This window comes from Apteryx mantelli, chromosome 13 (assembly GCF_036417845.1).
Source record: "Apteryx mantelli isolate bAptMan1 chromosome 13, bAptMan1.hap1, whole genome shotgun sequence".
NCBI lineage: Eukaryota > Metazoa > Chordata > Aves > Apterygiformes > Apterygidae > Apteryx > Apteryx mantelli.
In genome coordinates, this window is record NC_089990.1 from 4,979,182 (window position 1) to 5,109,078 (window position 129,897).

At 41.6% G+C, this 129,897-nt stretch overlaps 1 protein-coding gene across 6 annotated transcripts; it reads right to left on the bottom strand.

The window, feature by feature from the left end:
* Positions 1 to 18,020: 18,020 nt before the first annotated feature.
* On the bottom strand, positions 18,021 to 107,275 carry KLHL13 (kelch like family member 13). 6 transcript variants are annotated; one of them, XM_067303986.1, is made up of 10 exons: positions 107,213 to 107,269; positions 96,520 to 96,584; positions 88,635 to 88,693; positions 78,292 to 78,363; positions 42,098 to 42,239; positions 38,596 to 38,728; positions 38,261 to 38,457; positions 30,382 to 31,177; positions 23,133 to 23,246; positions 18,021 to 20,930 (listed from the first exon to the last, which is right to left on the bottom strand). In XM_067303986.1, exons 3-10 carry the CDS (start codon positions 88,652 to 88,654, stop codon positions 20,443 to 20,445), a joined length of 1,962 nt encoding a protein of 653 aa, XP_067160087.1. In that variant the 5' UTR covers positions 88,655 to 88,693; positions 96,520 to 96,584; positions 107,213 to 107,269; the 3' UTR covers positions 18,021 to 20,442. The 6 variants fall into 6 exon arrangements, with proteins under 6 accessions (XP_067160087.1, XP_067160086.1, XP_013808191.1 ...); XM_067303985.1 differs by lacking the exon at positions 107,213 to 107,269 and adding an exon at positions 97,049 to 97,262; XM_013952737.2 differs by lacking the exon at positions 107,213 to 107,269 and adding an exon at positions 97,104 to 97,118.
* Between the last annotated feature and the right edge of the window lie 22,622 nt (positions 107,276 to 129,897).

The following is a 129,897-nucleotide window of genomic DNA, read 5'->3' on the forward strand; positions in this document are numbered from 1 at the left end:
GTGTGAGATTAGATGAATTTGAGGCAATATGAACAAAAGATGTATGCAGGTATTGACTAACCTTCCTGTTCCAAGTAATTATTGCCTGCAGCTACAAGGAAGCTGCCTGCCCCTGACTACCTTCAATCATATCTCCTTGGCTCCCGGCCAGATCAGCCTCCAAGAATCTTTTCAATCACCCAATCCTATAAAAAACAATTTGGTCGTATGATGGTGATGAATGTGTCCTCTGACTAACTTCCTTATTTACTTGCTCACTGTGAGAAAGCCCAGACTGGACAGCTTCTGATTTATCCATGCATTTTCAGTGTTTGCTAATCACTCTGCCACTTTATCTATGTTATTGTATTGGACAATTATCTTCCTCCAAAGAACATTTTCTAATTGTCGATTCTCAAGGCTGGGCATCTGCGATAAATCTAATTACAGAGGGACAGTAATTTTGTTGTTCTATCAAAACATAATAATCAGCTGTACAACAGGATAAAAAAGAGTGGAAAACAGAATAAAATGCCACGGGTTTTTATTCCCAGGAAATCATGCCCAACCAATACCACATCAGTCCTTATAAGATACCTATCTTGTTGGAGCCGGGAAATATGCTTGTCCTCGCCTACCCCAAGCTGCCTGCAGTCAGTGCAAATCGCCCCATGGGAATTACTGCTCTGAGATGGAGAGGATGGGAATTAAGAGCAAGAACCGGCTCCGTGGGAATTACAGGCAGACTGCGCTGAAAGGGATCGGAGGAGGGATGTCACCAGGGGTGAAGATCCTGTTTATGGCGGCCGTTAAGGATGCTGGCCCAAGAAGCAGGTGTGACGTTCAAGAAAAGTGCCGGGCTCGTGTTGGTGGAAATAGCTGTCTTCCGTAGGAACACGTAACACCAAACCTGTGTAAAACTGCACTCTACAACTGTGCTTTTTTTTTCCTTTTTTTTTTTTTTAATTTTTTTACCTTGACACAGTCACTCCAAGAGCCAGAGCTCTTATTAGAGGTGCTAGTCTGACTAAAGAGTGGAGCATACTGCAAAGAGACACGTCGCGCCTCTGCCCCGCGTCGCTCCCGTAATGACTGCCCCGGGGGAAGGAAGGAATAAGAAATGTGTTTCATCTCCTGAGGAATGGAGACCTGAAAAAAATGTAATCAAAGATGCAATTTGGTTCTAATTCAGAAACTTTCGAGGCCTGCCGCTGTGAAAGGGTTTATAATGAAGCAATTTCTGGTGCCACGCTGAAGAGGGGAGACGTGTGCGCCGGGAACAAATCGAAAGCCCCTCCACCAGTATCGTCCCTCTTGTAGAGCCATCGGCATTGCGGTCGAGGTGCCTCTGATGCATTTGACGGAGCATTTATTATCTGCGCTCAGCCACGCGCTCCAGCCCAGCTCGGACGGCCGTATCGCTGGCTGATCTCCGCGATTTGTGCCGAGAAGAGCCCGGAGGCCCCAGACGGCACCTGAGCTTCTCTGCGCAGGGAGCTGTGCGAGACACAGAGGATGAGATGCTCCCATTTGCCTCCCAGGAAAACTCCACGTCGAAATAATCAAGCGGTGGAGAGGAAGGGATTTTGTCAGAGCAGCTCCCGACGCCTGGCGGCAGAGGCTCTGCCCAAAGGAGCTGCCGGGGCGGAGGCGAGGGGCCAGTTCTCGTGGCCCCGGGGTGAAAGCGTCTCCTTGCAAAGACTCACTCGTGGTCCCCAGACCTTCAAAGATCTCCAGGGTTTCCTAAGTGCAGTCAGAATGGTCAGAGTGCCGGGAAAGGTGGCACGGATGGACCGCAGCATCCCGGTGCCGCAAAGGGTGTGCACGGGCCAGCGGTGCTTCTGCACCATGGTGCCCAGGCCAAGCGAGCCGAGCAGAGCCGAGCGCTCACCTTAATTAGCTCCTGACTGCATCAACAAACTGCGTTAATTTTAACGTTCTCCCGCTTATGCCGGAGTCGTCATGCTTTTTCACTCCATTTGCCTTCCAAGGCTGGCTCAAACGGCAGCTGATTAAGAGCAGCGGCACCTCCGCGCTGCCGCATTTCCCTGGGTACCGGATCAGCCCCTTCCCCATGTGGATGAGAGGATGCCTACTCATCAGAAACTGCACTTTTCACAGGAAAAAACAGGCAGGGTTTTTTTTTTTTTTACTTTTCCTGTTGAATTTTTCTACTGAAAATACCATGATTTTCAAAGGCGGCCCAAAAAATATCTTCCCAGTGAGTGCACAAACATAAGTTAATAGAAGTATTTTCGCAGGAATTTTAAACACAAAAATTTTTTTATAAATATCTAGGGAAAAATTGCTGTTATTTTGGAGCAGCTGTAGAGTCAGCAGTGAGCAATGGATTCTGCTGAGCATCCGCTCCTCCAGAAACGCTTCGTGGGCGAGAAAACAAAACTCGCAGCCTTCACAGCACATGGACACCAACACACGGAATTTGCTAAATTTCATCCAAGCGAACCTACCCACCAACTTCATCCCTTCCCATTTCGGATGAAGCGGCTGCGAGGAAGAGCGCTGCAAAGGCTTTGGCTGCCGAGCGGCAACACTTTGCTTTTCCCCCCGTCACCCGAGATACGCGGCGGCTGGAGTCAAACAGCGTCACTTTGGCAAACCTTGCGCAAAACGATGTTTCTGTCACCGCTTGAAAGCCCCATCCGGCTCCGTTGGGCGACAGTCACTGTCCACCATGGTTGCCTAAGCCAATGTGACAGGAATGTCACATAAAATAGCTCGGCTCCGCCGTGCGATGAGAAACAGCAAAAATAGCCCGACGGTTGCTGTTTGCATGCAGAGATTCGGGACGACGTCACGGGGATGTCAAGATGGGACCGTCAGAGCTTTTCCCCTGCAAAGCAAACAATTTTAACCATTTTCATGACAATTTGGATCACAACCCATAACGGGCGAGGAGGGGCTGACGCACGGGCAAAGCTTGGAGGCAGCGACGAGCCGCCTGGCGCGGCACCGGGAGCACCCAGCCTGCTCCGGCTCCAAGCTCTGGGTGACACCAGCCTGGAGCTCCCCGGCTGGGAGCCGAGCTCCTCTTAAGAGCAAACAGCCGCAGCGAGCAGCTCTGTCGAGAGAGGGTGGGAAAAAAACGCACAGCCAAAGCTGGTGACTGACTACCAGTGACTTCTTATCCAGCAAACGAGCAATTAGAGCTAACACACGCCGACCATCCGCTTCCGCAGAGCCGAAGCGGGCAGGGGCTCCCTTCAGAGACGGCGGCATACAGGTTCGCGGGAAGAGACCCTTCTTCCTAGCAATTATTAGCAGAAATGGCAACCTCTCCTGTGCAAAGAGAATAATAACAATAATAATAAAAATTTTAAATAGTGGAACTAATGTGATTTGACCACACGTTTGTCTGGTTTTTTTTCCCCCCCTGGTTAAAGCCCCTATATAATCATACGTTTATTAACCTAAGTCCTTAATCAGGATTAACCTCCTGCTTTGCTCCGCGTGGCGTCCTGCGAGCAGCCGCCGCGCTGGGCACCCGCCTGCTCGCCGGAGAAGGCGGCGGAGCGCCGGCAGCGACACTCCGAGCGGAGAGACCCCTTCGCCCACGTTTGGGAGCGAAAAGCAAGGAAAGGGACATCCAACTCAGCCGGGGCTGGTCCTGCGCTGCTGGGAAATGTCCCTCGCTGCGTCATCCAAACGCAGACGTGAGCACAGCGGGGAATGCCAAAAAGCGCTTCAGATTTTGGAGGTAAAAATGTATTTTGACGATAGAGCAAATGAGTACACAGAGGAAAATCTCTGAATCTACTGAATCATTCTACTCGCTTTGCTGTTTGGTTTTTGGTTTTGCTTTAAAGAGAGCTGTGGGTTTCTTTCAGAACAATCCTGCAGTAGAACAGAGCAGCGTTCGGTCTTAGCATGATTCCAGTTAAACCAGTGAAAATACCCGAAAAATAATTCAGTCCCAAGAGTGAGCTTACATTCAGCCAGTCAAAACAAATGATAGCATCATTCTCCACTTGCTGGATTTTTTTTCCTTCTTTTTTTAAACAAATCTGTTGTTCAAAGGGTCCAGACATTTTACTTAGTATGGGCTTAATAGGCTTAAGTAACAAGTCACCATTTGGATTCTTACTAGATTATTGAAGCGGTTTGAGTCTAAACCCGGATCTGCTGGAGACACAGGGAACGGAGCCAGAAACCACTAAGCAATCGCTCTCCTGAGCGGGGGCTCCACTTAATAAGAAAAAGTTTGATTAAAGATTATACAAATGAAAATCCTTTACCTTTTCAGAGGCCAGGGGTTGTTTTACATACAGGTGTAAAGTGCAGTTCCACCGAGCCAAAAAATTAGGGCGAGCTTGCAGAGAAACGCCAGCTCCTGCATGATCAGCCAGAGGAAAAGGCTGAGAAGTCGGTGAGGAAGACAGCCGTGGTTTTAGGTGTGCCGGCTTTAACTCAGCAAACTGTCACTGCTGCAGTGGAGCTCTGCAATATTTGTAATTAGAGACCTTAAAAATGGGGAGAGAGAGCAAAAAGAACTGCAGCTATAGATTTTAAAGCCTGTTCACCAGCTAAAGAATACAAGGAAGAGAGAAAACAATTAAGAATAAAGTTAGGAGGCCTTCGATACTGTATTCATCATGCAACCTAAATATAGTAGCTAAATGCATCAGACTAAAACACTGTCTTGAGCAGGCTTTAATTCTGACACCTCATCTGCTATTTAGCATGAAATCACTCGGCACCTTCTTTTTTTTTTTTTATGTAAAGATAAATGGCGTATTTTTATCTGTTTAAAGAAATCCAAATCACGGTGGGCTAAATGCAGAAAGGGAGAGCAATACCAGAGAATGATGTAAAATCTAATTAAAGACCTTTGGCTGCCATGGAATTGAAAAGCAATTAAAAATCTCTTTTTTTGCCTAGAAGGGTCCCAGAAGAAATTCTTAAATCGTAATTTGCCTTTGCCTTTATCCCCGTTGTGACAGGTCCAGGAAGCCATCTCCGCTGCGCTGGGAAGGGACAAGAGACAGGTGCCAGCGGTGCACCACGTTTCTGGATGGGCAGCGCTTGGGTTTCACCTGCGACGGGCTTGAGCCACGCTGGTGCAATCCGCTGCAGGGCAACCAAGGAGGCAAACTGAAATTTGCAGGATTATTCAAAAAAAATCTCATTATAAAATCAGTGTGCTCCTGTCCTGTTGCTTGGGGGTACTTTGCAGATACTCAGTAGCATTTTGCTTTATTACTACAGAGAATTATCAAGCAGAAAAGCTGGGAACACTCGGAAAACCTTTTTACAGGTTTATATTTAATTTAAGCATCTAATCTAATTCCTCTGTAGCCCTTTCTTTTTGTTAAATTAGCACTTAATTCCTTCGTTGCTATTTGAATGAATTCCTATCTGTGGCTGTGCAGAGAAGATGAAATTGGAAATTACAATTCTGGGGGTGTCAGGCCGCATGCGAGTAATGAGGAACGTTTTTTTTACATGGACTTTGACATTTATTAATTTTCTTTAATGCCACTTTTTGTTCTGCGTGACAATCTCATTACGACACGGGCGTTTTGCAAGATTCACAGCAATTGCAGAGAGGTCGGAGAGGAGCCGGCTCTGCTCCCAGTTACCCAGCTGGGGAGCTGCGGCCGGTCCGTGCTGCCCTGGGGCATCGCGACTCTGCAATGCAGCATAGTGCCTGCCCTCCCGTGCACCAAAACACAGCCCATCGACGCCCAAAATGTGGCCTCAGAGCTGGTGGCCCACCAGGCGAGGGAGCACCAAAGGACGTGCTGGGAACCCAGCACCCCCTGGGAGCGGCACGAAGGCGCCTTTTCTCTCTGCACATCTTCCCCTTCTGCTGAAGGCTCCCTTACCCTCATTGCACTCAATTTTCCTCTGCTATTTTAGACCTCTATCACATCCTGTGTTTCCCCCCTCCAGCCCAATCTTTCCAGCCTCGGCTGTTGTGCTGCAAGGAAACATCATCGCACTGATATTTACCATCAATTATATAAAGCCATCGTTTGCCTTAAGAAAATATTGACATTATTTAAAATTCATGCTCCCAGTGAATTTGCTCCCTATGCCTGTCCGTGCAACGGGTGCAGCTGGAGCACCGCCACAAGATCAACGCGGCAGTGGGTGCTGTTTTCTTGTTGTTGCCAGCCCCGGGCAGATGCGAGGCTCTTGCTCCCCATAGACCCCTCTCCCCTTCACCCTCTAGGCTTTCAGCTCCCCAAAAGTCCTGTGAATCTGGGTGCTCAGTGCAAACCCTTCTGATCCTGCTGAAAATATAACCTTCTTTTTGTTCAGGTTTTCTGCTTAGAGCTCATGGTCAGGGAGATGCACATGGTCAGCTGCCCACCAAGAGCTCCCTGGCTCAACCAGCGAGGTTATGCACCCAGATGAGCGAAGAGAGCTGGAAAACCCACCCATCTGGGGACCATCCCTAATTGCAGAGCCCTGAGGAGCAAAGCTTTTCCCCATGGGGACCAGCTGCGACCCCATGCCTCAGGGCCAGTGTGTTGCTGTAGGAGCCAGGTGGTCCTTTTGCTCGAGATGGTCCTGCTTGCCACCACTCTGCGCTTGAAATGGGCCCTCCAGGAGCATTTTCATGAGCCGGGGCGATGAGTCATCCGCTCAGTTTGCTTGCCACGCAAGTGAGTTTTGCTGCTGCACTCATTACATGAAAAATGCAGCTTTAATTTGGGGAAGCAGGCTTTAATCCTGGAGGAGGAGAGAAGCCATCAGGAGTTCATTTAGCAGAGTTCAGAGGGAGCTCTGTGCGTTGGCTCTCCCGCCGACGGAGACGTTTAGCGAGGGGGAACTCCAACTGGGAATTAACCCATTTTGCAGCAACTGCTAAACCTCTGCGTTTAGTTGTTTTAAACAAAGTATTTTCATTCCCATCGCCACTTTTGCCCAGAGACCTCCCAGCCTTGAAGCAGGTTGTTCTCTACAGCAGCAGCTTCAGGGCATTTTTCCAAGGCAGGCTGGTCCCAGAGCTCAAGGGGCCCCATGCTCTCAGACCCATCCAGGTACACCGAGAAAGTTGGCCTCAACAGTTGCTTTTACACATAAAAATAGGTTCTCCCACTCCCCCAACCCCACTGGTGCAGCTAAAGTTAGTTTTCCTTTATTCCTGGCCTTTATTCCTTGAATAACAGATTACCTGGAGAGAAGGATGGAGAGAGACTGTGTAGAGGTTTGTGCATTGTAAGGTCACAGCAGGCTTTCGATGACGTAAGTCACTAATAGCATGGCTAGACACACTAAATGACATAAAAGTCTAGAGTGGAAAATTAAATATAATTTCAAAGTGATACTTATCCTACTTGGAAAGAGTACTGGCTTTACAAATGTCTGTGCAAAAGGTAGGTATATTAAATAGCTACAGTTAATGGAAATACATATCCTCTGGTCTTCTTGCTGGTCTATCCTCTGGCTAAAAGTACTCTTGGTTTGTCTCTGGGAATACAGTAATTCTCACTAGCAAATCTTGGTTAGTCTTATCTAACACAAGAGCATAGGCTAATATATGCAGAAAAATAGATCAAAGAAATTAGAAGATAGCTTTATACCTTTCTGAGTAGCAAAAAATAGTAAAAATGATCAGGTATTTTCTTTCGAAAACACCAACCCCCCCCCTCTAACCACTACCTACAAAAGCTGGCAATAATCTCGCCCAAGTATGAATTACTCCTCATTGTGCTCAAACCGCCTATCAGCCCCACAATTACACCCTTCCATCGCCTTTACAGCCCCTCTCAGGAGCCCTCAAAGCGAGCCTTACCGACCCAGCACGACACCACGGCACCTGGAAGCAGCCCGGCTCCCCAAAGGGCTCCAGTCCCACCTCTGGCTCCTTCTGGTTTCTTGAGTTGCAGCTTTCCGATATCTCTTCGCTACGAGAAAGCGGCCTCCAAACTACAGGCAGTTGCTGGTTGAGGTTCTCCAAAGCGGGTGCTTCCTCCTGCAGAAATCCTGCAGCCTGCGGGAAGCAGAGCCCTGTGCAGCCCTTTCACAGAAAGGCTCGATTTGCAAAACCATAAGTTTGACAGAACTAACAAAATAAGCGATTACAAATTCTTAAGACCATGCAGAAGTCAGGATGCTGGTGTGGGCTCTTGCCTCTTGCGTAAAACCGTATTCACCTTTCCCTCCCTGTCTCTCAAAGTCAGCTCCCTCCTATTTACCAGCAACTGAACTGTTTGTTTAGATGAATTATGGGCAAGAAAGAAAACAGCTAGTTACTTTGCGAAATAGCATTGGGAAGTCAGGAACGATCACAGGCACGGGTTTATTTTTGTTGCTGTGACAAGGACAGCGCACAGCAAACGGATGTAAAGATGCTTTCTGAAGTGCCTTGCAACGCTTTGGGAGAAAGAAAAAAAAAGCACTTAAAAAAAACAGACTTATGAGTTTTGTCTGACACTGGGCCTCTCAGGGGATCTGGTTAGACAGCCATCTCCACTTTGCATGCAAGAGCTCGCTTGCCTTCTCTGCTTCATTTAGCTTTTATATTGAGAAAAAGAAGTGACCAAAGTAGTTCTTACATCCCCAGAAGGTATTCAGTTTGGAGATCACCCATTCAAACAGCATGGCTGGATGAGGAGCAGGCAGTGCCAGCCAAGGTGAGCCGAAACCGCGGGGCGGATTAGTGCTGAAGTCAATCCCCTCTACGAGACGGAGGCAGCAGGAGCTGCGGCTTTGGGAGGAGAGCCGGGCTGCTGCAGGAGCTGCGCAGACGCTGCAGCAAAAGGCTATGCCAAAGCCCAAGCGCTTTCCTCGCCTTTACACCTTCTTTAAGGAGCAAAGCCCTAGGAATCTAGCAAATGGACCAAAAGGTAAGAAGTATTTCTGCTAAAGTGCTATAAAACTATGGTAACTTTCTCAAAACTCTCATTTTACCCATTGTTTTATCATGCTGTTTTGGTGAACCAGTTCCGCGGTCACTCAGACGGCCGTGAACAGCGCTTGCACCACCCTGTGCCCGCAGGACCGCCAGCAGCGTGCTCCGCTGCTGTTTCCGAGCATTGCAGAGTATTGCTTGAAACAGCTTTTCAGGCCGTGGAAATCTCGCCTGTGAACCCCCCCAACACACATCTCAGATTGTTCCACGTCGCTCCTAAAGCTGCGAGGAAAGGAGACCTTATATGAACATTCAATGTTGCATCCGAATATTTAAAGTTGCGTCTTCTCCAAATAAACTGAGGGAAATCAGTTCCCCTGTCAAACCGTCCTTGCTCATTACTTCATTCAGCTGAGAACGTAAGATTATTGGTGACAGATCTTCCAGCAAGTTACCAGTTACTTTACTTTTACTGAACGCATAAACCGTAAGTCTTCCTTGCCTGCCTACAGATTATTTTTTGCTCTTGTGGTGTCTGTGGACCAGAGTGCTCCTATTAGCAAACCTGGTAAAGGACAGACAAAAATACTGGGGATTTCAAAGGTCTCAATAGGATGAATGTTGCTGGTGAAGCGGCTCGTGTGGATGTATGTTTTCCACGAACGAGTCTTCATTATGAGCTACTGTGTCTCATTGTAGCATCTTAATGACAGAAAACAACGATAGGAGCTCGTCTAGCAGCAGTAAACCACTTCCTACAGGCAATGGGAAGGACCGGGGCTAAAATCACTATGTATTTATGACTGTACTGCACAATTTTACAACTAACATCAATGTATAAACCATCATCCATTATCTATGATGGAACAAGCACTAAAAATGGAAGGAAAAAGGGCATCACTGCTATTTAGCTGCTGCAGTTTTCTACAGAGCCATTCAAGGTGGTCTGGTTTTTTGCCCCTTTTTTTAAACAGTTCATCCCACTGCACCTCGACAGCTTGCTCACAGCAGACGGCTGACAAATGTGACGCGATTAGCAAGACAAGACAGCCCAAACGCGGGGCAGACAGCAGAGCAGAAGACCTGCAACAGGGCGGCAAGCCACTGTGCACTCTTCAAAATACTTAGGAGTCTCTTGAAGTTTTTACCTGAAAGCAGTGAATGGGCATTAACTGCTGCAATCCCAAGCAGGGTGAGGTTTCAAAACCGACTGCGTTTAGGATTATACACAGTTTCTGTTGGATCACAGAGGAAAAGTAGCCAGCTTTCTGCAGAGCAGCTCTTTCAAACGGGAACATTTTCAGCTCAATTCCACTATAGCCATCGAGAACCGGTTTAGACTATTACTTAATATTTGTGTTGAATATTCTTAATAAAGACTGTCAAATAGCATGGATACAGAGCCCAATTAGCAAGCAGGCGCTGGCTTTTGAGCAAGGGGCACACCACCTTCTGCAGCAATAGCACAGGTGGGTTCGGGGATGGTTCACATCGCAGAGCGGTGACACTCACAGCATTTTGCTGGAGGCATTAACCACCAACGACGAGCATCTCTTGACTCAGGATTGAGCTCCCCAAGAAGCCCCTCCATTTTTTGGCAGTCAGGCAGCTGGAAGGTGGGCAAGTCCTCCCACCCCCCATGCCGTGGTGTTGTCGTAACGCAACACCAGGCAAACAGAAACCCTGAGGGGCTGCAGCCCCTGGCTCCGTGGGGAAGGGTTTGGCACCAAGAGGGGCTGCCCGTCCTGCACCAGACATGTCACGTATGTGCAGTCTGCATGACACCAGACTTTCCGTCTGAATTTTTCTATTCTCCTGTAACGAGCCTAGTTATCCGCAGCAGTTCAAGAACGGTTTTCATGAAATAGTCAATGCTTCCTACTAAGGGACTCATATCCCCTCTGTGAAAGGCCATTACAGCTACTCGACAATGTTGTCCTTGCTGTTGCTATCAAAAGAGTCTAAACTTGACCCACAGGCTGCCTTCAGGCAGGTCACGAGGCGGTAGGACTGCTGAGAAATCCAATAAATAGCCAGAGAATGCAAGTCCTTCAAACCCCAGATCGTAACAAGCATCAAGGAAGAGCAGGGTAAGTTATTAGCTGCTATTTCGTGCCTAAGGGAACCACAGACTTTCCAGGTGGCAAAAAAGGAGCAGGAAGGAGAAAAGTCTTCATCTAGCAAATGGGAATTAAGGAAATAAAGATATATCACACACTCCAACCAAGACACAGTGCCTGAACTCAGCTCGTGGACAGCCAGGGCCAACGTCCCCTCTGAGATGCGGTCCCTGCTCTCCCCAGACCTCCAGCCCGCGCTCAGGCTCTGGCTCTCCGTCTTGCAGAGCTGCAGACAAACTACTGGGCTCTGAAGAGCCACACGCTAGGGGGATACAGGACCACTAGGGATTCATGATGCTCCTGCTTTCAGTGCCCTGGCTTTGCCCACCAGTTGCAACAGATTTGTGGCTTTTTCCTGCAAGCTCCTCTCCCCGCTCTCAACCAAGGCTCTGCCAGTAAGATTGAGTAATATAGAGATTTATCTTGTCCATTAATTTTAATGTTTGCACTTTATACATGTATCAAGCAACCTTTGCTTCATTCTAACCCCTTTCCAATGGCTGTGGAGTAAGATGAACACGTGGTTTAATGGCTTGGTATTGCAAAGTCAATTCAGTGCAGGGCATGGGGTGTGTGGGAAGAGCCAGAGCAGGGACTTCTGGTAAAGAGAAACTCTTGTGATTTTTGACTTGTTTGCCAATTGATAGATGTATTCGATACATCTCAAAATAGTAACTGCTATTTCATCTCCCTTCAGCCTGGTGGACTGTTAATGAAGCTGGAAGTTGTCCCAGCAACCATATGGCACACGTCATCTTCATCAAGTTAACTAAATTCCAAAAAGCTCATATTTATACATATGTATATAAATATGGAATAGGCAAAGGAAATGTGATTCCTTAAGAACCGCATCCTCTGGAGTAACCCTAAACTGCAAGATGCAGCTGTTTATTGAATGGCGTGATTTCTCACACCACATGGTGTTGAAGGAAGCCTAAAAAAATTCATCTTAATTTGGAAAAGATACAAAAAGGAGGAGGGAGAGGTAGAATGCGAAACATTTCTTAAAATATCCAGATCTAAGGCATGATGTAATGAAAATGTGTGCTTGCAAATAGGATGGATTTTCTTTGGGGAGGAGGTAAGGAGGGAGAGAGCAAGCAGAGCTGCAGCTTTTTCCCCGATCAGCATCACTAAGCACCGGATTCATGCTTGGTGACACCGGGGGGCACAGTCACACTCCTAACTGCTTAGCCTCTGCACACCCCAGGGCACTGGGAATAAGACAGACAAAAATGCATGTGAAGTATTTAAAGTACTGGCTGGAAAGTGCTAAAATTAAGTTTCTTTATCAAGAAATCCTCTTGCAATGACCTCCACAAGTAGTGACTGCAGCTTGAGTCTGACCTGCATTTTGGAGAGCCACAATTCAAATTATTCTTATGAACAATCAAGGATAAAAACAAAACAAAACCAAAACCACCCACCCTTCTTCCACCTCGCCTGATGAAGAGACTCTCAGGGCTCTGCTCTCTGCCCAGGAGCTGCCTCGCTTGCCCTGTTCGCGACGGCACTGCGGGAAGAGGGATGGAGGAGCAGACCCAGCTGGCACGGTGCTTCCATGCACTAATGCTCCCTCCACCGCCCGCCAGCTTTCCGGCACTGCCGGCTCGAGCCTCAGCTGGGGAATAGGCAGTTGCACACGTGTCCCCGGCCTTGGCCTGCTGTTCTTGGGGCCAGGGAGGGCACCTGTCCCCGGGGCAGGTGCAGAAACCGGATTCGAGTCTTCCTGCCTCGGTGCAGACAAGTGCGCGCTGCTATTTGGCAACGCACGACAACAAGCCGCAGCTCTGGGAATAACGCAAAGACGCTTGATTTTTCTTTTCCCAGCACTGTGTCACTGCAGGCCACATGGAAACCTCGTGGGTTATTAAGCAAGATAAATCTGACAGGATCGTAAATCATAGAATTGTCCCAAATTGCAGGGCTGCTGACAGCATATCCGACAATCCAGTTGGCATTCGGTGCTTCCTCGCCCCCTCTCTTTGTTTCTTCTTGCCCCAGAAGAGGACCCCCTCCTGCAAACTCTGCAGGAAAAGAAGAGCAGCAGCAGTGCCAGCAAGCCTGGCTGATGAACCAAGCCCTGACACTTCACGTTGTCTTTGTCAGGTTCAGCTAAATGCAATAATTCTATTGTAGCTAGATGCGGAAACTGCCTTTAAACAACAGTTACGGAAGAACAAAAAAAGAGTATATTCTGTCCGGCATATAATTTTCAGATGCAGCTAAAGAAAACACTATGACTTACGGGCACTAGAGCATCATTTATGTGATTACAACAGACAAGTGAGGCATCTGTTACATACGAGCACTTGAGACATCTCATTTAGAGATAGATAGATACACACACACACACACACATATACACACATATCCACACATACGTATAGTCAAATGTTAATAGTGCTGCATATTGACAGAAGCAATCTGTCTCTGTTTTGGGGACAGACTCAGAGATTTACTTAATTGTCTTTATTCACAGCACAGTCATTCCATTGCTAATACCCTGAACCTGTGACAAAACGTGCCCGGGGGAGAGCAGCTCTCCCGCCCCCTTCTAGAGGCATAGCTTTCAACCCCAGACGCTGATTTTTCTTTCTTAACTGCAATTATAAAGCTACTTTGATTTTCCATCCAAGTTCAGCTTTCCTGTCCCTAGTGCAGTTCTTTATTTGCACGAGGCTGTTCCTTTGAAGCTGGGAGAGGCAGCATTGCTCTCAAAGAGTCTTCATGGGCAAAAAGGGAGCCTTACAGGCAAAAATTGAGTAAGCATCACAAGCCAGTGCTGTAACTACCTATTAGCAAGGAATAGACACTATTTATAAAAAAAAGCTATGTAGGCATTATTTGCAGAAATATCTGAAAGAATGAAACATTTAGAACTGAAGGAAGTTAGAAAGCACCAGGCTATAGTTATCTGCACTTAGAGCTCTGATCCAGATCTGTTTTTCCAGAGCAACCAATCATTTTTTCTAATGTGTATATATATATATTTTAAAGGATGACCCACCTTTACCGTGTGATGCGGCTTGGGAGACTGAGCCCATTAGCAGAAGTTACATGCCTTCATAACGGTCAAAAACTGGAGTGAAAATTTTAACAGTTACGTGATAAATTTTGAAAGATATACTGGTAGGCACTGCATAAGAAACATGGGGAGGGAAGTCAGGTGATCAGCGGTGTTGTTTATTTTGGTGCACAAAACATGTAAGGAAAATTGTTTCCATACTTCTAAGAAAAAGTTACAAGCAATGAAAAACAAATGGAAAAGAAACCAAGCAATTTTTTTTTTTACAGTGATGTTGAACAAGGGAGGCAAAGGCAAGTTGTTAATACAGCAGAGGCCAAGTATGTTGGAACAATAACTGGATACAGGGAGACACAAGTAAAAATGGACCAATTTTTTTTTTTTTTTTTTTAACTAATTCATACTGTTCTGTGAGTTAGTGTTTAAAACCAAGTTCCCACAGCTGTTTTTTCCAGCAAGGCTGGGCTGCCAGATGAGAGTAAAGAAACTCGTGTTCTACTGAGGCCAGAAAGACTGATGCAACTTTGACCATCCCTCCCGCAATTCCCCTACAGGCACGAAGCGAAAGGGCAGAAGCGATGGCCAAGCAAGACGTTGTGCATAGCAAAGAGTTACTGTATTTACTCCTGTCCAGCAGATTCAGCAGCTCTGGGACATAGTCTTCCTTGGGAAGAGGATAAGGAGAGTCTGGTGGTTTTTAGATTCTAGGGTAAATAACGTTTCAGGTCAGAAACCTTAAGAGATTTGCTTCCTGTACACAAATTCTAGCCAGGTTTGGGAACATTCACCTGCAGAGCAGGGGGGAGCAGAATTAGCTGCCAAAGGCCACAGTCCTCATCCCACAGCTCCAGAGCCACCATGTACTTCATGAATAAGAACGAAAGCTCCAATTTATTTTGGAACTCAATATGTAGGATGAGAGGTGTTTTTACGGTTGCTTAGATGTAAACAAACATCACCTAGCGCAGAATGCTGCCGTCTCTGGGAGAATACCTAATGGCCACATAGCTATAGTTGAGTCAAAAGCTTAAGCAGGTATCAATAACTGAGGTCTGGTCCGCCTGAGCCAGCTACAAGGTATTAAAAATTGCTCTAGACAGTCTGTGAGTGCTCAGTGTCCAAAAGAACCTCTGAACCATGGCAATACCATGCCATGAAAATCTAATACCAATAATAATAAAAAATTTTTTAAGAAAAGCTTTTCTCTGCCCAGGATTATAATTTCTCTCTGCAAACTGAAAAGCAGTATACTTGCTTGCTTTGTGTGTTTCCAGTCCCAAACATATTTTCATCAGAGTTTTTTTCACATTTTAAAATGACCTCTCCCAAATGCCAAGCCCTGAATAGCAAATTCTTAAAGAATACGCAGACACTCTGACAGCATGTTGCTCAAAAAGAACCAATATAACCTTTTGCTCCCACCACAAATTCAAAGAGACGTTACTCATTTTGAGGACAAAAAGTGAAAAACTCAAAACAGCGGCAATAAACTTCATAGTCCCAAAGATGAAAAAAACAGCACCCGAGATTCAAAATACTACACAGAGAAGGAGGCAATCCCCATTCCAGACCATGCCTTTGGGAACCCATCTGGGCTTGCACCTTCTGCAAATCATCCGCTTGTGAAATGATTCATGCTGGAGGACTCCCGTGTATCGCTGATGCTGCAATTCCCCACAGTAACTAGCAAGTATTGCTAGTTAGTTATAACTAGCTAGTTATTTTACCAGGGAAGACAATAGGTAAAATATATCACGGAAGATAAAGCCCACAGCATTTTCCCCGGAGTATGTAACTGGCAAGTCTGGCAGAGGACACCAACAGATGCAGCCTACAGCCCGAGGAGAGAAGTTCCCTTCAGCAGGGAAGGAATGAATCCCCAAACACCGAAGGAGGTAACCTGAAACACAGAGCACAGTGCTGCGAGGCAGCTGATATTACTCCTAATTCACATGCAAGTGACCAAGTACAGTAAAAGACTGGCAACAAGCACCTGTGAACTGCCGCCACTCAGTAAAGTCATCTGAATTCCCTGGCTTGTTTTCAAAACTACGATCACCTTTTCTCAGTTCAGCCGGTCCTGCAATACTCACAGAACCAAAAAAAACCTTTATCATCAAGCAAAGCATATATAACTTTGCATTTTAACAGACATGTTCTGACCATATCTGTTCACAAAGAACAATCACCTACATTTTACTTTAATTAAAACACAGAAGAGAAAAATCTGAGAAACTGTATCTGCTGTGCAAGTAAAAACCATTTACACAGAGCTTGGAAAGCATAAAGTGCTACATATGAGATCTTTACTCAACCTCCAGATCATGGGCTAAGCTATCACCATGCACAATCTAAAATGCTGCAGAAGGTACAAGCGAGCAGGAATCAGGACAAGTATTACTCCTTCAACAAGCATGCACTTTTTATTAGGAGAAAACTGTTTATGTAACTGATTTCCAAGTATGCACAAGCTGAATTATGATTACATTCATCAGAAAAATGTTACACACCAGCAATGGGCTACTTTCTGCCTTGATGTGAGGATCGTGTCACTACAAAAGCATCAGCTTTATCAATTCTGATTAGGAGCAGAGGAAGTAGCGAAGATGTCAGCTATAAAAGGAAGCAGCAGAAAACTGACAACCAGAGTCAGACATCACTGCAAAGCCATAGCAATTACTAGCTAGATGGTAAGTTTAGAAGGAACGACGATTCTAGTAGCTAAAGACTGAACTTTGCAAAGGGACTGCTCTGTATATTTTCCAGATCAGATAACTCCCCCAAAACAACTCCAGAACATCTCCAGACATTTCTATTGCACTTATTGCTGTGGTGTCATACCACTTTTTAACATCAAACCAGCTCATCCTACAGTAAGGCTGTAGGCCATGGGAGAGAATGGTATTTGTCTGTATGCAAACTGCCCTAATCTAAGCTTTCTGGTATCTCAATAAAGAATCGGGCAACTCTTGGTTGGACTTCTCTTGATTGTTACTACAACGTTGCTCCTTGGAGATTCCTGTCTCTGAAACAGAAGGGGATGATTATTATTAGGGAAAGCTACTACATTTTTGTCCTGGGAATACGTGAAGATTTATAGTCATTTTACCGCAAAGGGAGCTCTAGAGTTGCAGGCCAGCAGCTGCCTTCTGCTGCCACAGCTCTTGCCCTTTCATCAACAGGTCCATCATCCCGAGAATGCCAAGGCTGCAGACTGCCCCAGACAGGGTGGGTTCCTCCCCTGAATTCCTTTCACCAGGCCAAAATCTCAGACTTTATGCAACTTTCTAAGGGAAAGGGAACCATGGAAGATTGGACTTCTGCAGACAATCAGCTCTATGATGTGAACTGAGTAAAGAAACATTAAATATCTTGGGTTTTCCCAATGTTCTTTTCTATTTCAAATGTAGCACGAGGGAAAAATCACCCTGGAAGTACTGAGTAGTTCGGAGTGTTGCGTTTCTTTGCTGGGATATCAAGCAGGCCTTCCAGACAGCTTTATACAGAAGAGAACCCTTCTGGCATTTGCTGCTAATTGGGAACCAAAAAAAGAAAAGCCCAGGTGAGTTGATACTGCAGCGTGGGCCTGTCATAATCGATAGAGGGCAGCCAGCCCCGGCAGCTCTCCCACCTAGCACGCTAATGTAGTCTTCATCTCATTCTGGTCAAGTATCAACTAACTGCTTTTTATCCAGATGTTTCTCTCACTTAGGTACAACTGCAAAATGAAAGTACTCAAGATTTATGGGAAAGAAGAGGCTGATTATCATCTGCATGCTGTTGGCATGAGATACCATGAGGGGCTTTCTCTTCATAAAAGCAACCTTACCGAAAATGAAGATTGAATATCTGCTACATCTGTATGTACAGCTACAACTCTGCATTCAGAGAGAGATGGGGTTTGGTATGCTACGGTTAAAAAGGACATAATGAGCATCAAGTCATTTCACACTGCATTACAAAAGAAAATAGTTTCAAGTCTTTGGCAAATCTTTGATGTTTGCTTTTCAATCCTGGTGAGCAGACGTTAACTATTGTCATTATGAACACTTTAATCCACAGGGAGATATAAGAAAAAACCTCAAAGATTAATTTTATTGAAGCGCTACATTTAATCCACTATGCCGTATCCAATACTGATGACAAAACAATGTTCAAAAAGAATTCTTCCACTTTAAACAGAACAGATAATGTGTCACTGAAGTAAAACCTCTAAATTGTGGCCAGCTCCTGGGCTATTCTCAAGGCTCAGACGCAAGACTGACATCCTGACTTGTAACTGTGTGATGATGGTTTGAATCCACCCGAAATTTCTTCTGAATGGAGAATACCAGTGCAGATACCCACTTTTAAACAGCACTTCTTCCTCACCCCTAGGCATGTCAGCAGCAGGATATATTTACAAATATCCAAAAGGAGTTGCAACTACTTCCTACTTTTCAGGTTTATTAATAAAATGTAAGTGAAATATGGATTTTAGGGGATTTAACCTCAAGTAGTTTCTAAAAGGTTGGTATCTAAGCTGAAAAAAACACCCTGTATCATATGACACACGTGACAGAGCAATATTTTCCTATCTAGTACTTTCCATAACTTTAGAAGAGTATACTTAAGGTGATGACTCAGTTCATCTGAACTGGCTAATCTCCAAGAACATCCATTGGTGCCACTATCCCACCTGTGATATCTTGCACAGCTACACAGAATTAAGACTTTTTTTTTTTTTTTAAAGAGGAAGAATTGCTTTCGATTTTAACCAAAACAACTATAAAACCAAAAGCTTTTATATACACATTTTGGTAGTGATCATAACTGGTAAACTGCATAAAGAATAAATATCAGTATTTCAAAAATTGACACCATAACAATACTGCTGTTTGATGCAGCAAGCAGGGACAAAATACAAATAGCATACTACCAGCAAGTCTATTAAGCTTTACATTGTTGTTGGTAATAGGTAGCATGATAAACTAAGCAAACTGATTTAGACAGTTTTCCCCAGATGATGCCCCCATGACCATGTTCACGAGCACAAACACTTGCAATATATGACGGGAAACTCGGAGCAATCACGATGGCAATAGCCTTACACGAGCACTCAAAGCTACAATTTGTCAACAGCGCGCTGTATTTTGGAGCAAATAAAGACTTCTGTACATTTGCACTGCTGAACATTTAAGCAGTAGTTCTCCAAGAAAAAAAAAATTAGACAGTTTTTGTATTTGCAGTTCTTAACAATAAAGTGGGTAAGTCTGGCCAAAACAGTTTCCTAAAAGTAGGTCAAAATACCCATTCAAGATCACTTCTGCATTGGTTTCCTAGCAAATTAATCTACCCACAGATACACGTAATGCGTATCCTGGCGACAGTGAGGCAGAGGAAGAAAACCAAATACATTAATGAGGTAGCTTAGACTGAATAACTGCAGTTAAAAGTTTTATTGAACAAAAGAAGGTAAAACATGGTAGTCCAAGTTCACTGAGCAAAAGCAGCTCTCCCACTGAAGCTGCGCTTTGTGCTAAATAACCTTATTAACTGAGACTATACAGAGGACACAATATGCAAGTTATCTCAACAGCAAAGGAGAAAAGGTAGATTAAATTTGATCTGATGGAACGATTTGGTCAAATTCAGTGGCTTAAGTTAATGTTTCTAGCCCTTATCTACCTACATTCAGTACAGGCATACAGCAGGATATACAGCTGCACTGAATTCCCATTTGTTAATAGTGTTTGCTCCCACGCAAGCGGAAGCCAATTCTTGAAAAACCCCAAATTTAAAAAATCCAAACATTTTAAATCTTTTGTGTGAAGCATCACTCAACTGACTCAGGAAAAACACTCAATATGTTATAAAAAACACCCGGCCTCTACAAGGTCCGCTTCCTGTAGTATTAATATTTTAAAATTATTTTTATTTCTCCTGTCTGCCTAAGAAACTCCATATGCTCTGAAAGCACCCACAAAGTCAGGTGGGTAAACAGATATGTCAAAAATACTCTGTGAAAAGAGGGAGGTAGCTCAGGTCCGTTGGCAACCGTTTGTGAGAGATCACTTTGCTGCAGTCTACCTCCCTTTGTAATCTGCAGTCAAAAATTAAAAGGAAAAAGGATTTCAATTATGAAATTTAGTGAAAGAACATGTTCAATACAAACCCTTCCAAATTCATTCATTGGGCTTCCAGATGTAAGTTATAAGGTACCTCACACCCAATACACAACATTAAAAACGTACCCTAATTCATACATTTTATAGACAATATCTCGTTTCTCATTTGTTAAACATTTGGCTCCGGTGAGTACATTTTTTTTTTTATTACCACTTGATAAACATTCTAGGCCAAACAAACAGCACAAGTAATGTTAAAGTCTTTTTCCAGTAATTGTACCAACTGCTGTAGGCTAAGCCTAACAGAAACTACTGAAGAAAAATAATAGACTCCATGATGCAGTGCAAAGGTATTACTACAACATCGTAAGTCAAAGGATGTTTCTAAGGTGCTGAAAGAGGAGATTCTCTAGAAGGTGACCCTGTATTGTCCTCCGGTGGGAAAACAGTGAGAGTGCAGGCTCGAATGCCACCAAGTGATTCGGGAAGGTCAAACACTTTATGCCACTCATCTTTTTCTGGATCATATTTCTGAACTATTTCCACCATACACCGATTATTCCACGAATATCCTCCAACAACATAGATTTTATTTTCAAAGACAGCAACCCCAACATCGCTTTGCCCACGTAACATGGCGGCAATTGGAGTCCACTGGTCTAGAGTTGGGGAGTAGTATTCACAGCTTAGAACATCATCATAATCACTTGTTCCTCTAAAGTGATTTCCACCAATAACATAAAGCTTGTCTCCTACAGTACACATGCAATGCAGACCTCTGACCGTCGTCATCGGGGCTTTCTGAGTCCATTTGTCTGTGTCAGGGTCAAAACACATAAGTTCCTTTTGGAAAGTATCATGGGTAATTCCCCCTAAAGGAAGAAAACACATGTTAAAGTAGTACTTACTCTAGTGAGCAATAAACAGCAAAAACATACATTTTAGCGAATTAATTCAATATGCCTTAAAACTTCTTCACATTAACTTACAGTAGTCTCACACACATCTGCTACATTTCAAATTATGTTTTAATGTACTTTGTTCTTTCAAATCTGAATATGGAAGGGACCCATGTCTCAGTACTTTATTATATATATAAGAAGATATTGGCAGATTAAAAGCACAGAAATTACTACCTATGCTTCGTTTTGCCAAATTACTTCTTCATTTACATTTGTTCAGTTTGCTAGTTCTTTTTCTCACCATCATGAAACTAGGAGTAAATTTCCCTTTCAAATTTTAATACAATAGTGTTGTGTTCTAGGTAGTCCTACTACACCGCAGAATTTTCTTCAGAAAACTTTTCTCATCGACTTGAATGGAAGAGAGAGAGAAAGAGAGAGAGGATGCAGATTTCAAATATTCTTATGTTAATAGATGCTTATGGTTCTGGCTAGTTACCTTCTCAACGGTTCCCTGCAAAAGCTAATGGGAGTGGCTTCAGGGATTTCCCATCAGTGGATGAAATGTCCCTCCTTTCTGCAAGGTCACTAGGCAGGTCAGAAAGCAATCACACCCACTTCAGACACTGTAGGCTTATTAACTATGGTTTGCTTCAGACCATACTGCAACTATACTTGAGGTGCTATAAAATGCGCAGAGAACACCACTACTGAACAACCTCCTGCCGTCCAGCTGCTCAGCATTAAACACTCACTTGGATTAACTAATTGAGCAAGTGCATGGTGTCTACAGGAGTTAACAGGAGAAAGTACTTAACCCTTCATTTGGGCAGTAAAAATTAAACATAAGAAAAATAGAGGGGACTGCACAGTCCTGACATTTATTGACAGCCACGGTAGCGACAGTGCTCGGTAGCCTGTGAAAGAGCAGACACCTTAGTGACAAAGAGCCTTTCATCCCACGTTCGGAGAAACAAGTTGTTTATACCCACGGGGATATCTGAGGGGACAGGAGGAGGAGGGAAAGAAAAATCTGCGGGAAATACACAGCAACTAGAGGAGCAACTAGAGCACAGAGCATATACATGTGCTGCCTGAAGTAAAACAAGAAAAAACAGGCAAAAATACAAACGGCAGAACAGTGATTAGAAGCTAATTTAAACAGACTTAGGCATAGAAAAATAAATAAGAAGCTGGACCTTCTGTTAAATTTTAAAACAAACCCCTACTCTACCTGCACAAGCCTCCAGTCCAAAACACCTCGATGATGAGTCTGTTCCAATGGATCTCCCCATCAGTTACGTTTATAGCTAAACACTTTCCCACCACCTTGTCCCCCAGAATTTCAACTCGGTCCTTGGAGGACTTCTCTGAGAGTCATGCCAGAAGAACATAAACCAGGCTGTGTTCTCCTTTCACCTTTGCTATGATCATGGAAAGTAAAATCCCTGCTGATGCTGCCAGATGTTCAAACCTAGTGGCAGATATTTAGAACCAAACATGATGCAGCAACATGGGTGCAAAGTCTAATCTTTCCCCTCAGTGGTGACACTGCAATAGGTCTAGCAGAGACCACTGACAGACTGAGATTGAATCCTCTTTAAAAACAAAGCAGATACCAGATTTTCAGAAAGCTTATTGCCCTCCAATTCAAAAAAAAAGACAATAAACTATAACCTCGGCAACATACAGGACTAAGCATATTACAACTAAAGAGTAGTGATGCTAAGGATACTATTTGTTTACTCTGATTAACATTAAAACTTTTGCCTTCACTTTAGCTCAGTAAAGGCTGATGTTGTTCTTTACAGTATTAAAGTTTCCCATGCTTTCCAAAATATATCAAAATAGATGTATTTAATGGTTATTGCTATATGAGTGTTCAAGTGCTGTTGCCAGAAAAATATATTCTGACAGTTAAAGCACATAACTCTGCTTTGCAATTCAGAGCTGCTGTTTAAATATGTAAACGCATAATATTATCTAAAACTGTTGTCTTAGATTCTGCAGTATGTATGTTATTTGGCTGGCTTCATATGAATTTGAGTCATTGCTTATACAACAGCAACAATCTACTGGAACTAGAGTCTAATTCTTATCATCTCCTGCTGAAACAGGAAAAGTTAAAGTAATTTTTTCAAGTGAGATGATTTGATCATATGAATTATTTACCTGAAATATACATTAATCCCCCATACACAGTTCCAGCATGGCCGTAGTGGGGTTCATTCATTTTTGCGACATAGCTCCATTCATTCATTCTGGGATTGTAACACTCCACAGTAGCTGTTTAAAACAAGAATATAAAAATGTTGAATCTAGCAGTGATTTGATTTTCAACACAGTAGCACTGACATTAATATATTCATAAACAGAGGAAGTATCAATGAGAAAACATTGTTTAGCTGAGAAAGTGTCAAGGGAATTACTGAATATTATGTCTAGAGACAATGCAGAAAAACCTCAAGCTTTGTCCCAGAGCAACAAAAAGGAAGAAAAAACCCTCTTGCACTCTTGCCTTGCATTTGTCTCCTTCCCACTCCCACCCAACAACTAACCTGCCCCAGCTCATGTACCCTGCCAGAGGTACAGTGGTAGGACATGAGAAGAAAAAGGTGACAAAGTTGGGTGCATTCAGCTTTTCTATGCCTTTCTCTTGTTCAACCCTCTCCAATGTCTGCTGTAGATCGGTAAGAAATGCACCTAAAACCTGTCTCAAAAAGGGTCACTATATCTGGCCACCAGAACTTTTTTCTCAGACCCGTATCTTCAGCAATGTCCCACCCATGCAGAAAATAGGCTAGATTATTTTCTTAGTATTTTGTACTGAAATGCTACTAAGCCCTCAAAAGGGGACAGCAGCTGTTGACTATGAATTTTCTATCTCCTTAGCTCTTGTTAAGTACTTGTACAGCAACATGCAGCACAGCACATGCAAGTCGCTAATTCAAATAGTTTACAAAAGCTGAGTTTTGAAAAAATACAAGATGAAACATCACTGTTTAGAATGGAGAGGAGAGGTCCCCGTACTGATACATGGCTCCATTTGTGCAATTTTCTTTGTGGGATTAAAACGTTAAAACAATCAAGAGATTTATCAAATCAAAAGTTGCGAGGTTAGCACTAAGTTCAAAAGAAGCCCAGATCCTAGATGTCCTTGCAGAAGGCAGTTCTGGGAAGGATTTCTCTCTTAGACATGGGAAGTGATGCAAAGGTCCCAGGAGAAGGGCTATGCAATAAGCACAGAAGTAGATTTAAATAATGGATCGAGCAAGTTATGGAGATTGGCAATTTGAATAGTACAATATGACCAGAGCAAAAGATCCTAAAACACCCAGTAATATAGCGACTGTACGATGCACAAGGCAATTATCAATAACTGGATTACCTTAAAGGCAAATTAAAACTCATGCTAAATAATGAAAATTAAGAATCAGATTCTAATGCTTGTTATACAGTGCTTAATAGCTGAGGAGAGATGTTCATGGGCTATGCATAGAAAATTTAATCAGTCTTTGAAAGTAGCATTTTACTTGTGCCAGAACAAGCTTTTATTCAGTCAAATGTAGAAAACTGGAGCTCAGCTCTCAGGAATCAGTGATAGTGACTTACAGTCCAGTATTTCATGTCAACAGAATGAGAGAAAAAATACATAAGCGGACAATCTTGGCCTTCTGAAGGTGCAGAAACTGGTTACAGAGTTCGTGCAAGCCAGCAGCATTAGTACTACCTCTGGTCAATGACACCATACAATGACTATAAAGTACCTCCGCCTTAGCTTCAAATGTGTGTTCATTTCAAAAAACATCCTTTGGAGCACTTTAGAAGAGTACACTATAGCTATGGCTGAATGCGGAAGCTTCAGACTACCTCCAAAAGACTCCCAAGTCAAGGAAAATTTAGCAAAAAGTGCATTAAACAGTGACTTTCTGAATCATGTTTTAACTGCTATGCCATGTATAATCTCTTTATTGCTGCAGAACAGGATGATGTTTTGTAATTCCATGCAAGTGGTATCTTGAGTGGATACACGCTCAAAACAGAAGTTAGTCCCAGTGTCAGGAATACTGTTTGACATCTGGTTCAGCACCATCTAAGGCTAAAAAAACCTGCTACACACAAAAGTTGCCAAATTGTTTAGGCACCTTGGATTTCTCTTCAGCTCTCCTCCACCCACGGACTGAAATTTAAACACAAGAAATACTGTGAAGTGCTAGTCCAGAAAGTAAAGTTTGTGGGATAAGGCAAAATCTTTCTTTTGAAAGAAATTGTACATATTGATGTACAGGATTTACAGGATTTACAGTTATAAACTGAATAATTTTGTGTTTTTCAAAGTGATTAGAAAAAAGGTAACGACAGCCTGAAATGCTTTTGCTTTTGTAAGAATGCCTTGAATACATACACCCAGATTTAGAAAATCTGCCCAAAACGGACAAGTTTCCAAATAAACTTACTCTAGGAGATCAGTAAACTCTAAACACTTTCTACATTCTAGCTTTCTTGCTACTTGCAATTTCTAAATTCAGCCACTTGAAATGAACCCTGGGCTGCCTTTAATATTACACGTGTGTACAGAGAGACAGAAAGAAATACGCTAAGCAAAGCTATGAAAAGGTACTCAAGCAAGTTTCATGACTTCTGCAAAAAATTTTCTGAATTTGAGTTTGATTTTTTTTTTTTTTTAAGTCCAAAATCTATCTTTAAAAAATTTTGACTTATACTGTCATAACTGGCCACTACCGCCAGTGAGTGCAGGAGAAAGCATTTTGCCCAACTAAAAGGCACACTGAAGATTCAACTCCACAAACCACACCTAAGCTTCAATCTGCACATTGCATTTAGGCATACTGGAGTCTTGGGCATCATGCCCAGTATCTGCCCAACACCTAAATCAGCGCTCTTTCTCGTCTAAATGTATTTATCCAGTCCAATATTCTTTTCTAAAAAGGAATCTTCATTTCTACTCTGCTCTATTTAGCAATCAGGAGAACAGAGATGTGCAGAAACTTCAAGCACAGAGGGAAAACAGATTTGACGTGCAAGTAATTATAGCTGCCCCAGTTCCACCTTGCCAGCAGACCCTAACCCTAACCCTTCTAACCTGCTGTTAACTGCTATAATGCACCAGTAGCACCATCCTATTTGCTTTCATAACCAAAGGCATCCTCTTTCCCATAGCCCTTCCACTCCATACTGAGGTGAAGAAATTAAATAAAACGTCACATTTAACACTGGACAACTGTTTATCCCATTCTGCACTAGAGGTTGCATTTAAGAGAGAATCCAGAGAACCTAAGGCCGAAATAACATACCATTTAAAGATGAGAAGATACAACATGCAGAAACGAGTAGGCATTACCTATACTGAAACCTTTCTAGAACCATTTTAAGGAGACATTAGTCATCTGAGAAAGGCCATTATCAAGTCCAAGATCCCTCACTTTCTGATGTGGCCCCAGAATTCCCTCGAAGATCACCAGTGAGGCCACAGCAGCGTGTAAGAGTGTTTCAGGCAAACCATCTCAATTCATATCTTGCCTCTACTGTGCTCTAAAACAAAGCTAATGTATTGCCAAGATGAAAAAAAACCCGCTGTTCTGTTTGTTCCTTGTGTATAGCTGTTTTCCCTATTTCCCTGCAAGGTCATTCATATTCTCTCTTGTAACAAGATCACCCCCTGCACTGAAAAGTAAAAAATTTTCAATATTGAACTATTATACAAAGTATCTGTCCAATCAAAAATTAATAAAGCAGGGATATATAATATAGCATCTTTATAATGAGCACAGTCCACAAAACACTGAAAAGAACCCCTACCTTATCGTAGCTAATATACATTTTATATATATACTTATATACTTTACATATACTTATATATACACACATAGACTATAAAATGGATGGATTCATTCTCCCAAAAGCATGAGTGATTCCATCAGCCTGAACTCTGTTTTAACAGTGGAACTTCTGACCTGTTTGTACCCATAAACCCAGGGAGGACATGCCTCTTTTTAACAGAATTAAGCAATCTCCAAAAGACACAATGCTTGGGCAGTCCCAGGGGATAGTCAGTCCGCATTCATTTTATAGTGCCATCTGTGATACTATTTGAGAAGTATACAGGTATTTACCATTCCTCTGTCAGGAGCTTCTAATGTGTCTTGAGGTTTATTACAGCAGCACTTAGCAACCATACTGCTGGTGCATGTTACATCTCAAAACCTGGGATTTTTTTTTTATTGTATTATTTCTGTAACACAGCTTGCTTCTGCAGAACTGAAAGCTTACTTTGTTCAATTAAACAGAGCTCTGTGTAACGACACATCTTTGTCCACAGCACAGCAAGGAGTTACCTCAAAATAAACTTCTATGCGAGGGTCCTTGAGTTCAAACCTTGCTCTGATGTTCACAGTACCGACCAGGCAGCAAGCAGACCGCCCAGTTGAGTAATGATGTAATTTTTTCATCCTAACACAACAATATTTTGTATTTCATATATAGCCACAAGAGGAGTTTTTACATAAATGAGGAGTTGCTTGAATTGAGAGTTAAGCATCATGCAGGCCATCTGTAAAATAAATGCCTTCCCATTTCTTGGACAAGGTTTCAGCTAATCACAACTGTCTTGCCCTAAACTAGAAGAGCCTTCTCTTGCTGCCTTTATTGCAGCATGATGAACAAGGTATCAGTTAATTTGTGTTTTAATCACAACCCAACATTCCCAGAAGTGTTTAGCAAAATTGCATACACAAAATCTCAATTTCATACAAGTTTAGCAACAGCAGAGCCTGAAGTATTTGGAAATCTGCATACACTAAATTTTGTAATACTTAAAGGCACAGCTTCTGCCATCATTAAGCACAACTGTACTCTCTCAAGAACAAACCCCAAAATCTACTTGTCTAAGAGGAGAAACAGTATCCTGTGGTCTGCACAACAGCATAACTGGAAAATGTCTATGACCACTGATCCATGCATATCTGTGAATGACTTTTTTTTTGTTTTGTTTGCTTTTCCAAAAAGCCTTGCCTTTTCTTTTGCACACTTGGCTGACCTCTTCCTTGTCGCAGAGTGCTGCTCTCCCTGTCTTTGGCTAAGGCCTTTGGCAGGGGCCTGCTTTCACATTTAAGAACCGCCAAGCAAACGCATAGTTGTGCACAGTTTTACGAGTGGTGCAAATTTTTGCATAGCCCTATGCTCTCAGGGAGAGAAATCTGAATAATTTCATAACACATTAAGTTTCCAAGATGTGTACCACATTCTGACGCGGGCACCATCCACCTGCAAATTTACCCTTCCTTACTGATGAACCAAATTTTTCTCAAAAAGCATGATGCATTAATAAAGTAGCCATGTATTACTGCTGACGTACATCCTACTGAGCTAGAAAGCGATACAATGTTCTGAGAAGTCTAAACATTGGGAAAGCGTTTTGGGCAGGCTCAATAAAGAGCCCTATAAAAATGTTTAATTTTTATTCTTGCAGTTTGTCAGGAGGACGAGCAAAACCACAGAAATTCATTTGGGCAACTTTAATCCTTTGGCCCTTTTCCATATAGCGCTGATCTTCCAGAAAGCTGAATTCAGGGTTTTCAGAATTTTTCCCTCTATGACAACAAGAGATTGAAATTAGTTTGAACCCAAGGGCAACTTCTTTAATACCTGTCCAACATACATTTGACCTTCGCTTGTATAAAAGCTTGGAGTTTTTCTCATCTGAAGAGAAGGGGAAGTTTAAGCTGGATTTCATTTTTCAGCTGTCAAGATTTAGGAAAGAAACATGAAAATGAAGAGTGACTTGCCTCACAATTAACAGGAAAGGAAACCGAACCCCCAAATCAAAGCATCAGACAGTTAAGACTATTTAGCATTTATGGAGTGCTTTTCCCCTGGAATGATCCAATGACATTTTTCAGGTCCGTGTGGAAATCACCACAGCATTTTAATGATATCTTTACAGAAGAACTTTAGACAGGTGATAAATTTTATGTTTTAATTAAAGCTGCAGAAGAGTCGAGGTCAGTAGAATGACACTGCTTGATCTGATTTAAGGAAAACGCTGCGTTTAAGGCCTACTTTACGCTCAGGTTGCACTGGCTCAGTAAAAGTATTATTCCATACTGATTTTGTTAAACTGTTGCAACTTCTTCATCAACATTCCCATAACCCTGTTCTGTTCAGCTCATACAATACACAAAAATAGCAAGTAGATAATCTGCTAATTCAAATCATTAGAAAATTTCTCAGTGAAGGCCAGGTTTTCTAATACTCTTAAGATAACCTATACACATTAATTTGTACATTAGGTCTTTTAAAGGGCATTACACTTACTTTTAGAATGAATTTTCAGGTAGATGAAGTGACATGTAAGAAAACTAGCATTAACTAGAAATCAACAATTTTCCTCTCCGACAACTAGACATTTAATCTAGAAACCATCTAGATTTAAATCAGAAAAAGGTTGTATGGTGAGAACAAGTTACTGCAAAACAGTTTCCAATGTTTTTTGGGACAGGAGGCATTTCAATGTCATTTCATCATCTCTCAGATTGATTCTACTACTCAAAACTGGGTTACTTTTGCTAAAAATATAAAATCTGTATGTCCCTTAAAGTTTGTAATATGACCATGAAACAAAGAGGGGATTATCTGAATGGCTGAGATGCATTAAGAAAAAAAAGCTACAGATGCTGCAGCACAAATTAGTTTTTTTTTCCCTCAGTAGACTTAAAGATACCACAATGCATTTGTAAAAAGCAAATCTTAGCAGTGAGAGATACTGCTACAAAAAGAGACTTGACAACAAGCCATGACTCAGTAGTTGGATGAAAGCAGCAAGCCTAAACAAAGTAACCAAAGAAAAACTTTACATCCATATTAAATATAATGTGTCTATACTCTAATATGTCAAGCATAACTTCTGTAGCATTTCAATTTTAGAGCACTGAGACAAATTCATAATTGATTGTATATTCCCAGTTTCGAGTGCAAATGCTGAACACTACCTCTTTAGGAAAACGCAGCTGATTAATAGGGGCCATCCATTACAAACTTTCGTTAAATTAAAAGTTACCATGTATTTATTCTTTGTTTCCAACCATTTCCCTGAAATTAGATTTTTTTGTCAAGTAAAATGAATCATCATTGGCAAGGAGGGAAAAAAGGAGGCGGCAAGACAGAGTCATTCATATTAGTGATAAGTTAACTATGTAGTCACAAGATACAATTGGATCACAAGCAAAAGACAAGTAACTGCTAACAACATCCGCAGCAATTTTTCTGCGTAATTCCAGTACGTCTAGAAAGCAGCAGTGTGACAGCTCCAGCTTCTTTGTTTTCTCTCCATCCGTTCACAGGGCAGCATAATATTTCAAGGCCTAAAACGAAAGGCAAGTCCTACTTCAGGCGAAGCACTTACCCAGCTCACCAGCTGCATTTCGACCACCAACGGCATACAAATGTCCTTTGAGGGCACTTAGGTGGAAGAAGGTGCGCTTCTCATTTAAAGATGCAACTTGCATCCACTTGTTATAGCGAGGATCAAATCTGAAGACCGTGTCAACCGCAGTTTTTCCTTTCGTGTCGTAATTGCTCTGGCCGCCAACTACGTAGAGAAAGTTTCCGATCACAGCAATGCCATGCTGGTACCTTGGTGCATCCATGGGAGCGAGCGATCTCCATTCGTGGGCCTTTTCGTCATACATCCGCAATTCTTTACTGACGACCAGCTGCTGCCTCAGCACTCCCCCCAACGTCACCAAGTGAGTACTGTCCGACCGGATGGCAGTCCTCTCCGACTGCATGACTGGCTGCATGTACGGCATCATTTGGTAATTGCTGGCTTCCAAAAGCAAGTTTACGCAGGTGTTGTCAGTTCTCATGAAGTCCACTGTCTGAACATAGTTAATAAGATCCTGGGGTGTCATCAGTGGAAATCTGATGTTCTTCATGAGCTTTGCAGCGTACTCCATCCGAGGCTCCTCATACCGCAGCCAGCGACAAGCCGCCTTGAAGAGTTCGAGCTCAGTGCAGTGCTTAAGGCTGTTACTTGAAAGCACAAAGGCAAGACGTTCAAAGGGGAGTTTCACAAATTCACCAGTACTTAATAATGCAGGGAAGTTCTTCAGGATGAAATTATTAACATATTTATCCACTTCTGTGAGATTGTATGTGTTGGCAATTCGCCCAACCTCAACGCAGTTTTCTAAAGAAACCTATTAAGTAAATAGAAAGAGGAATCAAAACACTTTCTTAATTTGGTGTCTAAATGATAACGTAGACTTTAATGAATACTATAGAAGCAGCAACATTTTCATTATTTTGCAACACTCAAGGTGATTTACACATGAGCAAATAAATATTCAATGTGATATAGATATTCATGACTGCAAAGGGAGACCCAATATATTCCATATTTTGAAGAAAGAAATGAGACAAGTAGCAAGCAGATGGTATATATTAATTATATGTCAGATGCGTTATACAACGACGATACATAGCAATTATATAGCACTTCATCTTTGAATGCTCTGCAAACATCGTTGTAAGTCAGAAATGTGGAAAATACAGTCAAAGGAGAGGTGATTAGTCTAAGGTTAGAGAGAATGATGCAAGAGTAAGACTTGCCATTACACTTTTCTAACACATTACTGAACTTGTACTGTCCTAATGCAGCCAAAGAAAATGAAGTAGCCACCTCTCTCCAATGCCATGTTTCAGGCAACTTATTTACAGTGCTCAATCCCATAAGTATATTATTTACAAATGAAGAGTGCATCTTAAGTAAACCACACTCGTGTTCTTACAGAATATGTCCATAGCATACATAGTAATACACAGCAGTTGAAAATCACTCATCAAAGCTATTGGATTATTTATTATATGAGGATTCACTCTAGAAACACCCAGTAAATGCAATGCTTTGCCAGTATGAATCATACCCTAACTGAATTCAATATAAGGTAATATAATTTTTTATTTCCTTATTGCTTACTTCATTTCTCATTGTCTGTTTTTCCAGAGATGGGGCAATCTGCTCCTGACTGAAGATGGCATTTCTAAAAACAGTTTATCCCATGACTGTATCTTTTAGGTCTTGCTGCATCTATTTTTCTTACATCATAGGCTCCTTAAATTCTCTTATCTGGGGTCACCGGGGATTCCAGGCAGGGGGACGGAGGGAAATGGAAAGGATGGGACACAACTTAAAACAGGACTCCAAAGAACTTGGCCACTTCAACTAGCTCTATGACACAGACGCATGGCAAGCCAATTTTCAGAGGCTTCTCATTGAGAATTGCAGCTCTTCTGCATTCAGTCCTGAGATTTATGCTAACTCAAACTTCAGTACATGCTTTCTAGTCACCTTGGCCAACAGTATGTCAGCCATACTCAACATCAACAATTTCCATAATTTTCTCATGATTCTCATTATATTTGTTAGGCCAAAAGAATTAAAGGTTCCAAATCTCATTTATTTAAAAAAGATTATAAAGATTGAGGACTGCTACCTGACTGTAGCCTCAGCATTCAAAAACCTGAAGGTCATGACAGAGATTTTTCTACTGCATAACCTGAATCTGATCATTGCCCTTTAATATCAGACAATTCTAAAGGTCTAATGAGTATGAGAATAGTAAATATATTCTTTTTATTCACTGGAAATTGATCTAACTTTCCTAGAGTGAATATTCGCAGTCAGAAGTCTTTGTTCACATGTCTTGAAATGCCTTTGGAGAGTCATAGGCTCCATACCTTATTTTTCATCTCTATAAACGCTAATCCTGTAATCAAGATTAATCTATGAGGTTAATGCGTGGCAGACTAACAGGATTTCTATTATAAAGTATCTGTGCAATATATAAATAACTAGGTTATATTGTAAATCTTTGTGATTCTGTAGATTCCTGCAATGCTTACACTGGAGAAATGGTCTCACTAACTTTACACTGTTAATGACAGATGACCATCACATCAGCAGCTTCCAATCACCCCTACTCCTCTCGGAAAATTTACCTTACACTGCCTTAATCTACCAGTATTGCACTGTACACAGGTGTTTTGGTTTTGTTTTTTTTGTGTTATGATTACAATTAGTCCTCATTATGCTCATGAAATTGTGCACTTTGTTTGGCTCAGTAACAATTGCATCACTAATCTCAAATTACGGTACCATATTAAGTATTTTCTTAAAAATACTTACTTTCCTTACCAAACGTGTTATTACTGATTTTACTGTGCTTTGAGATAATAATCAACAAACTAGGCTAAAATTTATTGCAAAAAATTATTCCATGGTCATAAAAAGTATCTAAAGATTCTTAAATTCTGAGACAGAAATATAATCCTTTAACAGAATGAAATGTAATAGTCACTTCTACCTAAATATTTTAAATTGAACAGGGTTAAAGTACAATAATGCTATTTAAACACTTAAGAAGTTACTGAAGTGTTGATTTTCAAAAAAACCAACCAACCAAACAATCCCACACATGCTATGGTACATATGAGAGGTGCAAAAACTGTCTGTTCTCTATGGAAGCCAGTTGGTCAGGAGCTCAAAAGGAAGGAATCCTACTGAAGTGAACGGCAGGAATGGAAATGCCAGATAAAAAAAAAAGACTGCTTTGTACAAAGAATCCAGTGACTAGTAAAGAAGTTGAGATTTTTCAGTAAATTCTCTTTTACTTGGGCTTTTTACTTAGTACTCCACTTTCACTACAGCACAGAGCTGCTCTTTTACAATGTTTACTCACTACAAAGAAGCAGCAAGACCTCCAGAAAAAAAAAAAAAAAGCTTTTCTGTAAATAAGTGTCAAGCACGGCTTGGAAAAAAAATCAAATGCATAAGCAAAAATGCTTTCTTGAGAAAGCACTTGATTTAATTCTTTGGAAATTTTGAAACAAGGGCTTCTCAAGCTCTGATTAAAAAGAAAAAACAAAAAAACAAAACCCCCCCCACACCCTTAACTGACTATACTATACCATAAAACCAGATGCTGAGCAACGTAATAGCAAGTAATCTGAGAACCCCAGAATAAAACTTGACTTTCTGCGCAAGTTATTTTTACTATGTCCTCAAACCCAGTATCACAGAACATTTAGTCTTATATTTCAAAGACTATTAGACATTGAAGCACTTAACATATGCACCCCTTTTTCACGTTTTAAAGAGCTTATATTCCCCTGAAATCCTCAATTTTTTGTGGGCTCCCATACACAAAAGTCCAGAAATAAAAAAACAGAAATTCAACCAGCTCAGAAATGGGAATTAATCATATTCACGCCCCTCTCCATGCAGGACTGAGAGCTAGCAGGGTTCACCACACACATTAAAAAAGGTAAATCACTTGACCAAAGACTCAGTCCTTGGCTTCCACCCAAGACTTAGACCCCACGCATCCGCAAAACTGAGACGAACTTGATAACTGGGAGCAAGGTGTTGTGATAAGACAGGCTTCCAAATATTAAGACCATCTTTGACAACTTGCCAGTTGTTACAGAAATGTAAAACAGAATTATAAAAGCAACTATACCAAAGGTAAAGCTGAGATATTTATCTCCAGTGTTTTGGAATATTTGCTGTTTAATTACAGTATAATACTCTATTTCCTGTTACACTGTTACACTCTCCTCTGAATGTTGTAATTTATTTGGAAAGGTTTCTAATCTTTCTCCAGTTTATACATTGCTATTACTCTTACCAAAACAGTACTGTGTATTCTCTGGCACTCCATTCTGAAAACATTTCCCTGCCTTTTTATTTATTTATTTTATTAATTTTCATTACATTATGGCTCCTTTAGGTATGAACATGGGAGCAATCCTAGCCTATTGTAGCATTCTGCAAAGCTATAAATATTTAAAACTAATACTAAAAATAAGACAGAAAGCACCTCAGGAGAAATTCCAGCATTTTCACTGGGAGCCCATTCAGCTGCAGAGCAGGTCTGCAAAGTTTGTCAGAACTACTGATTTTGGGCTATTTGACAGGAAGGGTGTAAATGCACAACAAATAAAAACATCTACAAGCCAGCTAAAACATGTATCATTGTTTGAAGGTCTCACTGTTTTTTTTACACAAATTAAGTTGTTACCTTGCGCTTATACTTTGCTTTATAAATATTTCCAATATCCTCTTATAAAGCAATATAGTTACATTAATGCTTTACATAAACTGACTTCTATGATTTTGTTAGTAATGGACTCCCCAGACAATTCAAACACAATCAGGTGTTTGTCCGGGAATGGTTACTCCAGCTCTCAGACGCTGCTCTTCAGGCAGCTAATTTCAGGAGGGGAAAAAAAAACCCTCAGACTTGTTCAGAGAACTCATTTAGATTAGAAATGTTAATTCAAGAATGGAGCGAAACTAGTGTAATGTGACATAATCTCTGCAAAGCTAAGATACGGTAATTAAAAAAGCAAAACCAAAAAAAAACCTGAAGCTTGCTCATCAATTCTTGTTCAAACAAATTTTAGAGTAAATTCATTCAAAAATTATTCTTTGTACAAGACTGCTGAGAATATCACTAGGCTAAACGTACAAACTCAGTTTTGTTCTCTTTCCCTACAGTTATACAATGAATGAGATTTCTACATTTTAATCTTGTTGACTATTTTCCTACACTCCAAATGTTCTTGTTCTGCTCAAAAAATTAGTTATGTATCCCTATATGTAAAGAATGATGTACACTGGTTTCAAGAAAGGCCAAGTATTTTTGAGTTTTAACCTCTAAACACATTCTGCAATGTATATAGATTTAACAGAAAAACAGGCATTCTTTCTGCAAGTATTCTTGAATCTGGAAAGATGTCAGGAGCCCCACAATACTAATGTGTTTCAAAAAAACCCTTTTAAATAATAGTCTTTTAGGACAATTTGAAATAGAGATTGATATAGATTTACACTCCTTAGACATCAATATAAATCAAAATATGTAAGATTAGAGTATGAATAAAATTAAGAGAACAAATAAAGTCTTCACGATTCTGAGGCTAACCCCTTTCAAAAGGGACTATCAAACACAAGGTTACTTATCTGAACCACAACAATGATTGAGTCAACGCTAAGTGGAAGAGCCCTCAGAAAACCAGAACACAACTCCCACCCAAGGGAGCCGCGCCAAATATTCCACCTTGGTGTTTACAGCAACCTAAAATAGATGGTGCCGGATTTAAGATTAAGGAAACATTATCTCAGCTCTCTGAGAACTGGCCAATTAGAAAACATGCCAAGATAAAAAGCAGTGTTAGAGCGCCCAGTTGCGTCTAACACTTTCCTTATGGAGCAGATTTCTGTTGTTTGCATCTCTGAGTCCTCTTGTTTGCCTAAGTCCAGGTACGTGTCTTTAGTAAATAGGTCACACTTCTGTAGCCTGTGAAACTATGAGATAACCTGCTTATTTGTCATTACTGACATACAGAACACTGAATGCCAAATAATGTTACAATTCATGCAGAACCCACCAGTTTCCCTGCTAAAGGTCTTGAGATAGATTTCTAGTAAGGTATACAAGCAATTATCAGAAAAGCTTAAGGAAACATTAGAAATAATGCTGAAGCACGTCCCTCTAAGCAAAACTCCTTTCAGAGCACAGCTCTGCAGCTCTCCCGTTCTGCATCCCCACGGAGTAGGTGCCCTTTACTTGCAGGCAGGACAAAGTTATATTTACAGAGGACTGCAGAGCAGCAGCCAGGCAAGGTACTGAAGCGGCATATATTGGCATTGCTTACATCCCGTGTGTAAGATAGAATACAGATAACTCCACCCGTATTAAGAAATTGCACTGTTTAAGTAAATATAATTGAAGCATACAAAATTTACGGAATGAGTCCACTGAATGTAATGCTAGAAGGAGCACAGTCATACAGTGAGACCCTGAAGCCTCTGATATCTGAGATTTAAAAAGGAAAGGGTGTTTGAAAAATAAAACCTCCGAAAGACAACCTAAGCTGACGAAACACCTACGTGAGCTGATGTTTAGCATACAACAAGATTAAACAGTGGAGTATTCAACAGTGCTGTTAACAAGAGGCTGCAGCTCAATAAAAAAAGGAAATATTTCACATCAGGTTTCTTTGCTTACATGCCTCTTTCCACCCATGAAGACTGAACCCAGGAAAAAGCCTACACAAGCAGAAGCTGGGTTACCACTTAAGCTGAATCTTTAAAATCTTTCTTGCTGTTAGGGAAGAAATGATCTTGCTTGTCCTTTAATACAGGGAAAATTGCAAAACCGTTTAAACATTCAGCGTGAAGGGAACATGGCACTCCTCCAAAGCACCACCTCAGAACAGAACAGGACACCGGCGCTGAAGAAGGAAGAAAAGGGTGTTACTAACGCACCCCTCATGGAGAGGGTTCAGGACCTGAGTTTTTAATCTCAGTTATAAATAAAAATCAGCAGGCCAACTCTAACCTGTAAATAGACTGTATTGCATTGCAACTGCACCATGCTTGTTTGCAAGGCAAGCTTTTCCACTGCATAAAAGCAACCCTGATTCAAGCTGCATATGCATTCACTTCTAAAATAAACAGTACTAGCGGAAGAGCAGAGGGTTGCTACTTGTGGGCTGTCCCCTGCTTACAAAAAAAAAGTTATTTTGTTCATTGTGAAAAAAATATTTTCCATGGGGCCATTTTTAGTCCTAGAATAATAAGGCAATCAACATAAAATTCTTGTAGCTACTTTTCTCATATAACTGACATTTCAGTAACATCCCTATTAGTAATCCCTTTAGAAGTATTATACTAAAGGACCGTGACCAAGTTCACCAATTCAAAAAAGACGATGTAAAGGTTTCTATGAGGATCACTACAATTGTGCGTTTCACTCCTCAAAACAAAAAGGTTTGCATAAAGTATATTAACTTGGGCAACCACAATGACAGCTCGCTCTTCTAGTATTTTTTCAGTTGGACTCAACAAGTGGCTTTCTTATAGAAAGATAGAGAATGTAAGAGCATGAACTAAGAAATCCAGTAAGGAATCTGTGAACTATAATTACTGTTGCTACCACCATCACTGAAATGCACTTAGGAAATAAAAGAATTGTAATATGGTATAATATTCATATCAAATCCACCCTATACATAATACTCAAAAGAGAAAAGACTTTCATAATTTTCTTGAAATTTCCCTTCTAGATCTGTGTGAATAGAAATTATGAATAATGGCAAATTTTAGGCCTTAACTTTGCCTATTAGTCACTGTTGTAAAAAAACCCCCAATCAAACAAAAAAGACCTTTATCATTTTGAATGACAGACACAAGTAGCATTAAGTCAATGTCTTACCCCAGAGATAAGAAACACTTTACAGAAGTCCAAAACAGGTAAAATTTGCAAAAAGCTGGCAGCTTCCAGAGTGTCCTGAAGGTTGTCCATGTTAAGGGAAAGTTTTGCAGTATAAATGAAATCAATGATCTTCTTTAGGCCTATTTTGTTCACACCATGAAGCTTAATGCACATTAAATCCTGCTCCTTCATTCCTCCTGAGAAAGACATGGAAGTAAATTTATATGATCATTTTGATTAGGACTGATTCACTCTCAACACTGAGCATGCGTTTGAGTGTCTAAGTGATGGCGATTCAGAGATAGCCACTCAAATTACTTTAACAGAAACACCACCTGTGAACATGGCCTTGAAGTAATCACTTGCAGAAGCCATCATTGCTCTGTGAACTGGAAACACTTCGTCACCATCGCCGGGAACTAAGGTCACATCACAGAGCAAACCTTCCACTCGCAGCTGGTCAAAACCCTGCAAGAAGAGCATAAGGTGAAGCATATATTTGATTTGAGGGGGGAGCAGGAGTCCTTGCTTCCCTTCAGTAAAAAGTGAAATTTACTGACTTTTATTCACATACACACTACAGTTCCAAGAAGTCACAGCGGAATAAGCTGTCATCTTACATACCATGGTATCTAATACATTAAATGGTAATTATTCACTGGAAAACTTAAACAGAATAATTATTATTTTCCATAAATAACTGAAGAATGCAAAGCGTACCGTGCCTAAACAAGTAGCCTTACTCATTACAAACATTCTTTTCAAGAAGCAGTTTTTTTCAACAGCTTATACTCCATAAGCTGTTTTAGGTAGGGACAGATATCATCGCTTTGTGACCTACCCATTCTGGACACACATTCATCCTGGATATATTTCTGTTCCATACCATTCAAGTGCTCTGCAACCTAAGAGGCTGCAAAATGCTGGGGCTTGCAAGGAAAGCGGTCACCTGGTTACATGATTATCAAATTTACTACCAATGTTACCAAGCCAAGCTCCAAAATATGCTCTTACGTTAGTATATCTGCTCTGCTTCCTTTTCTGAAGTACTTACTCCACTGAAGTACAGTGCTAACTGTAATAAAAGAAACAGTCATCTGCAACAGTACGCTAAAGAAAGATCTTCCTCCAAATGTACGCCTGGTTGGGGATACTGGCAGATGAGTCTCCTTCATGAGGAGGCATGAGCCTCCTTCATGCACTGCAGAACAGAAGCTCAAACATAAAACAGTTTCCTTCAGCCAGGCATATCATCTGATTTTTTTCAAGTACTAACAAACATGCAAATATTGCCTTTATAGATTTATCACTTGAGGAAGTCTTGGCATCAGCTCCTAGGATATAAAATTTAAGATACCTTAAAGAAAGGCTGTATTTTTAAAGCTACAAAGATAAGCAGAGAAGGACATTCAAATTTGTCAAACAGAAAAGGACAGAGTACAAATGAAGAGGTGAATTATTAGCTCTAATAAATATGAGAAGCCAACACAGGATTATGTTCTATAGCATCTTGTGTGATATTTATTGCCAAGCTTTCACACCAAGTCAAATCAGCAGCATAACTCACGACACAGTGTTGCACTGAAGCCAGGACTCTCTCTACGGGTCATAAGAAAATGGACTGTAATTATGGTATCAGGCTTGCAAGACAATGGCAATAAACAGGGGAAGTAGGACTCCTCTATCGGCAGCAGTCTTCAACTGCAGAGAAACATGGAGACCTCCCACATTCCTTATAGTCCCTTCCACCTCACCCAGAACAGCTCATTTCTGATGCACAAGAGAATCAGATATTTCACAATTCACAAACTCAGGCATTCAGAGACGCAAACCCCTTATTCTCAGCTCTTACAAAACTGATGTATTTCAAGGACTTGAACAACCCTGTAGTTTTTACAAACACAGCTTTACAACTACTAGTTCTCCATTGGCTCAAATTGTGAAGAAAAGACTAGGATGAGGAAGAAATAAGATCTCAACACTTGGCCTAGGCTTCCCAATATCCTTATTTGCTGTTATGTCCTTACCAACATTAAAAGCAAATATCTTTGCTGCTAGAAAACTGAGGACAGAATCTCATTCTAATAATGTGCAAATTGAGCACAGCACAACCCTGCATCTGGTGTTTTATGGTTTTGTTCTCCCCACTACTCTCCTTCGCTGATGGCAGCTCTCCAAGGAATTATGCCATACTCAATGCATACCTAAGTCTGCGCTCCTGAGAAAGCTTGCGCTGGAAAGTAGCCAGAACCATCCAAGTTTTAAGCTTGGTTTTGTACGATGTGTAAAATCCCCAGCAGAAACAAGAAGATAAAATGCTTTTATATTTAGATTCTTAAAGTTTTAGGGCATAACGTTTTTATCTGTTAGAAGAAAGCACTACCATACGGTAGCCCCGTATAATTCCATAGTTTGCTTGTGGCTAAACAGACACAAAAGTACAACAGGGAACCAGGATATTAGTTTTAAGACGTCGCGCCTCAAGATAACGACTCCGCTACAATCTTCCAATCAGAATGGCGCTTCATGTAGAAGTGAGCAGGATCGCAGTGATCTGCACAGGCTTCACGAAGCACAGTGCAAACCTGTAATGTCCCCCGCATGGAAAGGCTCAGGGCTGCTTCCAAGTGTTGCTAGAGATGTGGCTATGTGGAACCACTGGACTTTTAAAAAGCCAGAGCTACAACCATCTTAATTTCTCTGAGCTAATTTTTTGTAGTTACAATAGTCACTAAACATGGATTTAAAACAGATGATTTACTCAGTCTTCACAGGAAGAAAGAGATCATCACAGACCTAGTAACTCATCTAACAGATTTCAGAATACCTCAGGCTTTACAAAAAGTACCCAACCTTAAAAAAATAATCTTGTTAGCAAGTTTAACAGCAAGCACGCCAAATGTTTTATGCAATTACACATTTACACTAAAATGATCTTACCATTTAAAGTTAATTTGTTTTTTTAGCATAAGCACAGACAAGCAGAACCGCTAATCTGCAGAACATATAAGAATGTTAGAAAAATAAAGTTTCGTGGAAGTTAGCTGATACAGTTTTGAATATATGAATATATTTTGGTCAGATTTTAGAGCACAACCAATCACCTTTCATCTCCTTTTCTTCTCTTTTGTAGGCTCTACAGCACCTTTGCTACATGGTCAAAAGTTCTGTTGTTGGTGGTGTTTTTTCTTTTTTAATACAAAACTTTTGAAGATTAAAAAAGAAATACAGAGCAGTGAAAGTGTTAGATTTATCAACAGGGAAGATTCTGCATTTTGAGAAAGAGGGATACTCATTCGTGACTGACAAAAATTAAAGTTACCTGCTACCTGCAGCATAACAGCTATTCTTTAATATACACTAACTGCAAGAACATGAAACTCATTGATTTAATAGCTATTAACATCTTGTTTGCCTAGCTAATTGTCAGACTGCAGGCCATTTCACAGGTAGTTCTGTAGAACATACAGTGACAAAAAAATAAAAATAAAATAAAGTATCTGTTCAGAAAATAGAGCATCTTTCTTTCTGCAGAAAAAGCAGGCTTCCCAGCAATGTGTGGGCTCCTTTGCTGCCGTGCAGAAGTTGCAGGCAGTTGGCTGTTTTTCCAAAGGTCAGTTTTTCCAAGCTTTTGCTGAAAGTTGAACCTTTAACTCTCAGGAAAAGAAATGACAAGCCATGATGCTTCGGGGCACCGTCAGCACAGCACCCAAACACACACTTTCCAAGGCTTTTCAGGAACTGCTAGTCTGAAAAGGCTGTAGAGTGGAGGCATGGCTTATAGAGCCTTCCAAATTCTCCGTACAGGTCATTAGCGACACAAGAGTAAGCAATTACCTGTAACACCACAGAACTGTGCGTATTGCTGGTGAAAAATCTCGTGGTCCCTGTCTTCGAAGACTGTAGATGGGCAGAGACGCCCATATCGCTGCTCCCCAGAGATACTTTCATATGAGGGTCCTCCTCTTCCACCAGAGATCTAAGAAGATGAGAACACAGAAGCCTTAAGAGCAAATTCATTTTCATTCAGTGCCCTTGTGTATTAAAACCACAGTCTTCTCGGGTAAAAGGTAACAGCATAGAGGCTATGGGGCAAAATCAGCAGGCAACACAACCGGTCCTTATTGGTCCCCATCACCTAACCTAAGAAAGGGAAGTGTTAGACTATCTAAGCAGTCTAACTTAGAATTCTAATTTTTAGCTATATTTTCTCCCCCAAGATTAAGAAACTTGGGCACTGTTTTATTTCTATTTGTGCTTCTAGTATTTTAGGATGTTTTCAGGCATTCGGCATTCAAAATCAAGTATCTCACCATGCCAGATTGCCATGGAAAGCCAAAAGATTAAAACATTAAAGGTAATTTTAAAGTTAAGTAATTTCATTTTTTATGGGCTGTATCAGCTTGCTCAAGTATGAAAACAACAATAGAAAACATATCTAGTGGAGTCTCAAACAGTAAGTTAAACTACTTTTAGAAATACATAACTAGAAGAACTCTTCTAGGATATGAAATTCAGTACTTGACTATTGCAGGCAATCACTTCCTATAATTTTCACTTAATATTTGTTAGTGTGAAGAGTCAGTACATGTGATTTTGATCCCAAATAATTACTCTCCAATCTAAATAGGAAGGGCTATTTTTAAGTAGCACTGCTAAAAAAATTACTGCACTGTTACTGACCTATCGCTTTAATCTTGAGATGTAAAGTAGATTTACATAAAGAGATGTGCATATAAAATTCTATCTATCCTAACCTGTAATTATTGTAAAATATAAATAAACCTAATCTCTAGAAATATTAATAACTAGTTCCCATAATTTCCATGATTTAATATACTACCTATTGGCATGCACACCAACATAATGCATGCTCTCTCTACAGATGTGCATATATACAATATTAATTAGCAAGCATACATTGTTAACTCACAGATGAGGGAATTTTCATTATTAATAAAGACTCCATATTTCCAAAAAGATTCATATCAATTTGACATATGTGCTGCAAATCCCAGATACAAAAAGCTTTCCAAATTTTTACATGCAGGTAAAAACATTGGCCTCCAAACTAGTTTCAGAAATTACTTTAAATAAGAGACAAGAATGCGTTTAAATTAGTTCCCCTCTCCTTCCTCCCAAGATTTGACTGGGATCACTATGTAAGGACAAAATGGGAATGTGCAGATGAAAAAATAATTTAATTTTCCCCTTTTTTTTGGTATGTTGATTACTTATAGCAGTTTCTGAAACTTATGAATTTTTCTGATAGCACTGATGTGCCTTGTTCAAACCCATGGTTACTTAGGGTCAGCTATGAAAACATACTCAAAACAAATTCACCATTCAACAGTCTACATGGGTTTGAAACAGTGAGATTTTATGCACACAGACATAACATTGTAGGAACAAGGGTACAGCTAAATAGCTTTGCCTTCTAATGCAGTAACCCAATATTCATACATCCAAAAAATTGCATTAAATGTGGAGGTACTGAAGGATGCAATAGTTCAGCCATTTTAAAAACAGAGTGATTTCCAATTCATAAAACAAATCCAGAGTGTGGTTTAAATAAAATTTTTTACATAGTATATCATACTCAGAAAAGTGTTCTCCAGGCTATCCTTGGCATACAATAAATGCATCATTCAACGTAACACAGCAGCAAAGCAGTTGCTAGCTCGCGACCCAGAAGATTTTTTGTTCATTTTGTTCTAGTTCTTTGTTAGTTCGAACATAATAACATCAAGGAAAGAGTCTACTGTGGTTTCAAAGGATATTCAGTCTTTAAATTTGTTTACATGTCTTTCTAAGAGAAGAAACACAAAACAACATTGGGAAACTTCTGAGCGTGGGTGGGAAAGTGCTGCAGATTCGACTAGCATTAATTTGACTGCATATGCTCTTGAAGGTCTTCCAAAAATGTCAAATCAGATAGCCATTATATGAAGAGGCTTTTACAAGACTCTTTTTAAACTCAGAAAACGCACTCCTCAATCATTAGGGCTGGGGGGAAGCAAACCAACTTGCTTGCCAGTTTGGCACGAGCTTTTTACCATGGTTACCACATGTTATTTCCATTTCTCAACAGCTAGCATACTTTATAATGTTTGCAAATGAAGGCAAAGACCTTGACCGTGATGCATTTATTCCAACAACAGCAGTAATAATGAGACCACTTTTCTGGACTGGCCGCTAGGAAGCGGCAGTGTTTTGGTCACCGTTACACAGCTCCCTTCTAGAAGGTCCAACAACCCAGCAGCCACCATCACCACAAGCACTTCCCCACCTGGACTGGGCCAAATATCACACTGCTACCACAAAGTGAGCCGAAATACTGGAAAAATGAGAAAAAGCAACCTACCCAAAATACATTTCATTAAGGTATTTACCCACTTGCATCTGAACTCCTACCAGTAGGAGACTAGTAAATACTGGAAAGAGCATGCACTTTGCAACTTGCATATCCTGGCAAACGACAGTCTATTTGGCACTTCCCTGGTAGTGGATTTGGCATCATCTCCACTAGTGTTTGCCAATACAGAGCACACAGCTTATTTTATACACATCTCTGAATACAAATTACATAAAACTTTCCAAGCTTTGTCCTAAAAGCACCTCTAACATGATACCTTGTTACTACAGCATACACAATAGAGAGAATACAATATATTTTAAAACACTTATAATACAAAACCATGCATTTAACAGAGCTGAGATTTGGCTTCAAGCAATTATTTCTCCTATCTGATTTTCAATACATAATGGGCAGTTGTCTAATATTTCTATCATACATATAAGCTCAGCAGCTCACAAGCCTCTCTGTACAGAATTGCCTTGATGCTATTCTGCAGAAGACACTTTCATTGTTTCTCTTCTACAATTGCTGTTAGATATGTACAGGAATATAATACAGCTTGTGTACGCTAATTAGACATTAAAAATGCAAACCTGAATGCTATAAAAATCCAGAAATATAAATGTTACAGTTCTAATCTCAAATGCTAACTTGGCTGCATTTGACTCAGTGAGAATAATTTTAAAGATAACCAGACAATATTGTTCTTCTAATACTAGTCTTTGCTTTATATTTAAACAGCTATTATGAGGCCTTTAATGTTTGCAATACACAAATGCTTCTAACAGTCTACTGCCAACACAGAGACCTAGTCCATATTAAAGAGACAAAAACAAGTTACTGTAAAGATGCATTGTACTAATCAAACAAATCAACTCTTCTACTTCAACTGCACCCCATTCAACATTTAGGGATTTTTGTCTCTTTGAAATCATGACAATGTTTTCTTTTCTGGAAGGTTACTGCAAGTTTAAATAAAATCCACAAACAATTTTTTAAATCCCCTCTCATTCCCATCCAAAGGAAAAAAAATATGTTGTTTTATATACACTGCATCTTTAACCTACAGCTTGCTTAACAGTTTAGGAAGGACCAGCACATGCTGTCATTATGCAGAAAGTGACATTTAGGAGTTTATTTTGGCAAAAGTTACAGTGCAAGTCAGCAATAAGACCTGGAAACTGTACACCGGCCTGCTGAACCCCAGTCCTGTGACGTACATACAGAAGGAAACAGCACTCCCAAAGTGACAGATATTCTGAATTTGCCACTGGCATTGTACCAGTTTCAACATTTATCTTCACATAACAATAGAAGCTACTCATCTTTGCAAGACAACGGAAATGCAAAAGTGCTTACACATTGCATTGATACCAGTAGACAAAGAAATGAAGACAAATAGTACGTTATATATAACAAGATTCATTTAAAAAACTGTCCTCTAAAGAAATTTCAAATTATTCAAAGTACAAGTTCCATTTTGGGGGCTGTAAAGCTAATATTCAAAAACAGCTCTGCCACTTACGTCCAGGCCACAAAGGTTCATGTGAATTTACACCCAGTTGAATTCCCAGTGCGCACACAGTAAGTACATCTGCCTTGTTTAGGCACTGTTACCAACTGCATTATTTATATTCATTAACACAGGTCTGCCAAGCACTATAACTAATTAGATAATAATGAATGTAAATATATTGATTTGTACTGTATTGTAAGTACAGTATATCACTATTAAGCATACTACCAAAGAAGAAAGCTAATTCATTTTCTAATTAATTCTATTGTTCTGATCAATAGAAGTCATTAAACAAGAAGTGCAGCAGTAGCATTTTTAATCAGGGTGAAAAAAAGTTGGAGGAGACAACTACAATAGCATGCAGTGATAATTCACAAAATGTTGCTACAAATACAGATATTAACACCACTTTCAACATATACACTTGGTCTGCAGTTTTCCATCATAATTATAGGAGCAACTAGATTCTCTTCATTTTTCTCTTTACATGTTTCCTTTTTAATCTTGCTTATCCACTAGAAGTTACCTGAACACCCTCTTAGAGGGTTTGTGCAATTACCTTTAGAACTAGAACTTTAGAACTAGAAAGACAACCCTAAGCCAAATGTTGAGCTACAAAAAATATTAAAATAGTGGGTTTTTGTTTTTTTGGGGGGGGGTTTTGAGCTCAGGTGGAAGAAAACCATGCTGCAGTGAAATGGCTAAGTATCACCCTTGTGGAGAAGATGAAATTTAAATAAGAACAATTCAGTAATATCATTCTACATTCACCTCATTTATTCGAAAGAGATAATAAAGTTCAGTGGCTTTTAAATGCTAGTCAGTCAGGTATATAATTCCCTAAATCTAATCACAACGCAGGACAAAATGTAGAGGGATAACAACAAGAACAAGAAGCAGCTTCTGTTAATGAAAAGATGACTGGAAAGTGAAAATCATCGCAATGGGTCTTCATAATGAGTTTCTAAGTTTAATTGCTAGCACCTACAGGTAGAGAAGAGGCACAGGTAAGCATCTGGACCAGCACAAGCGTTAGGGAGCTGAGTATTTCTGGAACATATTAAAGAAATTTGAAAATACGCAGACAAAAGCATTTGCAGGACTGCTCTCCGTTACTACTCCCAATTCTGTATACCACTTCCCTAGAGTATCTGCAGCGATTTATGTAGGCTGCAAGGACTGACCTCAAAAGGAGAGCAGAAATACGTACAGCAGCAGAGGCTATAACCTGACGGTCAGGACAGGATACGAGAGTCGGTAGTCAGACCAAGAATTTGAACCTTACTCGATCTGTACCTGTGGCTTGGCTGACAGAGGTATCTGTCTCCATCTCGGATACAACCAGAATTTGTATCTTCTTTCAAAATTGGTCTTAAGTAATGGAACTTTCCAGCCAATACCGACAAATATTTCTGAGCTGGCTTGAATTACAACCCGATTCACAGAGGCAGCAGGCAAATTGCTTTCTAAAGCACTCAGCAAATATTAACCTGTTAAAATAGTTCATATAAAAGTGACTTCTGATAAGCACGAATCTGTGGAAACTCTTTTACTCTCAACTAAAATATTCAGGTGTGGAGTTGCCATTTTGTACAGCGCTCAGTGACAGGAATGAAATAAAACAATTCTCTGATGTTTTTGTAGTAAGAAATTGAACTCTGATGCGACAGAAACAAGGCGACTACAGAAATTATTACAGTGAACTTGTTCATTTATATCAGTAAATCACTGATCTGTTTGAAATGGTCAGAGTACAGTGCATGGTCTTGGAATGCAAAAAGAAGAGCATCAGCCTACATCTACAGATATTTCAGAGCACATGTTCCCTGATTTATTTTAAAACCCACAATCTCTGCATAACTCAGTACAAGCTTACCAAAGCAATATTGCCCAGACAGAGCATTCTTAATTTGGTGAATGCTCAATGGCTTGTTTCTGAAAGGATTATAACCTTATTTTCTTTGTCAAATTACTATCCAGTGAACCATGACTGCAAGTGTTCTGGTCACTGGTAAATGGCATCTTCAGAAACTACTCTTGGCATGTGCCAGTACTCTGGAATTTATCAAAGGAAGAACTGGATTTCAATTTCATATTATGATCTTATCACAGGACAAATCTTTATTATTTTATGTTCTATCAAAAAATCTGGTATATTACAGGGCTATAGTACATGCAACTGAGTATATGTTTTGCTGCTGAAACTATTAATGAAAAGGCCAACTGAAATACAATGAAAGTTTCAGCTATTACTAGAATATACAGTAATTCTTTATTTCACATGCTTAGTCTGCCAAAATATATTCTTAGTATGCTTAGTCTGCCAAAAAAAAAGTAAGTATTGACTATCTCACTGTCTTCCCCTTATGAACAGATGTTCCAGCTTCCTGAGTAATGAATCTAGGAATTCCCCAATAAATTACGTGACCACCTAAGAGCTCAATAAGTGTAACTGATATGGCAATGTTGTATAAAAGAATATCTCATCATGCATGCTGATATAAAGACAGACAAATATTATTATAATGCAGATGAACAAGTTGCATAATCATGGCATTTCACATTTCTTCCATTCTGCATCTTCTACCCACACGTTTTCGGGAAATTCTTTATTCCAGCAAAGTTACTCTTACTCTTGTCCTCCCCTAAAATAACTTCTCATCTTTTTATTACTACTTTTCAACAGGAGTTTCTGTAACTTTGTTCTTCTGCAGTATCAGTAAAAGTAACCACATTTATCATTTGTTCACAATTACTTACTATAAAAATACAGCAGAAGTTTGCACAGGAAACCTAAGTTTACATTTTCCAAATATATGCATGACTCCAGCCAGAAGAGAAAACAAAGACAAAAGGTAATTTTTGTTCCGAGAGGTTGACAGGCTGATCTGTCTAACAGATCAGCCAAAATGTTTAGCAAAGAGGCTTCTGGAGCTCCCGCTGTTGTTTTGGGGGCATACGGGTACTGGCACAGCGCATTCGGGTTCATGCTCTGTATCCTTTGCTGCTGATGATCTGAAATTAGGATGGACAAAACAGCAGCACTGGAAGGCACTAAGTCACCTGTCACTTAAAACACACCCCAGTTCCTACTCATAAGGCTTCTACGATGAGCACTAGTCACATGCGATCCGCTTCACATGTCACTGTTTTACTGAACAATTTAAAGGATGCTTTTTAACAGATGAACTAGGGATGTGATAGTTCACCTAGAAATACTCTGCATTTGTCAGGTTACTGATATGCATTTCTTACCTTTTCTCTCTCATGTAGAAGAGAAAGTAAACTGCATTTTCATGCTGTTTACTTGAAAAGGGTCGCCACAACCCAAAGTTAACAAATCATTACCTCCAATGGATTAACGCTGCTGTTAGCTACTACGGCGTGAATTTAAGAGCTTGTATTTGAATATCACACTTTTTACACCTGAACTTGTTTATGTATCAGCATACAACGGCAGAATATGTAAGCTTTTCTTTGGTAACCCGATACCGAGTCCCTCTAAATCAGAATTCAGGGAGAAGCCCTGTAACTACAATCGCTGAAGGTATCAAAGCCACCAGGGGAACAAGGACACGCTCAGACCTGGGCTTCAGCGACTCGGACACAGAATCACAGTCGGGCTCAAGGCAAGTTATTCTAGAAACCGAGTTTGGGGACCAGTGCAGAAACATCTAGCCATTTTGAATTTATGTTTTTCCTCCAGATTATAGTGAGGTCTCTTTGGACTGCCACACGAAATCATGAGTCTTGGCGTAAAGTCTCTACCCAAGCACACGGGCTCATGATGTACACAGAAGTGAGAAAAGCTAGTAGAAATACTCAGATGACTAAATAAGTGATGACTGTCCCAAATGCCAATGGATCTGTGTGGAAGCGGGGGAGGCAGAGAGAAATGAGGATATTCTCCACATTGCTCGACCCCTTTTAAGTCTGCGATGGCACCAAAGCCAGCACAAAATTAGGTCCCACAAAACCAGCAGGAGAGGACTGAGCAATAATATCAGCAACAACAACCTACTCCCTCATACACAGCACAGCCAGGCTGTTCAGGTGTAATTTCCAAGGACACACGCACAGAAAAGATTCTCCTCAAAATTCCTGCTTAAAAAAAAAAAAAAAAAAAATCAAAATTCATCAGATGTTTCAAACTGTTTGCTGCATAATTACGGCCCCTCGGCTAAACCAAATTTGTTTTCCACCGAAACAAAGCAATAGTTGGTGCAGTCATTGCTATAAAGCTTTTTTTCCTAACAGTATTTAGTCTCTCTGGGACCCTTAATATAACATTCGCATTTATCTGTTTGACAAAGGGTTTACATTCATTTAGCCATTTCTAGCTCAAATTTGCAGACTCAAATTGTTTAATGACTCTGAATTAGAAATAGTTCTCTAATGACATTTTGCCAAAGTTGTCGTTACGCTATTGATTTCTATCATTAAGAAGAGAAAAAGCAGGGCAAGCACGCATGCTTTGTAGCTTTTCTACAGAAGCAGAACTACTTTAATTTCCTTGAAGTTCGAAAAGGTAAAATACAGCCATCGCTCAGAGGCTCCACTTTTAGGATGTACATTGTCAGTGCAGCCTAATCTTCTGCCCTTTATAATTACTCTTAAGTGTTCAAAACGCAAGGCATAACTGGAGCTAGGCAGCTGAATACTTCCCAGGCAGTACAAAACACTTAAGAAAAACATTCGGCATTCACAAGGAGATTACAGATCTGACACGTCTTTAAATTTAGTTTATATACACACATAGAAATTGTTAAAACTGGCAGAATGATTCCTTAGAATGAAAGCAAAATTAATGGACTAAAACCTATATTTGTCTATCTAAGGTGTTATCTGTGCATTCAAGATTTGGTCAAACATTTCCTTGCATTGCAGTATCGGACCTAGAACTCCTTTCCATATCCCCTCTTTCTGTCCCAGAACAGTTTTCTGTCCATATGCTATCCAGGATAGTTTTGATAGCTTAAAAGCTATCAAAAAAGACAAAAATATTCTGACATTACAGTTTGTTATTTAACCGTTGCTCCTTCTGCTACCAAGGTCTGTTCTACCATTCCTTTTCCTTTATCATTTATCACAGTTGTTTTATCATTCCTTTATTACAATCTCCTGCCTTTTTTTATTACTTCAAATTGTAAAATATTTTTCCCCCCAGATCATAAAGAGTTTAAATCTAAGCATGTCAGATAACAAGTGTGGGCTATTTGTCAATGCCATGAAAAACACATTTTTGCAACTTAGGTGTTGCAAGGATTTTTTTCTCAGTCATTGCTAGACAAAGTAATACAGCAATAATATGAATGTGCACCTCCATTTTAATGTCATGTCTACACATTTTTACACTGCTATTCCCACTATTATCACTTAGAACAAGGGACTCATTTTCAAACCCCAATATTCACCAACTGCTTACTACAAAAATCCCTGGGTACCCCCAAACTTCAGTGGAAAATACCATATCTCAATAAAGGCTGGCGAGTAGGAAGTGACAGCAGTCACTGCGCAACAATGTTTTCCTTCAATAGCAAGGAAATAATGGCAAAAATGACAAACTGGCAGATGTGACGTTCTGGCAGAATGGGCTGAGCAACATATTCAAGATAGTCCAATAAAGACACTTTAGCATGTCACAACATAATGTCAATATTGCAACATCATACCGCATAAAGAGCAGAGAGTGATTTTGAGAACCACAGCATCAAGTCTGCACAGAAAAAGCACTGGAACTGGGAACCTTCACAACAACCAGTTTCTCTTTTGTTTTTGCCAATTTAATGCTACAACAAAGTTTCACATCTCCAACTTGGAATATTCTATTGAAAAACCTAATATTTTAAAACAGCAAAAGTAAGATTAACAAACACAAATAAGAAGTCTATGAAGAAAATGACTGGGATTAAAAGCTGCCTTCTACTTTCAGAAAATAACCCTCTTGTAGTCCCCCTCGCCCCCAATTCAGCTGTTTGCATGCATTTTTGGATTATTTTAAAAAATATTTTGGGAAGCCTGCATGTTGACTTCCAGTCTGTTGAAATCTGAACTATCGAGGAAGCAATTGCTCAGAATGGAAACCCAGCCAAAGACAGGTGAGCCTTTGCCTTGGTGTGAATAAGGGCTAATCTGTCAAATGCTCAAAAGCCCAGCAAAACAGTTTATTTACTGAATATGACCAACGAAAACTGCAGAGACATGTAGGGTGGTCTCAAGAAAACTACCTAATACAGATGGTCTCTGATGAATTATTTGTCACTGCAGAAACATTTTTTCTCTTTTAAGTACACAACATTGTATAGTATAAATTTAAGTTCATTGTAGAGCAAATCAGAGATTTGGGAGAAGACACAAGAACTTTAACTTACATAAGCAGCTGAAACTAACACTGATCACTCCCAAGTATTAAGAATTTCTTCAACTTTTCTACATAATAACTGATTTGCATTACAGTACAGCATTTCCTATCAGACAAATTTAAAAACACGTGACTCTGGATAGACATACTTTGTTGCAAACACTTTGATAATAATATATTTGTATCACCATATTTGTTTATTTCTCTTAACTTTAGCCTGTTATTTATGAAAACACATTCAAAGGTTAGTTTCCACTCAAAGTATCAAAACGCTGTTCAACATAAAAAGCTAGAAGGCACTGAGGTTACAAACCAGTTATTCTGTATTAAGAATTTAAAATTTACTTATTTTTTTCAAACACAGCACCCTGAGGATTGAAAACACTTAACATCTAGCTTTTCAGAAAACAGCTAACAATCATTCTCACATGAGATCAGAATTATAGAAGTTCTCATTATCCTCATTTCTATTTAGTGCAAAAATAGTATTTCTGTATTACTGAATTCTTTTTTTGGAGTGCATGACAGTACTCCAGTGTCCAGAGTTTCCCCATACATCTCTTCAATCACGTCAATGGCATGGAAAATTTGGAAAACAGTATTAAGGACATACTGCTGGGAAGAAGTAAGAGAATTCTCCCTTCAGTTCGTAATGCATTAGACAACACGATCTGTGATCATTCAATAATTAGGACACATACTCCGATACACTTTAAACTGTGTTTATTCAGTGAAACTCTGTACTGTTCTCCACCCTCTCTAAAGCAGTATTTCAATTCTTAACTTCTAATTACGCCAGTCAGGGTTTTTTGTTCCTTTTTAAATTGTGGCCGTCAATGCACGCCTACAACTCCAAGGAACGCCACATTTCCTACGCGCTATTACTCACTTTGTCCTTTCCTCTGATTCACCTGCTGAACTGCTCACCTGACCACACTAACATTAAGTGACCTAAGTCTGCCCCAAATAGTCAACACAACAGCAGATATGAACATACAATCTCACTAGTGGAGCATACACTCGCTTAATAGCTGTTGCACTCATTTCTACAAAAGGAATCTATATCCAAAACTTCAGTGACGCACGTGCCATGAAAGAAAATGTAAAATAGCTTGATAAAGGCATGCACGGGCGTACGCATCTGCAAATTGATAGTTCAAGCACTAGTCAGGCTGCGTTGTACCTACGTCTGTTGTTCACACGCCAACACTCCCATTGTAACGCTGCCTGCTCTTCCCCAGAAACCACCCCCGGATCTCGCGCCCAACTGGTGGAAACGCTCAAGCTGTTCTGCACCAGTTCCACCAGGAGTCAGGGGACGTCTGCATTTCCCTGCAAGGGACGTTTCGCCCTCTGGGTAACGTGAAGAGTTACTTCTTGCAGTTAAGGATATTCTGAAAATATCTGTGAACTGTAACTGTACCTGCAACTGGTGGGGAACAGCAGCACCAACCGAGAAGCAGCGATTCACTGCTTCCCCTTTCCATTCCCAGGAAAGCAGTACCAGAACCAGTGAAAACAGCCAACTTCCCACTAACAGAACCATATATTTCCCTACAGACTCATCAGCTCAGCTTAAACAGGTGCTTTCTTTCGCATGCTGCCTGGGTACAAACCTCGTCCAGCAGAAGACTCTCCTAAATGAGCCCTCTTGCCTTCCCGCTGCACCTTTGGAACTCATCACAAACTTTAAAATCAGAAATTGCAGGTAAACTGATCCAGCTACACGACTTACAGGGCAAATAACCATTTTATGGTGGTGCTTTGTACATAGATGCCTGCTTCATCCAAGAAGCCGAACAGGCTCATAACCGCAAGTCTCAGCTTTCCAATGCAGTGAAACTATGGCAGAGTTCAGGTATCAGGTACACAAACCTCATAAACCACTAATAAAATCAAGGGCACCTGGCAACCAGTTTAACCCCTACAGAAGTTGCTTATAAACAATAAGTAGGATGAAGCATTTAAAGTTAAGGTCAACTTTACTAGGAAAAATTTGAAAAGTTTGCAATTTCACTTCATGTAGAAGTGAAATACTTTAAAACCACCCTACTGTTACCAATATATTTTACATTCCAAATTGCACTACAAACTTATTTTATAAGATTTAGATGCCAAGTATTAAAGGGATTAAGGGTTCAATTATACATTTATATATTCTAGATCCAAAAAGTATAAAAGTGTTGTAAATGCAAGAGTCTTATGGTCATATATTTTACATCAGTAGATGTTCCATTTCACATCACTCACTTTTGAGTCTTACTTGAAACGTTAAGTCTTTTCTCAACACGTAGAATACTACTAATGAAAGAAAACTTATGAATACCAATGTTAAAAGCCCCTGCATGTCACGTAAAACATTTAGCAAATTTAGTGTAATCTTTGCAATGAGAGAGAAAAAAAAAAAAAAAAAGAATTACACCACCTATTTTACTGGTCAACCTAAATCACAAGGCTGTTTTTAGCAGTCGATATATACTATCTAATCAAATAGGTGCCATCTTGTAATGTTTCTCATTCTTTATAATATGGGGTATAATTTTAATGTTACATTTAAAAGTCCTGCTAATGTCAGGACTTATGCATCAGTGAAGAAATACATCTCTGTAAGCACTGGGATGCATTATATCATTATAAAAAGATGATTAAGACTGCTGATCACATAGCTCTCATGCTCCAGATAAGGGCAGCATCATATAGTCACGCATGATTACTAAACATGCCCACATACTTTTAACACACTGAGATAATCAGCCATATGATCCCTATAATAAATGCTGGAGCATACACAGAAGAGATTAGTTATTTAAAGGCAATACATGAAAGAAATGTTCAATTTCAGCAGCAGATATATCAGACTAGTCTATTCCTTGCATTTTATAAATCCTATAGTTTAAAAAACAAAATCAGACAACACTCAAGTCATTATTTCCCTGAAACAGCTTTCAAGTCCTCACAACTCTTTTTTCCATGATACTTTTTCTGCATTTAGTCATATTTTAATAAACTCATAGCAACTAGCCATTTATTGGAAATAGCTGATTTTCTAATAGCCTTAAGCATGTTTGATGTACCCAAAGAAGAAGCTGAAGAACTTTTATGAAAATTAATGTTAAAATCGGAGCACACACAGCACAGGTTATGTATAGCCAGGTTAGCTCCTAATCGCCAGCCTTTCTCACCGAGAACAATAGTGGCCACGCTTCTGTTGTGCCTTTTGTATTGTTTCAGCCCTACTGATTAACACTACAATTCTCAACACACACACACACACAAAGATATTTACAGAACCTGTAAATACGTATGATATGTATTTCTTACAACACGTACCTACAGCAGAGGAAGCAAAAGCCTATTCACAAAAAGACAATATAAGCTTAAAAGTACAAATACCGTAGCTATTATGCTAGAATACTACTGGAAAGCAGTAGCCTTTATAATAATTTTCCAGATACCAGAAGCCATCTACACTATTACATGTGTGGTTTTTAAAGCAACTCCTCCTCATTTTGAAAGAGCTGCTTCCTTAAACAAAGACAGAAGCAAGTAGAGTAGCCTACTTTTAGTTTTATTTCAGAAAGAAAAAGCCACCTGTATATGCTAATACAAAGCTCACAGCAACAAAAGGTGAATATAAGCTTTACCAAGATTTGGCAAGATGAACAAAGGCATACTGTTTTCATGTGTATCGAAATACTCATTTGTATTAAGCTTCTTCACATGGACAACCTGCATAAGCTATATATATATTTTTTTCAAATATTAATGATTTATATTTATGTTTTAAGCTTTTACTGTAACCTTTTAAAATATAAGACATTACATTTGTATTAAGGCTAGGACTTTAAAGAATAGATGAGGACCAAAGCAAGTTTTTTTTTTTTTTTTTTTTAAATATAAGAACTCACAGAAACAAAAGTGCACTACAATACAGCAGGTGATTCCATGCTCAGTTGCAGGAGGAGGGAATGGTAGCATATACACTACAAATAAAGCCTGCCTCAAAGCTTCAACTTGTCAATTCAAGATCAGCTCTACAAATTCACATCAACATGAAGTTTGCAAATGAACATTTAGGATATTTCTATGAGCATGGCTTAATCTGCACATTTCTCTACGTTCCAACAAAGAGGGAAAGACTCGACACAACATCCATCATGAAACATCCAGGATAAAGTCTGAGGGTCCACACAGAAAAACAAGGTAAAATACTGAGTGCCAATGTCATTTAATATACAACAGGGTATTTTGCCACAGGGTAGTCTCACGAAAGAAATCCCACCTTATTATCCTCATTTCTCTCACTTACATGTATGCTGGAGAAAGTGGCGATGACCTGGATGTTTTAAGCACAGGAACTGGGAATTTCCAGATAGCAGGAGAGCTCGTTTTCCATTTCAATGGCATGTTGTCACCACGGTACTACAATAACAGTAAACAGCGTTTCCATAACAGACTACCAACTAGGACTTCCATTCCACACGCTACCGACACAGCAGTGGCTGCTGCTAGGAACAAGGAAATGATTCTGCCAGTGCCCTTAAACCGATGCTTCCAATCTGTAAGACAGGGCTGCAAGGCATCTCCTTTTAAATCCTGCTGTCCCCTAAAGCAATATGATGATTCTATCGTTCTAACTCAACAATAGTGCCACCTCGTTAGGGAAGCGCTGACTGCAGTATATGTTTAAAAAAAAAGGAAAAAAAAAAAGACTGCACTGTGCACACCAGCACAATGCAGCTTTATTTAGTAAAAGCAGCTAATTTTTAAAGAACTATTTCTGATGCTATTGTTCTACCTTAGCAGGGACACTGCAGCACTGTACTATATTCTCTTCCTATTAACCTGATTTCTGACCAATGGAAGCAGGAAAAAAAAAAAAAGAAAAAAAAAGGGTTTCATATGAAAATGAAGCAAACATACCTACTCAGAATACACTTGTCATCCTCTGAACATTCTTCTTTTGAGCTGCAACAATACAAATGGGATATAAATCTCAGCATAGCCTTAGGCCACGGCTAATAGAGATCAGTGACTAAATTCAGCAGCCTGTTTTCCTCCTGTGCAAGCTCTGACCAAACAATACAAGAATGCCATTATGGAAAAAGCCCATTGCAAAAATCGGTCCTTCTAATCCATAGCTAGGAAGATAAAATAAAGCATAAATCGCTGCAGGTTTCTGCATGCTCTTCTAACAGCTTCTGGTTCAGGATGCTCTCATTTTCCTATTCTCATTTCCAGGGAGGATGAGCAAAATCTCATGCATTTTACAACATGCTATGGGAACACAAATATCACTCTGGCTTCTGCAGCAGAGAAGTGGAGAGTAGCACGCTGTTAATAGCAGTCCTCGTAGGGACGCTATCAACAATCTAATTCTGAGCAGCCCCCCCCCGGCAGCTCCCAAATTGCCTGAAGAAGCGAGGAAGCAGCCGGTCACTCAGGTGTCCATCAGGGACCACGCTGCCACTCTGTGCCGCTCCGTGACCTCCCGGGGCTGACGACAGAGGGGAGTTTAGAGGAAAAGCTATTAAAAATGGGACGGACAATTTAACAAGGTATCATGCATAAGCAGTTAGGTTTCGGGGGGGGGGGGGAAGGTAGAGCGTCAGCTATACTGACAAACCGCCTTACAGAAAAGCGCACTGTTAATATATTCCATCAGTAGAACAAAACACTATTTACGACATTTATTCTACAGATTTCAGAATAGTCTCATGACAGTTTCTCTTTTCTTCAGGTCAGTTTAATGCTATCGCAACAAAGCCAACACCCTGTCACATGGTGCTGAGCAGTAAAGAACAGAACCGGGAGCAGAATTTCTATAAATATTTTTTTAAGCATTTTAACAACATTTAGTAGCACTCTGATAGGTTTATCAAAATAGAGGTGAAGCCTACATTATCAAGTTTTATTTTGGGGATGAAATCACTAGGCAACAACTGCTGCTTCTGCAGCCTATGATTATTATTGAAAGTGTTTCCCCCAAAATAGTTTTGGGGTTTTAAAGCTGTTACCATAACCATAGGTAAGGAACTAAAATAATCCAGGATGATCATACCTCAGGACTAATTCAAAACCAGATGTGCCTATCTGACAAGCAGTTGAAGAGCCCTCTCCCAGCACTCTGAATAAGCTTACACTATGTATTAGCTGCATTAATACTGGCAATAAATTCCATAAAAACTACTACTCAAAGAATGTTACACAGGTATTTGCTGTGTAGGACAACAGAACCTTTATATGCTATAAAGGCTAAGAAACACTAGTCCTGCAATAGCAAGTAGGCATTTTTAGCATAAACAAGGATTCTTACTTTTGGTAAAAGCGTGTATGCACTCACAGGCTAACAGGAAAGCTTACTGTCTGCACATATGTTAAAGAGTGCACACAGTCTCACACCTAACACCAGACTACTAGATCATGCCCTATATGCATCGAAGGCCTAAAAGTTAAGTTGAAAGAGAAGCTAGATAGCAAGTGTTAAAACCACAAAGAAAAAAAAATTTTTGAATTAGTATACCCAATTTTGCTTTTACATTTACAATTATACAGAAAGCATCTTAAAATATAACAAGCAAGTGCTGCTACTCCCTGATGTGAGGTGCCCAGCCAGTGAAACCAACTAAGAAGCATTTTAAAAAGTCCGTCTCTGCCTGCTCTGCCGAGCCCAAGGAGCGGATTACAGATTTTATTAGCTGCAGCAATACTCATATAAAAGGAAGATGCCAAGGACAATCAATTTGCTACTTTTTGGAAAGTAACTCTTGCAATATCCTCTATATCTGTCTTTTGCACAGAGAAGAAAAAAAGCAAACTTAAGCAATCCAGGCATTCCCAGACACTGACTTAGTATTTAAGTCAACCAACGTCCACCCAGGAAGCAGGAGTCACTTGTCATTCCTGACCCCAGTGAGATCATTCAGCACAGAGGGCAATGTTAGCGCTTGGACACTTACTCTCCTCTGGCTGCTGCTGTTCTTGTTCATTTTTCCACTTAATTTATAAGCAACTTAATCAAAACCTTTACAGTAAAACTAAAAAGCAGCACAACAGTATGCTTATTAGGCCAGAGTTTAATGACCAAAGAGCTTTACAGCAGTGAACTTCACATTTTGAGAGCATATGAATTCCAAGCACTACCCAACTTCGTCTTCTCCTGATGCTGAGCACGCTACTGGAGCGAGCAGTCAATCAAAACCATGGCACTGGGGGAAGCAGCACTGCCAGGTACTCTAAAAATAGCCACATGATTTTGACTTGCAAAAGAAAGAACCATGTGAGGAATGAATCACCTATCTGCACCTAGGTAGGAAACCAAATCAAGTACAACTGTTTCTTCTTGACAGTCACGAATTGGTTGCGTATTCCCAGAGAAAAGATTGCCAAAAATATTATATGCTTTACATAAAGTATTCTTGAGATAACAAAAAAAATCTCAGTGTATTATTCTGTTCTTTTAATGAAGACTAAGATAACAGTTTAGTCACACGTTTAATAATACAGGGAAAATAACCCATCTGATCTCCGGGACTATTATGCCCACTCAGTACACTGTTTTCTTACCTGGCATTTCAGTGCTTTGCCCTTAGTCCCCAGCTTGACTGGTACCGAAGGCCAACAGCAGCATTACAGTTCTGGGCAGAGCCCTCCTTGCAGAGGAAACAGTTATTTTTAGGCAAGTGCTACAGACACGCACGTTTCCAGCACCAAATTGGAGATCTGCTTTCTCCAGCATTTAGGAGTTTAAAGATCCACGGTAACTGCACAGATTGCAGCAAACAAGCTATTGGGGCCACTGCACTGCTGAAGGTGGTTAACTTTTATATTTTTCTCACACACAAGTTCATTTTCAAGATTACAAGAATCCAGCGTTTATAACTTGCTTGCAATTGTGTTTTACTCATTACCTGAATCTCTCACGCGGCTCTTACTCCGTATAGAAAAGATGAGAAAGGGGGACTGTTTCATTTTGGGGTACTTGTTTCCATGCTTGCATTTCCAAAGCTGCACCAAGCAGACCGCCACCAAGGCAAATAACTGACCTCATGCCATCCACTTCTGCAGAAAACTCCTCCGTAAAGTCACGGAGCAGGTGGCAGAAGAGGGAGGGAAAGTAAGAAAGAGCCAGCGAAGGGCGGGCAGGATCCCAAGGTGCCACTTCAGAGACCTGAACACTCAGTGAGGCCAGAAACAGCTACGATCGAGGCTGTGCATCAGCATGGGTCTGATCCCCCTCCCACCATCCTCGACATCCTTCTTCGTTACTGACCAACGAGCAGGATTTGGCCCCAAACGAGAGGGGCGGGCAGGCAGCACCAACCCCGCGCCCCCAGGAACGAACCACACGCAGGAGGCAGCAGCGGCGCCTGCGAGCGGGCCGCTCACAGACCACCACGACCCTTTTTTCTGTGACTTTCCCTGCTCTTCAGAGAAGGAATGCAGTTAAAACCGTTTGCCTTGAGAATTCTTCCCTTTTTCTTGCAACATCCTCTTTCACCTTTGCGCAATTTAAGGCTTTAAGCTGCTACCATGTTTTGCACATACTGATTGCCAACCCGCGTGCCTTTGCTGCCTTCTAAAGAAAAGCTCTGTGTTACAGAATTCAAATTCTTCTCTTACACAAATGTAAGCATACTGTGCTGTGTCACATGCATTTCCAACAAATAAGTTTTGAACCATCTCTCAGTTTCCCATAAGACTTCCCTTCGGGGGCTTTCAAAGAAGAACAAGTCACAGGGAGAAAGATGCATCTGAACACAGTGGCGATGCGAGAAGATGCTAGTTGGAAAATATTATTCTTACCCTTGGAACGCCACATGAACTTTATAGAAAATTAAGCACAGTAAAAATTATCTTCTACACACGCCACTGAATTTTCAATCTTTAAACGGTTAAAAGGCAAAAACGTTTGCTCAATCAACTGATCAGCTATGGCTATGAAATTTGCTGCTCTGCTTTAACAAGCACTTTAACTCCCTACTTTTATTCATTTACTAAGTCTCTGCGGAACCGAAAGCACTAGGTAGAAATAGTGTTAGGCAATATGGAAACTTTCTCAAAGCCCTGCAAACCCTTCCTAGCGTGACCTGCACGTTATCTGCACTTTCACAACCCTGCGCTTCTTTTAGCCCTGCATAAAGAAGAACGCCGAAAATTGCAGTGACTGTGATGTACACCTCCCAGTTTCACCCAGAAATGTAGACAACAGAAAGGTCTAAATATTTACTGAGTCATGAAAATGATATTTTCTAATTAAGCTACTTCCTACTGAAAACGTGTTTCTTCATATAAGAAAAAGTGTCAGACTATGACAGACAGATAGGCTAAAATGTTGGTGTTGATTAGTATCTGTAAACACCTTCAGACTTTTGAGATTTCCTCTCAACATCTATGTCCTGAAAAATGGTGGATTTAAAGCCATTTTTCCATTTAAAAAAAATTGTTACATGATATTAGCTCTAACAAAATACTTGCTCCAAACTGAAGGCAGAAATTCGATTAAACACTGGAAGAAATTTTTCTGGTCTTTTGTGTAACCTATAACTACCAACGTGGTGAACTGATGTATACTACTACACATTTTAATATAGAAGAAAATGAAACAGAACCCCCCAGAAATCTGATCAAACATTCCTGAAGACATGGAGCTCAAATGCAACAGTCACTTGAAAACCAGCATTTTAAATACGATCCTCAAGGCACAGGCCTAGAAACCAAATAAAAGCAAATAAGGATGCGTAACACTTCTCTGCAGGCCTCCTAAAAATTTACGGTGTGTTTAATTGGCTTCCTCATTCAGCTCTCCGTTCCCCTTCACACCGATGCTTCTCATGCCTTTACCTCTGGCTTTTCAATCTATTAAACTGCAGCTGTCCTGATTACTGGAAGAGAATAATTAAGAGATGGAGTCTCCTGTACTGCCCTATATGTGAGCCAGCTAATTAATACAATTTCTTTGACCATGCATCCTGAAAATATTAATAGCAAGACTCATATGAAGGCACAGCAAATCCCTGCCTGAAAAGAGCGCAGATGAAACCAGTGCAGTTATGCCTGCAGTCTCCTTACAGCGACGCTCTAACATTCCCCAAATATTAAAACATTACAGAAAAAGTGGCAACTTGCATCTGGCAAAGCTTTTCCTGAAACTATGACTTTTCTAGAAGCCTCAGAGATCTGTCTTACAAAGCAGTCGTCTTTCAATTAGATTTTTTAAACAAAGAAATAAGCATTAAAACAGCTGAAGACAGAAATACACGTGTGCTTTGACTTGCTGTCTACTGTGTTGCCTCAAAGAATTTTTAGAAGTGGGGGAAAAAAACCTCAGACACCAGATATATTATTGCAGCATTGGCACAGCAGACATCAAGATGCACAGGGTTTCTTAAATGGAACAGAGACGCTTAAAAAAGTTATTTTCAAATGTAATCAATTCCTTTAAATTGGGCTGACTGCTCATGAAAGAATGAGGAATAGCCACAGATAGAAAAGCACAAAAAATGAGATAAACTAGGTTTGTAGCCAGTCCCTCCCACTGTCAACATGCTATAAACAGTACAAGTTCCTGTCTCTGTGGCAATATATGTAGGGCTATTTCTAAAACAGGAGAAAAAAAACATCAAGTCTTTAAATATTAAGTGAAGCAGTCAGGCTTCCATTCAGGGCATGTACCACGTGCTTAACAAAAAAATACTGCAGTTTGCCATCCGCCCACTCAGCGTTTTTTCCTACATAAAATAGGAACTTGCTGCAGTAGCATTTTAGGATACATCATTTCAGAGAAAGATACTGTTTTATGTATAAATATACATGCATACTATATACATACACACATCATATACACCCACGCTATATATAAATATATACATACATAATATAACAAATGTATGTAACTATATCTGACAAAGCCATTTCTCCTTCCCTCCTTAACACCTCACTTAGAAAGATAGATTTTAGGTTTCACACGATTTTCAGACTACCAAAATGTATATTCCTCAACAAACCAAACAGGTAGCAGCTGCTGCCTGACTGAAAAGTCACCACGTTGAGTGAGGAGTTTCTCCACTACCAAGCAAGGAGCTCAGCTGCCTATACACATTCCTCAAAAATCCACAACCCTGGTCCTTGCAATTGTCATCCATTAGCAAGGAAAATATCTTGAAAGCCTATGAAGTTTCTGAAACTAATCAGCAACACTGAAAAGTAAACAAACTTATTTCCTATCAGGTCACAGAGATATTTTCAAACAAACAGGTAAATCTAAAGTCGGTTTCCCAGAAACTCAGAGGAAAAGGGACACTCATAAGGAATGAGAAGAACCACTAATCTGTACAGTGTTTGCATTCTTTATTCTGGGAATATTTAGTAAGCTTACTTTACTAAAATAACAAATTCTGTTTTGGGTATATTTTGTAACTATGCATAGTGTCAGAAATGTCAAACATGCTCCTAAGTGTATATTTCATGAAAGTACTTTTTATTTTACTCCACTTGCGGATGCCCTGCATTTTCTCCTTGTGTATCCTGAAGAGGGCTTTGCTCTCTCAGCTGGAGGTAAGGTCTCCAGCAGGAGACCACTTCCAGGAGTTGTGATGCACTGTTAACTACAGGCTACAAGTTATAACACCGGCAAAACCAAAACCTCAGCTCTGCTTGGGTGAACTACTACCTACAGAAATAGCAGTAGGTAAAATAAGTTCTTAAAACCAAAGTGAGTTAATGAACGTTTCGAACTTCTGAGCTAAGCCTGTGTACTCTACTGACAATGTACAGTTAAGAAGAAATGCTTTTGAATTAATGCTGATTTATTCAAAGCACTGTGCTTATCTTCCCCAGCTCATTACATACCCATATTTAATAAAATTACATAGAAATCCTAACGCACAGTCACAGCAGCCAGACTGATCCTACGGAAAATGTTTGCTCTGAAACAACAGTTACTTTTATTAGGTCAATCTGAACTACAAAAATCTATAAGCATCTCCTCCACAGCTGTTATCATCTGTGGTCTGCACAATTCCACTTAGTAAAGCATTCCTAAACACATTCACACATCAGACCCACATGATGCAAATATATTAAGCAGTTTAGTAACTAGAAGGAAGACCGGAGTGAGCTCCAGTCACCAAAAGCTTTAGTATTTCCTGCACCATAGACTGCAAATTGCAAATGACAATACTAATGTGTTTATTAAAATATTTTGAAAATATTCTCAAAATAGCAGTTTCTAGGCTTTTTTGCACTATTTACATGGAATCTGTTAGTCATTTTGCATTCCCTAAGCCTTATTATTGTCTTTACCCATTGAGGTGAGTTTTTGCTGTTGCATGTGCACACAAAGCATTCCCTACTCAAAAGGGCAGGCAGGGGGAGGCAAGAATGAAGTGCATTAAGCCACTACGGACACATACAGCAAGAACAGTAATCCGTTTCTTTTAAAGACAAAGATGAACTTTCTGTGAACGCAGGAATTCCCACTGCGTTGTCACTGATGGATCCCATCTGCTAACCCACAATCTACATCACTTCCAAGGAGGGCAGGCTGAAGGCATTAGCCAAAGGCCAAAGTCCCTCAGGCAAGACTAAGGGTCACAGAGATTGAAAAGTTTGAGGAAGATGCTGGGGCTTAAGTCCAGCTTGTCGGAAATCCTGATGTGCAATTTGTAGGCCAACAAATAGCAGGGACACTTCTTCTAGGAGACTTGAAGCTACTATACCATACTGCATACAGTCGTTTCACTGCTGCTCACTGCATCACTTTAAGGAGCCACAGAAGAAACGGTATTAAAAGAGATTCCATCAATTTAATTGTTTACCATCAGCTAGTCTTAGGTATAAATTAGGTATAGATTTTATTGAACTGGCAACTCATTGTTAAAAGTTCAGCTTGTCTTCATCCATAAGGCTGTAGGAAAGGCTTACACAGCAAAAAGCTAGGTTTCAAATTTATCACCAATACTTGCATTTCCCATATTCACCAGCACAAAAAAACCCTGCAGTTTCTATATACTAGAAAAGAGATTAAGCCTTCAGATCATTCCAACTAAACGCAGTAAGTAACAGGTAAAATCAGTACTGAAGCCAAAACAGTTGAACAGGGCACATGAGACAAAGGAATATTGTACTAAAACCCCAGGCTTTAAATTGCCTCTTTTCAATTTCTTTGCCTATAAGCCAGAGGCAACCACAAATCAGCTCCTCCTGTTTGACCAAGGTAGGTGCAGGCCAAAGACTTCTACCTGAAAGCCAGCACGGGCCGGGGGGGCCTCCCTAGCTTATTTGTTCAGGATCCTCCCTTCCTCAGCAAATCACACTAGTGATAACCTCTGTGTTACCCGTTTCCAAACGGAAAGCAAAATGGAGCAACCTAGTTCGCACTTGTGTTTCTGCTTTTCTATTCCCAACAGCAGCAGTGAAAAATTGAAAGAGTGGTTAGTTTTCAGAGGTTTTCTTCTCACTTGGGGAGAGCCAGGAGCAAAGTTGCAGAGGAAGTGTGTTTGCAGCTCAAGGAAGATTTGCACCTCAGTCTTATCTGGAATAATCTGCAGTCTTAAAATGCATGGAACAGCTTTAATAGCAAAGTTTGACTTCTGCAGAATTGGACAGTACCTATTCAAAAGATTTTTCCAGGAAATAAGAAAAAGTAAGAACGATCACAAAAGTGACTGCTTCAGATTAAACAGTTCAATTTGTTTGAAATATACTATTATATTCTATTTCTAATTCATTATCAAATGTCACAAGTCCTGCATAATAGTTAAATTATAAAAAGAAAATTATAAACTGTATTCTCCCCTAGTATTTATATGGATATAAACTTAAAGAAATCTTTGTGTTTTCCGTGCAAAGTTTCTAAAGATGAAGGTTAAGTATTTTATTCAAGTTTAGTATGGCAGACAAATATACAAGCCATGAATTCACTTCAAAAGGCAAATTTAAAGTAACAGTTATAGGATATTCACTTAGCAGACTGGAACAAGTTTGCAGTTATACATCCCTGTATAGTGACAATAGTAGCTATCCATATAACTTAGGATCAACTCAGGGCATGTTTTTTTGCATAAAGAAAACTGTATGCAGCAAGAAAAGTCTGAGCACAAGACTTTTTTTAGAAAGACTCACAGCAGAAGGATAATCTGACATTTGGAGTCCCAAAATCATGAGGTGTTCAAACCAAATAGCTTAGAATCTCCTGATTATAAACCATTATGGAATAAAAGTTTGGGGAATATTTTAAATCACATTTAGGTTCGCTAAGGACTGCCACAATGAACTTCAGTGTTTTAAAACATGAAAGACTGAAGTCCGGTGCTTTCGAAAGTTTCCATGTAGCAGTTTATACGGTTCCCACTGAAGAGCCATTTTACCAGCGCTACTGTACAGCCTAGGCAAAGTTTTCTACAGCTTTGCAGGCGCTGTTGCGTATAGGACCATTGCGTTTCATCCTGATGAACTGTCCTGTTGAAGCACACACCTGGAAGCCTCAGCCACGGCTTGGGTAGGAGAGCTGCACTGCGGTGTGTCGAGGGATACAGAAGCCATACGACAGGTATTAAGAGCAGTGCCACCACCTCCCTTCTACCTGTTGTCATAGGAGATAAGCCAGCAAAAGAAATGGCTAACAATTCTGCAAACACCATTAGATTTTTAAGCAAAACGGTCACATCTCCCATCTGTGCTACTCTAGTGAAGCTCAGCAGGCTCAGGAAAGTCTGCATTAAAGGGGAGGGGAAAGAAGAAAAAAGAAATCAATAGACAAGCATGGTGCAAAGGTTCTTGGGGTGACATGGCATTACAGAGCTGTGATGTGCGAAAGGGCTCTACAGGAGGGAGCTATTACTAAACAAGAAATATTTCTATTTCCGCACATTCTGTAGCTGCAGTCATCTACATTTCTATAGCTGAAAATTCTCTTTTGATTTGAGCAGTATACCGAATTATCATAACAGAGTTGGGACAGGCCTTTCTTTGATATATAGTTTAAAGTAACTCAGACTCAAAACTGTTGTAATTCAGGTGTTTGTATGCCAGAGGGAGCTGAAGGAAAGAGAAAAAAACATATATTTAAATACTTCCAGGTTTTTTTGTGTCCTACACCAATTTAACTATTCAGCAAAATCAGGTTTTACTGCAAAATCAACATGTATCAGCCTTCCCCCCGCCAAATTGCTGTGTTTCACCCATGCACAAGGATCTCAGCCAACAGCTCTAGAGTCAACTCCAATCCCACCACTGTGAAACTGAACACCTGGCTTTTAAATAGATCTAAAAATTTGTAGCTGATTGGGCAAGAAATATTGGGGAAAATTTTTAGTATTATTTCTTCCTACAGTCTGTTCCTCTTCAAACTAAATAACACTAATTGTTTTCCTTTTTCATCATAAAAAGTTTTTAGCTCTCCAATCACTTTCATTGCTTTCTTCTACACTACTGACAACTGGTTCCCGGATATCTTGAAGGGCAACGCTCAGGAACAGACACATCACACCATGTGGGACCTCCCAAAACCGAGCACAACAAATGAACTACAAGTTGATAGAGGACAGATTTGTTGCTGGCTATGTAGTGGCTGGAAATCCCAAATGTGGTATCTACCTCCCAGGTCAAGATCCAGTCTGTGTCTCAGACCTTTCCTGAAGAACTGCTGTTCAACCTCTCCTTTCCCAGTTTTGAGTCCCCTCTCCTCAGTCACTCTATCAATATGCCCCGTCTTAAAATGGAAATAATTCTTCCTTTTTGGGTACACTTAACTGCTTTTTGATGCACCCTATAGCTACTCCAGCTATAGGCTTCTCTAGTTTCTTGTGAAAGTGTTGGCAAGATGGTATCTAATGCCCTATTACAGTTATTACATCAACTTCTTTTCTTCTGACGAATGGCAAAACTCTGCAAAGATTAAGTTTCCAGTTTGTCACAACGATATCACACTGAAAAATGATTTTCATTTCAGTGCTTATTGGTCTTTTTTGCACACACTTTCTACTTACTGCTTCAAAAAACTGATATGAGCACACCTATAAATCTGCATGTAGGTGGAGTTGCTATGGCATAAAACTTAATTTATACCGTATTAATGGTTTATTTTTGCATAGCACCAGCTAACACGAAGAGCTTAAAGCAGGCTGAAGTTGGTCTCATTTTGCAGATTAGTAAAGGCAAAATGTCTAAACAACTTGTTCATGGGAAAAAAAAGATTCCGTAAAGCATCTCAGGAAAAATTCCACCACACACATGATGGACAGCCCTTTCTTTCCATCCTGTGATTCAGTTAAATTACTTCCAACTTCAAAAATTTTAGCCATAAAAGCCAACATGAATCCCACCAGAGTTTTTGCATTTTGAAAAACAGCAGAATGTGTGCATCTTTAAATAACTGCTTTAAATTTAAAGCGCTAAACTGATCAGATTTCCCTCGGATCAAAATTTGGCCTTTTAAAAATAAGCTTAGTGGTATCCTGTGTATTTCTTGCACTCGAAATGGTTTTAGGAAAATCAGTTATGCCACCTTCTGGTATCCAGAAGAACTGCTCTACAAGACAAATACTAATTTTTTTTTTTTACAAATTTCCATTTTAAATGGGAAAAACCACCATTCACAGAAAATTCACTTCAAACAGGACACAGATGCAAAATATGACTGAGGTTTTTTGTTTGCTTGTTTTGTTTTTCCTTGTTTTGGTAGATTTTTACAACATTAGCTTGTACAAGCTTGGACCCAGCTGCAAAGTGCCTGGGCCTGTGTCACCTCCTGTAACACGGAGCACCACTCCCCTGCGCTACCTGGCGTGACATATGAGCTGCTCTGCTCTTTGCCCCATCTCAACAGCTGTACAAGTGACTTGGAGAAGGTAGGGAAGGGTGAAAAAGCTGAGCAAGCATATTTCCGTACAAGGAACAACTCGTTGACTGGACTTAGCAACGTCAAAGAGAGATAACCGAGAATAAACACGTTAATGGTCCATAATGCCACAAAAAGCATAGCAAAGGTGAACAAGAAGTAATTATTCACCACGTCTCCAACAGAATAAATACGGAGTATCAAATGAAGCTAGCCAGAGTTTGTTGAAGGAAGGAGAAAAAAACAAAAGAAACAAGCAGCCAAGCAGCAGAGGAGATGTTTCTTCACAGAGCATGTGCTTCGGCTATCAAGCTATCAGCTTTCCAGTAACAATTTCCTATTACAACACACACGGATTCAAATAAGCAGCTGTACAAAGTAATCAAAAAAAAAAATCCATCCAGTGCTATAAAACAGGGCGACATCCATCACTGGTCTAGAAGGTTCCTGAGCATAAACAACCACAAGCTGGGAGATGATACTGTGAAGTCTCATCACGTACTTGTCCTGTTCTCGCACTCTTCCCTAAATGCTCACTATTGGCCATGGTCAGAGACTCAATACAGGGCTAGACAGACCTTGTCTGAACCAGGAGAGAATCCTTGCGAGACCTATAAAATACGTAAACACATAAATGTTTTGGACTAACAGGTACATCCAGCAGAGTTTCCATGAGGCCAGCAATCAAACTTCTTTACCTCCCACCAAAGCATCATTAAACTACAGTAGGACAAATACACTGAGCTGCAAGGTATAAACACCTTTCCTTCTCTTCTGCATTGCATCGGGAACTGTGCAAAATGATCTGTGCTGTTAAGCACACGATGAAGGATGAAGTTAAGCCAGGACTCCATTTCAAGGACTTTGATTGTTTTCAAGTTTCTGCAGAAATGAAGCTTTCAATGTAAAGTTGTTTCTAGATTTCATAGTTCCACATGCAATTTTTCAGACAGAAAAAGAAGAGCATTTTTATACCTTCTTCCTTTTCTAAAGATAAGTATGAAATTATGTTGATAAAAGCATGCTGATAACTGACTCCAACAGTTTTTCAGCTCTGATGCGCCACTGTTGCTCACAAAACATGTATCTAGTAATTCTCCAACCTTAGTCACTCTTTGCTCCACAAATTAGTTACTTCTTGTCAGTTTTCCATTGTAAGTTTAAACTAGAGAATTTTAATCACAGGAGTTTAAAATGTAATTAGAGAGCCTGTGTTGGTATAGGTATTAGACAAGCCCAAAACCATGCTCAGATACTTGTGGACAGGTAACAATCAGCATCAGACACAGCTGAAATATGAGAATGTCTATAAGCATCCCCATTTGTTCATCACACTTTCCAATAAGCCTTTGTATATTCTGTCAGTTATATATTCAGCTCTTAGCACTATATGTTTTATTATATAATCATTTTCTGAATCTCTAAACAAAGCAAAGCTTATGTTAAACAAAACTTTGCTCTAACATGTTCTTACAATTAAGGTTTTTCACTAATTCTTAAGTTCAACATTTTGGTTTCTGGAGATACTGTAATTACTATTTTGCCCACACAAGGCAGAACGATCACAACATACAGAAGGGGTATATACACACGATGAGAAGCACAAAACATTACTTTAATCACAAACACCACCAGAAGTCATGCCAGAACAACAGCTTTTTATTTACTTGCATCCTTTTCAAGAACCACTGCAGAAATAACTAATACAACACCAAGGTTGCACAACGAACCCTCAGAAGAACCAAGAAAGTAACTCAGGCCAGGCATAATGCGACTGCAGCCACCTGAACAAAGTATTGTATGAAAAAATGTAATGTTGTCATCCCAGATAGTGAAGTGTTAAAATAATCAAACTAAAAATAAATAAATAAATAAGGTCCGACATCAGTCATTCCTGGATTGTTCCTGCCTGTCCATGTATTTCAAGGTATTTATAACTACTATGGAAGAGAAGCAATTTTGTAGTTTAGCAAAGCACCTCTTCGCTCTCTTGGAACTCTGCATCTGCATTTCAAAACTCACGCTGAAGCACTGCTGGTGTCTGCTGAGTCAAGGGAAATCTCAAATGAACTCAGTACTTTCATGACACTAAAACCCTTGAAAGCTGAAGCCTTTGAGTAGAATACACAGGAAACATGAAAAGAAGGTAAGATTAATTTGGGGGCACCTGGGAAACCTCAGCTGAGCCAACTACTCCATATCCAATGGCACAGGACACAGTAGTCAGATTAGGAAGGGCAGTAAGCCAGGTATTTATTCAATAGGGTCAGTAATGAACATAAAGCAAAATCCAGTTGTTAGATCAGAGATAAAATGAACATTTGCCACAAGAGTCTTTGTAAACACTGAATTAAAAAACTGCCAAGCAAATAATAAAACTATACAGGGAAACCAACGGCTACAGCAATTACCGGACACCGGGAGTTTTACATAAACACTATTACTGAAGTCTACCCTTTCTTCAGTGCTTCTGATCAAATTTCAGAAAACTTGTGTCCTGGCTCATATCCTGAATCAAGAAACAACATGCATAAACATACCTTTTCCTGTCTGATTCTTTAACCGAAGCAGAAGCGTATGGGAACTACCAACACCTTGCAACACAAAAAGCAGCTGCTGAAGAGAAGCACTTTTTTTGTGATAAAGTTCTGCTGGATCCTGGAATGAGCTTTTTAGGATTTCTGAACAGTACCCAATTCAAAATACTGATATACTACAGCAAAAAGATTTCTTTCTGTTAAATAATTATGTAAACAGCTAAGAAGTTATTAAAGATTCTCAATCATCGCATCGAGTGATTCTATGGAAAATAACTAAATTCCAGTATTGGCAGATAAGCACTCTATTTATGATTATCTTTCACCAACACGACTGAGCAAATGCAGAAGCCACAGTATGACTAAGCTTTTGTTTCACTGATGTAATCTGATGAAAGAATACAGAATCCAAAGGACACGTATCCCATTCGGAAAAAGTAGGACAATTATCGAGTCTGGATTTGCCTTTCAGTTGTCAAATGCACATAATAAATTCTTTATAACAGCAAAATTCAGTAACGTGATTCAGTTCATTTACCCTCCTTTCCCTCCCTTTGCCCCCAAGTTCTGCACTGTAAATGGTCTCATAACCCAATACTTTAACTGTCCGGAAAACAAGGCCACCACTGTTCTTAAACGGCACTCTTCGTTATTCCTAAGCCCTGCAGAGCAGAGAGATGGCCAGTCTAACTCCAGATCAAACCAGGGTGCCTCCTATAATTATTCCTCATCAGTCAAAGCCTTTGTCACACCCCACTAACCAGCAGCAATGAGAAGGATTTCTGGTTTACAGTGACAGACCAGTGAAGTCCTGCTAACACGCCACGGTAAAGCCTGTGAGCAAAATCCAACTAAGATTACTATATATTGTACTACATAGGCCCAGCTCTAATTGTTATCTGAAAACAGAACTGAACACAGTCACCTTTGCTCTCTAAATACCAGGGAGAGGGAAAAAGAGGGGAGAAAGGCTCACTGTGCGAGCAAAGAGGAACCCAGGCAGCACCCAAGATGCTGTTGGCGAGAACAGCTTTACAGAGCCTGCAAACTCCTCTGCTTCAGTTCTCATGTTCTGCTTTACTCCCACATTGCTCTGACTCACCCATGTCACGTTGAGCTACGTTTTCAGCAACCGCAAACACGGCTTTGCTACCCTTGTCCAGCTGGGGTACCGAGAAATTGCTGACTTGTTGATACATGACCTTCACGCTCTCTTAGAGAACAGAAATAAATTGAGAGCACATGGAAATTTAAGACGTTTACTTCAAACGAAGTTTCCTTCCAGATGTTCTGCAGGCACATCTCCATCGATCTGGCTGTCAGCTACATTTCAGGTGAGCTGAAGCAGAAAAACAACACTAGAAATTTGGAATTTGGCAGTTGCACGTTGAAAACTTTTGATATCCAAAGCAATGGATCTGGAAGCGATAACATAGCTTGGGAAGATGGAAGGAGATTAGCAAAATGCTCAGATTTCAGGAATGTCACGGATAGATCAGGCATAAATATACACATAAGATGAGGCAGAGCAGTGGTAGTAGAAATACCATCCAAAAGGTTTTGCTGGCAACATACTTTTGCATTTTAATAGTGTATTGTTATTTTCAGATGCTAAATTTACTATTACCTGCAGAAACAAATATCATATTGATATCTGGATTTCAGTGAACATCTTGCTTTCAAAATATTTATGGACTCAGTAGTCACCAGGCAATAGCAGAACATACTGTCTGAAAAACCAGCTGCAGTTGGTTTCCCTCAGTCTTCACTGACCCTGCAGGATGCTTCTATAACACCTCTGAAGATCATGAAAAAACTTAAATAGTTACTTTGATTTTCTCTGTCCAGCTCATGGCACTAATGCAAATAACCTAACACTTCTCATTTTTACAAGGTATGCTTAAGTGTTGGTAAGTTTGAAGTGCAGCTCATTAAAACAAATCAGTTACTTTAAAATGCAAAATCTACCCATCTCCCCATATAGTGAACACCCAAATAAGATTGGGCGTCTTGTTTTTCCAGCATAGTCTCCACCACTGCATAATTATTCTCTAAGATATGCCTGATTTTGCATCCAAGTGAACTACAACTTGAATCACAGACACGTCCCAGATGTCCAAAGACGTTGGAGCCATCAGAAAAATATTACCAGGGTGCATGTGTGAACAGGCACATGTGGATGAATTTTAGCATTAAAAAAACAGATTATAGAAGTGCATTTTTCACAGTGCAAGGTCAGGGGTTTTTGTTCAGGTTTTGGTGTTTTTTTTTTTTTTTTTTTTTCTTCTAGTAAGGTGCAAACTCCAAGGAAGTCCTTGAGTGGTTTTTTTTTTTTTTTTTTTTTTTTTTTTTTTTTTTTTTAAGTATAGGAAGTACCAATAAAGTATTTAGCACCCGCAAAGAAACATTTTTGCCTTTTTAAAATTAGGTCACTTCTTTTAACCAGCAAAATGAAGCAAAACACAGATGCATCAATAGAAAAGTTCTGCCTCCCCCCCCCCCCTTTCTTTATGAATCAGTAACAACTTAACTCATTTATGCTTGACTAATGTCTCGGGACATTAATTATAGTTGAAAGCACCAAGAAGTATTTTCTGGGAGGAAGGAACGTGAAAAAACATGTTTATTCATCAACAGATGGCATTCCTAAACAGACTACAAGAAGAATTTAAGGATAGCATTCTGCTTTTCAAGATGACAACTTTTATTTCAAATGTGTTTATTTAGATGATCACCTGCTAGCTAAAGCGGCTTAAACTGCATACTAAAAGAATTCATTTTTGAAACAGCAGCCGCTATTTAAGAGTTCCAACTTCCTGCACATTATTAATTTCAAAAATTATGCCAGTCCATACCCAAAAGTGATGTGCACAGTTTAAATACAGGGTGGCAATGGATAAATTACTTATGTGGAGAAAAACAGGTCTAAGGGAGAACATTATACATATTTTTTGAGTAGATTAATTTAGATTTAGGACTCAAACATTTTCTTATCATATGGCATTAAGTTGCTTTGGATAAAACTTCTCTTTTTAACCTCATGCATTCAAACAAACACCAAAGGGAGCCAGGAAACGGTCACGCCTGTTCTCCACCCACCTCCCAACACTTGCCATCAAGAGAGCAATTATAACAGACACATCCACCCAAGGGACAGAAGACAATCAGACATACGAAAACAAAAGGGAAAGTGGCAATTAACAGGATGTTACACTATGCTGCTAATAATGTGCCACGAGTCTGAGAACTTTCCAGAGTCGTATCTCTTTTTTAGCAAAAACTGCTCGCACAGTATTGAGCATAGTACAAAACAGATTTCCCAAACAGCCAAACCTAGTTTGAAATTTTACCCACCCTATTAAAAGCAATACGCTTCTTTCATAGGTAAAACAAACTATTTTAAATCCTATTTGCTGTCCACACCAATATCAAGTTACAAACATTTCATGCGTCAAAGGCACCATAGCACATACAGTATACAAAGACTACATTCAGACAGATGTTAACAGTCAGAGGGCACATACAGAGGAAGTTCAATTGCAACCAACCCAGCAACGCATTTGAACCAAAAGCAAAAAAACAGCTTTGGAACAAGGAGGAGGGTGTTTCTAATCTGAATCGCTGTTCCCTTCTTCATGCAAAAAATGTAAAACAAAGTGCACCCTATGTTATACTACCAATTTAGTCACCAGGCCTGTACATAAACTTCTAGCTATACAACAGCAAATTATCCAACAAGTTGATGTTTTTAATGAAACAGTCTATCAACAAAAGAAAATTTTTAAGCTAGATAGTCAAAAATAAGATTTTTCAAATTCAAGTCAACACAGAAGCTGTCAGTTTTTACTTTATTAAACCTGAAGTTGTGGAGAGTTTGGTTAAAAAAATTAATTTGGAAAGCTCAAAGCATTCGTTGGGGAAACACAAACTTTTGACTGAAGAGGTTAATTCTTCAACTGAAGTTAAGAAATCATTTCCTCCTAAACAAGCACACCAAACACACATTCTGTACTGAAACCGGATGTGACCACCACAACTGTCCAATAAACAAAATAAAAGGTTTTTTTTTATCACCTCAAAAAATCCACTGGATTTTTTCTAGTTATTTTCTAAACTTAATTCTTACATGAATATATGTGAAAAGTTTCATATAAAAACACCAGCATTCCCATCTCAAAGGAAAACAAACTTGCTCTAAAATACTAAAGTATACATGCTGAGAACGAAGAAAGTAAGTGCACAGAACTAATCAGAAGGAGAGAAAATACAGGTCATGTCACTGCTGTGGGGAAAAGGAGGCGTGACTAGTAAATAAAACCAAGTGTTAAAGCATAGCTAGAAGGAAATAGGATGGAGCAAAGTATAATTCGGTTTACTAGAACCTGGAAACTTTTGAAGATGGACAGAACTTATGCATCGTTACTCTCTTCTAAGGAAAGCTTTTATAGTTTATTCTTCAGTTTTTACAGCATTATTCACTAAACAGCTATTCTCTATTTTAAGCAGAAATGTGGCTGACCAAAGAGTGCTAAAAGGCTATAAACATTCACCGATTTGTAGCAGTACATGAGAATTTCACTCATACATAAGGATGAAAAATGTAACTTGAGACTGCATAGGCTCAAGTAATCAAGTTACCACAAATGTATCCGGTAAGACAAAAGACACTTGTGGACCTATTTCAAAAAAAAGCAGAAAAATCTTTTGCTTCTAATCCCAGCCCAAGCATACTAGTGAGAATAACCACTGAAGCGGAGAGCAGAATACTGATGAGATTGGTCATTCTTCAAGACAGATTTAGCTACTGCCAAAACATAACTTCAATAACTCACACTGTTGTCCCATGAATTATCTGTTTAGACTGAGACAATAATACACAAGATCAGTCAATGAAACTACAACTCTAATAGAGTCAGCCCAGTCAGGAGACTGAAAATCACTAAGCAGCATAAGGTTGCTTAATGTCAACACGAGCTTCAGAATAGAAAGAATTGAGCGTTTATTCTTAAGAAACATGCTCAAAACAGCCCTTTCAATGTATTACCCTAGATAAATAAAAGCTTTAAATTCCCTTAATAAATAATCCAAGTAAACAATGAGGAAGTCTTAAACGACATTAACAGAAGACCATTAGTCACGATGCCGTTTCATCTAGTAATATTTTCAACCACCTACAAAGGAAAACAGATTCCTAGCAACACTACTGAACACTCGCATTCATGCTGCAGTTTATTATTTGATATAGTGGGGCAGAGAAACAGGGATCTGTCACTTCCTTGGACAAAATCAAATCAAAACAATTGTTCTTGGTGCAACAAAACTCTTTTACAAAGGAATGTGCAATCAACATCCAACCTACAGTGCGCAGATATATTAATACTCAACTAATTTGCAGCACATATGTCAGAATGGCTCGTGCAAGCAGCTATTTCATGAGAAATAGCTTAGCAAATAGTTTAGCGAAGACACCTAAACTTTTTTCTTTTGCATTTTATTAAACCTGAAGTTCCTACTTCAACTACAAAAAGCACAAAAAATAATCAAGATATCAAATACATCTCATTTTTTAACGGAAAGATACTGCACTAGAAACAAATACTGATTTTTCTGGTTTCTTTGAAAGAACGAAACCAATAGTCCTAACATCTTAAGTTAAACAGATCAGACTGGACAACCATTAATAGAAAAGGAACAGAAAGTACAACAAAAGATAAAAATGTAACCTGATTTCAGGAAGCTATAAAACTGTTTCAGATGCTTAAACATAATTGATCCTTTATCAAGAACTTCATTTCAAGATAGGAAGACACTCAAAGAAGGTTGCTGGGATTCCTTCCAAGATAAGGTAAGCATCTCAACCCTTGCCCTGAACCTGTTTTAAAAAATAAATAAATAGCAGAAATGGCAGATAAAGTGTAATGACGAAAGAAAGAAATAAATAGCTGTATTCTGTATATTTTAAGACAGAAATCCCTTTCCAGCCATAACAGGAATCAGCGTTTTAAGCATATTCTGAAAGGTTTGATAATTAACTTTGTTACTGCCTACTTGTTGTAAAATTGGCCTCTGATACCTAAAAGCAGATGCAATGGCAGCTAGATCAACTAGATCAGAAAAAAAAAAAGAACACAAAAATCTTCGATTAGAGATCTGTAAGAGAAAGGCCGTTGGGTTTTTCTGGGTTTGTTTGAAAAATCACATAACCCACAGTCTGAAAAACAAATTAGTTTACGGACAGAATCATATACTAGGTCCTTTCATTTCCCAAGTCACTTGCTACTTTGTTTTTCCAGATTTCTTCTGCTTTCCAGATGGGAAAAAAGCTTTCAGGTTGCCATCCTGGGGGAAAAAAAAAAAAGAAAAAAAAAAAAAGCCCAAATACGGACACTCCTCCCTGAACGTAGCCCCTTGCAACATACCTGTCATGAAGCACTGCTGACACCTCCCCTCGGAGCACAGAATGATCCATGCCGTCGAGGTTAGTAACTCCCCTGTTGACCAAAGGAGATAAAATGCAATATGTAATTTTAGACAAGAGTAGCCATCCTAAAGCATACTTAGCATGGTAGAACACATGAAGTTGCAGCCAGGAACTGCCAAAGATTTGTGAAGTCCATCCGTTGTTCTGATAGGAAAATGAGTCCTTTTGTTTAAAAAAAGGAAAATAAATCCCAGAAAGCCACAAAGCAGACAAAAGATGCACTCTAAAATTTATTCAAGCACAACAGTATCTGCATGCTGTTCATTTCAGTACTACCTTTTGAGCTTTTTAAAGAAAAAAAAAAAGTCAAGATTATCAAGAGCAGCAGCATAAAGAAAATTGACTCAGGAAGAAATTCCATCAACTGAAAAGTCTTAAGTTAAAAAAGGACAAAAAAATACTGATAATAGAAAAAAGTATCAATCTTGATGAAAAGCTTTTATCCCATGATAAATTACATTCTAGGATTTTTTTTTTTTTTGTCTTCCACAAACATACTGCCTACAAACCATCTTTGCACAAGTTTTCTCTCTACCATTCAGCTGTGATGCCTGTATTTCTACTATTCCCTTGACTATCATAAACTTCAATTAGTTCTCTTTTGCTTGCAAAGATGGGCTCTAATCTAGGATGCTAATTCCTGATTAGTGTTGTGTGTCTTGCATTCATGTGTGCATTAGGAACTCAAGGAGAACATTTAGGAGATAAAATAATGATAGTATTCAGTTTCAATGCCAGGACCAAAGCTTTGCTGCTCCTCAACTTTGTAAGTATGAACTGAAAAGTAAGGCCTAATCTTTAAAATAAATAGTAAACAAAATGAGAGAATGGAATTGTTCTCTATTTTCTCATCTTGGTTCATCCTGAAGAAGAGAAGGCGCAGGGGGATATAAGCACAGGTTTGCAACATCTGAAATGTCATTATAGAGAAGATGGACGTACTCCCTTCCCAAGGACACACAGTGACAGGACGAAAGGCAACAGGCTCAAGTTGCGTCAGAGGAAATTCCGTCTGGATATAAGAAAAAACAGGAACAAAAGGAAAAAACCTCTTCACGATGAGAAGAATTAAACACTGAAATAGGTTGCTCAGAGAAGTGGTAGAGTCTCCCTCGCTGGAAATATTCAACGTTCAGCCTGATAGGGCCCGGGATGACTTAACCTAAAACCCTGCTTTCATCTCCAGAAGACCTTTCCAAGCTAGTCTTTTCTGTGATACTATAATCTTGCACTAAGCAAAGAAATCAAACAACTGAGATCATCTTCAAATGACATTAAAAAAAAATGTGGGTTTGGGTTTTTTTGTTGTTTTTTTTTTTTTGAATAAACCAGGAAGAGAACTTTGTGGACAACCAAAGCAATATCAAATATAGATCTCAATAGAGAAAGTTAGATTTCTGCACCTTTTAAATCCCTGAGATTTAAAGCACTTGTTTAAAAATGCACCTTTTGCATATAAACCTCTGTCCTGCAATAAAAACACTGAATTGTTTTTAAGTCTCCCACCCAATATTAAAGGATATTAGGCTTAAATTCTGTATCTAAAAGATCAGAGGACTAGAAATCAGAGTTTCAAATGGTAGGAGAACAAGGCCAAAAATAATTGCTTCTGAACTAACAATTAAAATAGCCCATCTGACTCGAGCCAAAACATGCAATCCAGGGCACACAGCAGCTCAGAAGCACTTATCTTTCCTCAGAAGTTCAAAATTAGAACTAGGCACTTAGAGTGTCTTAAAATAAGGGTATCTAATGAAGTGATATGACTTTCAGTCCAGGTACATTTACTCAGAATACACTTATGCTCACAGTAAAGTGTGAACACTTCCCTGCCTCTGAAGCACTTGGAACATATTAGATGCATATAGCACAGCAGCTGCTACTTTCAACATTTACTACTTCCTCCTCTTGATTCTTCGTTAGAAAGGTTTCTTGAAAAATCTGTATTATGCACTGAAGAAATTACTTTCCAATGAAAATCAGCATTAGAAGTCACTTTTGTCACCACAAAGCATTCCAGACAACAAGAACATGCTCTGTAACATCACTGAATTTTAGTAGTTTTCTTCATCAACAAAGCTTCTAGAAATGAACGTGAAATTCAAAGTTGAACTAGGTCCTCAGACATGTTAATAATATAAAGCCTTTGGTGAATGCAACACTATTTACATGGAAAACAGGCTTTTCATTTGTTCACATTTTACCTTGGGTCTTTAAACATATCTGCATTTAAGCTTTCATCTTGCTGCACAGTTATATCACTACAGATGTGTAATTCTGTCTGACAGGTGATTTGTTGGGGAGGAGGGGAGAAAAGCGTTTTGTTTCCTATACCTCTACTCCCTTCCCAAGGGAAAAAGGTGATGCAAACATGAAGTGTGCTGTTTCTTTAAATACTTTACACATTTATACTAGCAAAAGCCTTAAACTGATACAGTTACATCCCGGCAAACAATTTTTACCAATTTATTTCATCAAAACCACCTGGGAAAGTGTGTTGCCTGCATATAAAGAGTTACTGTCAAACATTTAACATTTTTTTCCCATAACTATTTCTACATCTTCAGAACAATTTTGCCCCTTATTATCTACTTGGGTAAAACCCACCTTGCACAGAATTAAATTATTTTGGTTTCAGACAAATTCCACATTTCTTAATCCTCTGAAACTCTGCTGAACATCTTCCTGGCTTGTCACTTCAGCCACGTTAGTTTATTCCAGTGTATCCACCTGGTCCTCCTGCTTCCCTCGCCACATCAAGCACAAAAGGCTGCTTTCCAAGGTCCTTCAGGGCTCAGCTTTGCTGCTGTTGCTGCATTTATTCCCCTTAATTAGATCAACCTTTGGCAACCTGTCCAATAAGCACCTCTACAGTTTCTTTCATGTGACCCCTTAAGCATGAAGGTGCTTTTCCTTATAAAAAGGCCACGATGATTTCTCCTTCAGAACAATCACCACCAAGTCAGCGATGCTGCGTGGCACTTGACATTTGTCAGAGGGCTGATACATTGGAACTGTTTCTTCTTAGTCACTTGGTTTGATTTCCTACAGATCTCCTTCTGCCCCCACTCTCTCATTTTGCACTCTTTGGCTTATTAAGCCATTTTACATTTGTACACTGGCGATGCTGCTCAGGCGAAGATTCAAGCAATGTATTACCCAGAGTTTGTGCAAAGTAGATATTGAGCTGTACTCTTCAGTTAGCATTTTTACGGAACAAAAAGCAGGAACACAAGCTTAGAATCATTAAATTCAAAAGAATAAAAGGTTCGTGCTTGCCACAGAATCAGTCATCTGGATGAAGTTAAAAATATATATATTTCTTTAAAAAGTTCATAAATCTCTTCAACAATCCTTTTAAAGTTTTATTTCTGAATTTAAAACCCAAGACTTCTTCCTCTGGCAAGACAGACTACCTGTGAGCCTTTGCAGCCAGAAGCAGGAGCTGAAGGCTGACAAACCACAGGCAAGCAGGACAAGTGCAAGTAAGTACCTACTATTAAGGCAGCACTTTGTATCTCTAAATCTGGGCAAACAACTGAAACATTTATTTCGGCTCGACAGCCACCAAAACTAAACACAACAGGAGGTGTAAGCTGATGGCTGAGCACTCTGCTAGCACAAGAGCAGCACAAAGGCTCAGGCCTTTCCACTACAGGTTATTCTGATCCAGCAGCAACCACGCAACTGCAGCATATGTTGTGTCAGGGTTGCTTATGAGCAAGTGTTAAATAAGGCACGAGAGAAACGTTAAAAAAAAACAACCAAACAACAAAAACAGCACATTTCCCATGGCACTCTCTCTTTAATTGAAAAGACACTAAAACAAATGTTCCTTGCTACATTTAAAAATCAACATATTTTTTTCCAAAGCTATTTAATTTCGACTCCTTGTAGCAAAGCCAAGAGATCATCATTAAAAACATAGGTGTGAAACTGCCCAAAGCCCAAAATTTAAGGAAGCTTCTGTTCCTGAAACACCAACACACTTCATACTGCACACAGGAGTTCATTAAAATTCAGCATTAAGCATATGCTGGATCAGTTCAGACTTCCTGAAGTATCATTTACAGTGTAATTTCAAGAAAGCCACATATACTAAAAGGAAGTGAGACTGTTTAATAGAACAGGATCCACTACACTGAACTCCATAACACAAAACCATATTTAAAATCAGTACAAGTAATTCTTGTTATATGTAAACCATCCTACTGCAAAGCTAGCATGTATAGCAGAGGGAGCACTGTTAAAGCAACGTGAACATCTGGCTTGTGATAAATACAGCCTAACACGAAGGATGCAAGCTGACACTGAGAAACATTAGCAATGTGTGTATTACAAAGCTCCAAAAGATCTACTGCCTTACTCTCATCATCTTATAACATCCTGAAGTCATCCAGGATGCCTGCACCAAATCAAAACACAAACTATTTCACTGCATAGCTACAGCAGCCTTAAGATGTTGTAGACAGCAAATTAAACATCCAGAGCTGTTATATAGGAAAAGAAAAAAAATTTTATACAGTTTGTAATGCAATCAAACTTTTAATCTCAGGACAATCTGACAATTTCAACCTCTTGATAGTATATGCATTTGTTCTAGCACAATCATGCTAGAATTGGATTGTTTCATTGTCTAAGGACACAGGCATCTGGGCCCTTACGGATCTTGACTCTCAAGTCAATCTGTATCTGACAGTGATGGGCTTCATAATTTGAACTCTAACAGCAACAAGTCTGACAATATCACAGTCACCGTTAGATTTCAAGACAAACACGGAGTGTCGTTTTATAGAACTATTTATCAAACTGAAGTTTAAAGTTAGAACTGTCTGCTTATAGACTTTTAGTGACATGCAGGATAATAGCTGGACTTATGAAAAAGCCTTATTGTACTTTATTTCTAAAGGTGATCTCAAACAAAGCAGATAATCTTCCCACACTGATGACACTGCAGATGTCTCCAACTCCGAACCGTACCGTTGTGTCTAGCTTTGCAGCCGACAGCGTCATCAACATCAAAGTCACGGCTCTTCCCCACTGCTTCATTCCAGCGCACCAGCAGACACCACGCATGTGTCTCTCCAGCCTGTGGTGGAAGCGGCACCTCTTTCCACATCCATCTTTTCAGGCTGTACTTAATGTTTTGGATAGTAAGTTGTGAACAAGCAGGTTGGCAACTGGCTGGCCTACATTCACCTAACGAGTCTTGCAGGTGGCAGGTTGCCCTCTTCCCTCCCATTCTTCAATACCCTCATTTTATCACCAGCAAACATAGCTTTTACCTGAAAACTAACATGGATGAAAAAGCTCTTTGAGACATGGCACCACACTTTTACAGCAATGAGGCAGAGACCACAAACCAACTCATTACTACAGGCTCTTGCCCATGACACCAGGTCAGGACACTGTACAAGGAGAGTCTCAACTCACAGCACCGAAACTGCAGTAGCAGATAGCAGAATTTTTGCAATATTGAGATGTATGTACCAAAGTATTGTTTTAAATGCTGTTATGAATTGTAAGTCAGATGATTAAATATTTCATGCCTTGATTTGTACACTGAACCGAGTTTTATCTCACGTATTTACAAAGATGAATGAAAATATTACAAAGCTTTTTAGCTGGCCCCAAAAAAACATCTAATCAATTTGATGTAAAGTACTCCTAAAATGTTGAAGTCCTTACAGAATCATATCTTCAGTGCTCTATGAAGGACTTTCACTTCTCACCTGCACTCTTCTTCCTTCACAAAGCCTTTGCCAATAGGAGTAACCTATGGTTATGAATTCAGTACATTAAAGCTCATTCATCATCACTTATATTTAATACATTAATGCTAGTGAAATGGATCCCTTGACAAAGTCTGATTACACAAGCATTGCCTTTTAAAAAAAAAAAGGCACACAGAAGCAATCCAACAAATATGACAAAAGTCAAAGATAAAAGACTTATCTCCACTGTGACAACAGAACTAATGACCTTTGGATATCACTTTCTCCTCAATAGCAGAGGAAAAAAAAATCCTGGTAATAAACCAACTGCTGCCTGCCAGTTATTTTAAGAGGGTAAAGCTTTATGTTGTTACTACGACCCAGGAAGGCCAGCAGAACATATTAGTCCATTCACTAGGAAACTGAATAGCTTAGATACAGCATGTCCCTTCAGTGCCCAGCTTGTCACATACACCCCTAATCTACTGATTACTGAGGGCACAGCTCAAGTACCTATTACTATGGTACAAATTGGACTTACTCAGACAAGGGCAGATGTCAAGCAGAACAAGGCACCCTAATTCAGCCTGTCAGGCTCTCAGAGCACGAGCAAAATAGGGAAGAAGCATGCAGCTTTGCATTTTGGTCAAAAGTATTTTATTTCCACAATTTAAATATTACCAAGTATACTTATGAATATTTTTTTCAATTTGTGAATGTAGGAATTAATACTATTAAATGAAAAAAACTTCTATTGTATGCTTGCACTTTATTAACAAAGAAACTTAATGCACTGAAGTTGCAGTATATATTTTAAAGCCTTGAAAGCTTGCTGCTTGAGTATTCAAAGGAAAAACATTTTTCCCCTTTTAACCAGAAATTCTGTACATTCAAAACTGCACAGTAATATTCACAATAACAATAAAAAACCAGATCAATAGCAATTCCCTTTATACATCCCACAAACTTTATAAAAAAAGGGTAAGTATCACTCACAGAGAGAGATACTGAGCACAGAGGTTAAAGCCAAGGTTATGATCATGTAGAACTGGAAAAAGAACCTTCACCCTGTAACAAGAGCTAAAATCTATTCAGTTCACAAGATATCCCATTATATCTTACCTATATTCACCCTTACCACAATCCTGTAAGAATTAAACTAGCCAGATAGATATTACCTTTTCTTGCAGCTATTAATGCTGACACAGAGGAGTCTTAATGTAGGCAAATCCAGAAACACTGTTCACGGTGGGTGTCATTGGCTGTAAGCTTTATCCGCTCTCCCTCAAATATCAGAGCACAACCTGACCCAACCATATGTTAAAGACTGAAAAGCCGACTGCTATGGAGCTAAAAGTCCTTAACAGCAACAATCTGCATGAATTAAACACTACCCCTCTCCCAAAACAACTGGTGTGTATATTTTTCATAGAGCCGGTTCTGAAAATTACCATAGTAAAATACATCCAACATCTGCAAATATATTCAAAAAAAAATCTATCAGTGAGTGTGATATCACTAGGAAAACCTTTTCATTTAATGTATGTAGACTGATATTTGAAATATTTATACCTAAATTATATTTCTGGTAAACAAATCAAGTTATAATTTTATTAACCTGGTACTGAAGATGCCTTATTAAAAGGAATGGTGAATTTCTCAACTGCAATGTTTTTCAAGCTCTGTATAGTGATACCCAGTTGGCAGTTAAATAAAACTGTGCACATCTAAAACACTTCAAATATATCTTATCCAGGCCTGTACAGACCAGACTGCCACAGAAGTTCTGCTTCCTTCATTCACCTTTAAAGCTTCCATAAAGCTACATCAAAAGCTAGGTAAAGAACTGTTGTTTGTTTGTTTTTTTCAAAAAAGGGAAAAGATTGAGTTATGAAACAAAAAAAGTTTCCTTTGTCCAAGGATGGACACAACAGCTTAGCAAGCTGAAACAAAAGATTCTGTTACAAGCCAAGGCTTTGTCCATATGCCTTCACTCTCATTACTAACAGCAGAAATACCTGCTGGTAAGTTTGGGGAATTTAAACATGGATGATTTTTAAAACAGCATTATCCACTGAATGACTATTCAGTCTCAAAGAATATGTAGACCACCAAGCAACTCCTACCCGATTTGCTGGGTCAGAAGTGGGACTGCTGAAAGATCACTGTCTTGGAGGCACATGGAGCATTTGAAGAGCTGCATGAAGCAGCGTTCCCTAGCACACCTGATCCAGGGATTTTGCTTGGTAGTGCTGCCTAGAATCCACAAACACCAAGAACAACACGAGCCGGGATGGGCAGATCAGACAACCCACCACCATGGTTACCTGCAAAAGGCTTCACAGAAAGGAATTCTAGGATATGAGAAACTATCTCACTGGGAAAGAATTTCCCCAAAAGCTTTGTATAAACATCTCATCTCAACTGCAAGGAACCATAAGAAATTCTTGAATATTGAAGAGTATACTCTTCAATAACTGGTCAAATAACTGTGGGGCAGTGAGGTCTATTCAGGGTGTCCCTCTGCTCGAGGGACCAGGGAGGAAAAACGAGACAGAAGAGATGTTATCTACCAAAAGCTGTAGAAGCTGCTCTGTAGGGGTAGAGGAGACTCCAGGCACTCCTCACTGACAAAAACTCCCCACTGTAGTCCATGTTAATAACTGTTAGACCAGAGGTGATCCTGCTCATTTCTGTAAGCACGCTTGGGTAAGAAGAATGAAACTCCATTCACCTACTCCATTTTCCATATTATTGTTACCGTCAGCCAACTGTGGCAAAGTCTTCACGGGCTTTGGCCAGAGAGAATGGTCTCAAGTTCACAGAGTAAATCAAATCAACACTGCATCTCCTGGATAAGTTAGCTGGATCAGCAAAAGGATTTCTTCTGCTGCTCTGTGAAGAATCCAGCACCTAGCCAGGACACTAGAACAAAGAAAACCTCAGGCAGCCTCCCTGAGCTGGCAAGCAATGCCTGGAAGAAGCCAAGGGAAAGACAACTGGAAGCCAAGGCTGTCTTGAGGTAGATTTGACTGAAGGCGAGACAGACTGGCACCCACTATTTGCACACACTTAATCTCATCCCAGAATGAGGAACTTAACTATTAATCCCTTTTTTTTAAAAGCAGTTACTAACTACAAATCACAAAACCCTATCTGTGAAAATATGCAAAAGGCTCCAGAACAAGAGAAGTGCAAAAACAGTTTTAAAACCTTTTTGTAGATCTAGGTAATGAAAGAAGTCAAATACAGTGTAAGAATCCAAACAAGTCCCAGCCTAAGAGTTTAAAACTACTACTAGTTTGTTATAGTAAAAGGAGATTTTTCAATTAAAAAATTCTCATGGTGTAACATTAATACTCCTGTAAACACAGAAAAGAATTAAATGGAGGTGCCCCAGGTAACAGCAGCTCTTCTAACATAGACTCCAACTCTTCAGTGCCAAGAAAAGCACTGAAGTTGTCCACAAAGGTACCATTCTCCTAGAGAGCTATCGTTAGGACAAAGCAGTACCTCCAGAGTATCCCCTCTTATGGCTTAAATGAAAGCATTCAAGACCACGTTACTCATATTATACTTAAAGCAAACATAAATAAAAACTAAGCACAAAGACTATCATGGAAAATCCTAAAATAATTTTATAATGCTCTTCAGTTCTCTACTGTTACAAGAAATTTAGCAAAATTACTGCTAAGGATCCACAGAGGAAACCCTGGCACCTAACCACCTCAAAAGAGCTGTCAGATGAGTCTACAACACTACTAAAGTAGTGTACTTAAAGGAGTCCCTCAGACAAATAAGGCATCCCAGCAACTAATTGCAATTATAAAAAATGACCTTGTTTCCACAAAAGTAAACGCTTTAGATACTTCAGTACAGTTACATGCTGTCTTTGAGGCTCTTCACTTCCTGTCATATTTTTGGAAGCGTAGTTTAGCCACATAATATCAGAATATCATTGTGTTCCAGCACATAGATACAAACTGAAAGCCTTCAGGAAACTTTTCAGTTTCTACAGACCACCACTATTCCCACCTTTGCAAGTCTGATGCTTCCGACAACCAAAATCAGGCAAGGAAAAGTATTAACAAGAGCTTAATTACACTGGCAGAAAATCTGTCATGTAGACTAGGCAGTGCCTCTCAGGCTCGACAGAAGTAGTTCCGTAAGCACCTAGTTAATTGTACTAAAGGTGACCCATGGACGCAGCGTGAGAGTTTCCACTGATGTCTGCAGCAGTGCTTAGAGTCAACAGCAAAAGCCTTTGGTAGACTGATCACAGCGGAAAAGTTAGGCGGCACGGTCAATCGCTCGTGAAACCACGCAGATTCCATTGTTCAGGCCTCCAGCTCTTTGTTTCAAAGTTCAGCTTTGTCTGTTCTTTCCCTGCAGGGCTCTATATTCACAGCTTTCCAGAAGCAAATGAAAATTTTAGGCAAATGACACAGTCACTCTAAATTAGAAAGAAGAGAACAAATTCTCACTCTCTCTCTCTCTCTCAATTCTCAGGAAGTATTTGGGGCTTCTTTTAAAAAAGGAAAAAAAGAGAACACATTCAGTTACTCACAAAGTGTCTCTCCACATCATCTCTGATAAGCGGAAATATCTCCACTGTTCTTCATGCACCTGTAGTCAAACAAAAAAACAAAAAAAAAAAGAATTGAGGCAGAGAGTCACAGACAGACATCCAAAAGTAGCATTCTGCCTCTCAAACCCCATGTATTTTAGGAAAATAAAACAAGATTTCTCTAAATATTCATGCACAGTGTGGCTTTTTCCCTGTTTCACTAACTTTCTACAGCAAAAACACAGAGATAAAGGAACAAAAGAAAAAAAAAGTTTCTTATTTGTATGTATTACATGACTACAGCTCCATCCTGCTGTGCAAACAAGGATGAATTATGAAAACTAATCAAGTGAACAGAGAGAGCACATGCCCTAGATTTTTCAAATAATCTCTTGGTTTAACCCAGTTGTTCCTGAGCCTGCCTATCCCATGAACAATTTACTAAAATGGAAGCTGTGACTCATTATTTTAAAAGCCACCTTTTATTTTAAGAGTGAGAGAGAGAAACAGCTCACATTATTTATGTGCAATAAGTAACAACACTAATTTGTACAGAGGAAAAAAAGGCTTAAATTTTAATGAGCTCCATTTTTAAGATCTAATAACAGTTGATCAAAAAGCTATAGCCATGTTTGATTTTCTCAGTCTCTAGGAGTATGGTATCTCAGAGTCATTAATGAAAAGACTGCAGTCTACCTTCAAGTTTGTGAACTCACACTTCCATCTCCACTTGAAGGTGCAGTGGTAAGTTGTAATATTTCAATTTGCTGCTGTCATTCTGCAGCAAGCATTGCAAAATATAAACCATGCAATATACTTGAAAGTCACACTTAAATCTCTGATCTTGTGTATATTTTGCATTTTTAAACATATACGAATGATAAACACATAACAGTAAATGAGTATTGCTACATATGTTCACAAAACAATAAATCTATATAGCATTCAAAATGTTTGGTCAGTTTATATATTAAAAAAAACATAAGAACTTCTGCAAATCATTTGCCACTATTTCCCCTCGTCACCCCTGAAAAAAAACTCTACCAATTACAAACAAAATTCTGACTTTAGAGAATAAGCCACAAGCAATGCTAATTTAGGATTCTATCTAAAATTTGATTTTGTTAAAGCAGATGAGAGACAGTTAGTGGAAAGAACTCACACACAGTATTTGTAAGCATGAATTATAGATTCACTGTGTTCTTTGCAACACTTCAGAAGTGCCATAACCGAGACGGCATCAAACAGAATCCTTTAGCAGTAGCTAAACTTTCCTGCTCCCTTCCCACTGATGTCTGAGCTGCTGGCAGGATAAGGTGGTTCTCAACCCCTAGTGCTGCGGCACCTCAGGACGTTCTCATTTCAAATAAACTTCAGGTTTTCCTCTACTAAAGAAGCCTGCTGAGTAAACAGGATCTGCTTTATCCATCCTCCATCATAAAACTAGCACATTCAAAAAGCACCATGTCCACCTGAACCGCTTTCCTAGAAACGTACTCAGAAAAGGTCTCTTGTCAAATCCTGTATCGTGTACAGTAGGGTTAATATAATTAGAACAGATATGGCATTAGCTGTTTTACAATCCTATGGGTATTCCACAGATATATCTGATGAGGCAAATGCACTACACAACTGTACAAAGTGATCAAAAGACAAGTCCTCTCCACTTCGCAAAAAATCTAAAGGCTTCCATGAGATTAAGTGCATTTCAAGAAATAAATGAAGTTGGCCTGGTCTTGGGCCAGTATACACTAGAGAGAGTTTTGTATATATAGTTATGGATCTCCTATCCATATACCCCTTGCCAAGGTCAAAACAACGTTATTTTGATAGGGTCTTTAATAGGATTGCTTATCTATACATATCAGCTAGAATATTCACTTCAGCTTGCTCGAAGACTGGGAAGAAAACCAGATCTATCAGTTATTCTCAGCAAACAAATGTGACTTTTTTTTTCTTTTTTTTAATCCTTCCACTTTACATAAATTCCCTAATCAGGTTACTCCAAGTCCACTTAGTTACAAATTTGTTAAATTTATTTTGGGAGAAATAGGCAAGTGGGCTGTTACACAGCACCGTAAATTTCACCCAACAAAACTAGAACTAAATCCTCGACAAATCAGCTTCAACTTCTTCCAGAGAGAGTTTAACACCGTAGATAGGCCAAGCTATTTACACACAGTCACCACCGTACTCCTAATAACTTCCTCAGCCTGTTTCACCAGTTTCAAACAAAAAAACATTGGAGCGACTTCAAAAATGAAATACCTGATATCTGTGTATCTCCTCCCCTCACCTGAATGTTTCCTTGGGAAATGAGATTTCAGCTAAAAGGCTTATAAACTGTCTGCTCACATCATTGTGCTCGTGAAAGACCGCTGAGCCAATTACAGTGGCAGGTGAAAATTGAGTTTTTATTTTTAAATTTGGGGGGGGGGCTTTTTTTTTTTTTTTTTTTTTAAACACTGCTGAGGGGACAAAAGATACGCAGCCTCTCCTGAGCTGTATGCTGCAGGGCTGGCTTGCAGCAGAAAATCACGAGGAATGTTACATGTATTGTTTTATTGTACATAGGAGAAAATTAAAGATTACAGAACACAACAGTGCACAACAGGTAACTTAATGTATACAAGTTCTACAGTTGGCAGCTGAAGAATTTTCTTCCAATAGAATACAAAATTCAGCCAATGTGGGAGAAATATTTACACAGTCTCATTACCATAGAAATTCAGATGGTTCAAATGCTATTTAAAAAAAAAAAAAGAGTATGAACAAATTCTTTTTAATTTTCACTTGTACGACAGAGCTGCTATCAACTTTTCCATTCTCACCATTAATTCTATATGCCCAACACACAAATATGAAAATTTCACACCTCTGCTTACACCTACCCACTATGTCCTCAGAAAGGAAATATCTGATCACCAGCACTGACTCGGCTCCCCCCTGCTAGAACGTGGGGGCTGAATTCTTCACTGCTGTGCAAGTTGTTTAAGCCTCTTTGGTTTGGGTTCTTTGCTGCTGTTGCTGTTCTTTTTGCTGTGATAGGATTTCTAAGTGTTCCTTGCAGACCCAAGCAAGAATCATGCATTTTGCCATCATTCTTTCTGACACACAAAAGCAAATACATATGCTTATGAATAATGATTCATTTCCCATATAACCATTATATTTGTTGAAATGACCTCCAGCGCAAATTTAGGCATACAGTTTAAAAGTGGGGTGGTTAAGAGCCACGGGAAATCGATTAGCATTTTACAGGCCAGTTAAACTACTTGTAATATTGTCTTCATAAAATAAATAAAATCACTGCATGTGCTGGTAATATGCTAGGGCACACAAATATTTTTGGTGCAGAAATTAGAATTTAGAACTTTGTTCAGAAATTACAAAGCCTGAAGAGGCTGCGATTTAGCCTGACCTACAGCGTAACGCAGGCGGCCACTACCGCTTGCCTCCCTTGTACTGGATCTGACAAACCAACCAGCTGCACAGGTCAACAGAAAACTACTGTCCATGGGAAAATGAACCCACTCGACACAAATCAGTTTTCCACCAGATGAGCAAGCTGATCCAGCTCACCTGGTGCCAACCGCATGTTCCTAGGCATGCACTTAGCAACTGTGCACAGAGCAGGGGAAGAAAGCCAGATTGTCCCTTTCAGCAGCAGCTGATTAATTTTGACATTGAACTACACCCTTAAACATAGTGTGGCTTGAATCCCTCTCTAAATAAAGAGAAAAGTGCAAGATAAAAAGGCCTTTTGGAGGCATAAAGTAGTATGTAGAATAGCCTAATGTAGGCAGTTTCCAGGGAGAACTATCTGCAAGTTTTTGGATCTTCCTATTTTCCATAACGCACATCGGAGTTGCACTACGCAGAAGCAGTATTAACAGGTATCAAATATCACCTGATAATCACTAAAGAACAAGCAGAATCATTACCAGGTTCCATCTACAAACTAGGAGTATATGAATACTTCAACATTCTTGATAAAAACTACATCCATGCACAAAAGTAATCCCATATCTTGGGCTACAGAATATACGAAAACTGAAGTTATCAACTTATTTCAGTCAACCAAGTTACTGCCCTTTGAAAAACCCAGTGTCATAAACGAAGCCACTAACAAGTTGTTGAAATACAACTCCAGGTAACAGAACAAACACTAACCTAACAGAAATGTGCAATTGTGTTAAGAGAAGAAGTTGTATCCATCCAAAGGGATGCTATCATGCTAGTTAACTGTCACATACGGCAATTAACTAATGTCCTTTGTTAATGCGCTTGAAAAATAAGTTCAATAAAAAAAATTCAAAGTATTTCACAAACTCAGAATAAATCAAGCTTCAGCATGTTTTGACAAGCTTAGAAATCCTCAGTAATATTGTACTTACAAAAAAACAAGCAGCTTCTCATTAGCATAGTTTTTCACTCCTATAATAACAGGAGAAAATAGTTCACTGAAGAATCTGGGAACGTTAATATACTCCTTATAGATCACATCCAAGAAAACATCTGCTGTTTAAAATAGCACCTGAGGTAGCAGGAACATGCAGTGCCGTACTACACCGTGCTCCCAAAATCAGGAGTGCCAGCAAACACAGCATAAAGCAATCCAACCCCAGGGAAGCAGCTTTTCTCCCATTAGGCTGAGCCGTACTGAGCCCAGCTCCACCGGTGGCTGTTCCAGCAGCGGTCACAGATTGGGACCACAGGAGAGAGACAGGGAGGCGGCTGCAGGTGACATCCCACCACGACGAGGAGCTTCAGAAACCTGCCCTGAGATGGGTAAGGAGGTGGCTGGCAACGCGGGCTTCTGCCGCTGTGATTAAGACTAAAGGCAGGCTTCTAATAATTACCTCTCAAGGGTCCTGAAAGCATGACACTGCTACCTCTTGAGCTGCATGGATTGCTTCTCTTCGTCAGGAGCACTGTTTTTGAGAGCACATGCCACAGATTTACAGATACCAATTAAATTCTGCGCTGGAAGAGTTAATCAACAGGACAGTTCCACAACAGACCAAAACCAAATGATTATAAGGGTTGAAAACCTGTGAAACTTTTGAGTAAAAATAACGCACACTCCAGTAGTCTGAGGTCCCCCAATCTTCAAAAATGATTTTTAAATAAGCAGTATACATTATCTGACAATAAAAGCTCAGAAGATTAAAAACCACTTTCCCATTTTCTGCTATAAAACATTTTGGCACTCCTCAGCTATACTGTACATTAGCATACCAGAGCCACTTGCTTCACTGAAAAATTAAATCCTTTGCATTTCCTTGAGCTACCATTCAAGCAGCCATGCAACAAGCCACCCTGCAACCACTTTCTACTAAACTCTGAGCCTTTCCACCCGTTGTTATTTTATTTAGCCACGTCCTTTACCTGCTGGCTACATCTAAACCACATCCTTGGAAAAAAAAATATCTACATATGCTAATAAAAGCCTGGGAAAAGTGCTTTTAGACAAAGTTAGTCAGCATGATTTCAAACACCAACCACTGTCAGGAAGCTTACTAATTCGAGGGTGCTGCTAACGGGCAAAGTTTTAAGCTAAGGGAAGACCAGGCTGCAGATCAGCTTAAAGGCGTTAGTCTTCTTTTGTTTTTTAACAGCTAGTTTGAGCATACCCTAAAACAAAGAGAGAAAGAAACAAGGAACTGAACTCATTTGGGAAACACTAAGCCGTAAGGCAAGGCAGAGCACGACAGGTCACACACCATTCCCTGGCTTATCTAAGCCAAACAAACACCGCAAGAGGTGAATAAGATGCACTTGCTTCACATGCTGGCAACTTCACTTATTAACGCCATACAGACTACTTCTAACACTGCAGGTTTAATACTGGAGATGAGATTTGGATTTCTAATGCTACTTGCCCTAGAAATGAACATTAAGAATCTCCTGAACACAAGGACATTGAACATAGGTATGACAGCAGCCCAGCTCTTCTGGCCCCATACCCATCTCATACCCAATACCAGTTGGTACAAAAAAAAATCATTCTAGATGTCCTAACTGTACTGAGAACCACTTTTATCCTTAAAATTCCTCTTAACTGCACTACACATGAAGGATTATTCACTGTCATTATGTACATTTGTTCACAGCTCCACGGAAATGACAAGGTTCTGGACAAAGAACAAACGTTTGAGTGGTAAAGTTCACAGGTTCATCTTCTAAATGGTAAAGTTTGCTAAACAGAACAATTTAAACTGAATGAACTCTCTAGCTCAGAGCAGCACAGCTTGAGCTTAGGTCAGCCTATCCATGATCAAAGAATAAATTAATGCTTTAGCCACACTCTAGAAAGATTTCTAAAATAGCTATTTATAATAGGCAATATACATGTCTGACTTCTTCAGCTGTGTTGAACAAACTTATCAAAAAAGGCGAGAATAGATTTTTAACAGTATTGTGTTGTGTTGCATACACAATTTTGTGCATGCACAAAACTAAACGGCTTCCTGTGTCTTTACTCAGTTGTCCTGATAAATGACCTAAGGCTACATAGTTTTGAGCCACAATTACCATTTGAACAATTAGAGTTTTCATTGAAAGATTTCTGAGTTTTTCAAGATATTCAACATTTTGTCTAATGCTTCAAGTATATTAACCAGCTTTTGAAAGTCCCATGTAAAACACTGCTGAAAGATTTAAACAAGATATGATCAGAAAGTTTACAAAAGAAAATAAAATATTTTTCATCAACATTTGCATGTTAAGCATTTAAACTGCTGCAAAGCATTTAGATACAGGAGTTTCCAAGTGTTGTTCATTTCCAACTGATAATATCACAAATTGGATATAATTACCATACAAAAGCCTTCTAATTTCTGTCTCAGAGAAGGCTGACAAATAGTGTCAACAGCACCAGGCTGAGCTGAAGTTTACACTTTTACTAACACACTACTTTCCAAAACAGTCTCTCATAAGTCATCTATTTTGCATTGGTAAAAATCGGGCAGAATAATTTTCAATGAATCCATTTAAGGATTCCTATTGCAATATCCAGAAAAAGATACATAAAGCATACATAGCATGTACATATGTATTTATCCATGTATCCTTAAAAATGAAAAGTTTCAGATTACTAATAACAACACAAAAATATCTGAATATTTCGTTAAAGGTGAACATTCAAAAATATCTTTGAAAGTGCTTGCTTTCATGGGGACAAACTATTTAATCAACTTCTATTAAATGCTAAGCTTCATGTAAGGAAAATACCACAGAAGTCAGATAGAAAAGGTCAGACTAAAGACCAGTTTAGCCAAGTTACCCGCCCAGTAGCAGTTGCTTCAGTAACAGTGCAAGTAGTGTGACTAATAGGGAATGCTATACTCTGACAGCATATAATTGTAATTATTAATTATCATAATGCATCCCCCATAATAGCCTGCCCACCTCCAGTGTCATGCTGGTTGCAGAGGTTCCCCAGTATCGTTTCCCATGCCAAAGAGTCCTCCCTTGCTGAGCCGGGCCTCTCAACGTGAGCGGCTGGCGCTCGCTGAACTAAACATCTGTACAAGCATATTTCTCATTTCCTCTTCTAAAAATGCCTGTGAGCGCCTCCATGCAACACTTGTGAGAACTGTGCAGAATTCCTAAAACTGCTAACGGATCGTAAAGCTACTCTCCAAATCAAAATTTGTCATTATTTCTAATTTACATCAGCTCAAAGGTTTGTAATTTTTCAGTGTAACAGATTTACTGTACTGCCTCGTTATTACATGAAAAGCTGGAAGTACATCCACACTGAACTACAGAATGTGTTGCCTAGTTATGTTAATTGAACAGAAGCAGTTTCACTGGGCCTTAGTCTTTATTATTATTATTTTTCATTAGTTGCATACACAAAGCATCTCAACTTTCTTACTGTTCATGGCAGGATCCCAGGGCTATGTTTCGCCATTCCCAAGTAGTCCAGGTTAATTTTGACATCTAGAACAAGGTTCAGGAAGAGAAAAAAAAATTGTCACACACACTGGCACGCTATTATTCACTATAGATTTTATTTAAAAGAACTTCAGAGTAGAACATCTCCAGAAGAGTTAACTATTACTTTCTGCAGCTCTTTGAGCTCTGTCTCCACTGAGAGTGGAAAATCGGAAACTTCCCCCTTTTTACCTGAAGGGAAAGTTTAACTCACTACAAATCTGTCCTGCCCTGCTCTCTTCCATGTATACTGAGTATTTATAACACACATTTCTTCAAGACCAGGGCTGCAAATAAAAATCAATTTCAGTTCAACAATAGTGTGGGAGAAAAAAAGTTAAAACTAACTTTTGCTTTTCAACTCAGTCTCTGCTCTTTATATCTCACAGGCACAGCATTTCCTTAGAGCCACCGTTTTACATAAATCGCTGAATGCATACGAATCGCAGTGCTTTTAACAGAAGTAATACCTTGCATCATTGCACTAAACCAAGCATGCTTTTCATAAATTCACCCCACAGTTACCACCACAGCAGGAAGGGCTCCCTGGATGGGCTTGCAAGAAGAATATAGGTCACAATCAGCTTGAAATGGGCCAAAGTTACAGCGCAGGATTTCACAGCCCACTCTAAGTTATCCTACTACAGAGAATGAATAATTGGAGAGCAGAAGTTGGGAGGAGAGACTGCTTTTCATGCTTGTAGTGAGTAGATATTGTGTGTCTAATTGGAAAAAAAAAAAAAAAAAAGGACAGTCACCCAAAAACATAAAGAATAACAAGCAGGGTGTTCCCCCCACCCCTTTTTTTAATTCATTCTAACCCAAAGCAGAGTGAGGAAGCACTGGTAACAACGTTGCCTGCTTTCACTTCCTCTCTTTTCTCTCAGAAAACAAAAAAATTACAACGTAACTCGCACATAATTTGGCAACTTGCATTCACATATCCAAGTAGTACCAGTGAGGGTCGCTTCTGCGGTTAAACGAAAAGAAAATGCAGGAACAACAGCTTTCCAAGTACGAGCACTTCCCAACCTGAAGTGTAATCATTCTTCCAGCAATGAAAAACAATCCCACTGACGACAAAATCCTGTAGGAAGCTTCACGTTAACTAATAAAAACTGGTAAGAAATGAAACACTAGATGCTACAGAGCATTCAACTTAACCAAAACGATGGAGTTATCTGAAGACTAGAGAGGTTATTGCAGTCTTATTTTATGAAACTTGCTTCCTCTTGATATTCCTCCTTAGGAGGCATTAAATTATTTTTCTTTTATTTATGCACATGTATATGTGTATGGGCAGCCAAAGATCCACGTTCGAGAATTAAAGGAGTATTAATGTGGCAGGGATGTTGTTAAGAGTCTTCCTGATGAATTGTGTACAAGAGCCATTCTGGGGAAGAAAACCATGAAGTTCTGACATTAGAAAATAGTATCTGCTGGCAAGGAGCCCCCTAAAACCGGGCATAAGATGCAGGCTTCCCGCCATCTCCTATCTGAACATTTTGCATAACCTGCATCTATGCAAAGCAGTGTCAGGCTCCTCCAGCGACACACACAACACTACAGTGGAGGTCCTTATGAAAGGCCGTCAGTAATGAAAAACGAGAACAATGTCCGGCTTGTTAGACACATCTGGGATGGCACTGAAACAATAAAGTCAACACAAAGATAGCGTTTTTCCCTCCAGCCCACTCATTTTTTCCTCCTCCCATTTCTTTTTCCATCATTATTTATTCTCGAGTCCACGTTCTGGAGTGCAAAGTGTTGCCATGCAACCTCTTCTCTCGCACTTTCTCATTTTCCAGGCCAACTCCCTCCTACCATTACTTTTACTAATGAATAAACAATCTGAACTCCTAACTGGGGCCGTTTATAGCCGTCGCATGGACTGTTCTGCACGCACGCGGGGAGCACGGGACACTTGGCTGCTCAGCGCTTGCCGGCCTGTTTGTGCTACAGCCATCTCCTCTCCATCCCAATAAACTCTGCCTAAACTTCATCCTTCACCCCACACCAGCATAAAATCACTACAGCCTCACCAAAAAGTACATCCATGAACCGGGATTCTCTTACTTCACCTGTAATTGCAGGGTTATTTATAGCGGAGAGGCCACATTTCTGTCTGGTAAGCGCACTTTCAGCTTATACCCTGTGTTTGGCTCTCCTCTTCTAGGCACAGCTCTGCCAGGGCAAGAGTTACCAGCTCAGCAGCCCCTACGTACTTTCTAACCTATTTATTCAGGATCAACGGATACAAAGACCAATTATTTAGCCTGTTTAAACCATCACTGCTTATTTTGGTTGTCATTCTGTAGAAGAGCTCACATAATTGTCTCAGCCGCCAGAGATAAGGGTTATAGCCCCCTTATTGAAATATTTACTCCTTCCACAAACCAGGAAAGATAGCCAACAGAGACGGTCAAGATATCCCTGCCGGCACCACAAGAGAAACAAGGGCTCTTTGCACGCTTGTCCTCTTCCAAGGAATGAATTTTAAGAGGAAGGCATGCCCCGCTCACAGGGTTTGTTCGGTCCTGTCCAACTTCACTGCACTTTTAGAGAAGACAACGCAACACGCAGAGCTCCACTTGCGGGGAACAGCCACGTGAGCAGCAATATTAACACGGCACGCAAGCCCTTGCAGGCAGGCAAGAGATGCCTGCAAGTCCATCAAGTGGCCTCAGGGTTACACGTTTTGAAGGAGAAAAGTGATACCACAACCAGCTTAAGTTAGACTACATGTTTACTAAGACACTGCCTACCGTGCTAGCTGTTTTGTTATTCCCCCATACCTCCAACCCCCCCCACCACACATGCTAAAATAACAGGTGGAAGAAAGACTATAGCAAGCATAAGATAAGATTTAAGAATGGAAACTGCCTTTTGCTCTGTGCATGTGAAGCACTATCACAACGATGTCTGGGTCCATCACTGCAGCTCTTAAGTGGTATCATCAGTTTTACAGGAAAAAAAAAATCTGAGAGGATAACAATAGTATGAGCTAGATGCATGTATTACAAAAAGCTATACGGTATAGTTTTCCATGAGTGATTACCATTTTCTTTAAAAAGATTAGAAGTTAGTATGACACCCTAAAATTTAATACCAACCAAAAATAGTAAACTTTCTAGAAGTCTGTGCCATCAATTATACAGATTAACAACAGCATTCTATTAACAAAGAAGAAAATCAAAGTTAAGGCAGGGAAAAACTCAGGGCCTCTATCTCCTTGCAAAAAGGAGATGCTAGGGGAGTTGGATCATGATCCATTTATAGCCTTCCTGCAAATTCCTCCAATTATTCCACTTTACATTAAGAAAAGCTACTAAACTGCTCCTAAAAAAGATTAGCCTATTTGCAAAGATGTGGGCCAGACTCTCTTGCAGTTAGTGGTATCACCAACCTCACTAAGATAATTGCAAGAGATAACACTTTTCCACTAACTTGGAGATAGCTGATATCATAACAGTCTCATTACTCTTCTCCTTTATATAATAAAACTGCTGGCCTGGAAATTAAGGACACAAGTTTCATACTCAGGAGGAAGAGCTGGTACCAAGTCCCACCTGGAGCACTGAACTGCCTGCACTAGCCCCTCTATCCTTCCCTGTATGTTCTTCTGCCCTTTAACGTCAGTGTTTGATACTGCTCAAACCTAATTTAGAACGGAGCGTCAGACAGTGAATGCTTAAGCACTTAGCATCAGTCCTCCATGAGAAACGCTACTAGCCACAAGAGACTGGTGTGATTTGCATACCTGCCGAGGGCTTGCGATGTACGGCAATTCTCGCGTTCTAGCAAAGGCAGGTCAACAAGATCGCATCCAATTAGATTGATCCTTCCATTCTTTTGCCGCTCAAGTGTTTAAGTCCTAATTTATAGTTTGAGGGCTGAAGCTTGCCAAGTCTTTAGTTTATATAAAATATACCTCATAGGGCATATTTTATGTATAAGAAAAATATGAGAAATACCTTTTTCATTCCATTATGTAAGTTTAGAAGCAATAGGACAGAAGAGTCTAGCTTCATTTTCTAAGTGTCATAACATCACTGCTCAATTACTAACTCAATGCTTAAAGGAACAAAACTGACTCAGTTGAACTCTGTTCTTGTTAAAAACCTTTCAATACAAACATGCAATAAAAGTCATTAATAAGTGACAGTGATACCTACAACCATATGCATATTTTGTAATTTTTAGTTGCTACTGCTTAAAAAGTTGTTCACTAGCAGTGTGTGGAAGGATGACCTTGGGGCAAAAATAAATGGATGAACTGCTAATAAAAACCTTGTACAACTCTGGCCCTCCTGGCAGATAATCAGCTTCTTAAAAAAAAAATACAGAAGGCATGCCAAAATACTGCTGCCCTTCTAAGCCTGCAGGACGCCAGTGCCACTCATGGCTTTCCTTAAATAACGGACATGCTGGTCGCTTCCTCTGTTCTATGCAAAACCTGTGGGCAGCAATAAGCTTGCCCAGAATCACGCCTGTTTCATAATACTGCAGCTACTTGAACGAGCTGGGCACTGGGAAGCCAGAAGTTGACAAGGCAGAAGAACAACCTGTTTCTTCCTCTCGGCTTCCTTCAGAAGCCCAAGAGCATCTGCGAGCAGGACGCAGGCCGGTGCTTCGACTCCTCCCAGAGCTAAGAGACGAAGCTTTCCTGCCACCTTCATTCAGTGTGGAATTTCATATTCACGCTTTCAGTAAAATATTTACATGGACCATTCAGCTCCTAGGCAGGTGTAAAGCTTGACAGTAGTCGTCCCAGGAACACCTCTTTAAAGGCAGCTGAGATGATCAGCGGTGCAAAGGGTGAGCCCTGAGAGGTGGAATTTGACGCTCCATCACTGCAGCTCCAGTGTGCGCAGGAGCAGCAGCCCTGCTTCCCCTCCACACACCTCCAGCCACGCGATTCCCACCTCTACTTGCGAGAACAGCAGCAAGGTGTAGCCCCAGGGTGAGTTAAACTGATAAAAAAACCATTAACGAGTGGGTTTGTTTCCCATGAGATAAGCAGCATGAAAGAAATCGCCCTGCAATCACACAAGTGTTGGTGCTGCAAAGGGAGCTGCGGGAGTTCGCAGCAGCCACAAGGCAGGACCATCCCCTTCTTGGCAGCAGCCCTAAGATGTATCAAATTAGCTGCAGCACCAAACTGTCCCCAAAGTCTCTAGCATCAGATTTAGCCCTCCAACTGGGAATCAGACAGTTAATTTTCAATCCTTAACAGGTTTAGGGATATGCTTAAAATTTAAAAGAAATGAAAACTTGGCATTTATTTCTCTTATAAAACTATTTAAATATATAGAAAATACACTACATCCATGTAAAATTGAAGCTCCATTTCTGCGTTGTAAAGATTCAATTTTTGTGCCAGTACGGCAAAAAAAATTACTGGGTATTTTAGATCATCTTAACATACTGCTAGATATTTCACCTTAGCATTATCAGATAAGGTCAGTTACTCAGAAGAATCAAAGTTCCCACGATACTAAATGAAATGCAAGTGGAGCACACTCGACTTGAAACTAGAAAAACAGACCACTCACACAGAGGTCCTAGAAAGCAATCAAGAGAAAGGAATCAGATTGAATTTCACCTGTATAGCCTTGCTTTATTGGATCTACAGGATTATCTCCTAACATTTAATCATTAACTCTTGCATAACTCAAAACTTGTATTTTATTTTTCTCATAATATGCAACCCGATCTTCCTAGTAACAGTCTGCAGTTGACCAGATGGAGGTGTAATCAAGCTGGCTTACAATGTACCATGGCTCTCATTTGTTGTGTCGCTAAATCCTGGCCTGCAATCTCTGAATGATACAGAAGGATAAAAACGGCCTGCTCAGTTTATATTTCTCACCCAGAACAAGGGAACAAAATTCTTCCCTCACTCCCCCGCGAAGACGGAAATTTAAATTCACAAAGGAACTAACACATTGAGATGAGCCAAGCACTGCAATACCTATTAAAATACTTCTAAGTCCTCAGAGCTGGGACAGGTATTCATCTTCCCATCCCCAGTTTTAACCATTGGGCCAGCACAACACCAACTCTCACATGCTTTGAACCACTGCGATGGTTCACAGTCAGGTCCAACTCCCATCGCATCCACACCTGTATAAAAAGACATGGGCAGTTTTGTCCTGTCCATATCCTTTCATCTGCACCAGGGTGTGTTTAGGCACCCTCCAAAATAGTGTCCCTCAGAAGGGAACAGCAGAATACATAATGTGACAGTTCAAGCAGGCACATGGCACCTGCTAAGACTGACACTCTTTAATACAGAAGCAGAAAAAGATCTTAAGCTTTCCCAAGATTTAAGCACCTTCAGGATGAGGCAAAGGATTTAAGAACTCCTCTGACAACAAAACTTCTGTTTACAATCTACTTTCACCTGTACATAAGCATTCTCACATTTTAAGTATTTCCTACTAAAAGAAACAAACAGAACAGCTTTAAAAATGGAGACTGCATTGGCACTGCCCAGCAAATCTCACAGCTTTTACAACTATAGACTCCAACAGCAGCTGCATCAGTCACAAAGAGCTTAAAACAAAAGCCCCAAGAAATCACATGACCAGTGTCATTAGTATTTATAAAAGTACCATTTCCAAAAAAGGAAACAAAATTACATATTTCTCGCAGTGAGTTTAAAGCAAAAACACTGATTAACAACACAAATCAGCAGTTGCTGCATTATCCAGAAACTTAATAAACCTGATTCACTTAAAAACAGCTTCTCAAAATAGTCAGGGAAGATATCAAATTCATTACAGAACAGGCTATTTCACTGACCATAAGAAAGCTTTTGAATTTTCTTCTGATTAGTCTTCTGAAACCCGCAAGTCAAAGGAATCAAATTGAAATTTTGTCCCAGCTTGCAAGCTCTTCGTGCATTCAAACAGATCCCCTCCTACCTCCTAACCCAAAAGCTGTCTTCAGTAAATGCACTTCTGAAATGTTTCTGTCACCAATATCAAGTCTCACATTGCAATGCCCTATATCTCACATCAAGGCACCTACAGTCCCAGTCGACTTGTCAATGCTTTCCCAAACGGGATACCCGCTGTCTTCACTACGCACTGTGCTTTCACCCCAAAACACCCACCACAGTGTAAAACTTTTGGAGGCAATGCATAAATAAGTTTTCCTTTATGTAAATAATTCAGATGAAAATAGCAAGTCGAAGATCTCTGATACTGAATACGTACTGAAAGCATGCCTTTTCTCCCCGAGGTTATTATTTAACACTGCTTACCTATTTTCTAGTTTTTCAAAGACACTTTGCTTAGGGATAGCAAATACACTAAGAAGTATTTCTTCCAGACTAGTTTTTAAATAAAGTTCTGGTCTGATAATTTTAGGAAACCTGTTGTATGACAAATAGTTAAAAGAAAATGGTAAAAAATGTTTCCATCCAGTATTTCAACAATGCAATACAGTTGTGAATTCCAAAAAAACCCCAAAACACAAAAACAAAAAAAGCCCCCAAACCCTTAAAGTAGAAATCTTGCAATGAAAGTAGAACATATGCTGCCCCATCCATTTAAGCTTTTACCTCCCACTCGCACTGATACCAATATGCACTGTTGGATTTGTGATAAAGGCACCTAGCCATGAGAACCTAGCCTAAGGCCATTTAAGTCAACTTTCATAAGCTATTAAGAGTCATTAGGAAAGTTTTGTACTATTGATATAGCAAAACAGCCATGCACTGAATATCTTCCCTGAGACAGCTAGCTCTTAAAACAAACGCTTCCAATCGTTCGATTTGTTCAATTTTACCTTAATGCAATTTCTTAGAAAGTTTTGCCAGCACAGATATCGCCTAAAAGGCTGAAGGAAAGAAAAAACCCATGTACTAAGCATCACAGCTATTTCAGCAACATAACAACTATGAGAAATAAGAGCAGTTTTGACAGCTTTGATCGTGGTGTTTGTGGAGGCGATATAGTAATGCTAGCAGAAACATTTCTAGCAGAACACATTGCAAATTCATTTGGAACCCCAACCAACACGTCTCTCTGTAGCGCAGACTAATTACCCCTTCGTAATAGCTGGACCATGCTAGGAATATACAGCCCTCAAGGTGACATTGGTGGAACTTTTAGTTCAGAGAGCAGAATGCCTTTAGATCCAGACCTCCTGGGCTTGATCCCCACTGTCCAAGAACCATATACAAGGATCATATTACATAGAGAAACACTAAATGGTCTGAGATTTTCTTTAAATGAACTCCAAGAATTAAATGCTTTATACATTTTCCTCAGCTTGCTGCAAAACAAAAGAAAAAAAAAAAGTTAAGTTACAGGTATGCAGGGAGAAACAGCAAGTTTCTACTCCGCACACCCAATCCTCCTGTGTTTCTAGCCAGTTCACATGCCAGCACAAAGGCCTTTTCTGCAGCAGCTACATTTCGCTTCCCCTCTGAGCCCCCTTAGAGCTTAACGAAGGGTTCGTCATCGATCTCAATGTCTTCAGCAGTGACACCAGCTGGAAACGCTCCCTCTTTGCTCCATCCCACTCACCCCTGTGGTGCAGCGAGCCAACTCCTAGCAACATTGGTTTAGATGATCCCAGTCATCAGTCTTCTCCCCATGGTCATGCTCTCCTACCGTTTGGGGGACCACACTGCAAACCGGATCAGGAAGCCTGTGCACATTCCTTTTTTTCTAGCCAGATGAGTTTGCTGACCTACTTCACACCATGGGATCACCAGAAGTTGTGCCAGTGAGACCACAAGCAGCAGAATTCCTCAAGTCACCATTACTGCTATAAACTAGGTATAGCTGAACCATTGCCTCAGATGACTTTCAGTTGAGTGAATTACAGAGCAGCAGAAACTATTTAAAATTAAAAAAAAAAAAAAGCTGGCTGGGGCAAAGCCACTTAAATTCATTTTTGATACCTGGTGTCAAGCCAATGCTCACTAGAAACAGCCTTGCTTCTTTGAAGCAGAGCAGCATGTTAATTTGTGCTGGCAGCTCCCTGAGATTTTTTGAACTTCACAAGTGAGGGAAAATGTTTAGAAGCACCATTTTGAAAAAAAAAAAAAATCACAGAATCAAAGGGATCATAAGAAGAGCCGTCAAGGTATCATTTAGTTCTAGTTACTACCCAAACTTTCTACTATCAACACTTTGCAGCGTATTCTAGTATTAAATGGGATTGCATTGCAGAACAGGCTCTACCATGAAATCAGAGAAGTGGGGAGAGTGCCCTGAAGGTTCTTCATTAGCATTATCTCTGTGCATAGCTCACTAGGGAAAGAACAAGGAAGACTCCTCCGTGGCATCCTATTCAAATGTGTGAGCCATACTTAAATAAGGGAGATATTTCTGATGCAGATTTCACAGCAGGTCCAAGTCAGCATCAGTTTCACTAACACTCAGCACATTCAAGCTAAAGAGCTCTTTGCCATACGAAGCAGAAAAACGATGTGCACCTCGCAGCTCCTGAATTTTACAAAGGACCCGAGTGAAGAGCTGGAGAGCTCTCAAGTTAACATCAGACTTTTCACGAGGAGATGAAAAGTCCTGAACAGCACCTAGTAAAAACAGAGCTTGGCCTAAATTTTATGCAAATAGGGTAAAGAGACTAGCAAGTTAATCACAACCTACAGTAACACCCGTTTCTGAAGGCTGCATCACAGACTAATCCCTCAAATTCCTTCCTGCATCCAAAACTCAACTGGCCTATTTAAAGACCGTGAAACAATAAACACCGACGAGCGGAAAGTGTCAGAGGGAAAGAAAGAAAATGATTACAATGACTACAAAACAATGCCTGGAAAAGGAGAGTCGAAGCACTAAGACACTTTTTAGGAAAGACAACGCACACCAGCCCCTTCCCCACAGCAAGCCCCCAGCAGCGCTGCTCGAAGGGCTCCCAGAGGGACCTGCTCCCAGAGGCAATCCCGCTTTGTTCCCTGCCACCCCTCACTGCTGCCCAGGACCCTCTCCTGGAGACCCCTGCTCCGGCCCTCACTATCCTCCTCTCTCAGCCCCAAGCACACCACACTCGCACACAACCACCCCTGCAGCACACTCTCTGCCTCCCCCTTGCAAAGAGGGTACGCTCCCCCTTGCAAAAAGCACCCCCCCCTTTTTTCTCCCTTGCAGAGCAGCCCCCACTGCAAACAGGGTAACCTCCCCCCAATTGCAAACAAGGCACCCTTACCTCGTCCCCCTGCCCTTGCAAACACGGCACCTTTCCCCTTGCAAACAGGGCACCCCCCACGGCAAACGGGGCACTCTTCTCTTGCCCCCCCCCCTTGCAACCACGGCACCCCCCACTGCAACCAGGGCACCCTTCCCTCGCCCCCCCCCGACAGGCACCTTTCCCCGCGGGACGAGGCACCCCGGCGCCCCCTCGGGAGCAGCACAGCCTTTCCGCGCCCCCGGCAAACAGCGCTCCCCCCCCTCGCCCTCAGGGCAGCCCCTTCCCCCCGCAAAGAGCGGCCCCTCCTCGCCCCCCGGCCCCGCTCCGCGCACAAGGGCGGCCCCGCTGCCCCCGCCCGCCGGCCGCCCCGGGCACGCAGGCCCCGCAGGACACAGGCCCCCGGTGGCTCCGGGACCCCGGCGGGGGCAGAGCCGGCAGCGTCCCCCCGCGCCCCCTCTCACCTGCGGGCCGCGGCTGCCCGCCCGGCCCCGGCTCCGGCTCCGGCCCCGGCCCCGGCGGCGGGCCCCGCTCCGCAGCGTCCCCGAAGTCCCGCGCGCGGACCGGGAGCGCGGCCCCGCTCCCCGCGCCCGCCCGCCCGCCGCCGCCTGGCCCCGCCTCCGGCCGCCGCGCGTCACCGCCCGCGCCAACATGGCGGGCCGCCCGGCCCGCGCGCAGGCGCCGCCAGGGCCGCGCTGGGCGGGGCCGAGGAAGGGGGCGGGGCAGATGAAGGGGCGTGGCCGATATGAGGGCGTGGCTAAGGGTGTGGGCGGGGCTTCGAGGGCGGCGGGGCGGGGCGCCCTCCCTGCAAGCACCGCCCCCTGTTCCCCAACTCGTCTGTGGAGCGGTTTTATCTCCCTTGCAAGGGGGCAGGGGGAGCAGGGGGTGGTCGCGCGAGGTGGGAGCCGCTCGACCAGCCAGCGCAAAATAAGTGGTCTTGTTCTGCACCAGCAAACGCATCACAAAATTTACTCCAAGAGTCTAATTAAAATATTTTTTAGAAGGAAAATTGTTTGCATCCGCAAATTAAGTTGTGAAACTTAACTACTATGAATGGCAGTCGTACAAAAAAAAAATCTGTTAGCCTTCTAAGGAGGCTGAATTTGAGATCAGCATTCTTTCCAAGTGGAAAGACAATCCCATTCGACTTTTCTTTCTAGCTGTTGCTGTCTTGGCTATGCCATTTACTACTGGAAGGGTCAGAGCAGCATCACCCGCTCCTGTAACACCGCAGTACAGTAACAGAAAAGTTTCTTTGCGTTCCTCTTCCTGCTTTCTTGGGGCTGCTGCTCTTATTTGGGAACTGTTGTTCTTCTGCTGTTCTGCCTGCACTGTTTCCTGTAAACACATCTTAATTACTAAACCCCCACACGCAGCAAATTTTTGACCGTAGGTAATCTCAGGTCAAATAATGCCTTAGTTAAACCCCTTCAGCCCTAATGAAGGCGGAGGAATTTCAGCAATGCAGTTCTGGGCAGAACATGGTGCAAAACTAATTAGGAAGCCGTGGGGAGCCTTCCAGCCAAGACTGCAGCCACTTCTCCTAGCGGCTCGGTGACTTTGGCTTGGCAAACGCCTTGTCCTGAAAGATGCCAGATTTTGCCCTAAAGGAAAGGTTAAGCAAAAGCGTGAAACCATGTCATAGCATTTGATACGTTTGCATATTTGAAACCATTGCACATTTGATGCCCTTTGCATAACCCTAAAGTTCCGTACTTTTAAACTTGCATTTTATGTAGAGATTTTCAGAAGTGGCTTGTCAAAGGCAGTGCAGCATCTATCTTGGAGAGAAAGAGATTCTAGTTAAACAATTCCAACAGTTTTTGCTTGGGATAGTTTCAGGATCGCTTCTGTTCCCTTCACATCATTAACATCAACTGAAGCAGAATCAAGCCCAGGGAGCCAACTCATCACTACGCTCAGGCCGACAAGAAATTCATTGTCTCATTTGCAGAGTAAAGCATTTTCGTATGTATTTTCCTACTTCTGTCCTTGAAAATGGCCTCCTGCATGAGCCAATGCCAAACTCTACTCACCTTTCAGAGCTTTGGGTTTGTCTTCATTGAGAAGAGACATGGACATAGGGACACTCTGGATATTTCCCAAATGTTTCCAGATAGGATGGCTGCAATCTTAGAATGTGCTCACTTGGACAATTTTACAGAAGGTTGGTTGTAATAGTTAGTTCTTCACCTTTTTACTTATTTATTTTCATTCGAAGGGAAATCAAATCTGCTGTTTATTTAAGCGGTAGCTATAAAACACATGCCCCTATAGATACAGTGCTCTTTCAGCTCTTTTTACTCACAAAGCAGGGTAATGTCTCCGCAGCACATTTAACGTGGGATTTTGTCCGAGTTTCAAACCGATCCCACACTTCCAACCACACCAAAATTTTATGACTCCCATTGCTTGCTTCCATGGCAGAGGGTGTTTTCTTACAGCCCAGGTTCCATCTCATTTCCCATTTCAATATACCCACTTGTTTCCTAAGGACTCGGCAAACTAATCGAGTGCTATTAGTGCTCCCGTGGTCTTCTAACACTTCCACCCCGAAAACTGGGCAGGTTTTCCCAGACGTAGCAGGGGCCTCTCAGCATCAAAACCCCCAGATCTGCCCCCAGAAGCCCCAGAGGGATTACACAGCAGCAGGGCAAAGCTCTGCTCGGCTGATTTATGTGTCATCACCAAGGATTAACCCCTTTGGCGAAAGGCAGTCTTACAGAATATCTGTGTACTCGGATTGCTCTAATGTTATGCTGTGGTTAATACAATTTGTCTAAAAATAGTTTTTCATTTCTCTGCAAAGCTCTGAGATCTCTCTTACGTATTTTGCTGCAAGAAAAGCACCTTAGCTTTGCTCTGGAATCTCTATCAGGCATCGCAAAATATAAACATGACACAAGACAAAATTACTAATGTAAAGCAATTTATGAGGTAAGGTTTTTTTACATAACTTTACCACAAATCCATAACTACATACATTTCCTATTAAAGTCTACATAAAGTGTAGTTCCTTTCAGAAACATTCAGAAGCATTCTAAGCATTTATGCCCCCAAATCTGACATTTGATAACTATACTGAACAGAATTTGCTGTAGTTGGGGATATTTTTCAACACCTAACAGCAATATAGAGAATGAACAAACCTGCCAGTTCAGAAAGAGTATGTTTATATTCACCTCACACTCATTTTGTGTTGGTATTGCAGACCATGTAAAGAGAATAATACCCATTAAGCAGCAATGTTTCCTGTTTAAAAGTTTTACAACTTGATTTTATCTAAAAAGAAAAAAAAAAGTGCCCACCACTTGGGCTAAGGGAAATTAATTGTGAACATTTTCCATAACTTATGCAGAATTTGTTATAAAGGTGACCACAGAACTTTGGTAAAAGAGGAACTAAGCATTATTAAGCTTAAATTACCTATGACCAGGTATGTTCACTGTTTGCGATTCTGCACATATTCACTGGTGAACTTTTTTGAGCATGTGAATAGTCCCAATGGGAGTACCCATACATATTGTATGGATAGCAGCATTTCTCCAGCTATTTGGACTTGCATTCCCTGCCAACATGAACACTACAATCCACGACCCCTTCTTTAAGTACTCCAAGTGCAATGCTGTGGATACAGATGCATCGATCTGCTTCGAGCTCCGGAAGCTAGCTCGTGTGCTCCCTGGACACTGCTTCTGCCTTGCCTTTCTCCTTGCAGCATTTGTAGGCTACAATTTGGAAAACAGTTACTTCCAGGATCAGGCCCTTAATGCTCCCTCTGTCCTGAAAATGTTCTGTGCTGAATAGACCTGCACATTCATGCCAGAATAACAGTTGGACTGAATTAACATCACTCTAAAATGGGAGAGGAGATGCATATTGGTCAACGGGTAAACCCCAAAAGCATATTATCTGGTAAGTCCTTCATTTTAAACCTTTGACTTTCGCCCTTCGCCCATAGCTATAGGCAGCTTGACTCCATCCACACACGCATCTTTCACTGTCTTTGCAAAGTTCACCGATTAGTCTGGTCCCTGCTAACACACAAATCCTACAGAGCAGGTTTTTCTGAGTTGTTGAAGTAAAAGTTAATGTCTGCTCAGCGAACCCAGCTTGTTCCCGCCGGCCGACATCCCGTCCCGAAGGCCAGTGCCGGCAGCCAGGCTGCACACGCGGAAGAGGCTTGACAGCAGACCATCTGCTACCGCTCTAAGGCTATTGCTCCAGCCACCAAGCGGGGAAAGGGATTCGAGCAGCAGTAAATCATGTTTGCCAAGGCTGGCAGAGCCTCATACAAAATCTTTTGCGGAGCAGAGTATATCCGAGTCCTGTTCTTGCTGTTTTCTCACAGTGTGAATTGGAAATTTCCCAGAGGAAGTTACTGAACCAAAGAATCCCTAGCGGTAGGTTCAATTTTTCCAGAAGAGCTGGAAAAATGCTGCTCTCCCACTGCTCTCCTGCTTTGCCCTCCTCTTTGTACTCATTCCCAGTGGCATCCGGGAGGTCCCAGTCACTTCCCAGGAATTCCAGCAAGGAAGGTCACTCCAGTGATGAGACTCCAGGCTGATGCTGTATATTCTTAGCGACCAGCACCCTGGTAGGATCAGAGCCAGCTGGACCTCAGAACCTTGGACATGCCTATGGAGCCAGCCGCAGGCAGTCAGGTACCATCGGTCCACTCTCCGGGATGGTGGTGGGCGAGCCAGACCCGCCGGGCACCACACAGGAGCTTTCGTGTGGGTCTGGGCCCACACCGAAATCCTGCTGAGGCAGGGGCATGGGCACGGGCAACATGCCCAAGTGACTCCAAACCCAGCACCGTTCTGGATCCACCACCGTGGAGAAACGGCCACAGCAGTTTGTGACTTAGCCATGATCTTGTAGCCGTGTCCTCTGGGACCCCCAGAAAATGACATGCTAACTACAAATATGTTAAAGTTTGGTGCAGAAGATGCCTGAATTGTGCCTCCTTGTAAAACCAGTGCCTTTACCGCCCAAAAGTGCTGGATGTATTGGAGTTTCTCTGTGCTTAGAAGAGGAAATAGCTGACCAGTGCATGTTGCCACACGTTAGTGTTTTAAATGAAAAGCCCAATATAGATTAACCCTGTGTGTGCAAGACTTGAATTTCAACTTGTTTTCACCATCGACAGTCATTTCCACAAATGCAAAACGAGTAAAACCCACCAACTTAATGAGTGATTTTTGTTCATGCCATTTTTAAGCATTTCGTCTCTCTTTGCTGTCTGTGCAGTCTCCCACTGGGGAAAGGACATCTGTTGGGGCAACAGAGAATCACTGTTTTGACAGTCTGCACTTCTCTTCCAGGCAAAAATGTAACAGGACGTGGAACGACTCAGCATGAACATCACCGCTATTCTCCGGGAAACATTTCCAACATAAATGAAGCATTTCGCTAGAGAGAGATGCAGTCAAAATATTAAAATATGTAGGAAGGGGGAATTGTTGTGGCCACTGAGCTTTAAAATTCATCATGTGTGAAAAAAGCAAAAACATTCAGAGTACAATCGATCAAAACCTTTGGAGTCTAGAAAGATAAATGAAATGTGAGAGAAGTAGAAGGAAAGCTGGGAAAATCAGAGAAGACTACTGCAGGGAGTAGAGTCAGTAAATAACATTCAGCCAAAAGGGAGGACATCAGCGTAATGCAAGGTTTAAGTGCCTCAGGAACTTGGAATTGTTGCAAAATTTAACATAGCAGCTACAAAGACAGGATCTGACCTAAATATGCCACTTAAATTTTCGTGTTGTCCAGTGCTACAATAACTCCAGTTCGAGAACATGAAGAACTCAAGTAAAGGTAACGCTGACATTTTAATGATTTTTTTTTAGCTCATGAGTGATAAGGATTGCTAAATGAGTTACAGTTTTTAAGAGGTACCAGTAAATCTTATCTGTTGCATTATCCAGGCTTTGTATAAGTTAGTGAAGTAAGGATCAGACAGTCAATCATTCCTTTCACTGCCCAGAATACAAGTTACCATAGTGGGCGCACAAAATGTTTTATGCACTTAGTCTTCCAAAGTCTTGCATGATTTCAACATTTACATTTGCAATAAGGACTTCCTCATCTTACATTGACTAAGCTGTTTGGAAAGCCTTCCTCTGGCACAAAAACACCAACAAATAACAAGCCTTTCCTAACTGCAGCCTGCCAGTCGCAGCCTGTAGTCTTCCCTTACCTCTGAGTAGGTAAATTCATGCATTGAAATAAATAAATGCATTCAAGCAAAACATACGATATTGAAATTTGCTCATTTGCTCCAAAAGTCATTCCATGGTTTATCTTTTTCTTTCTTCCAGCTAATCTCAATGGAGCAGAATTTTGGATTGGGAGTAACAGCTATTTTTAAAATAGATTTCTTTGTGCTATCAAAATATTAACATCTTTCAAATGGCCAGGGAGTGGTTTTCCTTAGTGGCAGTGGAGAGCTCTTCCAGCAGCTGTGGAGCCTCGCAGGTCATGTTGAAGAACGCAGTACCAGGACCCAGCAGAGCCACTTGTCCCATAATTCAGGGGCTCTTCCATAATAGCCTTCATCTGTAAGTTATACAGGAATTTCTCCTGTAAAATCTTCCTTGCTTGCTCTCTTTGAGGTATATGTTTATGAAGAGTAGTAGGGTTGCTTAATTTTTGAGTTGGGCTACTTATCTAAGTTACTCTATTTCTTAATTTTGTATACTTGTTTTGAGACAGTCAGGAGAAGGGAGGGAATTTACAGTTTGAGTCGGATTTTCAGGAAGTCTGAAGCCTTGGTTATCTGATTTTTTTAAGCCAAATTTATATCCTCATCTTCTCTTTTCCAGTGTTTTGCTTTTTATCTGACTTTTACCATCTTAGAGAAAAAATAGCCAAATGTATCTTTTTCACTGTTAGGCAGTAAGTGAAGTAAGCGTAAGGCAATGATTCCAACAAATGTCGAAGGAAAAGAGCAAAATACAGTACTTGGCTTCAACTATACATGTTTCTACAATGGACTACAATACGTCTTTCAATATCACTCCCACCAATGGCTCTTTTTTTCTGAAATGTCTATACAGCCAAACTTACAAGGCACTGAGCTTTGATGTGCTAGCATGGGGTTGCTTTATGATTCATTACATAATTACATTCTCATTTACCATATGCAAGTTCAAACAGTCAACAAAAACACTAGGCTAATCAATGTCTTCTGCAAGGCCTCATTATTCTTCTAGTTTGAGCAATAACTACAGCATTTTTTGCAGAAAAATTACTACTTGCTGCACAAAACTGTTTTCATCTCTGTAGACTGCATATTCTTCAGGCTAGACAATGTATCGTTGCATGCTGATATGCTTTTGTTCCCCTCTGGCAAAGGGTATTAATTCCTCACATATGACTGCAGGTCAGCTTTGATAACATGAGAAGAATTTTAAAAAAAAATTTCAATCCTTTTTCTCTGTTTTTACTTCTGTAAAATCATCTTGCTTTCGAACCATAAAACTGGTGGCAGAGGTATCGTGAAGAGAAAACGCGGAGCTCAGCGTTCCTCCTCTTGCCAGGAATGAGGCAGGCTAAAGCAGCGCACTGTTACCGTCCATCCTGCTCCCACGTGTGGGGGTGGATGAGGAACGTGCATCAGCAGATGTTGAAATTATCATTTATCAAATTATCATTTATCACCACAATATTAAACCAAGATAGAGACTTCTGTCATATGTGATTTTAATATCACAACTATTAAGAACCAGATTTTGCTTGTCTTCTGCCGATTTCTGCAGCGCTGCTCATGTGGAAGGCGTAAGATCTGACCAAAGCTGGATGTGACACAGTCTAACTATGGTCTAGTGGAAGAGCTGACTGCTGCCTCTCTTAACATCACAAAAGCTGTACAAACAAGTAACAGTATATTCCTGTTCTCCGGGATGTCAGTTGATAAGTGTGCTTTCTGGGGCAATCGATGGTTGTTATAGCCAAGCAATCTGTCTCTAGGTTCACTTCCAGTTAAAGATCACAATGAATACAAAATAAATTATTGATTACTGTCAGGAAACACATTACCAAATCTATCTCCAGGCAAGAACAGTTCAATGGCTCCAAGTGGAGCAAATTTAGTAACTGTCAGTGATTTGGAAGTTTTCCATTTATCAGCTGAGCTGACCCAGTAGTGAAGCTTGGTACATACTACACTCCTCCTAAAGCCAGTCATGGGACCCATAGAGAACTATCCACTTTGTGTTTCCAGGACTAATGCTTCAAAACCAAGTTTGAAGTTGCCACGGGATGCAATGCAGAGCCTCGTAATGACCTTCCCAAAAGCAATAGAGCACATATTAAATTCCCATGCTGTCCTCCTTGGAGGAAGAAAAAAAATGAAAGATTTAGGCACGTCTAGTACAGCTGAACTAGACTGCAGGAGCAATAACGAACTGTTTATTTGCTACATTATTTCTTCAGAGATAAACAAATGGTCATAAAATGTGCTTGTACCACTGAGACGCTGCAGTGTGCATGCGGTATCGCTACAATCTAATGAAAATGGCCTATCTCATAACAGGATATTTTACTGCAGAAGCTGTATGGATATAAATCCTCAATTACGAGTTGTGACTGCACTAAAAGTGCAGGCACTTATCTTCCTTAGACTTAGGAGGGCAAACAAAAAATTTATTCAGTTTAACAGTTTAGCAATAGTGGAATATTTCAACTGCTTGCACACAGAATTTGTAAGGCTAAGATTTGTAAGACCAGAGAGGACGGTGGGGAATTTTAGAGATACCCGTTCAGCCTGGGTAAATGGCACAAGGAAGGTAAAATGCACAAACAAAAATACAACATAACACACATCAGAAGAGAAATAACCCGAGCTCCTTGTACCTTCGCAGACCAGATACCGAAGAGATTCATGGCTGTGCAAGGTCTCCCCAGGGATTTCTGTTCTGACCCGAGAGATTTACCCTCTTTATGAGCTTTCTAGCATGATTTTCATTGAGTGAAGCATGTCTGGTGATGAACGATAGCAATCAGGTCATAATATGGTGGTTTCACTATTTCTGGTCGATCTCCCATAAAATGTATTGCCACGTAGAGAGTGCATGAGCAAAAGCCCCTAGTTACACAAGCTCTATATCTGTCGATAGCTTGTCCTTGAAGAACGAAGATAAAACACAGCAGAAAATCCCCGAAAAGCTGCTTGGTGGACAAACCTTTTCCTCTACCAGGCTGCAGCGACTGCCCACTGACTTGAGGGTTTTCTGCCGTTTACACACATTTTCAGCTCCTGTCCCCCTCGGCTGTAAAAGCAAAATTTTGTCTGTGAGAAAAGCGTTGCACTAAAGCAGCGTAGGCTGCACGGATGGTTTTGAAAGGAGGCCTGTAAGAGCAATCCCATCTGGCTTCACCAGAACTCAACTTACTTCGTTCCCCTTGTCTTGCTGAGTTGGGTAAAATTATGGAAACCAATCTTTTCGCAGGACACCTACCTGAATGACTTTCGTCCCACAACACCTTACAGGCTTTTCTTGTCACGTTTCTTACAGCTGTGAAAGCATCAAAACCTACTTCTTGCAGAGGCTAGCCAGGGAACACATCATTTCCTTCTCCTCCTTCGTCCACTAATGTCTTACACAGACGTGGCAGACGAGGCGGCTGAATTAATTGCAATAAAACATCATCAGAATGACATCAGCAGCTGCTCTGTAGAGGCTGCAATATATCTAACTCCAGGCCGTTTCCTCAGCGCCCTCTGCACCTGCCTCCCCCAGACCGTTGAGCAGCTCCGGGCTGCTGCCGGGGCTGCGCAACACGTTTTGAACGGCTTCGGCTGAATCAGCCCCGCTGTCCCGTGCTGGGCACCGTTAAGTTCAGACTACAGAGGAGAGAGTGAGTCTGTCCTTTCACTTCTGAATGACATAAACGCTCAGGGTGCATTTACTTTTCTAATACATTATTATATAAACATATTATTATAGAAATAATATATTTTTATTTATTTATAGATGTGGATATAAAATAGATATTTATATATTTTTTATATCTATCTATCTGTCTATCTATCTATCTATATAATTATGGTGTGCACAGTCTTTGCACAGTGGAGAGGAGGAAATCTTTCCAAGCAAAATCTGGAAATCTTGTCCAGCCAAGCACTGCCTGGGGCTGATAGCTGAAATTCCTCCTTCCGCCATTTCCGATTGCTCTGCGGTAGGTGCGGGCTGCAACTGCTGTCTTTGCAACACCCGTCTGAGTCAAAAAAGGCACTGTTTAGTTATGATACCTAAGGCAAACATAAAATAAATTGGAATGGGATTCATTAGGAATATAATGTTAGAGTGTCCCTGGAGCAGGCAGTGCAACCTCTAGAGACGTGCGATAGCTGCTGCCCTGCAGACACTTCCCATAGAGCCAGGAGAAACAAAACTCGGTGAGATTTAGGGTACCGTGGTCTGGACATGCATGTATAGAGGAACGGTATAATTTGGGATGGCTGGAGCAGGAGGTACCCGAATGGGAGAGAACTGAATTTCGCTGCACATGGCATCACTGTGAGGGCTGAGAACGGCCCCAAGCTCATCACACCGTTGGTCCGAGGCACCCAGCATGTCCATATGCACTGCCCATCTTCACTGCACCCCAGGGACCCCTAAAGCCCCAGGTGTTTTGTTGCTGGGGGGATAGCCTTTAAATTTTAAAATTTGTTCCTTTGTGCTTTGGCAGAAGTCCTCCGCAGCCTGCAATCCTTCCTTCAACGAGACCCAAGGAATTAGCACAAGATAGGGGCTGTACATTACAGGCCATCAGGGTTGGCAGGGAAATTATAGGCGCCAGGCAGCTCGGTAGATGCAGGGGGCAAACCCGGGCGGCTGCTCTAGGTGCTCGTCCTGTCGCCCAGGCCCAGCCGCCGAGGCAGCTCGCGCTCAGCTCACACTCAGCTCACGCTCAGCTCACGCTTGTCCATCGTCCGTAGAGGCCCCCCCACCCGAAACAGTGAAATGCAACATCCAGAGTAAAACCAAGATACAGGATGTCTGGCTCGGGGAGGCTGTGCTTCAGCTGCTCCAACGTATCCTAGAAAATCGTTTCCACTAAGCCCTATGAAAAGCATTTTCCAAATATCCTCGGAAAGCTGCTGGAGATGCTCGCAGCCGCCGGAGGACTCAGCTAGCGCTCGGGAGAAGCTCGTCTCCGCGCCGCCGGCCGGGGCGCAGGAGCAAGCCCAACCTGCCTCCTCTCCGGCGTTTTGCTGCCTGGGCTCTGTGACGGCGATTTTTGTGCGATGGTTGGAGCTAGCGCAGCTGGGAACTGCGGTGGCTTTCCGGGGCAGATAGATACTGCTTTTTCTTTCGGACATCCTGGATGCCTGTGCTCTGGCAACCCTTTCAGCGCCGAGGAGGGCTCCTTGGCAAACCTCTCATCCAGGTGGAGTGGCAAAGAGGGGGGAAAAAGCTGTTTTAATGTTTTCATGCAGAAATATGTGTTTCAACATGCACAGTTCCCGAGCTGTGCCTTGAAGATGCCCCTGCAGAGTCTGTGCTTGAGGGTCCAGCTAACACTCCATCGCCATTTTGCAGCCGAGCCAGGTTTCTTGCTGGTTGTGGGGCTCTTCCAGAGGATGCCGACCGTCCTGGCACGGCTGGGTGTATCCTATCACTCCCGTTTGATCACAGACCTCCTCCTCTCCCTCTGCCCCCAGCTTGGCACGCTCGCGGCTAGCCAGAGCAGGGCTCCTGCTGTAAAAGCAGCTGCTGCTTCCCCGGCCGGCGGCAGAGTCGATCCTACCCCTGCCAGCAGCTGCGCACCCCGGGCAGCAACCGGCCCCGCTGCGCTGTGCTGCCGGGCTGCTGCCTGCTCGGAGCCATGCAGGGCTGGCCAAAAATCCTGATGATTTTAACCTTTTTTTATTTTTGTTAATTAAAAAAATGGGAGGAATTTGCATCATCCTTTTAGTTTTCTTTTTTTTTGCCCAATGCTGTTTCCTGGCCAGCCTGTGCATCCCGGTCAGGCGAGGTGACTCCCAAAAGAGTCGGTTTATTCGCAAATGAAATGAGGATTCTCATTAAATGAGAATAATCCCTTCCATCCTCATAGCTGCTCTGTCTCAAGGCATCGCTGCTTAACCCCCCCTCAGTCTCCTTGCCCAAACGGTTTGCACGCAGCGCTCCAGCGGCAGCTCCCCAGGGCCAAATCCAGCGCGGCGCTGCGAATCGACTGCCCTTGCAGGAGAAAGAAAGACACCGGGGTATTTCCAGTGATTTCTTTTCGTGCCCGTGGTGCTGCTGACGCTCAGCGTTGCAGACAGGTGGCCTGGCTGCCGCCTTCTTTTTATTATGCAGCTCCCAAGGGATGGTGAGGAACTGCACTTTAATACGGTGCATCTGAATTTTAATTGAATTGTAGCCTGCAGCTAAGCGGAAAGGCATTAAAATCAAACTTCGGTGTTTCACTGTGCAGCGTGTGTGCCATCGTACCTCTGAAATAACTGATTGCCTCTATACCAAACAGGCTGCTCTGTCTCTGCTTGTGTCTCCTTGCATTTTAGCGGAAGCATATATTTATGGTCAGTTTATTATTTCCTAAATTTGGTTACAATTTTTCTTTATTTTAATAAAGTCACCCGCAAGTATACTCAGGGAGATGATTACATGTTTGGACACCGTGCTGATGCCGATACGTTGCATTTTTTCACCTGTGGCTCCAAGAGCCCCTTGCAGCAGCCCATGTGTCTCACCCGGCCGGTCGCAGAAACGTGAGCTGTGTCCCAGGGACGCCGCCTCAGACCAAAAGCGCTGGACTGCATGGATTTTCTACGTAAGCTAGAGTTTAATAAGAACTACCGCAAGGACCAGATTTTACAGACAATCCCTCCGGCGGCGCAGAGCCTCGCTAAGGCAAAGCAGGAGAGAAATCAGTGTTGCCCCCGGGAGCTCCCTGGGGATACTATTATGCATGCTAAATAGCATAAAAGTAAGTAGCACAGACCACTTCAAAAACCATACGAGTCACTGCGCACTTCGCAGCTCCCCAGATCGACTGCTGCTTGAACAGGGATCCGCGGCAGCTGCGGGTTTATTCGATCTAGATATCTGAAATCACCGCGTCTGGTTTTTGCAACGCGATTCCAACCCGGGGCTGCAAGACACAGAGCAGATGTCAGAGAGGAAAAAAAGGGCTAGAAACACCGCAGTCCCTGGCGTTTTTGTGCGCTCGGCGCCCCAGGGATCCAGAGCGGCAGGGTGCCTCGCGCCCGGCCAACGCGCGGGAGCAGCAGCCGCGGCCGTGATCGCCATCAGGGTGATCACCGGAGGGTTGCGAGAGGAGATATTTTAGCTGGAACTCGGAGCAAGAGCTAGAAAACCCCCAATCAGACAGAAACACGCGGAGTGAGGCAAAATGAGTATCGATACGCCCCTGCAATGGTGGCGAGCCAGCAAATAACTGAACGCACAGACCTCTGAAATCAAAATACTGAAAACAGTCTCTAGCTTTTGTTTTTAAAAAGGAAAGTATCTTGCTGCCAGAACAGATTTCTCTAGCATACGAGAGCAGAAGGGAAGGAGAGAGACGGGGAGGGGAGGGGAGAGCAAGGGGAAGAGAAACGCCAGACAAGAGAGGTGGCCCAGCAGGACCCGAAATACAGGGGAGAGCTGGCAGAAAGGCCAGGAACCCCGAGCAGAGCATTTTCCTGTGTTTTTTTTCAGGAGTTTCCTTGCTTTAAGGAATGTCATGATTGCATAAAAAGCAATTTTACATTCAAGAGCAAAACTTCCTTGGTATCTTCCAGTTCACCTTTGGAAGAAAAACCATTTTCCCCGCTTAGCTTCAGGGGACCTATCCAGCACCCTTCACAAGGACATTTCCTCATTCATTTTGTATATTTTAGGACTCATTTAATATGCATGGAATATATGAACAAATAAGGGTTCACATGCCAGTTCCTTGAAATGTCTGTGATTTAGAATAGAAATCTTTATTATTTATGTAACAGAAAAAATAATATTTGCAAGAAATGAATGGCCACCTAGGAGCTTCAAACCACTGCTACGCCAGCTGGCTCATGGCTGGCTCTGCACGTCGGCAGAGGTGAGGAGGGATTTAAGCCATTGTTAATTCTTGATTTAACCCTCTTCCCTGGCAGCAGAACCGAAATCACTCGCCTCTCCCCCCTTTCCCAGCCGGTGCACTGGGGAGGTTTCTGTGCCTGGCGGCAGAACAAGGCTTCGGATGTGGTCTGGGCTCTGCCACAACAGTGCGTGTCCAAGGATGGGGCACTGCTTCGAAGGAAAACAAAAAGCAGCAGAGAAAGGCCCTGCTCGTCTTCCAGGAGATGGGGGGAGCACTCAGACCCACAAGCTGGCCCCAGGCGTGCGTCTGCACTCAGCAGTTTGCATCTCATTGGAGAAACAGAGGCTATTTTATTAGTATGCAGAGGCGATTTTTTGCATGTATAGGACCCTGCATGAAAAAGGCAAAACAGGCGGAACTTTATACATCTCTAATAATGGCAGAGCAGCAATTAATATTGAATGTAGCAAATGCACAAACTGGCAGGAGTGGCGTTTGGCCCTAAAATTTTGCGGAGCCAGCCGCGGCGCTGGGAGGTGGGCGCCCCGCTGCCCAGCACCCCGTCCTCCACCGGCTGCCGGACCATCGTCCCTGCGCAAGGAGGTGCAGGAGGAGGCATCCTGCAGGCAAGGAAAACACCTGCCCAAAAGAGGTGTCACTGCCTTCCCGAAAGCAAGGCGGAACCACGAAACGCTGCCCTCTCACAAGACTGCATCTTGCAGGAGAAGCCTGAAAGGTCAGAAAGGATATTTGAAAATGCAGGGCAACGAAGTGTGCAGGGAGAGGAGATTCGAGTCAGTTATACGCACGCAGAGACGATGCCCGGTGCAGCAGAGACCTCCTCTAACACTGAACTGCTTCGAAAGGAGATTCGGGTCTGAGAAAAGGTGAGCAGAGGTGATTTCTGCTGAGGCTTCATTACCTGCCTCTGCTGCCTAATTGCTCGTTTTCTCTGTAGCAGCCCTGACCTGTAGAAGGACACTTAAAAATTATTCCTTGCATTTTTATTTAATAAAATAAAGTGCACAGGCCAAGAGATGGGGCAAATGTGCCCACAGCAGCAGGGAGAAGGCTGACGAAGCAGCCGAGAGGGAAGCAGACCCCGGTTGAAACCTCAGCACGGCGTGCAAGCCTGCAGCTTCTGCTCTGCGATCTGCTGCAGCCTCACCGACACGTGCTGCTACCAAAAGGTGCCCGGCCACGCAAGCCCAGCAGGCACCAAAGCCCCGTCCCGCAGCCTCTCCAGGCTCCCCAGCAGGCTATAGGAGGACGGGACCCTCCCTGGGGCCACGCTCTGCCCTCTTCATCCTCTTTCCTGCCCTGGCTCGGCTCCGACACCGCAGGAGCCGCGAGGGGATTGCACGTAACCACGGTCCGTTTCCATTCTTCTGAGATTGAGGTTCATTTGAACATACGTGTGCAGTCACAGAATATAATTGTTTGCAGGCGTGAATGAACCTCATCAGTTTTGCTTACTATTTCAAGGGGTTTTTGCTTGCTTAATGCTCTGTGGTTATTGCCTCTGCTTTAGATGAGACAAAACCGTTGCTCTGTTCTCAGTCGCAGCTATTTATATCTTGCAGTAACACTTCTCAAGATACAAGGAAAGGTACGAAACCAGTAGCGTAAAATTAGGACAAAGACACAGCCTCCAGGGCCAGGCTGCTCAAAAGCGGTCGCTAACGTTACCTCCTGGCTTTTGTTTTCCCTGCTGCATTGTTTCTCTGCAAGCTCTCAGGTAGATGCTCTTTAATTCAGTTTATTTAAACTTACATCAAAGGAACAGGAGTGCTTGTCTTCGGGGACATCAGTCCCACACTCAGCGCTAGACATGCCGACACCAGTGGCGATAGCCTGTAAGAGCCTCTGCACTCCGGGAAAAGCAGCGGTAGCAAGACACAGAGGATGCTGGTGGAAGCCACAACCTATTCGCTTTTCTTTATAGCACTTGCTTATAACTGATCAGGCAGGATTGTGCCAGAGGGAAGCACATGGATATATCGCTGATGCCAAGCCATTACGTGGCTGCAGTCGGAAGTCGCCCTCTCAGTCATCTCCAACCAGTCAGCGCCCCATCCCACTCAGCAGACCATGACCTAGGCTCAGTTAAGACCTGTTCGTCTCCCAGCTGGAGAGGTGGAGATCACACAGTGCTTCCAGCCGTGAAGGCTCAGCATGTCATGCAGACCAAGCACTTCTTCCCAGAAACACAGCAGCATCTGCATTCCTGAACCGTGTCCCCTCTGTACACCACTTACCCATACTGAATCAAACACCAAGTCTTGATACTCACTTACATGGGCCTGAAATATCTCATGAGACCATTTAGAGATCCAAGGTGAAAACACTCCTTGCACAATGAGGCTCTCCACCACGAGGGCAGGAGACATGGACCTCCTGGGGAACCGGTCTCAGGCTCGGAGGTGAACTGTCCCCAGGAAGGACAGGCTATCACAACCAACCTCCTCTTCCTCCTCAAGTGCAGGTGCATTTCATCAACCTGCTCACTCTAACCTAAGTGTGATTTATATTTTAAAACTACCAAAACTAGATAGTACCACGCTTGCTTGTGCCATTGGGAGAAGCAGGAAGAACAGCTAGTGAGATGCCGGCCGCACTGCTTCACGCACTGCTAGTGGTGCTGGGCTCTCCAGAGAGGCACAGTACAAGAGCATATATGGATTAGACCGGGATGCAGTAGAGCTTATTCAGCCCAAACATGGTGTGGGTGAAAGCTCCACATTTTCATGGAGAGTAATTGTCTGTTCTGCGATGGCAGAAACCACCTTGCTCGCAGGACTAACTTTTTCAAACCTAGCAGTCCAAAGTTGCTTCTTTTTTTCCGGTTCGTTTGCTTTTCCATCCCTTGGAAATGCCATCACGACAAGCAGTTATTGCAGGGAACGTTGCATTCACAGGGAGGCTTCCCTGTTCCAGCTGTGCGGAGCCAAAACGTAAAGGTCCTGCTCCAGCCCTCTGTGCATTGCAAGCTGGTCAGCATGTTGACTTTATGAGCAGTAAATATCACTTCTTGATTTAAATAAATTATATGGAAACATGGATATTCAAAAACATGGTTTTATTATAGTCATTAGGGTGCCAGTTTTGCAAAGACTTCAATTTGTGCCTAGATAAGAGAATATGTTTAAACCACTGCTGGGCCTTGCTGCGTTAGACATTTCCAAGCCTCCAGGGTGCTGTGAAGCCTGTCACTGGGGGGAGATTCCTAAAGGATCCAAGGGAAAATTGAAACCCATTGAAATCCAGCAACATCTGAGCACTTGACAGGTACTTTTTGTGCCTTTTAAAATATCCCCTCTGACTCTAAGATCGCAGCTTGTCTTTTCAGGAGGTTGCTGAGATACTGTTTTTCTTGTCCCAGGATGTTTTCCCTTCGTGATTCCCTAAGGAGAAATTGGCTGACAAAAATAAGTACTTAGTAATTTTTAGCATTCAGTTGTGGATACCATTGCCTTTCAGATGGAAACAAATCTTTGCTTCCCATTTTACTGCATTCATATAATTCCTTGTGCCTGCTTATATTTAGGTGATTTTGTAGGCGTTTCCCCTGCTACTTAGCCCATGTGCTAAAGTTTCACAAACATAACATCGGAGGTCCAACTCCTCCAAAAAAATTCTGCCTGTGGTTAAAAGTGACTCGTGTAACCAGAGGTGCCCTGGTGTGTTACATGCACTCAATGATATTTTTATCCCGCTGTTTTCTTCGATGATTAAAGCCTTTATCATATAAGCTGGCACTCCGAAACTGCTGCTCGAGTTCAACACCCAAATACGGTGCTGCAGCCCACGTTACAGCTCGGTCTAGGCAAAACAAGCTGATGCATGTGCACGTCCTGATGCGTTGCCCCGTGTCTGCAGGGAGCACGTCCGGGGCTTCGGCAGCAGGACGGACGCCGTGTCTGCGCACCGCGTGCGGTGATTCGGTTTTTCCCATCGGCCAAGAGCTGCTGTGCAAGCATGCAGCCGCAGGGAAAGCGCGCGCCATATCCAGATAACAAATATGACTTGTTCAACAAACATTCGACTCGAAATGCAGACAGCGTAATTGAGATACCCATCTGCCGCAGAAAAGCCTTCTGAGGAGTTAAGTTACACCCTTCGAACGTCACAGATCCAATTACAATTCAGCTACCCCTCCCGGGGAACTAGCATAGGAGCTAATTTCCCATGTGTGGGAAATTGCCTTTTATCAAAGCCAGCGTTATCCTTGGGAACGGGAGGGCTCCGGCACCAGCATCCAAGGGCCTCGCAGGGGCCCTGCAGCAATGCCTCCGGCTGCTCCTGGATGTTTTGGGGCTTGGGGAAGGCAGCAGCCTCCGAGCAGCTTGGCCCAGTGTTTTCCCTTCGCTGGGACCAGCAGGAGCGGCAGCGGCAATGCGGGAGCGCTCAGTCGTTCAGGCCAGAGCGTTTGCAATCCACAGGGTGAGCGGCGGAGCAAGCTGCTGCTCTGAAGATAAAGATAAAGATGAGTCATCCCCCTCCGGAGCAGCAGCTTCCAAGTTACTGGGCGGGCAGCAGTTTTCTTTCAATAATGTTGATTTTTTTTTTTTTTGCTTGATCTTCAAAGGCGCAATGCAGAGAGAGCAAAACAGCTCCAAATCCACTCGTGTGCGAGAAGATAGAGTGATTTCAATCCAAGCAAGCCCTGGGAAGCCACTGCATCTGCACGTTGCCAACAGGACCCAGCTCAGGATTTTCTGGTTAAACTTTCTCAGGAGATAACGTGCTATCTGCTAAATCAATGTTCTCCACTGGAACATTTCCGTTGTGCTGACATCCTTATTTCCCACCAAGAAATGAAATATTTCATTCTGAGCCGTCTCCCCCAGGCTAATGCCTGCCGTTCTGCAGTACTGAGTCGAAACATTTCCCATTTCGCCTCTGGCTGAGCTGCCACCATGTCAAATGGAGGACGGTCCCCAAACCGGCCAGGGACTGTCTCCCACGAGGAGGATGCAGGCCTGAGGCCCCGAACCGCCTCTCCAGAGGCATGAGCGGGTAGGTGATGCCCTGCACAAACACCCGGCCATTTAAGGGGGAAGGATATACTTTTAGCGGGGCAGACGGCTGGGGAATTGCCTGGCACCCTGGGACAGGTTGGGAATGGAGACCTTATACGACACCTCCCTGGGCATGGTGGTAGCGCAGGCACAGTGCTGCACTGGCCCAAAGTGAAATGTTTTGGCATTTCCCAGTTTGCTCGTTCTTTTTAACTTTCCTTTTAACGGAGACATGATACACACACACTGTGTCCCGATTCGGGGTATAATATCACATCAAACTGTTGGTGTCCCCCCCAGGTCTCTCCCCGTGGTGAGAGCCAGCACCAGTGAAGGACACTTGGACGACGATACTGGTACGGGGTTCGTTAGTCCACGGTTACATTGCCGAAAGTCTGCGGGTCGTGTCCCTTCTGTTTCCATCCTTCTTGACTCCAGAAGGACTATGGTCACTCTGCAAAACTGCCTCATCTTTGCTACAGCCCGGTACAGTTTGTGGTTTCTTATTGCTTGCGCTGGCCCACAGCAAATAAGCAGCAAAAGTCACATTAGCATTTTCCCACAATAGTCGCCTTGCAAGCCCGCAGCGGGGCGTTATCTGCATCCGTGCGGCAACAAGTCCCCGAGCCGGAGCCCTGGCGTCTCCTTGGATTAGGCACTTTGCGCTGTAACTGGATTGCTCGCGCTCAGCACACGGCAGCGTGGCTTTTGCTGCGCTGGGAAGTCCCCTGGGTCACAGATTCAGGCATTTTTTGGTCTCGGAGTACTTCAGGCTGGTGGGCCCCAAAGCAGATTTCCCCACAGCTTCACATCCCTGACTGCCTTCATGACGGTGTAAATCAGCAAAAAAAATTGGATGAATCCTTAGGTTGAACCAATATGGTTACTCTTGAGATCTAATGAACTACAGTAGGCAGAAATAAAGAAACCATGACTGGCTGAAGAGTAAATCAAATGCAAGTTATTGGCATGGCAGCGGATTTCAAATTTCAACACGCCGAGGGCCATATGCATTCAACAAAAGCACAAACGTTGTGTTTCCTATCAAGCCGCTCTTCCCAGCACCTGCTCCAGTTAAATGGGTAGAAACACAGACCGAGCGACACTTTCTGCTGCGTTCCCGAGCCCATTGCTCTGCAACATGCCCCCCTTGGGAAATTATGCTGTGCTGCCATCCCCAACATACAGGCCTGCCAGACCATTAATTGAGCTCGTATTAGAGCAGTTTAATTCAAGTAAGCCCTGAAATTGGTGCCAAAGGCCTTGGCGAGGAACTGCTGCCACGACAGGACTGAATCCAGCCCGACCCTCGTCGGCAGGACACAGGACAGACTGCCACAGCCGCCGCGGTGAGCCGTCCCTGCCTGGCCCTGCCACTGCACCCCAAGTGTTTCCGTCCTGGATAAATAATAAATGCAATAACAAGCCAAAGCTGAATTTTCCCCTTCAAGACTAGACGAAGCTCAGTTATGACCAGGCCATGGCGCAGGGACGTTGGCACCTCCGTCCCAGGCTCGCGGGCTCCTTCCTGCCCTGGCTCAGCTCCAGCACCGGCACGGACGGATCGTGCGGGCTGAAGGGGAGGGGGCGACTCAGCTCCCGCAGTGTGTCCGGCTCGTCGGCACTGGTGTCGCAGGCCAGCGACAGCCCTGACTGCTTCCCTGAGATCCTGCATGATTATTCAAATATGGTGAAGTTGGGAGATTAGTGGGTTTGATGAATTTTTGGCAGGTTTCCAGCCAGCTCCATGTATTTATTACTGATATCGCCCTGGGCTGGGCTCGGGGATGGAGGGATGCTCAAGGCCAGACCCCGAGGGGAAAGTGGGAGCCTGCCTTGCATCCCGGGCCAGGGCAGTGGGAGAGCATCACTGCGCTCAGCAGCGCGGTGCTGGTGCACAAGCCGCAGAAGAGTGCCCTGAGCGAACGCTGCACTTCTGCCTTAAAACGGCTCATGGAAAATCCCATCGGTGCAGCCGGTCTGCACCAGGCAGCAACCTCATTGCCGACATTGCAGTGCCCTGCAGAAAGAGGAGAAATCGTCCTCCTGTGGTTCAAGGTCCTCCTGAGCAGCGCGAGGGCCCAGTCGCTGCTGCCGCACATCCGGCACCTCGCACCGCAACGGGCGGCCGCGGGGACGGGGGCTCTGCGGAGGCGGCCTCTATTTCCCCCAAATGCTTCGAGCGCTGCTGCTGATTTCAGCTTTACTTATTGTAATGTGTCCTTTCCTGCGGTCATTTGTCTTGTTCTTTAAAGGGTACGGGCTGACATTTGGTCTTTGGCAGATTTAGCATCGCTCACGAGCGTAAAGGTTCTGTCTGCTTAAATAAAGTTTTATCCCAGATGCTATTCACGAGTTTCTGTCCCCTCCTCACCAAAATGTCAAGAGCTGCACCCAGCTGGCAGGGCCCCTCGCTCTGGTTTCTGAGCAGCACGGCAGCTTGCATGTGCGCAGCCCCAGGTTGGGGTTTGGGAGCCCCCGGGAAGAGGCTTTCTGAGCCCACGTATTCTTGGGAGGCAGCCGCAGCACCGAGCTGCCGTCTGCGCGTCCATCTGAGGCTCCAAGGCTTCAAGGTTCATTCAGATAGATACCTATCAGGCTTTAAATACACAGGTAGCATCACTTAAAGTGTTTTCTTCTGTTCTTCAACATGTTTCTTTGTGTCCTTGTGCTGCATGCATGGAGCATATCTGTCCTGGGAGGCGTATTCTGCCCCAGCAAGGACAAAGCTTCTTCATTTGCTTGGTAGAATTAAATGTTCATTTTGCTGTTGTAAAAACAAACGAGGGGTTAAAATGTGCAAGGCAAGATGATCCTACCTTGTGTTCCCGAGCCATGGATGAATGTCATCAGCTACATGACGTAGGCTCCATGGTCTCCTTGTGCAACCCAGTCCTGGTTACGCCATACAGAGATGCTTCCGTTACAGTGAATTGCCTCCAATCCATCCTGCTCCAGATGGACTCCAACCTCCAGCGCTACGGCCTGCGCTGGCACAGCCTGCGCTGAGGGCGGACGGTGGCTTTGCCAGTGATCACTGCCAGCAAGCGGGGCATGAACGGCTGTTAAATGCTGTTAACTACCGCAACGTTATCCGGGAGCTCTGGAGGTTGCGATGGTAGCAGCAGTGTCTGCTAGGGCTCTATCTATGCATTTGCAATCATTTTCCTACCATTAATGACAGCAGGTGATAAAAATGCAGTTATTAAAACAGGGCATCAGAAGGAGCCCACAGAGGGATCCCATGTGCAACCCGCTCCCCCCATCCCCGGATATCCCCCAGGATTTACTGCCCTGAGCAGCGCCCGTTCTCCTGAGCCAACGTTGCTCTCTGAGCACTGAGCCAGGTAGGAGCAGACGTCCACAGCTTTGCAAACTGCCCTCCTAAAAGAGGCCAGATCAGGGATTCAGAGAAAAACTGCAACCTGTCCCCTAAATGGAGGGTGCTTGGGGACCGCTGCTGCTTCAGCTCCGGAGGCAGAATGACTCTGTAGGAGGTTTGGCAGCAGATGCCCCCCTGCCCAGAGAGACACCTGCATTCGTGCACACGTGGTGCCCTGCAGCGATGCCACCTGCACGTGGCACCACCGAGACATGCGAAGGCAGGCGGCAGGAGGGGGAGAGGAGCCCACGCGGGGCCATCCCCAGCCGGGCACCCCGTGCCAGGCTCCCTCCCGCCCGCCCGATCCGGAGCACTGCTCTGCCCAGCGCCGAGCATGGGGAAGGTCCGTTCCCACTACAGCGACTTGCCCGTGCTCCCCCGCAGCAGTATGTTTGCATTTCCAACTCATTATGGCAGCAGTGGTGCTTTTCTGTTAGCCCAGAACTACATTTCGCTCCTGCCTGAGGAAATGTGTAGTGAAACACTGTTTGTGTTGTCTTCAGAAATTGCAAGGGGAGATGTGTGCCAGCACCAGCACATTAAGCCAGGCAACAAGCTCTTTCCAACAGACACCTGCCTGCGCGGAGACCTGTGCTTTATGCAATGCATCAGTGTCCTGCGAGATTATACAAAACAAGATTGCCTTTATTCCATGGCATTCAGGATACAGAGCAAAACTCACTGGAGTTAATCTACTTAAGTT

Coding starts and splice junctions, on each gene's coding strand:
- KLHL13 (XM_067303987.1), bottom strand. CDS start 88,654: ATGATGTGGAGAGACACTTT. Junction 38,729..42,097: donor ACAGTTCTGTGGTGTTACAG/GTAATTGCTTAC, acceptor CTCTTCTTGCAG/GGTTTTGACCAGCTGCGAGT. Junction 38,458..38,595: donor CTTCAAGGCCATGTTCACAG/GTGGTGTTTCTG, acceptor TGTCTTTCTCAG/GAGGAATGAAGGAGCAGGAT.